This window comes from Chanos chanos, chromosome 3 (genome assembly GCF_902362185.1).
Source record: "Chanos chanos chromosome 3, fChaCha1.1, whole genome shotgun sequence".
Lineage (NCBI taxonomy): Eukaryota > Metazoa > Chordata > Actinopteri > Gonorynchiformes > Chanidae > Chanos > Chanos chanos.
The window spans coordinates 51,434,118-51,568,525 of record NC_044497.1 but is presented as its reverse complement, the minus strand read 5'-3'; the positions used below and the strand labels follow the sequence as shown (position 1 = coordinate 51,568,525).

At 39.7% G+C, this 134,408-nt stretch overlaps 10 protein-coding genes and 1 long non-coding RNA gene across 12 annotated transcripts; 5 read left to right on the top strand and 6 right to left on the bottom strand.

Moving 5' to 3' along the window:
- Window positions 1–3,396: 3,396 nt before the first annotated feature.
- dusp4 (dual specificity phosphatase 4) lies at window positions 3,397–8,592 on the bottom strand. Its single transcript, XM_030769102.1, has 4 exons — window positions 8,120–8,592; window positions 7,217–7,344; window positions 6,226–6,445; window positions 3,397–4,789 (listed from the first exon to the last, which is right to left on the bottom strand). The coding sequence occupies exons 1-4, from the start codon at window positions 8,493–8,495 to the stop codon at window positions 4,413–4,415; spliced, it is 1,101 nt and encodes a 366-aa protein (XP_030624962.1). The 5' UTR covers window positions 8,496–8,592; the 3' UTR covers window positions 3,397–4,412.
- A 14,702-nt stretch (window positions 8,593–23,294) lies between these two features.
- LOC115806664 (putative cytochrome P450 120) lies at window positions 23,295–48,643 on the bottom strand. Of its 2 annotated transcripts, none has more exons than XM_030767520.1 (11): window positions 48,211–48,643; window positions 47,659–47,736; window positions 46,094–46,178; window positions 45,899–45,934; window positions 45,645–45,784; window positions 45,115–45,238; window positions 44,541–44,685; window positions 44,123–44,233; window positions 40,690–40,817; window positions 28,543–28,630; window positions 23,295–25,772 (listed from the first exon to the last, which is right to left on the bottom strand). In XM_030767520.1, exons 1-11 carry the CDS (start codon window positions 48,398–48,400, stop codon window positions 25,593–25,595), a joined length of 1,305 nt encoding a protein of 434 aa, XP_030623380.1. In that variant the 5' UTR covers window positions 48,401–48,643; the 3' UTR covers window positions 23,295–25,592. The 2 variants fall into 2 exon arrangements, with proteins under 2 accessions (XP_030623380.1, XP_030623381.1); XM_030767521.1 differs by having other exon boundaries at window positions 40,702–40,817.
- A 5,693-nt stretch (window positions 48,644–54,336) lies between these two features.
- LOC115808088 (5-hydroxytryptamine receptor 4) lies at window positions 54,337–71,899 on the top strand. The gene is made up of 7 exons (XM_030769350.1): window positions 54,337–54,365; window positions 54,548–54,694; window positions 55,309–55,509; window positions 56,870–57,023; window positions 57,734–58,296; window positions 71,032–71,112; window positions 71,806–71,899. The coding sequence occupies exons 1-7, from the start codon at window positions 54,337–54,339 to the stop codon at window positions 71,897–71,899; spliced, it is 1,269 nt and encodes a 422-aa protein (XP_030625210.1).
- Window positions 71,900–73,989: 2,090 nt separating this feature from the next.
- prc2 (protein regulator of cytokinesis 2) lies at window positions 73,990–78,795 on the bottom strand. Its single transcript, XM_030770113.1, has 14 exons — window positions 78,779–78,795; window positions 78,284–78,416; window positions 78,065–78,187; window positions 77,721–77,954; window positions 77,281–77,451; window positions 76,950–77,099; window positions 76,693–76,843; window positions 76,419–76,555; window positions 75,982–76,077; window positions 75,654–75,800; window positions 74,855–74,947; window positions 74,634–74,753; window positions 74,202–74,294; window positions 73,990–74,055 (listed from the first exon to the last, which is right to left on the bottom strand). The coding sequence occupies exons 1-14, from the start codon at window positions 78,793–78,795 to the stop codon at window positions 73,990–73,992; spliced, it is 1,731 nt and encodes a 576-aa protein (XP_030625973.1).
- A 1,822-nt stretch (window positions 78,796–80,617) lies between these two features.
- Window positions 80,618–83,131, bottom strand: slc26a1 (solute carrier family 26 member 1). The gene is made up of 2 exons (XM_030769916.1): window positions 82,517–83,131; window positions 80,618–82,135 (listed from the first exon to the last, which is right to left on the bottom strand). Exons 1-2 carry the CDS (start codon window positions 83,111–83,113, stop codon window positions 80,618–80,620), a joined length of 2,115 nt encoding a protein of 704 aa, XP_030625776.1. The 5' UTR covers window positions 83,114–83,131.
- Window positions 83,132–90,874: 7,743 nt separating this feature from the next.
- Window positions 90,875–92,247, bottom strand: rbp4l (retinol binding protein 4, like). Its single transcript, XM_030768038.1, has 5 exons — window positions 92,131–92,247; window positions 91,802–91,938; window positions 91,571–91,683; window positions 91,115–91,364; window positions 90,875–90,908 (listed from the first exon to the last, which is right to left on the bottom strand). Exons 1-5 carry the CDS (start codon window positions 92,245–92,247, stop codon window positions 90,875–90,877), a joined length of 651 nt encoding a protein of 216 aa, XP_030623898.1.
- Window positions 92,248–103,428: 11,181 nt separating this feature from the next.
- pde6b (phosphodiesterase 6B, cGMP-specific, rod, beta) lies at window positions 103,429–110,376 on the top strand. Its single transcript, XM_030768037.1, has 22 exons — window positions 103,429–103,899; window positions 104,889–105,041; window positions 105,363–105,452; window positions 105,575–105,715; window positions 105,800–105,874; window positions 105,968–106,032; window positions 106,148–106,214; window positions 106,337–106,384; window positions 106,510–106,659; window positions 106,825–106,968; window positions 107,097–107,162; window positions 107,447–107,593; window positions 107,729–107,836; window positions 107,947–108,056; window positions 108,295–108,382; window positions 108,481–108,581; window positions 108,748–108,855; window positions 109,293–109,356; window positions 109,473–109,547; window positions 109,751–109,834; window positions 109,934–110,081; window positions 110,318–110,376. The coding sequence occupies exons 1-22, from the start codon at window positions 103,429–103,431 to the stop codon at window positions 110,374–110,376; spliced, it is 2,562 nt and encodes an 853-aa protein (XP_030623897.1).
- A 3,558-nt stretch (window positions 110,377–113,934) lies between these two features.
- Window positions 113,935–115,504, bottom strand: LOC115807829 (uncharacterized). Its single transcript, XR_004025208.1, has 4 exons — window positions 115,385–115,504; window positions 114,687–114,741; window positions 114,469–114,567; window positions 113,935–114,018 (listed from the first exon to the last, which is right to left on the bottom strand). It is a non-coding gene; the product is annotated as an uncharacterized LOC115807829 (long non-coding RNA).
- A 1,080-nt stretch (window positions 115,505–116,584) lies between these two features.
- Window positions 116,585–117,202, top strand: hspb9l (heat shock protein, alpha-crystallin-related, b9-like). Its single transcript, XM_030768036.1, has one exon. The coding sequence runs from the start codon at window positions 116,585–116,587 to the stop codon at window positions 117,200–117,202; it is 618 nt and encodes a 205-aa protein (XP_030623896.1).
- Window positions 117,203–118,978: 1,776 nt separating this feature from the next.
- Window positions 118,979–121,785, top strand: LOC115807163 (zinc finger protein 233-like). Its single transcript, XM_030768035.1, has 6 exons — window positions 118,979–119,167; window positions 119,580–119,715; window positions 119,862–119,940; window positions 120,586–120,725; window positions 120,978–121,110; window positions 121,758–121,785. Exons 1-6 carry the CDS (start codon window positions 118,979–118,981, stop codon window positions 121,783–121,785), a joined length of 705 nt encoding a protein of 234 aa, XP_030623895.1.
- Window positions 121,786–125,301: 3,516 nt separating this feature from the next.
- LOC115807162 (plasminogen activator inhibitor 1 RNA-binding protein) lies at window positions 125,302–127,646 on the top strand. Its single transcript, XM_030768034.1, has 8 exons — window positions 125,302–125,536; window positions 125,760–125,877; window positions 125,968–126,108; window positions 126,325–126,396; window positions 126,606–126,680; window positions 126,816–126,981; window positions 127,197–127,379; window positions 127,602–127,646. Exons 1-8 carry the CDS (start codon window positions 125,302–125,304, stop codon window positions 127,644–127,646), a joined length of 1,035 nt encoding a protein of 344 aa, XP_030623894.1.
- The last annotated feature ends 6,762 nt before the right edge of the window (window positions 127,647–134,408 follow it).

Sequence of the window (134,408 nt, the reverse complement as noted above, 5' to 3'; positions counted from 1 at the left end):
GATAAAAAAAAAAAGAAAAGCATTATCCTTCAGCAATCCTTTTTTTTCCCCTTTGAACCATTTTATTATGGTTTTTTTGTTGGTATATATATATATATTTTTTTTCTTCTTTTGAATTTGTTTTTAAGATATCTGACACAAATGGACCATTTCAGTATGTACTTCATAGGGACCTGACATTTCTTAGTGTGTTTTGTTTTTCCTCTCCCTTGCATTACAGAAGGTCCATGAAACTTCTTGGTTGTGATGTTACTTTTATTTTTTATTTTTATTTTTTTTTCAGCTTTTCTTTGTTTTAAGAAAGGTTGTCCAGAAAGGTTTCCAAGAGGACAATGCGAGCCACAGATAGAAACCATTCTATCGAAAGAGAGAGTTTGTGTTTAAACATTGATTTCGTTCTTTTACTTTGCACAGAGGGGAAAAGAAAGAAAGAAAGAAAGAAAAAAAAAACAACAGAACAGGCTCGTCTGAATATCCAACTCTTATTTGCCATGTGTCCTAACGCAGAAGTTGTCTTTTAAAAGGGTTTGCACTTTTAGACAGAAACAAATTTAAGTTATTCTAGATTGAAAATGACGTTTAAAAAAAAAAAAAAGACAAAAAAAAAAAGATGTTCAGAAATGTACAGCTTGTGTGATGGACAATGCCTTTGTAAAGCTTTTCCAGTTTGTTTACTGATGATGGTGAGGAGTGGGTTTTATTAGTACTGTACGTTAAGTGGGATTTTTCTTTCGTTTGGATCTGTCCCTCTTTTTCTCTCTCTCTCTCTCGCTCTCTCTCTCTCTCTCTTTCTTTTGATTTTCTGCAGAGTTGACCCGGTTATTCTGCCTTGGGGTCATTCATTTGATTCCTCTCTGTGTTTTTGAGTGATGATATAATCAAGAAGAGGACCCAGGTTTTTTTTTTTTTTTTCTTTTGACTTCTTTCATTCCAGTGTATGCTCTCTGTTTTCAAACAAGCAGCTCTTTCCCTGAGACGCTCAGTAACCGCGGTCTCGTAAAAACACTACTGATTTCTAAACAGCACAGCTAGCCTGCTCACACCACAGACATAGAGTAGATGAAGGAAAACAGCGATCCACAATTTATAGGACTTTACCATTTACAGATTATTACCATTAATTATGAGGATGATTACGATTATTTTGCCGGGGAATTGGACACAGTCGCTTTCCCTCTCTTTGGGGTTGTGTAATCGGGTGTAGGCACTGGACTTTGAGCCGTACGCGCGGCGTGGGACTGGTCTGTCTGTATTTAGGCCTCGGCGCGGACCCAGACAGTGTACTGTTCCTCTTGACCAACAAGAGAGAAAGAGAACGCTTAACTCACCCTTTATCCAAACTACTACTCCTTTATTTTTATTTTAATTTTTTTTTTTTTTTTTTTTAAACTTCAGTGTAATTGAAACAGATCCTACAATGGCCTGTTCACCCCAAAGCCATCTGCTGACTAATCAAACACTCCTCAGTCATGCAAAGCGGTCTTAATAAAGTTCCATACAAGTATCTTTGGGGTCCTGCTTTGTTCTGAACGTGCTCGGTCAAAGCTTTGTTTACCATTTATAATCTTTTCAGTGTGCCGTGTGTGAAATATTATTCAACTGGTGAGATACGCGATCTTGGGGGAGGGAGTGGGGGGTTGCAGATGTCCATCAAATATTTATTTTCTGTGATATTCGTTGGTAACTTCTAGAGCGAAGCTCTTTGTTCTCGCCGTGGTCCAACCGACAAAAAGAATAGTAAAGATACCGTGACCCTGGCTGTAGAGAAGATGCTGAAAATGAATAAAACATACGCAGATTTGCAGGATGCAAAGACCTTTAAATCCCCACTGGTTTGTCGGGAGGAGGGGGAGCTTACCTGAAACATACAAGCGCACACCTCTTGAATCAACCTCTTTATTTTATTCCTAGGTAAATTTAAACACTTCTGATATGTTTAGACTTCTGATTTCATAATATTGATAATATTTAAAATTGATGGAATCGGAAAAAGATGATTTTACTTCCAAACGCGTTCTATCTTTAAACTGCGATTACAAAACCACTCACAAGGGGGCGCTGTTGTATTATTATTATCATTATTATTTTTAAAGAAAAACCTGACACTCTTGATAAACACTTTACTTTTCCACCCCCTATTGTGTCACCAATTTTCTCCCTTTATGCTTGTGCTACACAGACATAATTATGAGGTTGCTCATGCAAGGATCATGACTCAATCTTAGCAATTGTCTGAAAAGAATAGTGATACGTTAATGATACCTATTGTTATAGTCTACAGTGCATAGTGTAGGAGAATGATCTCTAATTTCACATCACGAATAAGCACACCAGCCTTTCATTTAAGAACGTTGTTATATTTAACCATTGGAATCAAGAAATAAATAAAATATACATATCGTACAACAAAACATAGAGGGAAAAGATTTAAAAATCGAACCGTTTCGGGATGATATTGCCAGGAGGACGGACAATAACGTTTGACTGGACAGTTACAGTAAAGTATTGCATTCATCAGTGATTGTTGATGGACAATTTCGATTTGTTTTACATAACCAAAACTAATTTAGGTTACCAAATGTACAGTAATCAGCTACCACCCACTATCCCAATAATGTGCAAAACGAATCATAAAATAGAATACAATATTGCATCACTTAAAAGTGCTCTATAAAAGGTGCCCACATTCCTCTAGAAAAGGAGGACATCACATGGTTTTTTTTTTTCCTCCATTTTGAACGTTCGAACGTACCGCCGCTTAGGCCGATCCTTCGACGGAATCGAAGAATCCACATGCAGTTTCTCTTACAGAGCTGTGTCTCCGATACATTGAAATGGGGGGGTAAAAAGCAATGGGCTTTCAGGAAGGCCATTTACAGTAGCTTTCTCACTATCACTATACGCATATTTCCAGTGTAATTACATGTGGATATTTCTATATATGAGGTTTTGTGCATCTACCCTTTAGCGATAATGGAGCTGGTGATAACCCGGAACTGAGATATTATCATCACATCTGTTTGGTTGTGAAGCTATGACAATCCAACATCTGTTAGCCTTCCAGAGAAAACCCAGACACCAAAAAACACTCCTTGGTACCTTCCTGTTCTAAAACAAACAAACAAAAAAAAAAACCATTCCAACTCCTCCATAGTCATTAATGGTAAGGCAGTAAAGCAGAAAATAATGACAGGACCTTCTGTATAAATCTACAAAAGACAAAATCAAATACACAAAAAAAAAAAATGTAACAAAAGAAAATGTAATAAGAATAAAATAAAATAGTGCTTTGGTGGCAACTGCTAATGAAGAAGTAGTTATTGCTCTAATTCATGAGAGAAACAGCTAGCGTTAACATTGTATTGCAGTTGAAAGTGGGTTTTTTTGTTGTTGTTTTTTTGTTTTTTTTTTTTTTTACATTTCATTCGAGAGAGTTGTCTGTTGTTGGTCTGCCTTTTGTTTGTGTGATCCTAAAAGGAAGGTTGCTGAGCGAAAGCATCCGGGAAAAAAAGAGTCCTGTACCTTTTTTTTGTCCTCTGTACAAGGCACTGACTAAAAAAAGAAAAAAAAAAGAATATAAATAATGTCAAAGGAACAAAATGAAAACCGTTCCCTGCCAGACCTCATTTCCAGACCACCTTGTCACGCGGCACAGTATTTAGCACCCTTACAGGTAGCCAGTCTCAGATCTCCGGCAGGTCTGTCCTATTTCAGGGTTTGAGTCTTTCTGTCAGTCCTGCCTCTCCCCAAAGGGAGAGAGAAGGTGGTTGGAGGGTTAGAGGAGTGGAGGAGGTGATAAATGGGAGGCGCAGACGCGTCGGGCAGCACCTGTCAGGGCTGACGAGCTTTACGCTCTCTGGCAGGAAGAAAGAACGCGGGCCGGGTTTACAACGGGAGAGCTACTTTTACCCGCTCCGAACTACCCTCATGTCAGGGAGCCATCTGCCAGCAGTTCTTTAGAAGTCTTTGGAAGCAACCGCAGGAAATGACTGGACTGAAGGCTGGATGGACCTAAGCATATTACTATTTTTAGTCTTTAGAGATTCTTCCGCTGGGTCCGGAACAGACGTAGGGACTGTGGTAAGGAAAAGTCACACTGGTTGAAGGGTGTGTAGTGACTGTCCCATCACTTTGACATGGCCCGCCTTCAGATTTCTTGTGTATGGGTAGTGGGGACAGCTTGTTGTTGTTGTTGTTGTTGTTGTTGTTCAACTCTACTTTGGACCAAAAAATGAAGAGGTGATCTCTGGCCCATTGGTTTGTTTCTCTTGACAGTGCTGACCATAAGAAAACATTTATCTCCCTTGGAAAAACTCGCCACACTCAACAGCCTTCTTCTGTCCCCATGCTGGGACAGATCTCCGTGGAAGCTTGTGTCTAAGTGTCTCTATGGCAACAGCTCGGACATTGTATCAGCAGCTTGGTGAGGTTGTGATGGGGCTTTGAAGGTAGGACAGGCTACTGGCTTGGGTGTGCGTAACCACGGAGACAGGGAAGCTGAAGATGAACGGTGATGTGGGGGTGGAAGACTTGGGACCAAGAGTTGCAGAGGGACTGGCAGCCTCCACGGAGCAGGACGTGGCCAGCACCTGCGACTCGAACTGCAGGAGCTGACCCATGAAGCTGAAGTTGGGGGAGATTATGCTGCGACGTTGTTTGACAAACTCAAAAGCCTCCTCCAGACGAACACGCTTCTTCTTCATCAGATAAGCCAGGCATATCGTGGCCGACCGCGAAATCCCAGCCTGACAGTGGACCAGAACACGCCCATTCGAGTCCTTCACAGAGTCTAGAGGATGAAGGGGAGTAGTCATTAAATAAGGAAACTCAAAGAAAAGATGTGGAAAATAAAACAGTATTTTTTTTCCATCTGTCTCATAATCTCAGCATTGCATTATAAGCACAGTGCTGTTTATAAGACAGAAAAAAACCCATCATATTGTATTTTTACAAATTATTCACATTTCAGAAGGAAGAAACAAAGAAAGCATGAATGAATGAATGAAAGCAAGAGCAAATAATCACATTGACTTTAATACTAAACCAAGGATATGCTAATTATTTGTCTAGACAGTCCTAGTTGAGAAAATCACTTCCAAAAGCAGTCTTCAGACAGACAGAGTAAATGGATAGGCTTCACACCCTCCCCTTCAGTAACACAGGTGAACATCAACACCCTGCAATGCTAACAAGCTAATTAACGTGGAAGTGAAAAAAATGCCAGGAATGGGGAGAGAGACGCATTTGTGGCATTGGTCATGTTAGCCTTTCAGAAACCGGATTATAAGCGGTTATTCTCCGTTTTGTTTTCACAGCGGTGCACTTTTTCTGCAATAAGCAAACCTTATTTTTGCGATACACCTTTTTCAGTGTGTGCACAGTGAAACACACATACTGGGATCTAAGGTAACACCAGACCCAAGCACCCCCGAATAGGGGATGAGTCAGACTCTGGTCCCTGAGCGCCGCTCTCTGACGCATGCATACACGCATTCGCTTCCCTACACACACACACACACACCTAGGGAAGCTCATGAATGCGGCAAGCCTACTTCAAGGCTCCACTTCACTGCAGATGCTGCGGAAGATGTTGTGTATTCGGGTGGAATTGGATCTTAAGGATCCCCCCTCCCCCCCCCCTTTTTTTTTCATCTTCCCACCTTGTTGGTAATCCCCCTGCTAAAGGGAGACCCACCCATGAGGTAAACAGCAAGCTGCCTTTCCATTCATGAGTGCACAATTCTCCCACTTAATATACACTGAACATGACAAACAGTCTTTATAGTAACCCTTTTAAAAACATAATATAATATAATCTCATTATCCAGAATCATACACTGAAGCTCAGCGACGCAGTTCAGCTGAGAATAAACCTGTGTATTATTTTCCACTTGAAAGGTTTCGAACTAGATCATTAATAATAAAATAACTATTCCCCGAAAACAAATGACCGACAGCAGTCGCAGTTGTGTGACAAGGTGCCAACGAGTGAAGGGGCGACATGAGCGAATGTGAAAGCCTCGAGAAAATCTGGTAAAGGCTAGTTGTGTAATGTGTACCCGTCTGTTAATCACTGACTAAGTTCGAGTCGTTCAACAGAGCATTTGGATGAGGACTCACGAAGACGCATTATGCATCCCATCACAAAGCATTATCTCAAAGTCCCTTTGTGCTATAAATGACTATAAGAAAAGGTCAAGATATTTTGTAACTGTATCAACGCACCTATGAATTCAATGGCTTCGATGAACCAGGAGCTGATATCTTCTTTGTGGTTGTCCTCCACTGGGATGCATTTATACTGGTAAGCCCCCTCAAAGTGGTTGGGGCAATTTGAAGACACATTCAGTAAGGCAGAAATTCCCATGCCATCCAACATGTCCTTTTTGGAAGCATGTAGAGCACTGCCTAAAAACAGGAAGGGCAGGATTTCCACAGGTCCACCCTGAAAGAATTGAAAAGATTTAAGGGAAATTATTGAGATTTCTTGTAGTTTGTACATTTAATCATTTTATTCAATGAGAAACCTATTTCTACATAGAATTTCTAATTAACTTGTGTCTGTATGTTTCTTTAGCACTAGATGGTGCCCCTTCCATTTTACTAAAAGATAGAGGCACAAGTGGATGAATAATTGTTTGCTTTTACATACACAGATTAGTGTTTTCATAGTGTAATGACAGTGAATACACATGTTTACTTAACCAAAGTGGTAAGAATATTTAGGTTGAGCGTATATGTATGTACACATATATACACACACACATACACACACGACTCAACCTTTATGTAGTATAAATAAAATATAAATGGTATTAGTCTTTTATTCTTCGGACTGCCTTCTTCCTGGGCGGATCTATTTTTGAAAGACATCACGCACAGAAATAAACTTCGTCCACCGAAAATGTGGTTCCTCTAATAAGGTGCATTGATTTGGTGAGAGAGAATATCGATCAGGTACTCTCTTATGTCATCGGTGCCCCACTTTTCAAATTGCAATGTCAGGAAATGATCGATGTGTAAAAACAACTAACGGGTCCATCACAGCTCGCCAACCTCAAAAAAAATTGAGAGGCTGAGCAAATGCGCACTGAGTGCGGTAATCACACCGGAAAAGCAGCGGATGGCAGCAATTAACAAGACATAAAACGTTACACAAGGCAGGACATTAAGCTGACCCCAAGGTCAGCGATGCAAATTGTTTTAAAAATGTTACCTGGTCGTGGTGCGGGGTTCCACAGGAAGAACAGCTGGCGTCAAAACTGGACTGACTAGCGGGCACTGGCAACGATTTGGTTTTTAAGCAGAACTCGGGATACTGGGAGGAAAATCTCTCGTAGCCCCCTGTGAAATTGGCACATTGTTGAAAACAATGAATACAGTGAACACACAATTATTGCTCTGATTGTTGTAGTAGTCGGCGGTAGTCTTTAAGACAATAACAAGTTAAGAATGATAAAGTACAAACATCCCTGTATGAGGGGAAATTCTGTAGATTATACGTCGCCTCTCACCCCGTGTAAGAGGACAAAATTAGACGTGACACCACAAACTTAATAAAGATGAAAAGGGCCATATGGGAGACTGAATATGGAAATGACTAATATTAGACAAAGACAGGAGAATATACACCGTATTCGGAGTTCTTATGAGATCCTTTACAACAATAATATTTCAGCAGTTAATGCGTTGACATGACAGGGATGTTTGATGTTGAATAGACGTAAAAATTTAAAACGTAAAACTACGTTATTTCCAACTCTGGTCCAGAAAACTTGCTGAAATACACTCAGAATTTGTGAAATCGTGAGATAGCGTCGGTATTACTGATTGTGGGTCCGATATGCCAGAGACAGTGTTAGTGGATAGCTAATAGATACTTAGATGCGAGATTTCAACACGCCCAGCTATTGCTATGTGCATGACATCATTATTGTGAGGCTGCTTCACTCGGTTGCATTACGCCACATGGATGGAAACAAATACTTTTTCAGTAATCTTAAACTGAAAATCCAAAAATTAAAAAAAAAAATCAATTCAATTGGTTTTGAAATATAACTTAAATTTTAAAGAAATATTTTCCTCTCAATTTCCATCTCATACATTCTAGGGATTTTACCTTTAAGCAGATACACTTTTGTTCCAAATGTATCCCTGTACAAGGCATTAAGCGCCAGCGCGATTGTGCCGTCCTCTCTTATAGTGTCTATATCTGAAGTCCTTTCATCGTACAAGATAACGGCGGAGTAGAGCCCTGCTTTTAGTCGGATTTTGACTTCTTCGTCTCCAGACAGAATCTGGTCCAAACTCACAGAGCCTTTCGCTCGTCTTCTTACGATGGTGTTACACCGAATATTCACAGCACCTCTGATATGCCCCGCGCTGAACGCTAAAAATGATCTGCAGTCCAACACTAGACATTTTGCACTGTCGTCCTTCATCAACCTCTTCAAAACACTGCAGTCCATTCCGCAAAGTTCATCCATTGTAACCATTTTCTGTCACTGTTGGTTGTACACCACGACAAATTTTTGGTTAATCTAACGAAAAATAATGTATATGTTTCATGAATCCAGGGCAAGCTCGACAGAATGTTGTGCTGTGATATCCTCCTGAGAGCATTACTATATCGGCCAGTTACCTCTTTCCGTTTTATGAATGGAGCTCAGACTCTCGCTCCATAAAAGGCTTGTGGCGTCACATTGTGGATGACGTCTTCTACTAGGACCATTCATTAACCGCGGTTTCTTTCCTCCATTCATAAAAACAAGTCGACGATCGATGATCAGCGGTTTGACCCGACACTATCTAGAATATTTATATATCAAAAAGAATGTATTATTCAGAGAATTTGACAGCACTCTTACTTTGTCTTCTATGTGCACAATGAGGCACCATTCAGAATTCGGTGAAAAATAAACGACAACTAAAAGCGATTTTTTGACATATTGAGAAACCACCAACTGAAATTAAAAATCGAATGCTTGCGGTTTTCCACGAAACTCTGTCCCCAATACCCACCCCTCCCCCAGTTCCACATCCAACCCCAATCATCAGTCAGACCCACGGCCCCCCTTTCTGCCTATCTCACACACGCACGTTTGCACGCGGATAAAAACACACGCGTACTAACACGAGAAATGAAATTTGTCCTGGATGCGTCCTCCATTTCCAGGATTAAGTAAATTTCTTTGGGAAGGAGGTCAGTTATCCCGAGCTGGTGAATGATACATGGAAACACTACAGCCAATGCTTCCTTCTGAAGAGCTAATAATTAGGTTAAACATTGTAGAGACACAATGTGAACAAGATAATTTACAGAAGTTTATCTAAAACATGTTTGACAGCAGGAGTACTTTGTTTAATAGGTATAATGTGCCTGGTTAATGCAATTAAAGGATCAGAGATTTTAAAATATAAGTATTAATTCAATGTAACGAGAAGTTGTCTCTAAAGCAGCTGAGTTCTTTCTGTGCAAAGGGCAGATTTGCAAACAATAGAAGTTGAAGACTGATCACAGTTTGACTAACTGCTGAGCACAATTACTCTGAAAGCAAGATTAGTTTCACTCAACCGCCAACAACACCAAACCTGGAAACAGGGGTGGGGCATTGAGGTGGGGGTATGTCACACATGTTCAAAGAACAGTCAATCAGCCCTCCCACAGTTCGGCCAATGACTAAGAGAGACCCGAGATAAGATGTTAGACTACAAGCTGCCAATCTAAACCTTCTTAAAGGAGCAATAGGGATGTCAGAAAAGGGGGGGGGGGGGGGGAGGATTGCTGGTTGGGGGCTAATGATTTTCTGCTCAAACATTTTACATGCTATGAAGTGAGGTGATCTGTTTACCTATTGATTTATTTATTGTCAAGGTCGGCAGTAACATTAAACAGCTTGTTGCTATGGCTTATTCACAGTAAATTGCATCATAACAGTCTTTTTCTTGTCATCATAACCCATAATAAACCGAGCGAGCAAAACTTATCAATTCTAACCGTTTTTTTTTTTCTCAAATAGATATATATTTGACTCATGAATCAAGAGGGCTGCTGTGCTATCTCTGAGGCAGAGCATTTGCATCTTCTCACATAAGCTCTTTCATGGCTCGTTTGCATGCCAGCTTATCATCACTACTTTTGTCGAATAAGGAGGTAGCGCCTTTATAAGCACTGGATAGTGTTATCGTTATTGTCTGTTATTGCTCTGACCACGACGCTATTTTGGACCTTTCCAACGCAGTTGAATCCCACAGAGGCCTTTGATGAGCACATCCCTGTGCAGATGCTTTCATACTGGTATGAGAAAATATTATAAATTTGTCTACAATTTCCGGAGGCCTAGCCCTGCGTTTTTTTCCTTACGCTGGTTGTCTCGTGCCAACCATAACGTTCATGAAACACTGAAACACTGGAATTTACTTTTAGGGATGACACGCCTAGCTTTTTTTGTTTTCTGTCCGTCTACATTTGAAATATCAGGTTCACCCAGATTGTTTATTTTGTCTGATTTTGAAACTGAGTGTTATTGCTTTCTCTATCAAACACAAAATTTACACAGTATTTTTATTTCAAAAACCTATTTCTGTCCTATTCTGAAGTTTTGCTGATTTTCTATTTAATCACACACAAACAAAGCCCTAGATATTTGTTCAAAGATAACAGCATGTGTTCCTGCCTGTTTTATATATATATATATATATATATATATACACACACACACACACACACACACACACACACACACACACACACATACATATATATATATATATTCTGAGCCTCACAGTTTAGCAACCAGGACTTGTCATGAAAGAGAGCCATCATAAATTTAACATTGTGAAAGATCTGATACACTGGATTCCAGATTACCCATTACTAATGATTTCTCATGAGCCAGTACACATTGTGACCAGGCTCTTGCCTTTGATCTCGTGTGAGCGTAAGGCGTTGGTGCACTCGGCATTGTTGCATTGCGGTAAAAGCTGAAATATGTATGGTAGACTTTGAATGTTTCAAAATGGAAAGGGCTTACGGTTAATGACTTGGTAACAGGATGCTATGCGACTTGAGAGAGGAGCGACGGCCTATAAACGGTGTAAAGCAATGCTGAATTGACATGTGTCCTGTCTCCATGGCAGCTAGTGCATGTGTGCGATGAACAATGCTCTCTCAGGGACTCTCAGTAAATCACAGCTGTCATGGCAACGAGGGAACGGCATAAGAAGAGGTTGCGGAGGGAATGCGGTGGCTCGAAGCGTAGTGGAGTCACATTCTCTTTGAGCTGACTAGTTGACGTCAAACTTGCTGCTACCCTACTCGAGGCTCTGTGTGTGTGTGTGTGTGTGTGTGTGTGCATGTGTAGAACTGGATACACAGCAAGATGAATATGATCTTGTGTCATCCCCTTGAACAGACATAACCCCAGAACCAGGATTTCATTCACTGCTTCTTCCTCTTCTTTGGCATGATAAACAATCAGCAGTTTGGTCCTGGGTTGAGAAATGAGTCACTGGACGGAAGAGATAAGAATATATCCGACATTGTTGCTCTTATGTTGGCTCTTCCTCCGAACCACAACTCAAGTCTCCAAGTCCCGGCCCACACCCTCCCTACCACTAATTTATGAAATCCACACACATTCCTGGTCAAACACTGCTGTATGTTCACATTTTCACCTCCACAAATCCATAATCCAGTATGAAAGCTTCAACTGTTTGTATGAGTGTGTGTGTGTGTGTGTGTACGTGTGTTATGTTAATGTGTATGTGTGTGTGTGTGTGTGTGTGTGTGTGTGTGTGTGTGCGCGCGCGTGTGTGTGTGTATGTGTGTGTCTGTGTCTGTGTGTTTGGTTGTGTAAGGTAAGGGATATAGATTACTCAGATATTTTCTTTAGGGTTTTGAGTTAAACCCTGAAACAGCCAGTTGTGCTGGGCTCTGTTTTGATTCTCTTGTCCAGCCTGCCTGATTTGTCCGGGACTCTATGGAAAGGAGGAGGTGGGGCAGAAGTTGTTAAAATGTACTCTCTGGTACAAAAACAATTCCAAAGCCATAGTGTCACACCACTAATCCTTTCCAAACCACTGTCCTTTGACATCACCTAGCTGTTTGGGATTTATCATCAAACGTGTGAATGAGTCTGATTTACAAAACAAAATACCCATGTGTTTATTTGGACCATATCTGTTTGACACTCCACAATGATCTTATTTGCCATTTCATTTTATTACACATTAATTTCAACACTTGACCTATCAAGTTAAACTCAAAAGTCACATTAACACTTGAACAAATAGAACAATAAAAATGAAAAAGGAAAATGTGACAGAAGTTTTGCTCATGTTTTTATCGCTGCATGTTGTGCCGTGTGGAAACTTTATGTGTTAATGAGTGACGCGCGATAATTGCTTCATGTCTCTGGTTACCTTAGGTTGCTGATATTTCACTTCTTTGGCACTGGTTCATGTATAAAACTATAAAAAAAGGTTTTCTGTATCTACTGTTTCCTACTGTTTTCCTCTCAAACCATGTCTACGTGTTGTTGACATATCTACATAGACAATGCACTGCCCAGAAAACAATTAGCCAACTGTTAAAGGACAAAGAGAGACGCACAGACATGTGCTCTTAATTTGTTTAATTTTCAGAGGCATTTCCTGCTAACCCCAACCAATACACAGCGTTTCAGTCATGCAGAACATTTTATCGCTATCCCGATCTACTTTGCTTTACTCGCGGTGTCGTAGATTCAACCATGCCTCTTTCCTTTCGGGTTGTTTTAGCAGCATTGTGAGCCAATGAGAACTTTTAAAAACATGACTCATCTTTTCGCTGGAAAAAAAGGGGGAGCCGCAGAGCACGAGTGACAAACTCAAGAGCTATGGCACATTGTGTCAGAACAAGTCAAGGCATACTCGTGTTTTGATAGTACCAGGGTAAGATGAGAAGGGGGAGGGAGAAATCATGGGACAGAGGAATCACACTGAAACTAAAGCTCCATTCCATTTTACGTCAAAGCAACAGAGAGAGAGAGAGAGAGAGAGAGAGAGAGAGAGAGAGAGAGAGAGAGTGACCCGCTTTAAGAGCTGTTCATTCTCAAGGTTGGAAATTGCTCAATGGAGCAGAACCGCGGCCAACCCTCGCTCCTTTGCTGTACTGAAGAGTAGGGGACAGTGGGAGATGGAAAACCCAAAGCAGTATGATCCACTGACTGACTGACTGTGGTGGTGGTGGTGGCGTGTTGCTAATGTTTTCCCAATTAGTCAGTGTGTTGAGAGAAACATTTCGTCTTGTTCTCAGCAACGACCTTACCGAAATGTTTAATCCTGACGTTTTAATAAGCTTGATTATTTTGGAATACTTTCAAAAGGGAGGAAGAGAAGCTCTCAACAGTACCATGCAGTAACAGCACAAAAAAAAAAAAAAAAAGAAAAAGAAAAACAACAACTCAAGACCTCTTACACTGAATATGTACTGATCTAGTGTCTCTACAAATCTAATCTAAAGAATACATTGTAATAGTATAAAGCCATGCTTTGTTCTATAGTTATATTATTAAAATATAAATAAATAAAATTTAAAAAATGACCACATTCCTTCTAAGATTTAATAAGAGAAGCATGCAGCAAACACACAATGAGGAGAGGCCGGTAATAACATTAGACCATGAGCTGTAGGTCTATTAGTTTGTTTTGTGAACCCAGAGAAGAAAAAAAGATTCAATCTGTTCTTAACTTTGGTACATCCAGCTGCATAACCACTAACCATGGACGTTTTGTGAAAAGCCGACATGAGAACAGCCATTTTAATTTCATACATTGATTCAGCTCTTTCATACAGTAATAGAGGGCATTACTCTGTGTTTCCGCCCTCGGTCAGTACCCACACACACACGCGCACACACACACACACACACGCACACGCACACGCACACGCACACGCACACGCACACGCACACATTCACTCACATTGTCTTACACCTCCGGAAGGCTCATCCTCCTTATTCAAAGTGCCCTACTTTGCATAAGCAAATCAACAACCGGATCCAGAGGCAGGTCACACTGCAGATCAAATGCTGTTGACCTCATCCTGTTCTGCATGTCCTGCCCACACAGATCCTCTCTCTCTCTCTCTCTCTCTCTCTCTCGCTCTCTCAAGCCCTCTCTCTCTCTCTCTCTCTCTCTCTCTCTCCAGCCACTGGGAGCTCAGACACTCCCTCATAGACCACGGCAGCTGAGGCTAGACGCTGTGTTTGGATGAATGGAGATTATCCCTAGCATAAGGCCCTGGGGGAGAGGTAGAATTGCAGAGAAAGTGCTGCAGAAGAGCACTGGCACGTGGCAGGCAAGAGGTTTCAGCACCAGGGATTACAGAGCGGATGCAAGGGAAAAAATAATATCAAATACCATGTGAGTGCTGACCCCAAACACAGGAAGTAGAGAAAGGCCTTAGGACACACGGAGCTCTTTCTGTCTCGGTCGACAGGGATGATGAAGCATAAGCCTTTTTAGTTTTAATATACACACACACACACACACACACACACACACATGCGCGCACACACACGTACACCCCAAGACCAGTCATACTGTTAAGCAAGCAATACTTTTACCTGAACATGGTTTTAAATATATGACCCATCCAAACATTTATGTGAAATACCACTAAATAGACTAAGAATAGTCAATGATTTAAGATGTTGATTGTCATCTGATTAACCCTATGTGTAGACCTAACTATGCCTAAAAACAAAAATACTAGCTCAACATTTCACAGGATCGTTTAACGTTGATCACTTGACACAGGCTTATGTAGTTTATCTCTATAGCTCAGTTTGACCTTGTAAGTTTAGTAATATTGTAAGAATCAAAGTAGCGTTTGTTGGAATGTCATTCAGAACTCACAAAAGACAATCCAGTTGTGAGCATCGTTTCTGAAACGGCATGTATTCCGAATACCTTGAATCAAACATGAAAGGTCGCTACTCAAACATGACTCAAAAGTCATCTGAAGTCTTTTTTTTTCCCCATTTCTGTCCAATGTTATGTGATGTAGTAAGACCTTATTCACATTTCACAAGTTGTCATGTTTGTTCATGGAGATGTTTATTATGGTAAACTATAAGGCAAAACCAGAGTACGTCAATGGTAGGTCTGACATCCTCATGTTCTTACATTTGACCCATAACAGTTAGCACATAGCTAACACACATAGCTTGTTTTGAGAATTAGGTTGATTCAGTGAAGATTTAACATTGTAATTATTGTTAATAAGAGGGGAAACTGTAATCAGTGATTTTTGTTGGTTGGTCTCTTACACAGAGAACCTCCGTAAACTAAGCAAGGCAAGCTGTTTGGTCATAATTTGTCTGTATCTGGTTGCACAAACCCTTATTAGCTTTAATCTGTTGTGTAAACGGATTTAGACATGCCAGCTAGCGATAAAGCACCAAAGTATGTCACTCCATTCATGATGGCTGTCTAATTACTGAGTTTTTACTTCAAAAATAAAGAAATAATTGATTTTAGTTTAGTAAAGACCAGTTTGTTGAGACCTCTAAGATCACTGATAAAAACCATTACTGAAAAAACGAACATATATTAATAAACCAAAAGTACACATGTATTCAAGCCTCTCTGTTGTGACATTACAAGGTACAAAATGAAGCTGATATTGCTTTACTTTGTACTCTGCAATGTCACAACAGAGAGGCTGACCAAAATTCAAGCATACAACTCTTCTGGAAAATTCTGTTGCTGCTTCCTTCTTTATTTCTACATTCTTTCATTCTCTCCATGGCCAAATGATCAGGGCAGCTGACCAACAAGTGGGTGCCGTTCTCAGAAAATGTCATCAAACACAGAAAGAGTCTGATCACCAGGTGTCTTGAAATACTCTCTCTAGCCGTGACCTCATTTTGCTCCTATTTCGCTGGGTTCCAGTAAAAGGGGCTGCCTAAAGCTTTGGTTGTCATGGTACTTGCACTTTTTCCTTTCCAGGCGTAATTCATTCACTGGTTTATTTGTAATCAAGCTTTACTTGTTGCTTAGCAACAACAAACCCATCTGCTGTGTTACTCTGGTAACAGTTTCCTTAGTGGGAATTGGATTGATAAACTTGTTCAACTTACGCGGCGGGGCAGCTTGAGAAATGACCTCAAAATAAATATAGAGTATGATAATTATACATCACCTATGCTTGACACAGTTGCTGCTGGGAACTAATTAGTGTACTTGAAACTTTGTTTGACCAAAGAAAATGGTTCTCTCAAACACTCTGTTGTCTAGAAACATGTGTATTGCGGCTTGCCAGCCTCCAGGGCTTGCATTATTGAGCAGCAGTGAAATGCTTGATTGCATAAGATTTTAAAGAGATTTCTTCAGGAGTTCAACCCAGACGCTGAAATTGTTTGAATATGCAGGTCAAGAACAGTTTTCTGGGTCTGAATTCTCTGGGCCTCAAAAAAAAAAAACTCTCACTGAAGTGTGTGGTCTCCACTGCCAGCTCCTTGGCCACATCTGGTTTGCAGCATGTGAGCCATGACTGCACATTGTCACAACACCAAACAGACACAAACAGATAAATATTTGCACCCTGCCAAACGATTGACTTCATACACGACAGTTTGTTTGTGATCTATTCGCTCAGCTAAATTCCTCACAAATCGCACACAATTTCTTCATTTCATTCAGTTCAGCGTCATGCTCATTGCTTGAAACCCCCGACAACAATCGGGTATTCACATTCAAAAGCAAAATCGCTATGTGCCAAGTACACACTAGACTTTGGGCCAGTGTCCAAACAGCTCTAAACTCAGTGAAGAAGACGAGCACACTGAACAGCAATATCAATGAAGCTCAAGTGAAGCACAAGGTCATGACACTCTTCTTCTTGATTTTTTTTTCCCCTTGTAAACAAGTGTTGTGTTTATTACCGGCTGAGACCGAAATAGAATGATAATGACTGATGAAATTAGGTAGCAACAGAGGTGTCCTCAATTTCCTGCTCAAGTTTTTTCCTCCTGCTCAGACGAGGTGACAAAGGCCAGACGCAGGAAGCCTCCCATCTCTTGGTGAGAGAGGAGGAAACAGACTATAAAGTGTAGACTTTTGGCACCCGCTCTCTTCCTCACCTCATCTCTTTATCCTTCACTTTTTCTATAGCCAGCCTGAAGAAAGTGGAACAGAGCGTTCCAGTTGATAAGATCATTAAACGTAGAGGTGACTAATTTCATTTTCAGAGGTTTGAATGAATGAGCTGCAAAGCAATCAAGGTCCCATCAAAATCCCTTTCAAGGAAAATAGTTTGAGGGTGGTAGACAACTCAGAGGTTTTTTTTTTCCCCTCAGATTGCTCCAAAATGACGCGCCCCCTTAACAAGTTGAAAACTTTGGAATGATCTCCCATTGTGCCAAATCATGCAGAGAAGAGGCTCTGATTGGATAATCAGTGGGCAGAGTTAGAGTGGAACATGGCAAATGTTTATCAGGTTGGGGAGGGGAGGGGAGGGGGTTCACAGAGAGCAGATGCCCTGTCTGGACTGGAGAGTGTCTCTCTGAAACGTTCTCAGCTAGGTGATGTGTGCTTAAAGAGCCGTTGCTTTCATCTAAGTGATGAAACTTCACTGTTATTTATCCTGGCTGATTTTTTGCAGGAACTTTACAAGAACTAAACAACCTCCCCTAGTTTCTAAGAACTTGTGTTGAAATTTGGGACGATCCCTAAGAGCAAAGATCACTATTCTGTTACAGTTGTTTGTTATGAAATGTTCGGTAAAGTCTAGAATTTTTTTTTTTTTTATGAACCAACATAGCAAAGTCCCATATAATATTAACCCAGGTGAAGTACCAACAGAAAAATGGTTTAACATAGAATGAATATTTAAAAAGATGTATTACAAAGACAGAGGAAATGCATATATACTTAATGTTGCAGCTAACCAGTATTAAATTTAAAAAATGACTTTCAAGGGTTGTGTGACTGCAAGGGTTGACATCTCTTTCCAATGTTGACCATGCAGATCTGAGTTGTACGTGTGACAATACTGTTTAAACTTGGAAGAAAATTCATTCATCATACATTCACCAACGCCAGTGAGCCAACAAACTTAGGCAAAACACGAAGCCAGGGGTGGGGGGGTGGGGGGGGGGGGGTGAGTTAGGATCACGTGTGATTTAGATTTACAGGAGCAAATATTGAATTCAGTAACCCAAACACAAGTTCTGAACAGTGTTTTTTGCATACACGCTTTCGTGCATTTGCATTTGTTTGTGAAGCCAGTGAATCATTTACCAACCTTCCCTCGTGGCCTTGAGCAGACAGAGCGACAAGGCGGGTTCAGCTGACCGTGGAGAGGCCCTATGGGATGTGTTTGTGATATCGGAGTGATTAGTTCTCAGTCAACATGCAGCTCAGCTCTACTGGGTACTAGCTCAGGTGGGTACTGTGGATATCAAGAGACGCGGGCTGAGAGCGAGCGTTAAGCCTCTAAAGCAAACACATCTGGTCGTGCTGATGTAAGTGTTACAGTGGACAAGGGCTCACTGTAAAAACATGTCACGTCCACCTTGCAAACTGCAGATGAAGAAGGCAAATTACATAATCATTCCAGCACAATGATAGCATTCAAGCTATCATTTATGACTACGTCAGTCTCACACAAAAGAGGCGGTCTTTTTTGGGGGTTTGTCTTTTGTGTGTGTGGGCACTTCAGCCACAGATAATAATATTTATTTCAGTTTTGTGAATCCGTTTTGGGTTTTTTTGTGTGTGTGTGTGTGTGTGTGTGTGTGTGTGTGTGTGTGTGTGTGTGTGTGTGTGTGTGATTTTGGAACAATTGCTGAATTCAATTCAACAGCACTCATATATTAATAACTCAACAAATATAAAGAAAAGAAGTTGTGAACATGTCAACGACCTCATATGCTGTAAACGTGCTATCCACATTAAAGTGAACTGAATTTAACTAATATCAATCAGCCATGTAGCATAGTCTGCACAAAGCAGCTTTACAGGACACTGTGCCAAAGGCTAGCTACCCTAAGGAAAAACTCCCTTTAACTGAAATAGGAAAAAATGCTAATGCTACCCGCTACAGTTACATGCTAGTTTCTTCTTCTTCTTCTTCTTCTTCTTCTTCTTCTTCTTTTCGATTTTTTTTGGATATTGTTGTCTTTGGAACTGGTGACTCATATAATAAGAATAACTTCAGGTCAGAATGCCTGAGTTGACAATGGGGAAAAAAAAATGAAATGAAAAGAAAAAAACCGAAACTTATATTGATCAACACCGTGACTCATGTAAACACTATTTTGGCATTCAAGGTAGGAAATGTACAAGAAAAATAGGCCTTTTTAACCTGAAGAAGGCAAAACATTGATTACAACACACCGATTATACAACACTGGTTGTAATATATGCAGAGTTTAAAAAGTTTTTAAAGCTTTAAGTTTAAAATCCAAGTATGGAAAAAGTTACAAGAAGCACTCAAAGAGCTTTTAAGGTAGGTGAGCTGAAAAGGTATATTCACATATAAAGAATAAAGTGAAAAGCCTTACATGTTGACCTTGGTTGTTCATTTTCGGACCAATGTGGGTCTTGACTATGTAGTTATGGTGAACTAGTAAGATTAGTTCCAGAGGAAGGATACATTACCCCCAACCTCCAGATGCTGAGAGAAACAGTGGTTGCAACAATCAGAAATATTTTTTTTTTCCACAGTCTGAGACTACTCAAAACCAGCTTGTCTAAAAGATTATTATGGTTACAATGTAATGTTCTTAGAATAATCTCACAAGAATTAGGGGTAATCCTGTAGAAAATATGCAGAGCGACCAACACAACCTTTCTCTTAGTAAACATTGAATGGCGCACAATTGTACCTTCAGAACACTGTAAACTCTTCGGTTTTATCCGACTGAACAATGAGCAGTAACAATATCGGCCAAAATTTCTCCATTGGCAACATACAAATAGGGACAGATGGGAAAATAAAATCTTTCCTGACGGATCTGAAAAATCTTAACAGTAATCAACAGCCCAGCTTCCAAGGGACTGCTTCTTCATGTACAGAAGTGACATCCCATCATGTGTATGGCTCATGGGAAAGACTGTTGAATTCCTTGGAACTTAAAAAGATCCCGTTGTTTATTTCCATTGGCCCTGACAGAATAATGTGGAAGACACCACAGAGATTAAAGAGAAGTACATGATACATACATAATATTATTCATAGTAGAGTCTGGGTGCCTCAGGAGACTAATTCATTATTTTACAAAGATCATGCTCCTAAATAATGACTAAATGACTTAATAATACATTCATTTCCCTCTTAAGAATTGTAAAATGATGTAAGAAACATCTGATGACATGTCTGTCTTTTGAAGAGGGACAAGTCACAGCTGATTTCGCAATTAACTCTCAGTGTTGTTCCTTTGAAAGGTAAGAGTTTATTTGTAAAAACAAAGAAGTGAGATTCAGCAGCCGTACCTCTAAAACCTCTCTTAATTTCACACATTTGCTCTTCTCTGCCATCCTCACATTTAATTTAAAAGGTCAACTAATCATCAAGGTTTTGATTGATTTACTTTGGTGTTCTGATAGTATAATAGAGCACAGAGGAACGGCCAAGACATTTCATTATCTAAACATCAAAGACAGCCAATACTTTGAAGATGAAATGAATAGTGTTTGTTAATGAAACTCTCATTTGCATGACAGTTTATACTTACTCTTCATTGTTTTAAAGATCTGAAAGATTCTGAACTGTTTTGAATGACTGGAACATTCCAAAACGAAAACGTTCTAGAATGTCTGTTGGCATTTAACCCAAATATTTGTTCAGTGAATAACCGCACGTAGAACTGAACTATACACAGTGTATGAAAAGTCATCAAATTCCGCTCCTGAGTATCTGTTTTATACTGAAAATGATAAATACAAGGCCACAGGGACAAATGTTCTTTTGTTGAGTCTTTCGCTGTGAGTCTGAAAACCCTGTTTCCCAACTCGGATAAAGACAGCGATTTCCTGGCCCGCATGAGTCAATCCAAAGGTCAGAACACTGGTTTGAATGAGAGCAGGCATCAATTCCACCACTATTCGCTTGCTCAGTCCACATCAGACTCATCGGGATGGCATTGACATTAGTGCAGCAAGGCTCATAGCTAGAAAAACACAAGTCTGGGCCTCTTTAAAACAGTGCTTGTTTCAAGATAACGTGGAGTTGTTTTCTGACAGAATCATGCTGGTTTTGAGAATCGTGTGAGTAAAAATGGAATCGGGGAGTGGATTTGAAATTGGTAAAAGTGGTGACAGTTACAGTGGGGCAATCTGGTGCATGATTGCACTGTTGGGAATTCTTACAGAGACTGATCAGAACACACTGTTATAGTATAAAGACACACACACACGCACATACGCACACATACACACACGCGCACACACACACACGCACACAAGCACGCACATACACACACACACACACACACACACACACACACACACACACACACACACACACACAGAGTTTTTGCCTTTTTAGCATTGCTTTGTCACCGGCCTATACAATGGATGGTAACAATAAAAAAGAAACCTAAAAGGACAGTGTAACAGGATAGAGATCAAAATGCAATAACACAATGTTGATCATCAGATATAAATGAATGTTGTTAGCTTCATAAACAGAAGAGACAAACCCTGAATTTCTCATTGCTAGGTAAATCTAATGAAATCGCCAGTTGAAAAGCATTTAGACCAAATTGAAACTGATGTTAAAAGTTATTGAATAGATCAGAGTAAGTGATCCACGACCGATGTAAATTATTATAATAAACAGTTTACGGTCAGTATGATAGAGTAAATTCACTTGCTATTTTAGTAAATATTGTAATCAAATGAGTATAACGAGAGTTATTACTCTATGTAAAATATAATAAAATGTTGACCATTCAGACAATGAATCATTCATGCTGGAAGTCTTAAAATAACACAAGAGTTGCTCTGTAGTTGTTCAATTAATGACCTCTGCTGATTGAGGAGACAAGAGAGAGCAGAGGCTCTTGGGATGAAAAATGACACAATTAAATGGACGGTCATGACACCCTGGTGAGTAATGGAGTTTATTCCCTGACAAGACTCGGTGCCCAGAGAGACAAACAGTGGAGGGTGCAAGTTCACAAGAGTGTGTGTGTGTGTGTGTGAGAGAGAGAGGGAGAGAGAGAGAGAGAGAGAGAGAGAGAGGGAGAGATCTGAGACCTTAGTTTAGAGGCCCTTAGTACAGTAGCTGGCTGTTTCAGTTTCATACATCAGCCCTGTATCTCATCTCTGTTCCTCTGTTTTTGTTCATGTTTGAATTTTAGCAACTCTTTGGGCATATCCAAGAAGATGCAGATCTGTAGAAGATAAGGAGTCATTTGGAGTATAGATGAGATGGAAGAAGCCTGTCACAGGGATAAAGAAACGATGGATAAACAGTTTGGTGAGGTTAAGGTGTGTCTCGCTAATTAGTCATTAAGATTCATCAGATATATTTGGTTTTAGTTCCATGTAATGGACTGTTACACACTGATATCACTGAAGCCATATGAAAAAGGTATTGTTTCATGTGTATGACCATATTTAGTGCCGATGCAGTCAAAAACTTAAAAACATCTGACAAACCAAGTGGGCAACGCCATGAATAATACAGGGATCTGTCGGAAGCATTTTCAAAAGAAATGTATCACATTCGATAGAGTCAGGAACTCAAGCACGTGTGTTATATACTGGAGCTATGTGAATGAGTACATACCGGCTATGACCAGGTCATGCTGAATTCTATGCTACAACCCTTTGCGTGGTAACCAATCCAACAGCAACATTACTTTATTATAAGAATGTGGCTCCATATATTATACTCCAAAGTCTAAAGAGCCTCCTTCACTGTCATATTCCCTCCCCACTGAAGGTCGTGGATCAGCCCCAGGCTTCATGTAAGTTGGTATTATGGTCCCCTAGCTACACAGGAAGCCAATTCAATCTTTGTTAATGGAACTGACCTGGCCCTGGGGGGCTGTGCCCGGACTCGCTTCCTGCCTGCCTGGTCCCGCAGAGGCTTGCTAAACAAGGGACTTTTTTTTTTTTTTTTTTCCAGTGGGCTGCATGAGTTCATTTACTAAGTGGTACATGTACTCAGGGTAACTGGTGAATAACTGGATCAGTGCTCTTCTGCATATAGACTCTGTATAGAAACCACAACAGAGTCACTTGACTGTCAAATGGTTTCAAACAGCTCAGGACACACAGGACACTTACACATATAAGTTCAGAGACATTTTAATAAAGGTATGATTTCACATAAATATGAACAGTGATATTTCGATGAGTTACAATTGTTGCTCATATGCACACCTGAAATAAGAGCTTCCTGAGGAGAAGGAGCAGGAGCAAGTCACATGTGGCCTGTAATTGCCTGTAACATATATGTAATCCGAGTCCTAAGTCTGTCACGCTAACCATGGCCCGTGGGGGAGCAATTAGCCGGCGGTCTGTGGATGTGGTTCCTGACGGAACCTGAGCACATCCTGTTGGGTACTCCACGTAAGATTACCATTTGAATGACAACTCTGTGATGTTGCGTGCTAGCACGGGATCCCTGATACCTGAGCCGCCCTCATTAGCGACGACAATTAAAAGGGGTGGGAGAAGGAGGAGGGGAAGGGGGGAGGGGGGTGGTCTCTTTGTAGCGACATCTGGCTCCTCATTCACCTCCTGTGTTGGGGAGGAGAGACTCAACAAACAACACAAGTGGGCAGACACTTCCTAACTCCCCCCCCCCCTCCCTTTTAACAGAACGGAAGGTCAATGCAGGAAGCAAGAGCTTATAAAGCCACAGTGTAAGTATGCCTGCACTCTAAAGAGACTCACATTAAATGAGATGACCTTTTGTGAGGTCAGAATGCTACTGCATCCTGCAGAATGGAGTGGGCGTACTAAACTATCTGTTTATTATGCCAGTTACCCACAAACATTCATTCACCCACAAACATTCATTCATCCATCCAATACCGACTGACTGACTGAACGAATGAATTATCGCACTTGGCTATACCGTGGAAATAAACGGACGATTGTTGAGGTCCAAGTTATGAATATTTTCTGACACATTAACGCAAGAAAACGTAGCCTGGCGACTTGAAATGTGTGGATCCTTTAAAGAGAGAAGTAAATGAGAAATCACACCTCTGGTAGCACAGCCATGAGTCATCAGCATTAGTCATTTTTTTTTTTCTTTCCACATAAGACTTTATTCCTGAGACTCATCGCCTCCGAGAGAAAGATGTCAAAAGTAAAGCTGGTGTGTGTGTGTGTGTGTGTGTGTGTGTGTATGTGTGTTCGTGCGGTGGGGGCGCGTGATGGTATATAGTCTGTCACGCAGCTGAAGGGTTGTTTGAGTTGTTTCTAAAGGGCATCTTTTGAACAATGTTATCCATTCAAAACATTTAGCATTATCAGGGTCCAGTGGCATACCTAACATTTTACTGCCTTTTTTTTTCTCCCACTTATTGCTCAGATTTGCACAACCACAAATGCCTTACATAAGCACCAGTTATGGACGTTGAAACAGAACTAAGATTGTCAATGCCAAAACAAAGTGATACTGTACTGCAATTCAAATGAAAAGCCAATTATATATTGCGAGCATTAACAGTAGCTGTGTAACCATTCGGTGAAATATACAAATCCATAGAACATGATTAAAAAATTGAATGTAACTGTCCCAAGTATTTTTAATATGCAAACGAAACAATCCTAGACGACGTGATGGAAAAAAAAGAAAACAAAAAAGGTAAAACCTTCCTGTTTGTAACAGCAATTTGCTTCATTTTCCATTTTACCCGTGCCACTGTAGTGTTATTCAGTGATCAGGAAATGAATAATCCCTACATGTAGACATAACAGACAGCTCCAAAATGGAGAACCTTCTTCATGTTATTAGACAAAGCTATGCAATTTAAACTGCCAAACGTTAAAAATGTAGTTATAAGAGCCTATCCAAAACCATAGTAAAATGCAAAGACGCAGAGTTTACACTAGGCCAACAGACGTTGCGTTGCGTCGTGTATTGATGTGTTGCGTGTCTGCCGTGACAGACCAAAGGCTTCATTTGCAGTTTTCTGTCTGAGCATCTCTTCTGCTGAGGAATGAGAGCTGCATGACAACAATTCACCACAAACATGAACCGGTCGCCGTGGAGCTGTTGCTAAGCAGCCCCGGTTGCTAAGAGAGATTAAGAGAAGGCACATTTTTTGGGGGAGCCTGTGCAGAAAGCAGAGGGCATTCCTTGACGTGTTTGGATCAGCGGGGCGCCGCGGTTTCTTTCAAGCCCTCGTAATTACAGTTAGAGGACAGAACGGTCACAGGGTGTTTACAATCTAAATAATTCATACTACTCATTTCTTTATGCTAATGCATTACACTTAAAAACAAACAAACAAACAAACAAACAAAGAAACGGTACCTGTGTTATAATAATAATTTAAATCAATAGTTGCTGTTCATGTACTTAACATGGTTTGCTAATATAAGAAAATATGAGGAAGAGGGTGGACTCGTTTTCAGGCTTGGTCGTTTTGTGGAATGCCGTCAGTCTGTGACGAGACTTGGTTCTGGACGGCTCTGAATTGGACCATGGGTGGGATTACGGGTCTGGACACAGGAAGCCACTTGTACTGAAGATTTTGAGTCTCGGGGCCGAGGTCCCAATCGTAGTGCTGCAGCAGGTAGCCACAGGCGATCTGACAAAACACCACAAGACAAATTCAGATTAATAATCCAAACCTGCCTCTAATTTAGCCACAGCTTTACTGTGTTACCAGACCCACAGGCAGAGATCAAATCATACTGTTATATGCTGATCAGCTCCATTTACAAGCATATTTACAACAGGCGAAATAGAATATGACACAGTGGAGTATCTGTTTGTAAAAGTCAGCACAGTGTGGGGTCGCCTGTGAAGTGAGAGCGGTGCATTTTCTTATCTTGCACCTGAGACAGATTCGTCCTTCCTTTACCTAGCGCCCTGCCGGCACTCTGCCCTGCTGCCTGTCTCCCTGCCAACTGCTGGCCTTTTCAGCCCAGCCCTCAGCGCGCACACACGCACCCCCCCAGCTGTCCCCTCACCGGGGAACAGAGCACCCTCCGCCGCTACGACATCCGCTACCAGCCAAAACACATCACCAGCCCACACACACACACACACACACACACACACACACACACACACAGAGCCATAACTACAGTGTTCACTGTCGTCCAGTGTCACACGCACACACGGCCATAACATTCACTGCCGTCAAATCTGATACACGCACACTCACTGATATGCACGTCGCTATTCTGATGAAACATCGTGAACTAGTGCTGCTATCTGCCACATGCAAATGGAAACGAAATGTTTTCATGCCATCAGCGAGGGTGAGATAGAAGCCTGGTAGTGCCAGATCTTGCCTTGTCTGTATCAGTGCCTGTGGCTTAAGACTACAAGCGACAACGTTACTGACCTACATTTTTTCCCCTCAGCTTCCACTTCGCAGCGGTCTGCCTGCTCAGTGACGTCTGCACTGACTGCAAAAAGGACTCCATGCTTCTTTTGATCAATACCGAAGATTGAGTCAGCATCTTAAAAGATGAACTCAGACCGATTTGATACCACGGGATAACAAACCGAAAAGCAAGCGTGGTTACGCCTTAGAGTGAGGACGGCTAATTCACGTTTGTATGGGTACGACTGCGAGGTCGACCATCGGTATTCCTGCACGTGTTAATTATCGTAATAGTGTAGGTTGAGTTGTGTGTATGACAAATGGCCTGTCTTTTCCTGTGCTGCCAGAAGGTTGCCTTGCGGTTACGGTGGACTTGACCAAGCCAAACAGTAATGGTTCATTTTTTGGCATGGCTGACTCAGCCTTGGTGAGCTGACTGCTTGGCTCAAGCGACACATCTCTCAGGGTTCGCTGCGCTAACACACAGCGGCGCGGCGTACAGACAAGCCTGTCTGCTCTGAGTTTAACACAACTCCACTCTGGCCTTAACACTGATACACTCTGACCTTTACAAAGAATCGCAAGGCAGCACATCGGTCTGCCACTGTGCCGGTTTATCTGAGCACTTGCGGAAGATTAGCATGGCAATTTGCTGTTTTAGTTATGAGGAGGATATGAAAAATACCAAAGTTTTCTCTGTTTGGTATCCACCTAAACTGCATCCACCCTGCATGAAGCTCAACCGTTACCTTGTTACCATGGCAGCTGAAAAACGGCTTTTATTTTCTTTCACAGCACAAGTCATAATAATCCACAGTGTGAGAGAGAGATATCATGCAATATATTATGAATATCCTTGCTCTTAAGACATATCAAAATGAATCTTCACAAATGCATATTTACTCATTGCAAATTCAGCAGGTTGCTTTTGTTTTGTGTTGTTTCGTAGCTGTGCGGTTTAATCAGTGTGACAGTGCGTCGTCACCGTCAGTCAGAGGCTGCATGCGGGATGCTGATTAACACTGGCTTCAGTGAACTAAAGCAGGTCACCCGTCATCTGATTACGTCACCGGGTTACAGGCATTCTTCATAAAAGCTTTATAAGTATTACGCTCAGCAGTCAGTTCGGGTCAATGGATGATACAAGGCTTTTTAACAGAGGAGAAAATAATACCTATTCTGGGATAAAAAAAGAACACAACATGTTACAGAACTGTAGTCCAAATTACTACTATCCCGACTGTACTCGCTCACTATCTAATCAGGAATATGTAGTGGAAGCATCTTTCTAATTCTTCCAAGGCGGATATGACGAACGAGTCCCGTGTTGCGATGAGTAGTCGACATGCTTGTCGGGCAGAGCCTTGACAGCATGCGGCTAAGCCTTTTTTTTCTGGCAGCTGGCTTTTGATGTTGCCTGGTTAAAGTCTGACTGTGCGTGAGTGTTAAGCCGTGTTAGTGGAGTGTCAGAATGCGCTAGCAGGGGTTAATTCAGCCGCTCTCTGTTGACCGCTGCTCCATTGGCGTTATTCTCAATGAGCAATTACGGCACATCCTGTGTAACCAGCACAAACAGTGAACGGCAAACACTAAACATCAATAGCCCTGCGGACAAGAGCTCGGTTTCAGCCTCCACCGTGTTTGAGCGACGACAGATAAGTGTGTCGAGAGCAGATGAGGTGACTCTGTCCCCATCAAAAGCTCGGCAGAGAAACTCTATCCCGCTAGCCGCGTCACTAAGTTGCCATCGGCAGCGGAAATGGTTCCACGCCCACACTCAGAGCTGTGTCACATCAAAACACCTGTCTCATTTCCCACCTGCTTCTCCTTGTCAGCTCTCTCTCTCTCTCCCTCTCTCTGCCCACTGACATAACCAACTATATCATCTAAATCAGTCCCAGCGGGCTTTACACCGATAACATGAAAACAAACATATTACCTTGGTGTATGAAGGACTGTCTCATATGTATATATATATACTTATATATATATATATATATTAAAAGTCGTGATTCAGTTTTACCTTGAGAAATGTGTGGTTGAGTTGAGCTCCAATGCAATTTCTGGGTCCGTTCCCTAAACTGCACAGTAGGTTTTCCTGACCCGCATTCCTGAGAGAGAGAGAAAAAAAAAAAAAAAGAAAGACAGACAGAGGCAAATGTTACAATCTGACATCATGTTTTTGTTTTGTTTTTTTTTTGTTTTGTTTTGTTTTTTTGAACAACCCCAGGAAAAAGAACCTCGAAACAACAAGGACGTGTGACTTGTTGAGTTTCTGGGACTTTGTGGCTTGTAGCTCTTCGCGCGCGCGTAAAAAACACGTTTCTTTTAAAGATGCATGCTGATCTTGCGCTGTGCTACACAAGAGACGTAAACAGAGACGAGTTCAAAAGATGGTCAACGTTTACAAAACACGCTGGGACGAGATTACCCTGCCTTGCACAATAAGAGTGTGGAAAACGGGCAGTCCTGAGTCACTCTGAATGGGAAGGTGGAGTGAATGTGTTAATACTGGACAGTGAAGAAGAGGCCTTGGGGAGCTGGAGAGACGGGTTCCTCCTTTGGTACGGATGTGGGAGGATATCAATTATTAATATATTTCGGCTCTCGTCCTCCCTCAGGATGCAGGAAGGAAGTCACAGAGGGAGAAAGAGACATATTGGCTTTCGCTGAGATAAAACTGTTCCGGTAACTAAGAGGACTTTGATGAAGTGCAGAGTTTACTCTGCAGTCCACAGAACTATCTTTCGTCCTCCGTGATTGGGATACACACTGAGTAGTAAAGAACGGGCTAAAAATAGGTTTAAAACGATAAGGTCAAGTATGTTTTTGACCTTAGTGTGATGTTTCTGATCATTAAAAAACAAACAAAAAAAAAGTTGTGTTATTTTTCTCATATGGTCGGTGCTACCTTACTGATGCACTATGTTTTTTTGTTTTTTTTTAAATCATTATGCCGCACACGCCAGAGCAGAAAATGTACATTTCATGAACCTTTCTGATGAATATTTATAAAATTCTGTCTGTTGGTCACAAGTTTGATGAAAGTTGTTCTGTTTCTAAAGTATAAACCAATGTTGAAAACAGAGAATGACCTGGATTGAAACAATTACTTCTAGAACATATTGGAAAACAGACTGAAAGTCATTGTCGTTTGCTAGACGGATATAAGACAGGTAAATTCATTGTGCCACCTGCCTAGTCCAGTACACATTCACATGCAATGTGTGGGCAGAGACAGGCAGAGAGAACCTATCGGAGCAGTTTAATATGCAGGCCCATCTAAGTACACTGGCATAAAGAAACAGTCAGTGGGCAGTGCCCAGTGTGGCCATCGTGTAGTGAGTCATGCCTGCAGCTGACACACAGTGATGACAAGGAACTGTCTCTAGGCTGGGAGAGGAAAAGGAAGTGATGCCAGCCCCCCCCCCCCCCCCCGCCACACACACACACACACACACACACACACACATAGAGAAAGCTCTAGAAGGTCTCAGTGCTGTACAGAAAAAAAGGGAGCAGGTGTAGAGAACAGAGTTCTCTCAGACAGAGACCCGGCATCTTTTGACAGGACAACAGCAAATATGTGTGCTCTTTTACCTAGTGACGTAACCCCAGTTATGCAACGCTGACCAAGGTTCAGGACCAGCTGTAATATCAGACATGTGTAATTTTCCAACGGTGAGAAAAAAAAAAAAAAAAAACTACAAAGGCGGGAGAAATTCGGCTCTTTGTTAGTGACCTATTTACTGAGTCACTCTGCATCTGCAGTCTAAATAAGTATGATGTCCACTCAATCCCACACCAGAATCTCAGTTAAGTTAATCGCACTTCACGTCAGAGATAAAACGTCCCTGACACAACTTATAATAAAGACAAACGACAGGTCGACGCTTGAGCACAGCGGACAGCGTGTTTGACGAGACTGATGGCGAGTCACGAGGTGAAACTCATGATGGGTTTTAGGCAGAGCCATGTGAGAAGAGAATCAGTTTAGGCGGACACCACTAAAGATCAGTCAGGAATGGGCTCACCCCCAATCCATCTCTGTTAGGAAGAGAGAGTGCACGAAACATTTTTTTTTTTGTCACCGAGAGTGACCCGCCGACAAAACCAGACAGCATAAGGAATCCCTGATTTTGGCACTAGTGCAACTCTCCCATCAAGTCAGGAAGCCTAGCGAAAGAAACAGCTGTGCTTCCTGTATTCAACGCAGCCATCATCTACTACGTAAGCAGGGAGCCTTTCTTCTTGGGGGCGGGGTGGGGGGCAAGCAGAACAAGGTCCTGAGGGAGTTCCAGGGAGTCTCTGAACATGAAGAGAATTGCTTTCCCAGTTAGAAGTGGTATTCGAGAACCATTTGAACCAGAACCAGATTTTGAATGGTGATCATTGCTAGAACACAGTGATAATGTTCCCTCTAAAGAATGAATTAATGTGTTACATAAAATATACTGTAACAGAGGGCTCTGGAGCAGAATGGCCCTGCTGATATCAAAGTTGTTTTTCACCCTTAACATGAAATAGGCTCTGTTTGACCAGGGCTATGATAATCGTTATGAGTCATAAGTTACGCTAACAAGGCCGTGAAAGACTACAGCAAAAATAAAGATAACAATAGACATAAGAGAGCATATAGTGCTTTAACAGTCAAGACATCTTCTGTGTTTTCACTGAAAATGGAAAAATCTGACCCATTATTTCTTTGTGTCTACGTAGAGGAGAATAATAAAATGACAACAAAACGGAGCTTCTTCTTCTCAAATAAGCTCATTCTGTTTGTTATATAATCATTTCGACATTGACTATGACCTTTGCTGACACGCGATAGCATTCGTACGCTGTGGTAAAGGGCAGTTTTAAAGGGTCAGCGCTGGTCCCACGCGTGCGCGACGGCAGTACACGGACGTCGGCCGCGGCGGAACAGCGCGCTGTCATCCGCTTCGCTCTGGCCTATTTATTTTCACACCGGGCTGGATTCTTTCATTGTCACTAGCCATTTTCCAGACCTTCCCGCGTCACAGAATATCACGGCTTGGATTTCCACTGTCAGGAGTAACATCTCCTTTTTCACCCGAGGTAAAGTAAATAACCGAGAGGAGGAGGAAAATCCAGGATAAACAGGCTGCTTGTCAGCACGTTTAACCCTAAGCTTCTGACATGAGATTGGACAGCTCGGCTTGTGAACGCTGGGCCTCCCGTCCATGCCCAGCATCTCGTTACGCTTCTGGAAAGACGTCTGCGGAACTTGGACAGATGATAGAAGCCTCGAGGCTGAGTGAAGCACACCGTGTTTATGTCATCCAATGCCCAAAGAGAACAGACGGGAACACGTGTCCATACGATCCAACCGTGCTGCACTTAGAGGTGTTGGAAATAACAAATGCGATTTTGCTAATATGATGCTATATCTGGCAGCCAGGCAGTGACATGAACAGAGTGAAATAAAAACCCCACGAGTGGGAAGAACAGAAAACAGGCCGGTATCATCTGCTCTGAAAGGGCAAAGCCTCAGGATGCTGATGGGAGATGACAATTACAGATAAGAAGGAGCTTAATGCTTATTGCAGGCGGTGGCACATTCTGAATGAAGAAACCTGAACCACAGGGGTAGCTACGTAAAGCCTTCATGACACATGATACTGATGAAAAACCAAAAATGACCAAAAAGCAATGGAGAGAGAGATAAAAAAACAAGAACGAGAGAAAGCAGGTATGGAGGACAAGAAAAAAAAAGAATTAAGAAAGAAAGAAAGAAATAAAGAAGGGAAGAAAGAAAGAAAGAAACCAACAGTGGTAAGAAGCAGTATGAAAAACAGCCTCAAAGGTTTATGTAGATGAGGATATGAGTGCACAGTGGAATCAAAGAGAGGCTGGCTCATTTTAGTAAAGCAGGGAATGAATAGGACAGATGGGAGTCTAAAATATTAATTATTCAGAAAGAAAAATACATGTGGCTATGATTAGGACAGTGCTAATGATTCTTAATGAACCGTGCACCTGAATTTACACCTGTCCAGGCTTATTTCAATAACAGGCATGACAGAAATAAAAAAAAATATTACCATTGCTGATCACGCTATGCTAATGTGGAAAAAATCGCTGCTTTGCATAAGATGACCAAATGAAGACAGTCAAAATTTTGACAATGCAGAATATTTTTTTAGCCAAATATACACCCGTACAGCAGATGCAGACTACACTCCATTTGTCTCTTTGTAACCGTATTGTTATTACTGGTGATCACACACATAAATATCCATTTAATATGTTTAAGATAAATTTGACTTTCAGTTGTCTATATGACCAAGGTCACTATCTCCAGGTTAACATGGACTATAATGTTGATAATTCGCCCAATGGGAGGATGCTTCATACTGACTTGATTCAAATCTTTGCCCCTTTTAATAACCAAGCGTGTCTGGACACATTGTGTGATGTTAATTCAGTCAGGCAGGGCTGAGTCTGTGGCTTATCCTCCAGAGGAGTGACTCTTGTGGAAAACACCCCGCTTAAGGGGCATTTAGGAGCATAAAGTCTGATGAAAAGTCCTTGTTCCCCTGTCCTTCGCCAGAGATCAGTGGCAACTCCTCCTCGATCTGGGAAGGCTGGAAGGGGGAGGCGAGGGGAGGGGGGGAGGGCTCTTTCTGACTCACTCCTGACTCATCCCCCTCCCCAGGGCAACACAGGAGGAAGCCAAGACTCACCCATCCAACTTAAACACAAATGCGCACTTTTACAATGAAATATACATTGGCACATATTCCTCAGAACATTCCTTTTTAAATGCACACCCGTACACCCACGCAAAGAACCAAAAAGTCAGTACACAGACATACACAGAACTGTACACACACGCACACACGCAAGCGCCTAATCAAAATTCTAGCTTCACGGTCAGTTATGAATGGGGAATCCCTATTGGCAAAGAAACAATCAGGTGACCGGCAACCATGGCAACAACCGCCTGCTGCCTGTTTCTACAGAGCTGAGAGGGTAAGCGCGAGAGATAAAGACACACACACACACACACACATATTGAAAGAGAGGGGGGGGGGGGGAGAATGAGAGAGACAGACAGAGAGCGAGCAAGAGAGAAAGAGAGAGAGAGAGAGAGAGAGAGAGCTAAAGGAAGAGAGAGAGAGAGACTTCTTGTTCATTCATAGATCTGCAGCAGTGTCTGTGGACATATCAGCATGAATGAAAAACAGATGGATTTGCATCTCCACCAAAGATACAGTATTTACTGTCAGAGTTAAGAGGGAGAGCTCACATCTGAACGCTCAATGCTGAACAGGTTGTCAAGAGATCATTTTACAGCTTTCCTATGCAAATCCCTTTAGAGTATATTTTTCTCAGAGAGGGAACTGGTGTCAGAGGCATACACCACACACATGCGTAAGCCTTTTAAAGTATTAACGGCGAGGAGCAAAGCCTTAATCTCATTAACATAAAACTTAGTCCTCAATGTCTCACTCGAGTGACAGTCAAAAAGATTTGTCTTCTCCCCCAAACCCATCTTCCTTTACAAAATGACATCACCAGACCTGCTAAAATAAGTCTAAAATAAGTAACGTTACAGTTGAGACGTTTGATCTTTACTGTTGAAAAACAGTCTTAAATGGATGTTTCCTCAGTCTGTCAAATCAGCAAGTGTTGATTGAGGGAAAGCTAATTTAGGAAAAAAAAATGACTCAGACTTGGAAAAAGAAAAAAGAATCTGCAGGGTTCTGTGCATTTGCCTGAAACAAGCATACCTGCATTCCTATTGGTGAAACAAGCATACCTGCGTTCCCATTGGTGAAACAAGCATACCTGCGTTCCCATTGGTGAAACAAGCATACCTGCGTTCCTATTGGTGAAACAAGCATACCTGCGTTCCCATTGGTGAAACAAACATACATGCATTCCTATTGGTGAAACAAGCATACCTGCGTTCCCATTGGTGAAACAAGCATACCTGCGTACCCATTGGTGAAACAAGCATACATGCATTCCTATTGGTGAAACAAGCATACCTGCGTTCCCATTGGTGATACCTGCGTTCCCATTGGTGAAACAAGCATACCTGCGTACCCATTGGTGAAACAAGCATACCTGCGTTCCTATTGGTGAAACAAGCATACCTGCGTACCCATTGGTGAAACAAGCATACCTGCGTTCCCATTGGTGAAACAAGCATACATGCGTTCCCATTGCTGAAACAAGCATACATGCGTTCCCATTGGTGAAACAAGCATACATGCGTTCCCATTGGTGAAACAAGCATACATGCGTTCCCACTGGTGAAACAAGCATACATGCATTCCTACTGGTGAAACAAGCATACATGCGTTCCTATTGGTGAAACAAGCATGCATGTGTTCCTTCCTACTGGTGAATTTATTTAGTGTTGGCCAATCTATTTAGTATCGGCCAATTCGTAGATGGTGGTACGTTGAATTTTGCGTTATAGAGAGTGCTCAAATAAATATCTGTGTTATTACGCCTGTATTTTGATAAGTTCAAATTTTTAATGAGCCTCTCTCAAAGGGAGACAAACTGCAGTCAAATTAAGACACAACCACTGAGAGAATTCATACTGTAAAATGACCTCACAGAATGTCAGGTTGGAACAAACTTGGTGCTGCACATGACTTGGTGGTATAAGTAACTATGCAAAAAAAAAAAAAAAAAAATCAGTTTCTCTTTTTAAAAATGTCAAATAAAAAAGGAGACCAACGAGAAAACCTCTTGCTACTTTCACTACTTTGTAATTTTGTCAACCCACTACTTGTCAAAACTAACATCCTGTAAAAAAGAGATGATTCAGGTGCAGCTGTAGAGAGCGACAAACTTAAGAGACATTTGAGAAACAATTGAGCCGCTCCTTTAGAATGGGTTTGACAATGACTGTGTCAACGGATATGTCATTTCAGATCACTCATCTGATTGGCCCTGACCAGGATTTGAGGTCATAACAAACACTCTCTCTCTCTCTCTCTCTCTCTCTCACACACACACACACACACACACACACATATACACATACACACAGCTGCAGAAAACATCTGCTCTACAGCTGCACAGGAACCCACAAGATATCCACTTAAGGAGCTGCTTTAGCTGGGAAGGACGACCAATGAGGAAAATCTGGCATCAGTCTGTAATGAGAGAAAGACGTCTCAGTTTATATTAGGATCCAAAGAGGTTATTTTCACTCTGAGCCAGTCACAATAAACATGGGGGAAAAAAAAGAAAGAGAGACAGAAAATTTTAAAGGGGAAGCGAACTATAAAATTTATCCAGGAATTTGACATTTTTTAATACTCACATTTTTAGTTTGAGTAGTTTTTAACACTGCATTTTTTTTTCAATTAAAAAAAAACAAAAACAAAATGAATTTTCAGTACACGGCCTTTCACATAGTATGTAAACTATTTGGTCATGCATGCACTTGTTCTCAGAGGAGGTGAACAAAGCATTTTTTTTTAAATCCAGCTTTTCAAGAAACAACATGAAGCTATTTTCCCCTGGTCTGTCTGTGACACTTGCAAATTAGCATACTGATGAAGTCTCAAACTGTAAACAACGAAATAAGTAAGTATGGATCTATTCAAAGAACATGTCAGAAAAATTGTCTCAAGGATTGAATCCCAAGGAGGTAATTATTATAATGGTCCCAAATGCCAAAAACCAGTGAGTGATCCCCTTTAAGTTGAAGAAATCAACTTACAACGCTATGCATAAATGACACAGGAATTATGAGAAAAGATCTCTCCATAGATTTCCGTTTAAGAGCTATGACACTTAGTGGATTGGTTTCTTACCATCCAACACTTTACTCATAATGATTCATGACCTATTCCAATTTTCAGACTATTACTAAAGGACATTAGAGAAACAAATTCTTATTCTGCTGCTGGCAACCAGCTAACACTATTATGAGAAAAAGGGGGAAAAATGACAGTGTAACTACCATTCTTTCTGTCTCTCTCTCTCTACCTCACTCTCTCTCTCTGTACTCCCCTGCCTTTCTTTGTCTCTCACTCACTCTCTCTGACTCTCTCTCTCTCTCTATCACAAACACACACACACACACACACACACACACACTGATCTCCTGCTATGGGTGAGTCATTCCTCTGCTATTTTATTGGTTGTGATTGAGAGGGAGACACTGAGCTGTCAGTATTCATGCTTCCACATGACCCCCCAACACACACACACACACACACACACAGACACTCCCCAGCCCCTTCCCTGCCTATCCTGCTAATGTTGCAGTGCTAGAGAGATGTATGCAAATGACTGGGGCTGAATCATCCTATATTTGGATTTTATTATGAGACTGCACAGCAAGTAAGCCTCACGCTGCACACACAGTGAAGGATGGTGACAGCTGTCTTCTCACTCAATTTCTTCACCTCCTCCCCTCAAACCCCCCCCCCCCCCCAAACGTACAAAAAAAAAAACCCTCACTGTATTGTCAGTGCTCAATGTCACAACAAGGTCGTGCAATTGTCCACTGGAGCGATAACAAATAGGAAACACCGCGGTTGGGTGTGTTTGTTTGATGAAAAATAACCCAGCCAAAAAAAATAATAATTCTTTTTACCACCAATGTTGCCAATACATGCCAACAATTTTAGCTTCGCCTTCAGCTATAGTTTAGAAAACTGCATTACAAAGGCCAACGCCCTTGCATTTCTGTTGGAACTTGTCAGCTTTGAGCAAAACCGGTGAATGGCAATGATGCCATCAAACCTTATTTGCATATGTTCGTGCTACCTCGTGCCAAAAGTGGATCTGAGCAGTAAATTTACACACTCACACACACACACACACACACATATATATAATTTTTTTTTTTAGTATATGCATATGTCTGAATGTTCTATTTGTCCTCATGTGATAATCAGTTGAGACATCAAGCGACGACTTGAACAATCACAGCGATTATTCAGAGTGAGAAACTGTCCTGAATGACTTATATTAGAACACAAATGAACTCAAGTTACTGTTTATTTCCAAGCTGTCATCTCAGGTTCATAGACAGTGTCTGTATTCTCTCTCTCTCTCTCTCTCTCTCTCAAACACACACACACACAGGGTCTACCTGAGAAAGTTGCATGAACCTACCAAAAAAAAAAAAAAATAGAATGTGTGTAGCGAGTCCATTTATGAAAAATGCATTATTCTCTCTGGCTGGATGGAAATCTGTCTCCTTGCATATTTTTTGAACACTCCTTAATGTGACAAGTCTGAGAGCTCACCGTCGCTTAAAAGCTTTTTAGCGCTGGCAGAATGCCTAAGGGCCTGCAGCCTTCAAGGGTCCATTCAGCTGCTGCTTCCGGAAGTTTAAAAAGCAACACATTTCCTCCTTTAAGTGGCCATTTCACCTCAGATATGCTGATTAATAGAGCGAATAAGACAGACACCTGTGGACACCAAGGCCAGAGGAAAGAGAGGTTACGGTGAGGACTGTGAACCTCCAGAGTGAGGGGAAGGAGGCTAAGCCACTTGAGAAGCAGTCTTATCTAGACCCACCAATCTGTTACCTACAAAGTAAATCAATTTTACTTTTAGCATTGCTGCATCAGCTCTCGCATTTCCCCCACAGAAAATGTTAAGCGAGCTCCGCGCGAAATCAAACCGTCCGTTAAACAATCATAACAATAAACTGACCATAACTGAACTGAAACTATCGTTCATATTTCCGTTCTGCTCTAAACGCAGCCGGGGCTTCTCCTAACGCGTCGCCCGCCCCGTCTCTCTAACTCGGCGCTGTCCCTGGAAGGAGAAAACGCTCCTCTCCCCGTGAGTCTCTGTCATCGCCTGGCGGCCAAATGTGTCACGGCTGGTGCGGCTGGGACCGGAAGAGCGCGGCCGCTCGCCGTGACCTCCGCAAAGGTCGGCGGGGTCATGGCGCCGCGCCCGAAAAGCGCCAGTCCACATCTGCTGCACCCCCCAACCCCCCCCCCCCCCCCCCCCCCCCCCCCCGAGATGAAAAGCCTTCTCCTTCTGTGTATATCGTTCTCTCGCGGGGAAGTCGGCTTGGGATACGAGTGTGAATATTAATAAAGGCATTAAGCTGATAAACCATGGGAGAGCTGTGAGAGGGGAGAGAGAGAATTACGCAGATGGATGTGTGCACGTTAGCTTCCACTGGTGAGTCAATTTCAGTTAGCATGCTGTGGAGATGGGACAAATCTCTCTCTCTCTCTCCCTGTTGATCCAAATTTCTTTTCTTCCTCTCCTGAGCCGGGGGGGGGGGGAGAGACAGGGGGCGCTCCTGCCGTGGGCAGCTCCTGCCAGCCTCGGAGTGGCACAGTTACTCTCGTCAGCGTCAGGATGCCAGCTTTCAATCCAGCTGCACTGCATCTCAGGCCTTGCCAGAGAGAATTAAAGTTAAAATCACGACGGTCCCAAACGCCGGGCTGATGGAGCGAGGGCAGACGAGGGGAAGAGGAGAGATGCCAGCAGCAAGGTGACGTGTTGCCTCTCACCTCCTCCCTGAGCTCCTCTCTCTCCCTCTCTCTCTCTCTCTCCTCTGTCCTTAAACACACTCCTGGCAGTGTCTGCTATATGACACCATTCTCTCAGACGGCCGAGGGACAGTGGAACACTGGCCATGGATGTTAAGCATGGAGACAAGGAGACTAACGGCCCAGATGCCCGCACTTAATTCTGCCTCTAAAGTCCGTTTACATAGCCAACATCTGCCACGCCATTGAATACAGATGAGTCCTATGCCGCAAGTTTTGACCTCCGAACCATGATCCGAAGACACAATGTCCTATAAAGCATTCATTCACTGCTGAATTGAACATGTAAAAACCCAGGGACATCACAGATGTATTGCTATAACAAATCTGGTAACAACATTAGAGTTCAGTTCGCCAAAGGGTTGTTTAGTTGCTTTAGTGAGAAGGTGAAGAGAACCAGGACGTGTGAAGGAGAAAACTTGTGATGATGAGTACACTTGCCAGTCACACTCATGCTCCAGTGTCATTAACAGAGTACTGTGTAGTTCAGTGATCAGTGAGCTGTGTCCTGAAACCAAGTCTATAATTGCCACTTTTTCCAGCCAGACCCTGCATGTGTAGTGAATGTGTCATTCTTGATGAATTACCTTTTCTGTCTGTCACAAAGATGACATCTCAACAGATGCCACGTGCACACACACACGTACCAATGCCCCCACACACACGTGCCCGTGTACACATGTGAGCACACACATACACACACACACACACGCGCACACAGTTAAGCATGCACACACATCCAAGCTGTAGGCTTATTTTGAAGTCTAGTCTGTACCTGAAAGTTGGAAACATCTGAGAGTGATTAAGAATTAAATATCACATAACTATGCCTAGAACACACACACAAACACACACACACACACACACACACACACACACACACACAAAGACAGAGAAAGAGAGAGAGAGAGAGAGGGAGAGACTCCTTGTTCACACATAGAGTGTGTGTGTGTGTGTGTGTGTGTGTGCTGAACAGTGTGCAGTACAGTGGTGTATTTTTAAAGCAGAGCCCCAGGTGATTAGGAGAGCAAGCAGGCTGCAGAGTGCAGGGCCACCAAGGTCAAGAGTATTCAGCTATAGAAATAACTGGTAGAGCCAGAGAACACAGTGCAAGCATAGCCAATGATGCAGAGCAAGGTTAGGAGGAAGACAGAGACACGAAGTCCAACAGAGGTTTTAAAAACACGCTGTCAAAAACAGTGGAAGAGGGGGCCAGGGAACAGGACTGTGTGTTTAAGTGGGAGACACCTTTTTTTTTTTAAACTTACTTTTACTAAAAATGATAAGTTAGTTAATCAATTCTCTTTTATGATAACCTTAAGTGAAAAGACAGTGTGAATATAATTTGAGAGAACCAAACTAGAAAACTTCTTTTTCTTTTTTTTTTTTTACAGTGTACAATGCAATATACAAAAGAAAGACAAAGCTAAAGAGATTAAATGATTTCTGTTATGTCAGAATTTGCTTCACTGAAGCAGAATCATATTATCTATTGAAACAGGGCATGTTTTCATGAGAAGAAAGACTGCTTCGGCGAATAAAAAAAGATCATTTCCGTTTTCATAAAAGAAGGAGTCACAGTTTTATAACGTACATTAAAAAAAAGAAAGAAAAAAAAAGAGACGTTCATTTGAAAACGTCACCTTCCGCTCCACCTCTCTGGCAGGAACTCGTCAGGTTGCTGAAAGACCTCTGGGTCGCGGTGAACGGCATAGCTCACATACATGGCAGCTGATCCCTTAGTAACATGGTATCCTCCCAGTGTGCTGTCCTAGAGCAGATATGAAAAAAAGAGAAGTATTCAGGATAGATTACAGACGTACGCCGACCGAATAAATAAGCATCGAATCATTATACGTACATTACACTGTATCATAAAAACATACATTCATGTAATATCAGTATCGTCTCCGATGTTTTATCCAAGAAACCATTCTCAGGCTATACCGCAGCAAAGCAATTCAGCTAACGCTAAAGCATAAATCGTTACGGTGAACTATTACGAATGCAAATTTAACCTCGATCAAGGTGATTATTTTAGCATCATTATTCATTAGCTCTGCGCAAAAGAAAGCAAATAACCAATCTAATTTATGACAGGTTATATGAGCGAGTTTAGTCAGGAATAGCTAAGTAAACGTGGAATACTAAGTGCTTCGATGCAAACCCGAGAGCCCTGTGGAACCACTTATTATTTATTTATTTACTTATTTTGCATTTCTGTTGGTCTTGTTGGTCTTTAACTCCATCTGTGGCACTCATGTGTCACTAGATTCCTGCTGTCTCTTGTTTATCCACAGAAGAATCACCTACCCACCCCTGCACAAACACACTCACACACAGACACACCTGACCACTAAATCAGTTTGTCAGTGCTAATAACATTAACAAATGCAGCATTAACTAAAATATATTTAACTTAAAAAGCCAGAAAACAGACTGTGAGATAAACTAGAATCTTTTCATGTGTGAACTGTGCAGTAGACATTCAACCAGGTTTATGCCTCATTCACAGTGACATCCACCTCCTACCTTGGAGAAGCAGATGTTTATGTTTTATGTATAACCTTATTAGGAGCCAGCATATGGGCCAGGTTTGGCTCAGGGCCTCACTCCCTGACCAAAAAAATAAAATAAATATATATGTATGCATATATATTTATACACACACACACACACACACACACACACACACACAAAGAAACAAGACTGAGAACAGAGAAGATGTAACTGATATGATTCACCTCCCTGAGCACAACATTATCTGTTTCTACGCAAGCGAGGCTAATGTCTGCCACGCGAGCGACCTGGAGGAGCGACAGTTTTAGAGCGGCCCAAAAACATGGAAAAAAAAACAAAAAAAAAAACTTGATTTGTTATCTCACTGAGAGCTAGCTGACTTCCTGACCTTACGCAGTTAATGTTTCACTCTGCCGCTTTGACACGAGATGTTTAAAAAATGCTTGTGCACGCGTCCCGCTCCATTCAGGCGGATTTACTCACGCATTTCCAACAGCCCGGGAACGGTACGCCTGCACCTTAACCATGCAAAGTGAGGCCCGGGAGCATCTGAGCCTCCTGCCTGTTTTGCTGCCTCTTGCAGGTATGCGTACAATAACAGTGTTAGGAGTAGAATGACTCCCGGGTATGAAAACCAATTTCTATATGCCATCCCTCTTCGTAACACCCCCCCCCCCCCCCCCCCCCAAACCCCAAACGCACTGTTTAGGTACTACAGCACATACAGTGATCAATTTCCCCACTATAACATGGGAGTTTGTGTGGGCACTAATCAATGCATTATTCATGCAATGGAAAGAGGGAGGGCAGCGTCAAAGTACCTTTCCGGTCAAAAGACATTAATATTTAACTTTGACCCCCTTCGTCAATCTCCGGACCCTTCGCTCGGTAACCACGGCAACTCGGGGAAAAGCGGCATCCCGGTATTCCAAACACATTTTTTCTTCCTTCCTGCTTTCCTTCCTTCTTTCCCTCTTCCCTTCATTAACGCCCACGTGTTTGTATGTACAATCTGTTCTTTCTTTCCACGGTTCGCTGGTCAGCACCACTCAAGTACGGAAGGAGTCGACCACGCAGATTCATCACTGACTACTCAGAGTCAATCAATGATAACAAAACTCTGCTTGAGTCGTGCAAAGAATTCGCTTCTGCCCGTTCAATCTGCTAGGTGAAAAAGCCGTTGGGAAAAACACTCATACTTTCCAACAAACAATCTCCGTCACGTCCTGACCTCCATCCGCGCTCTGCATCATCACCTGAAGGAGAATCCTTTATTCTCCGAACACATCAAACCATATTCGTGCTCACTGCTGCACCGACTGTCAATGCGTTTATTATTGACCGTGGATGTTCCATAAGCCCATGGTAAGAAAATCTTGTTCTTGGAGGACCGGTCTCTCTTTGGATTCTCAGGATGGCCTTTTAATGGGTAACTAATACGGTTTTAACATGAGCCCAGAGGTGTCTCTAGACAATCATCTCCTTTAATCGGTAAACCAGCACGCACACCAACCCTCCAGGACTGAACCTGCACACCCGATAAGTACCACCTCCTCATCCTTCCTGTTACCGCGCTTAAACGGAGGCAATCTGTGTCCTTCCTCTGCCTCTCTGCGATAAAGCCACTCCGTCACCTTGACAACTCATTCTCCAGGGTCTTCTAACATTCATAAGCAATTCATATTAAATATGTATCTATTATCACCTGTTTGGCTTGATTAATGAAACAGTTGTAGTAAGTTTCTTTCCCCCCTCTCTTGCCTCACCTGGTGTTTCATTTCCCAAGAGGATTTGTCTCAAGTTTTATATCAAAAACAATGAATGGAATTTTTCCAGCACAAAATGATACTTTGTCATACTGTCCAGTTACATTACAGTCCTGTTCCATCACATGCAGATCTGTATATATGCTATACATATAGTGTATATGTAACGCATTATGCACACATGCATACACCATTGTGTAATTACTGAAGTTAAAATATTGCAAAAAAGAAAAGAAACTAACTCTGGCAGCTTTCCCTTCATTGCCATAAAACCCAGCCTGAGAAAGTCAATCAATTGCCCACATGACTGGTTACATAAACAGGGATTAGATCACACAAACACACACACACACACACACAAGGCTCATTCATTTGAATTACCAAATAGAGCAGAGTGGAGGTGCTGGATTTTTATCACAGAGATGATGACAATGACACATGCCATTGCAATCAAAAGTCATACTTTGTAAAGTTTCAGTACACATAACTGTGGTCTTTAGCACTAGTGTGGTAGTCATTGCATGACAATCACTTAACTCACCAAAATAATCGAGAAAAAGAGAAAACCAGGAAAGGTTGTAGTACAAAGTGATTTTTTTTTCCCATTGAAAGAGAATAAGCCGAATGAAAACGAGAAAAACGCTAAACAAAACTACTTTCCAATGAAAACTGTACATCTGGACATCTCTATCAATGTAACTAAGCATTACACTAATAACTGACTGTTAAACCACATTTCATCCATTATTAAAAAAACAAACAAACAAATAAATAAATAAAATCAGCTCACCTGACTAGCTATTCTCCGCCCACCAATGACAGGGGGCCATAGTCTCTGGACCTCTAGCAGCACATGACTAAAGTATTCAGGATCTGCTCTTGCTCGTCGGCGCACTTCCACCTGAGAGAGAGAGAGAAAGAGAGAGAGGGAGAGAGAGAAAACAAATGAATCTATCTTCCCTGTATGATATTTGAGTGTTGTAACTAAATGCCCTCATTCAAATCAAACAAACGTCATGTAAACCTGAATTTCGGACTCAGGTGTCAGGCTCATTTGCCAGGAAATGTTTGGCCGTGGCAGATTGTAAGCAACCAGACTGTACCAATTACTCAACTGTTCCACTCCCAGCTCTAATGAATGTAGCGCTGGATGCTGGAATCGCACGCTTGTGTGACATGCAGATGTCAGGCACTGAAGGAAAAGTCACCTTGCTTGGCCCTGATAGGGCCAGAGTAAAGGACGTAAGCAGGGAGGACAGTGCTTTGGGAATGAGAGCAGAGATGAACAGCAGCAGATGCTGAGAGTCCGCGTTTTCATCTGGAAGAGGAAGCTCATGGAGACAACTGACAAACCTGGGGAGCCGGGGCGGGGGGGGGGAAGAGAAAGTAGTAATGGGTTGATGTATGAAATTAAAAGATGTGAGTCATATCACAGCTTGCTGTACTAACATACACCTGAAATTCACTCAGTAGGTTATTTTCTTTCCTCTTTATCATTCAGCTCTGATAATAGGTAGTTTAAGCGCTACCTATAAGCACCAGTACTTATAGGTACAAGAAGCTGAAACTTTTTGGACCAGTTTCACAAAAGACAAAAATGAAGCTTAATCCTCAATTAAACTGTAGTTTAAATAGAGTATCTCCATTCAGAATGTAATGTAGCCCAAGCCTGGCCTCAGTCCTAGCCTGTCAATCCAGCCCTCTCTTTTTTGACTAATAATTCTCAGTGGATTATTACCAATACAACATGCTAGCGCTTTTTTTTGGTAAAAAGCAACTTGCCCTTCTTCCCTAGACTCAAGTTTCTCTTTAATGATCTTCATAAGCTTGTCTTTGGCCTCCAGTGCAGTGCAGTAGCCTGAGGACCACATGGGCATCTTGATGTTGACTGGAGCTGATATGAGTCCTGTGGTACAGGGAGTAAGAGGTTACACCTCATGGAGTGAAAGGTTGCACCTAATGACTGGACCTAACTGGACTACTCAATAAGGGCTAGTGCATGGTTTAATGCACTGAAACGAAAGACTCATAAATGGGAAACATTTTACATTTAATTTTAAAATAACTAACTTACAAATGTTCCGTATTTACTAATATGAGGCATCATAGTACCAGTACAAACATCAGAATCAAGATTCAGTTGACGCGTATACCAGAGCATTTGGAAAAACTAATTGAGACAACTTACAGAACCACAGAAACCCTAAAAACAATCAGGACAGACTGCTCCGTTCTGGACCATTGTGAGAAGACCTACTGCTTCCGCTGACATGTTTCTGTTTGTTAAGTGGTAAGTGTGTGACTGCTCCTACCATGCCAGTGGAGGGTAGAGAGTTGAGTGATCTCCTCAAATAACTCCGGTGTCTCGTCTGGTTTCACATTCAAGAAGAGGCCGAGTACCAGCTCTGTTCCCAGCCGCTTGAAGAGTGGATAAATGGACTGTGACTCTGTGCTGGAAGACATCCAGTGTACATGAAACAGATGCTGCGTTACATCGTAGGACACCTCAGAACAGACACCTGTTGAGGAAACCTGTGAGATATGGTTTTTCTCCTTTATTACTCACCTTTCACACAGGCTCTTTAGATTACGTTCACACGCGCTGAAAAGGAGAAAAAAAAATGTAATTTAAAAAACAAAATAAGATAAAAAAAAATTCATATACATCATAAAAAAAAAATAGTACCACCATATAACCAAGAAACACATACATACAAACAACTTCACTCCTGCTGAACTTCCTGAGAAAACAGTGTTCTACCTTTGTATGTAATCAGTGCAGGATCTGAGACACTTTCCATTGAAGAGACTTGAAAGGGAGAGCCGTAGCAAACTGGCCTCCTCACCTACAAGAAGAACACACCCGAATTTTTGAGATCTGAATTGCACCCGGGAGGAAGTGATGCTAGGCTAGGCTTGGATTATAATCTTAACTCTGGCATGTCCCTCACTCCATCACAACAGAAATGTGTTGTGAGAAAACTGAAAACGTGAAAACGTGTTTGATCACCAAAGTTCCACAAACAGCCTTTTAAAAATGTGAAAATAATAAGTCACCTTAAAAGCATGATGTTTTTGCAGTCCTTTGAGAATGAACTCAAAACCCTATGTATTTACCCAGAATAAAACTCAGAACAGCTTGATGTAATGGGAAGGGTAATACTTTGAGCAACTGCCCCATCTAGTGTTAACTCTTTTTTTTTTTTTTTTAAATTCGTAAAAAGTATGATTTCATCTCATTCGCTGGGAAAAGTGGACAAATATGTAATAGACAAGTAGGTGACTGCAAGCATGAGTGAACAATGGAGTGAACAAGAGCCAAAAACCAAAACGCTTTAGTGCAATAAAACAGGCTGTAATGGAATGAACACATTCAAAAAAACAATAAAAAAAGAAGTCAAACAGAAACCAATGTCTATACTTCCTACACACACACACACACACACACACACACACACACACATATATATATATATATATATATATCATGTCTGAGAGAAGTATATTGATAATGTTTCACCCATGTCACACAATCAGGTCTTACATATGGTTGTACTGTATGGTTTAATGACATCTCTTAAATCTCAAAGCAGGTAGGATCATAGGTATTCCTAATCTCATCTCCATGAAAGTCTGTGATGCTGTTGATGCTGAGCAACACACTGAATGACCCTTCCTGCTTATTATATAAGATATAAGCTCGTTACGAGAACAGGGAAAGGGAACCTGCCATGGTCAAAGACATGGATGGAATGTCATGAGGCAACATCCCTGTTCATAAAGCACCACTGCTAATAATGCTGGCTTTACGCTGGACACTAATGTACTCTGTGGCTTTGGTTGCTTTTCTTTGGTATGATGTGAAATCTGTGCATGTGAACAGGTTTTATACCTAAGTGGTTTATATGCAGTTTTTTGTATAATATCCTGATGGAGGATGTGTCATATGTTACTGTATGAGATTTTCATGGATGATGTGTGGTACATGTTTACTATGAAGTGCTTCAAGGGGCTCTTCGTTGCATTTTACTGTTAACATGGTAACCTGTTCCTATAATATGCCTGTTTCTCAGTGTTTCTGAGCGCTGATGTCAATCTGAACATCACTGGAAATACTGTAATTGTCTGTACTGATTGTGGCACTCTGATGATCATCTCTTTTCTATCACTAGTTGGGAACCAACTATTTCCTGTCCAAAACTGGGTGGATGGATGGATGGATGGATGGATGCAGTTTGCTGTGATGGCAATAAGATCCGATGGTGGCTCCTGTTTGTCCTTTTGAACAGTGTGGAGAAAAATGATTTTCCTATAAGAATAACGTACCATTTGCTGTAACAATGGTGTCTCCATAGGTGTAGGTCATAATATCCGTGGGATCTTTGAGGAATACATTCGACTTTTCTAAGATACACAAAAAGGTATATAATTTCAGGCTGAGGTCAAAATTGTTGGAATCATGGTTAGTTGGAAAAAACGTTCAACTCATTTTAACATTCTGTATTCTATATCTTAATGTCATTTAAATATCTTCAAGGCAAAGTGTATTTCTCTACCATAACTCGTGAGAAGAGGTCACGGTCTTTAAGTCCCGTGACACTTTTTCTACTGTGATTTCAATTCCCCCATATCTTTAATATACGACAGAGTCGGAATCTAGAAATGTAATTGTTGTGTATTTTCTAAAGTGTTATTGAAAGCAGTTAAGGAAAACAATGAAAGAAATTAATAGATACAACAAAGAAAGGACGTAATGGCTAATAACATTAGCAACTGATTCAACATAACGAGATATGCTATTGAAAGAGCAGTGAACATCAAAACAAGGAAGTGTCAAATAACACAGGTGTCCGTGCGCACGTATTCCAATAAACATACCGCAAAGTAGTTCTTTCATGCCTTTCACAGAACACACGAAAGATGTTGACTTGTTCAGCAACCTTGCTTGAAATATTCGACATCCGTGCTTCTCAATGCGGCGTGCGCAGAAAGTCGTAGGATCTCGGTAAAATTCTAATGATTTGTCGCCAAGGAGAGAGATACCCGATGCACCCGGTAACTTTGCCATTATCCTGATATAAACAGGTTTGACAACAGGTGATTCTCCTAGTTATTAATCCGTAGATTCAACACGAAACTTTGGCGACATCAAAAACACCTCAACGAGATAGCCGAGTGCATCGATACAACGCGTTTGGTCTTTTTCGTTCAGAAAACCTCTGTGGAGCTCTCACTTTATTTAAATACGCACACAAGCCTATATGACAATCGTCACATCATTATATATAAGAGCGAATGCGGTGAAATGAAGGTGACTCCACAAAATTGTACTCTAGCCAGGCTGACATGTCCTCCCATTGGATGAAATTCGGTAACCTTTTACCTCCATAGCAACAGTGAAATACTGTAACTTAGGGTCACATCCACACTGCTTTGGTCGTTTAACTTTTGCACAGTTAATGAAAGCCTCTTAGTAGCTATTGCTTATATATAGTTATTGTGCCCAACTAGTTTTGTTTCTTTGACTAAATTGTGTATTCGTTTAGGGTTGACGAACAACTAAAACACAACATAAAGTAGTTTCTTGATATCTCGCCGTGCATCACTAGCACTGGCGATAGTGGGTGGGAAATTGTGATTACGTAAAAGCATCAAATCCAAAACTAGGCTCTCTTGCCCAAGAGTTAATGTGTAACATTCATTATTAGACACGACGACACATTTCAGTGAAGCTGATCTTTATCCTAGGGAGCGTTTTCCTGTATGAACACGCAGTAGGCTGTAGCACGTAGTTTGTAGGATATCTGGCACCATTAAATGCTTGTTTTTTTTTTATTTAGGTCTACTATAAATTGGAGTGAATAAAGTTAAGAGAGCTGGTCCATACACGTTACATAAAATCCATCCAGATGTGACACAAAAGGGCTGACTCTATAAATGTAATTACATACGTTATAAATGTGTACTTGCGTTTTTGAAAACGCAACGCAGACACCTAAAATAACCATCGGGAACACGACAGATTTGAATGATTTTTGTTTTGTTGTGTAAGTATTACATGATTGGGGAGTGAGCTATTTATATCCAATCGACTGTGCAAGTAGTCCCAGGAGCAATTTACAGTTATCTTTTCAATAGTTCAAGTCCAGTGACTATTCCATGAGGTGGCGCTATTAATACTGTATTTCTTTCTCAATTTAAAAGAGCGCACGACATAACATCCACAAGTAATCATAAGGAGTGCTGACTTCGTACATACAACCTGTCGCTCACGCAGCGTTCACTATGTCCACCACACGCTCAGCGTAATGTTCACGAGATGGCTTCACATCGTTTTCGAACCACATTGCGTATGGTTCGTGCGATCGAACCTCAGAACTGAGAGACAGGTAGGAAAGTTTTTTTTCCCCCCAGTCTTCGAATAATACCAGACCTCAGAGCCAAATTTTCAGCTGAAACAATGTGGTGTTTGACAGATTGTTGAGGAAGCAGAACAGCTCAGACTGAGATTATTTACTTGCTAAGATAAACGTCATTTTTATGTTTCATAGTCTGTGTTTGCATTGTTCATGGAGGAAAACTGGTCGGGCTGGTATCACTTATTCATTCATCTATCTGGACATTAATATTAAATTGTTTCTCACTGAATACAGAGAGTATGCCAAAATATGAAACATAGCCTGTAACAAACATTTATTTGCCCTTTTCAGTTTTTGATATACTGAGAAGAAAGCAAATAATGAGACGATTTCCTTGTAGAATTCAACGGACATGGGTGAAATGTAATTTACGTGGGCAGTACTGATGAAATGCTTAATATTTAAGGCGTTCTCAGAGCGCGAAGTGGTTCTGAACGTTAGATCAGGTGTGTTCACTGAAGAGGAGCGTCTTAGTTTGGGATTTCGCTTGTTTCTACAGCCAGGACAGTAGCTAATAAATAGATAGTAACTATAGATGTTTGTTTTAGGTGGGCATCTATATAGGCCGCTGCAAATATTTGCTTATCACTTTCTTAACTGTCCTGTGTTTGTAGCAACCACACACACCTTTTGTTGTAAGAAATGACGGAAATAATATCACTGTGTGCGTGAGCATTCAAATTAATTTGCACTCAGTTGGAAAAGTAGGTTTCTAGAACTACTTTACATTTTACAGCATTCCTTTGGAAAGAGAGTGATTTACATTCCAAGTGATCAGTCAGGCTGATGAATGAAACAAGAGAAAGAATACAGATGTCACTCAGATGGTATGAATTTATGTCTACAGTAGTGTTTCAAAATTACAGGATGCATCTAATGTGGTTTTGTATTAGACTCCTGTCTGAGGTGGATTTCACCTAGGGTCTTCAGGTCCTTTAAGTCCTAATGATTTATAGGACCATAACACATATCATCGAACATAACTCACTTAATCCGGGACACATTTTTGTTTATTAGATACAAAAACGCCAGTGGATTGGTGCATTCCTAACACAGACATAAATGTCATATCTTATGTTGCATGTAGTGGTGTGTAAAGCATTTCTTTTGAGTGGTATAGTGATAGCAGTTCAAACACTGACACACTGAGCAAAGTACTATCCATTTTCTATTCAGCTTAGCAACAGGCAATGATAGTGGCATCATTACAGGTCATTTATCTTGACAGCAGTGCCACAAGAGATTGGGAATCTAATTGGTTCTTATCAGGAAAAAGAAAATCTCACTTTAGGTGATCTTCACTCTGAATAATTTATTCCGGGGAGACCTTTTGAGCCTTCAGCATTTACCTCCATGCAGTTTTTTTTTTGGTTGTTTTTTTTCTCCAGAACTTTCTCTGAGCAGTCAGGCGTGATAAATGGTTCTCTTTCAAAGATATTTTCACGGTTCAAATACAGTGCAAATACAGAAATGATCCTATCATCGCATGGAGAGGTAGCAAGTCTCCAATATCACAATAATTATGGAGAAGACTAAGATTTTTGCATTGGAAATGACATTGAGAGACTCATGGTTTTCATAGAGGACGACACCCACACCTCGAGTTTTAAGGTATTGGTCTCAGCTCCAACTTCAAATTTCTAATAATTTACATTTATATGTCTCATTCTGTGTTCATTTCTCTTTTTAGAATTTGTCATAAATTGATGCCCTTGTCTTCATAATGGAATCTTCTGCAGATTGCAAACTTGACTGAAAAAGCAGGAATGAACTCATCCAGTTTGATCAAAGGTACTAACATAAGTCAGATACTGTATGTTTTCTTCTCTTCACAGATTGAAATTTGTCTGATAAAATTTGAATGATGTTCCAAATGCTCAGTTTCCCTGCTGGAAAGAAATGAATAAAGGGTAATTACGTGGGAAGGTGTTAAAATTGATTATCAGAGCATTTGTAACTGCAGTTTGTTTTTCCTGTGACTGCATTAATTAATCTGTCATGGTTTCGTGTAGTGGAATGTGTCCCTGATGCCTGTCACCAGTACAGTAAATCAAAAAAAGAAAAAAATGTTTTGTTTTTTTTTTGTTCTTATCTAATTTGATTTAACATGACTCCATTTTCCCAGCCTTATTTCCCTCAGAGTCAGTACGCATTAAAGTCAATGTTGGCAGAACAGGCCCTGGCAAAGAGAAGCTGGAGATGCCTTGTATTCCTTTCCCCTTATTTCCTTCAGTTATTCTGTTCTTAGTTGCTGGAAGTAGCAGAGATGATAAATATGGTCTCAAAGACGATTACTCGTGTTCTTAAGAAACAATTTAAAAATCGCCCTGAAATGAACTTAAAGGTTTACAGGCTTTTTAGTAACATGTATGTCTTTAACTTAACTTGTGCTTTCCCTTTATTCCTCTGTCATGAATGAAATAAAACTGTGTCCTGCATTCATTAAATGAGGTTTTATGGACACGTGTTACAGTTAATGTTTTATGACATACTTATCTTGCAGCATGATTCCACTGCATAGTCAGTAGTCTAAGCAAAGGTTGTCTGCAAACAGCTTCCTCTTGAAACTTGTCTCTTTGTTTCAATGACTCATTACGGTTTGATATTTTCATGAAAAAAGCATGACAAAAGCATTAACTGTTCATTTAACAGGCCATATTACAACCATAACTTATGTGAAGGTTTTAATTTTTTTTTCCCTCAAGATTCTAAGGTTGAGGATCTTGCCATGTATAAGAATTTAGGGTTAGGTCACATGTTATGATGTTGCTTGTCCCGGAAGTTGTACCAAAGCCTTGTGGAGGAAGACAGAAACACACACACACACACTCCCACACATACACGTGCGGGCGTGCGTGCACACACACACACACACACACACAAACACCAACATACGCAAACACGAGGACATATGTAAATTCATTATTTACACCAAATATTTGTCCTTCTGATCCATTTGAAGCATGTAATTTGTTTCTCGGTGGCATGTTTCCAGGGAATTGTTGGCTTCGCGTGCTATTTTTGGTGTACTTGTAACACTTTGTGTTAAAATAGCACAGAGTTTGGCACACTGGATAAAAAGTGCCCTTTATTCATCCTAACAGCTGAATTTTGGTTGAGGTTATAGAACAGGGAGCACTGTAATAGCAGGAGTCATTGGGCTGTTGGCCTAAATTCATTTACTAAGTACATCAAAGCAACCACTCCTGTCAGCATTTCAGATTGGTCTGATTGTTGGGTGATTCCCTGTTTCTTTATTCCAAATTCTTAGAACTATCAGATAGTAGAGCACTTTGGTTCGCTTACAAACCTATCAGAGACTAAGGTGGCTGGCTCATATATATCTGTGGATACCTACATTTGTTATGTCTTTGAATCTTTGTTATAAATGTCAGAGGGGTTGTGGGAACTATTCCAACTGTCTGAAGTAGTTCTGGGAAATATCCTAGGTCAGTTTGCATGCAATAGAGTTGCAAAAGAGTTGGGTAGTATTATAATCTGCACCTGACAAGTCCTAACGAGGGGTAGATGAAGAAGAAACTGTGGAAGTGTCCCCTCTCTAGGCACTTTTAATCTCCCAGCTGGGCAAACACTACAAGCTTTTCATCTGTTTACCCACCAGGAACTCAGAGAGCTACTGCATGAGTTCCACCCAGGACACCTCAGGCAGGAGGCATGGCCAAGCCACAGAGGAGGAGAGGAGTATTAATAGAGTGTTGTTTATGGGTCTCTAAAGGGATTTTGCCCTTTCTCAATATATGGCCTCTTATCACGTTTGATAAGTAGACAAAACAGGATGTAATCAGATAACTATCAACCGTAAAAAACAAACAAACAAAAAACAAAACAAAAGGCAATGACATGAAACATTTCCATTTTCCAGTCACGTTATTTTTTAGAGGTGAGATTTTAGATGTGTGTGTGTGTGTGTGCGTGTTTGAATGTGTGCGTGCGTGTGCGTGATAGTGTGTATGTGGGTGGGGTGGCTTGCTCTGAAGAACCAATCAAGTTTGTGTGGAAGGGAAAATATAGCAGCATGAGCTCTGGAAGCACAGGTCAAATTTATCTGTTTGTTCTTTTGCCAATTAACGTGGGCAAAGCCACGGCCTACGTCTTTGCGTCTGTTTTCAGAGGAAGAAGAATGTAACTGAGTTGTTATGATGCTCTTTTCAAATGACTACCTGAAAGATGGTTTTTTTTTCCAAGCTGTAACTTAACAAAGAATAGAGTTTTGTTTCATGGATCCTCCCATGAAGAACAGTTCCATTGTGAGGTCCCTCATCATTTTGTATCCTCCAGACACAAAGGAATGCTCAGCTTGTGACTTGGACAAACAGATTACCTCTACATAATATTGATATTAGTCACAATTTTTGCCTGTTTTTTTTTTTTACAGTTACACAAGGAAGTGTGTGGATTTCTCGCTTTGGGGTGTCAAAAGGAAGAAAAAAAAGATAAATAAATGAGAAAAAGAAACACAATACAAGAGGTGTGAAATTGAGCTGTGTTTCGTTCCCAGCAGAGGGGCTGCAGCATCTCGTGTGGTGGAATCCCATCTGACAGATCTCCATGCAGATGCCCAGTGATGGCCACAAATTCGAACCTGACACAAGAGTGAGGAGCCTAACGCCCCAAACAATCTAAAACAAAAAGATCTAAAACCATTTTTTTTTTTTTTTGTGGTTTGACAACATCTTGAATATCTAGTTTAATGCACCTTCGGAAACTTGGCTACAGTCTTAAGTGCTGTCACGGTGACGAATCAGCGACAGTAATTTTTTTTTTTTTGTCTCTAGATCGTCTAACGAAGTGGTGAATACTGAACATGTTCTGAGCTCTCTAGAAAGGATCATTCTCACTGTTTTTCTGGTGACCATCATTACAATGACTGTCTTTGGAAATCTGCTGGTAATGGTGGCTGTATGTAAAGACAGACAGCTAAGGTGAGGAATGTGACAGCCTTCAGTGCCTATACCAAACGAGGACTCTTTGTCTTTATATGTTTTCTGTCAGGCAACCTACAGGTGATGGTTTTTGGAAATAAACATACAGTGTAAATGTAAATCTTCTTATTTTCCTGACAGTAAATCCTCACAGACAGTCGTGTTATGAAGCTTCACGTATCAAATCTAAAACAGCCGTTAAAGAAATTTGAGATAGTTCTGAAACATGAATTATTTGTTGCATAAAGGGTGATGTTGATATTACTTCTGAGATGCCAAAAAGTGCAATCATTTTTGCCAGGTAACCATCTGCAGTGTACATAAAACTTGAAAAATGCAGCTGGTAATTTTATGGGAAATGCTTTCTTAACACTCAGTGTACTTACAAGAAAGTAAGGTTAATACAAGCTTGTTAATATATAGTCATGCTTATATTCATACTTATATGCATGTAATATTATTAATTCCATGGGTGGTCTTCAATCAAGACACTACAGTTTGTGGCAGCCGTAATTTAATTTTGTTGTGCACCATGCTGTTTAAGTTCTTTTCTTAAGTATTGTTTACGTCCCATTTCTCATTCAATTTTAAAAATGTTTCTTTGCCAAATTTAGGAAGAAGAAGACAAACTACTTCATTGTGTCACTGGCATTTGCCGATCTCCTAGTTGCTCTTGTAGTTATGCCGTTTGCAGCCATAGAGCTGACCACAGGTCAGTGGAGATACGGCGAGACTCTTTGCCTCGTCCGTACTTCACTGGATGTTCTCCTCACCACTGCCTCTATACTGCATCTGTGCTGCATAGCACTAGACAGGTGAGAATGTACTGAAGGAGTTCTCAGTTCTTTGACAGAATGTTTCACAAGGTCATACAAGGTGAGACAAGATGATAGTGAATGAAACTCCAGATTTGCTTTTGTCAATCTTAAAATGAAAAAAAAAAAATAGGACAGTAGGTTTTGAAATATCCTCTGTGTATTGAACAGACAGCAATGGCTATCTGCTTTTTGAAACATAAGGAAAACATACTCTGCTATATGGAAGATGATTTGATATCCTACACAGATTTGATATCCTCCTTTTGGAATACTGCTCATATTAATTCCTGGAGAAGGATTTGGAGGTTTGGAACTTTTATTCAGGGATGTTGCAGTAAATCCTTGACATGGAGGGTTTGTCTGGGGAACATATTTGCCTTCATGTTTCTAAGAATGTAATATATCTTAGATGATATATTACATCCAAGACCAGCTTTAGTCGCGTACAATTTTACAAGAATGTGGAAATATATTGCTCTTTATTTTCCGTAAAGATAACAATTTAAATCACTATCATTTTTTAAAAGCATGTCAGTTGATCTGTGTTGTTCTAATGTTTGTAAAAAAAAAAAAAAAAAACCACAAAAGAACAAAAACAAATTTTTTCTTCTGTTTGGTTTAGTACAAGCTAGACACATACTAATACTACTGTGCCTTTTTTTGCTGTTTATATTCACTCCATTGTCACACTGGGAGATTGATTTAGTGTTATTCTGAATGCCGTAATTCTGGGCGCCCACTTTCATAATGTGACTGTCATCCATTCTCCTCTCGTCTCCTGCTGAGTCTCATTCAGAGACCTCGTCCATGGGCGATATATTCAAATAGTTATTTTCATCACTTCTGCCCAATTTTTGCAGAACTATTTGAGGTTTTCCTATGTTCTCCTCTTTCAAAGAGGTCAGTTAACAATAGAAATGCATTTACATGAGTGCAGTTTGTGAGACTTCTAAGGACCTCAATGTGTATTCCATTCCATTGCTTGTCAGCATGTATGGTAGGAAAAATAATATGTAATTTGCAAGTATGCAAACTCTGCCCATTCACTCAGTTTAGTGATGTTGGACTTTGTTAGTGAGGGAACAGGTCAGTATTATGTCTGTGTGAGTCATTTTTCTCTCACTGGTACCACAGAAAAACTTGATTTATCCCACCCCCAGTCTATTCAGTACCCCCAGTCTTCTGGATCTTTGTGTGAAACAAACATAACACATGGTTTGACTACAGGTTCAGTGATGGAGAAACAGCAATGTTTGATTAGGAAAGTCTTGCATTATAATAGTACTCACATCCTGACAATTGAGTGTTTCTCTGATCTCTCTCTCTCTCTCTCTCTCTCTCCCTCTCTTTTTGGCAGGTACTATGCTATCTGCTGTCAGCCCCTGGTGTACAGAAATAAGATGACACCAATAAGAGTCTCTTTGATGTTGGGGGGATGTTGGGTCATCCCTTCTTTTATCTCGTTCCTTCCCATCATGCAGAATTGGAATGCAATTGGCATTGAGGACATTGTAAGTACAGACTTAGTGAAAGTTTAGAAGAAGTCATAATATTAAGGTCACAGATGACTTGATGGCTGGTGGTAGTAGCCTCTCACCTCTCAGTAATAAATGCAGACATAATACATCCATGGCACCAAGTGCAAAGTTGTTTGTTTGATTATTGTTTGTTTGATTTTGATTGATCGATTGACTGACTGATCAACTGATTGATAGATCAACTGATTGATTAGTCATTTATTTTCATCATCTTTAACGCGAGATTTCATTTAAAACGCTTTATATGTTTCCAGACTAAGGGTACGTGCATCACAAACATTTGAAAGAATGTGCAGCAATTCAAATCAAACATGCATTTAGTAAAGAAGAGTAAATTGTTCTAAAAAGCATCAAGCCTTGATTGAAATTTAGTCACTGAAAACAATCTGCTTGATAAATTTGAATGGTTGGTACGGAGCTAGTCTTTTATCACTCAAATTAAATGCTAGACATGTTCTCAATTCAAAGAACCTCACTGACACACCTTTCAGGAGCTTGACGGCTTGAAAATGAAAACGACTTCCTGAAAATGACTGCAGTTTTCAAACCTACGGTTGAAGAACCAAGCAGAATGCATGAGTTTTATACCTATATTTGACAGGGTGAGCTATTCTTCCCTGGAAACGTCTCTCCCTGGTATGAAAGTAGCTTCAGCTATGTGTGTGTGTGTTTTTTGTCCTCAGATTGAAAACAGGAAATTCAGCAACGTCACTAATGAGACATACTGCGTCTTTCTCGTGAACCGGCCCTACGCCCTGGTCTGCTCGGCGGTGGCTTTCTACGTGCCACTGGGACTGATGGTCCTGGCCTATCAGCGCATTTACGTGACTGCCATGGAGCACGCTCGACAGATAGGCACTCTACAACGCGCTGGCTCAGCGCCCGAACAGTACTACGGCCACGACCAGCAGGGTCCGAGCCGAATGAAGATCGAAACCAAAGCGGCCAAAACGCTGGCGGTCATCATGGGATGCTTCTGCCTCTGCTGGGCGCCGTTCTTCATCACCAACGTAGTGGATCCGTTCATCCAGTACAGCGTCCCTGAGCAGATGTGGACCGCGTGGCTGTGGCTGGGATACATTAACTCTGGCCTGAATCCTTTTCTCTACGCCTTTCTGAACCGAGCTTTTCGAAGGGCTTTCCTCACCATCTTGTGCTGCGGAGATGAACGCTACGCACGGCAGGGCAGCTTCAGCCCCACCAGACCCTACTCTGCGTCCGTGAACGGTACGACAATCGCTCTCAGGTAAGTCTCGCCGGAATGTTCTGCCCTTTTTGAAATGGGTTCTGAGAGAAGAAGAGACGTCAGGGATTACCCGTGAAAGATGAAGCCTTTTCTTGGTCTTACTGGGTCATCTATCTGTGCCTCGTCTTGGGTTTTTGCCTTCTGTCTGTGCAGGAAATGTTACCTCATTATTGAATTCAATATTATTTAACCTTTTAATTCATTTTCTGCAGTTCTTTGCCAGAAGCAAAGTACATATTTTTGGAGGGTTTTTTTTTTTCTTTTCACAATATCCTTGATTCCTGAGCCTTTTTAGATTAATGCATAAATGAATAACACTTGGACTAAGATCATTTTTTTCCCTGTGCCAGCTGAGCACAGTAAAATGACCAGACAGTAACACTTTTAAAATATAGTCACATTCAAAAGAAAATGCGTTTTTTGACAAAAGCCCCATTTTCGGCTGTTTTACTGGGTATGATGTCTTTCTCTTTAAAAGTACATGATAGTTACTACATCTAGAAAACACTTTTACAGGGGCAGAGTAGACAATTTTCTTTATATCTATTGGCAATGCTAAAATAAAGCAAAATTGTACTTTATTTTTAAGTAACATCAGTCCTCAACTTAGTATCTTACCTCTAATAGGGGTATCGTCAGAGACACGTACAATGTCAGCTCTTTAGAGTGGAATTTCAGTGGGGAGTGATATTAAGGTGGTGTTCTATGTCACTTTTACAGATCAAGATAATTAGCAATATAAAATATTGATTCAGATATTGTCAATGCTAAAATATGTTATTTCTTAGTGACATCAGCCCTTAGTTTTCCTATCAGGGGCATATTCTGAGGTACCCTGTAAGTTTCTGACATGGTTCAATCCACTTAAGTACAGTGGAATCATTCTTATGTAGTCTTAGATCAAGATTTCTTAACGTGCTCCCTTGATAACAATTACTTTTAAGAATGTGCATTCTCAGACGTTGTATCTTCAGAATGAGACAGCTGCTAGCATGCTTTAAAGCGCTAAAAGCTATATGACCAGCTGTTTACCCATTTGGACTCTGGTGTCTGGTACGTGTTAAAGTGGTGTATGTGTTAGCAGGACTCTTCTACTTGTAGCAGCTCAGTAGTAGTGGCACAGAGCTGGAGTGACATCATCCTGGCTCACGATCAAACCAGCAAAAACCCTTCATGGGAGTGACTGCGGAATGTTCGTGATTCTATAAACTCTGTTTAAAACCCCTACTGACATTTTAAAAATAATAGCAGTCGCTTTGCTACTGTTTATTGTACCTTTGTTTTTATGAGATTTATCTCATGGCTGATGTTGTGACTCTTTTTGGTTTTTGTAATTAGGCCTATTATGGTAAACGTGATGTTCCCAGTTGTTTGTGGTCTCCGTTAAGAAGAAGAGTATTGGTTTTCAGTATCATTGCAACGGGTGTGCCTTTATGGTTTGCTATTGTTGCATTATTATTTGTGGGTTTCATTTCATGTTTTATTGTTATTGTTGTGCTCCACTGAATATGTTAAAGCTCTCAATTAGACGTGTGTTTTCTTTGCATGCACTTGTAGAAAATATGTTTTGATGCATGACTACTGCCTTCATAATTTTTATTGGGTACAATTTGAATGCCAGCAATGCGTAACACATAAAACACAAAAGAAATAGTATTATTACACTTTACTGCCTGTTTATTTAAAACTACCTGAGACAAAAAGCAGATGTTGCTTTTTCCGCTGTGAATTCAATTAATGAAACAAGAATAGATGTTATTTGCAAAACGTTCCGGAGTGTGGGATATATCTTTTTTCATTTGCCCCTACCTTTTGCCTGGACGTTTTGTAATTATACTCAGATTTATAGTTTGACTTGGGGGTCACTCATGTTTTGGTGTTAATTTTCGCAGTGATTCGTAACCACAGCATGGTTAGTAACACAGTCAGCTTCTGCCTCTTTGCCATAAATTTAGATGTTAACTTGTGTCTTTGGACATTCATCAATAGGGACTGGAGTCTATCCACCTGAGAACTGATCTTTCATTAAAGAGGAATAATATATGTTATTAGTACTGACTCCTGTCAGCAGATTGCTTGGCTGTTTAAACCGGAAATAGAGCAGGTTATTCTGCAGGCAAGGTACATGGATGTGTATACTGATGCTGACACTGAATCACCTGTTGATACCTGGAAACATGTAAAAAGAAAACTATACCTGAATTATACCTCATGTCTGAGAGTTCTTTAATACCTCTGTTTTTCTTAAAATCCACTCAATAACAACTTGTGCTGTGAAGTTAAATTTTGGGGGATTTTTTTTTTCAGATTGTATCAGAAATGATTGGCAACTAAAAGAATCAACATAGGAAAAAAAAAACCCCACATTTTTTCAGTCATCTAAATAGCTCACTGGCGTGTATGTTTTTCTCCAGAGTGTTTTATATCAAAGCTGCTTTCCCATGTGCACCAAAGAAAGGATTTAGAATTGCACTTAGTACTCTTTGTGGAAAAGCATGGGCTGTACACGGGTCTTTGTAAAATAAGAACAGCAATCATACGAAGGGTGAAATAAGGTTGCAGGGCCCATAGCTGAAACCGTGGCAACACTCTTTACCTCTGTTTCTCACCACCTTTATTATGTGTGATAGCTAGAGAAGACGCAGGGGTGACAGAAAAAGAAAAATCTTGACTCCCCCCACCCCCTCTTATGCGTCTGCCTCTGTTTCCACAGAGACCATTCTTACTGGCCACAATCCAATGAACAACCACTCCACACCGTCTCCATTCACACGCGCACACACACACGCGCATGCACACAAACACACACACACACAATTTCTCTCAGTCATAAAGGCTTGCAATTTTTTTCCCCCTGCATTTTCCTGAACTATGTCTGGAATGTATGTGATGCTGTCTGAGTTGAGTTACAGTCACAATTTGATTCCAGGAGCAGAACCTTGTGCTTTTAAATAAGCTCTCTTTAGAAGAAGAGACTTTTATCTGGGTTTTTTATGTATACTGTGAGAGTCAGGTTTTAATCAGTTTGTTTTGAAGAGCTTTCCATCGTTAAGAGGAATTTCTGAATTTTCATTAGTGTAAAGCCAAATAAATGCAAGATTTTGTTTATTTCTAGCATGACTATTACAGGGTGAAATCTAAATATACAGTTCACATGTTTTCTCACAGATTTTAGGTGTTTCTTAATGGATTGTTCTGATGATAAAAATGTTCATGTTCAAAAAAATGTCCCTCTGAAAATGGTGTATAATCATGACTTTTCTGCTTAACAAGAATTTTAATTCTGCCCGAATAGTTGTGACATTAGAATGTGTTCAATTTCATTTTTTTTTTTTTTCATTTTTATTAGCATTTAAGATGTTGTAGGCAGTAAGGTGGTGCTATTGATCAAAACTTATTAATATATTGATTCAGATTATTGGTGTGGCAATGCTAAAATGCTTTTAGTTGATGAAGCTGTACCTGTCTCATTGGGTTCTAAAGCAAATGCAAGATCTGAAACATTTGATTAATGTTCAGCTTAATGCATTGCGTTGATTTCATAGAAAAAATATGAAAAGTTATTAAAAGTATTACAATTATGACAGAAGATGTGATTGTTAACATCACACTGAGCTCAACTTCAGTCTCATTAAGTGTCAAACTGAAATACTGGAATGAGGTTCAATGTAAATGCCTTTTCACTTTCACTGTCTCACTTAGCATCCACTACATACTGACTGCTCTGTGGTCAAACATGCCTTCAAGGCTCTAGGAATCTCTAGATTCATTCAGAAGTTCAGAAAGTACCATAAGATTGCCTAAGTTCTAGAACGTTCGGAAAGATCTTAGATAGCTCTAATATCAAACCAGTGAGTCCGGCACAATCATAAGATTGCCCAAGTTCTAGAATGTTCAGAAAGATCTTAGATAGCTCTAATATCAAACCAGTGAGTCTGGCGCAATCATAAGATTGCCTAAGTTCTAGAACGTTCGGAAAGATCTTAGATAGCTCTAATATCAAACCAGTGAGTCTGGCACTCTGGAGAGAGATTCTGGAAACCAGAGACCTCTTAAGTTTTAGCAATTTGAGCCCGACTATGAATATTTAAACACTGTCCCAGTAATACAACTTGACATGCAGTAATTCATTCAGTAAATAATAATAGCAGACTGGTCTTAAAATTTCTACTTGTGTTTAGCAGATGTGCATGCTGTCTCAGCTGTAAATATGCAAAACATGACTGAGAAAGAATTTTAGGTTTCAAGGTTGTTTGGGGTACTATCACAAATTCTCTTAGAATCAGGATGCATGTACTGTACAAGCTTTATTCCAAAATGCAGTCCAAATCCAAATCACAAAACAGCCCAGATTTGGTGCGTGATAATCAGGCTACTTGGGGCAGGACTACAGATCAATAACAGTTAACAGGTGGTGGTCAATAATCGAGCACAGGGAAGCTAACAGGAACAGGAGAGCTAACAAGAACAAGGAGGCTAAGAGCTACAATGCTAATTAGGAATAAACATGGGGGCTAACAGCAGAAATGTTAATGAGGAGGACCAAGGCTCTGTATGCTCATGAAAATCAGAGACTAGTGCATATACAAACATCCTAATGAGATAATGAACAGGGAACAGGTGACCATCATGATTAGACAACGAACTGGTTAACCAGCGGTGGATGAGTAGAGCGTTAATAGGCCAGAGGACAGACAAGTGGAGATGGAGGTGTGATGACTACTTGATGAGTCATAGTAAGGCCTGGTTCAGACTACACGAATTCAGCCCAATTTTGATGTTGCAGACAAACTCCCAGTGTCGGACACGAATATGAATATTGGAAACGTTGAACGGGCATCTTTACCCCTCGTAGTGTGACATAGTCTTGAGTCAAAGTCAAGTCAAGTCAAGTCAAGCCAAAGAGTTTCATCGTCACGTCTACAGAACAACACAGGTTATCTGGACAGTAAAAATCTTATGACATGGCTAGTTCACGTTCTTGGCACGGGACATATCCATATAATAAATTCGTAGAACAATAAACAGACTGTCAGACAGACAGTAGTGCAAAACAACACACAAATGTGAGACAATACACGTGTGATGACAAATACACAGATATAGCGGTAGTGCTGCTGGGAGTAGTGCAAAGGAGGTTTTTATTTACGGATATACAAATGGTCAGATGTACAGAAGTCTACTTAGATACCTTTATTTAATCCATAAAGGAAATATTTCCATTCCATTAACTAATACCCTGTTACTTTTCAATGTTTTTGGAGAACTGACATAACTTACTGAATGCAGGTATTTTTTTTTCCCATATTTTTTTTCCATTACATATCTGTTCATCAACTGAGCTGAACCACACATGTTATGCCATTTTTCAAAGCTCTGTGTCAAGTCAGCGCATCAAAGACATTGTACATGCTGTGACTGCAGTGACATACCCGGAGACAGTTTTCAGAATGCTTTGTCATGACTACCAGAATAAGGGAAACACTTGAATTAAGCAAAGACACAGCTCATATTTAAAGCAGGTTCTTCCATACAGGTGTGGTTCTCTACTTAATTAAATGATCACCATCTGATTTTTCTCAGGGTCATGTATGAAAATGCCAATCAGGCAAAATCCACCATGTTTTAGCACAAGGTGTGATGGTTGGATAAGGAACTCAGGGATAAAAATGGCTCAAATGGCTAATATTTCTCGAGGCCAGTGGTTAAGGTGACACTGGCTTAGAAGTCTGAAGGAGAGACATCATTAGTCAGGGTCACCTGTGGTTTTAGTCATTTTGTTCTGAAAGACTTGAAGAAACAAGACAAGTTCCAAAGTAGCCCATAGAGTAATACTTATAGATCACTGATATCCTTTATCTGTCAATTAAAGCACTGTCTGTCATATGGAGTGATACAGTATTCTTTGCCATGTAACTCCATCTGATATCATGTTGATCGATTTTAATGCGTCTGTGCTACGTGGACTTTAGTTAGTTATATTAAAAAAAAACAGCACTGTGTTTATATTTGAATTGCACATGTAGTTGATAAAATTTATTAATAAACATTCAAATCTATTTGAGTAGGAAAAGATTTGGGGCATTTGCAGTTTATGCCATGATTGACAGGCCTCCTGAGAATCCCAAGGGGTGGTCTAAAGCAGATAATTCGTCCTTTACCCTCTTCCCGGTAAGCGAAAGAGTGCGTGTGGAGCATGCGCCAAAATAAACGTACAAACCCAAAGTGCCTGTTTCCCATGGTAAAAAGCTGTGGCGGCTCTGTTATGGTGTGGGTTGCATTTTTCTGGCATGGCTTAAGTCCTCTTGACTCAGTAGAGAGGGTAGAGAGAAATGCCAATAAACACAAGGCCGTTTTGACCGACCGTCTTTACCCTGTGGTGAAGAATTCCTATCGTGATGGACTCTTCCAGAATATCAGTGCCTCCGTCCATGGGACGTGAGTGGCCGTTGTATTGTTTGATGAATATGAAAATAATGTGGGCCATGTGCCACGACCGTCTCGGACACCAGACCTCAACTTGTTAGACACGCTGAAGGGAGATTCTGCAGCTGTGCTGGAGACAGCAATTTCCACCGTCATCAAAAAAAAAAAAAAAAAAAGTAAATGATGGAATTTCTTGTGGAATTATGGTGTCTTTTTCCCTCTAATAAAGTTCCAGACACTTGTAGACTCAAAGCCACAGCATCCTGAAATGGCAGCTGGTGGTGGCCCAGTACTCTATTAAGACGTTTTATGTTACCGCTTTTTCTATTTTAGCAGTTACCTTGTGTTTACACAGTTTGGCTCTTTATTACACGTCTCAGTGACACCACGTTTTAGCTGTTTAGAATTTTGTTATCTTAAAGCTTTTCTTGCCACACTAAAACCATATCCTTGATTGTCATTTCAAGTTATTTTGTTATTGAAAAGACAAGGCTAAAGATGAGCCTAGCCTTTTGATTCATATTAATTCAACTCATCTCTGCCTGTCACCATGGAAACCAAAGGTTTGAAAATAACTGTATGTGAAGATACCTGCTGTTGGGAAGGAGTGAGCATGTGTTAAATATCCTTAATCCACTACTTTAGAGGATGTTTCCATATTTGGTCAAACAGGGACAGGGTTCATCTGAGGGTGCACTAAATCCTCCATTTTCAGATTGTTGCCATGCCAGATTAAAGGTTCTGCTCATTTCAGAGTTGGTATGGCTTTGAACTTGTGCTTGATTTATTTATCAGTCTTAGAAGCTCATCATTTACAGTCAGGCTTGGAGGAATTTTTAAGTCTGCCAAAATGTTGTGTTAGAGTTTACCTTTTCGTTTTGGCCTGGCTGGATTTGGCATCATGATGAAAACTCCTGATCTAATTCACTTGAGCAACAATCCCTTTAGCCTCCATTTCGTCATTCATTGTCGTGTAGAGTAGCCGAGAAACAATGCAACTCCTTGATGGTTATGTAACATTTTCATTGAGTAGAAGCACATTGCTGCTTTTTGTGAGCGCTATTCCTTAATGGATTTTATTTTGTTTCACTTTGTGTTGAAGACTGAATAAGAGAGATATCTAGAGAAGCATCAGAATCCAGTGAAATATCATGTAATGATACCGATTCTTTCCATGTCAACGCTCTGTCTGAGCCCACTGGCTTTATAATATTACTGGGCTCTATGTAATTTGTGTTCGATAATTGATTTGTTTGATTGAATATCTACGAAAATTCAGTGAGGACTGTTCACTTAACGAAATCTCAGCGGATATCAAATAGTACGTTCTTTGAATAGAATGATTCTTTTAATTGTTCTTACGGAATATCACATGATATGAAGTCACTGCCTTAACACACAGTACGTGCTATAAATGGAATGCACTTTGACTTCGTTTTCTCCGTAGTTTCTCATTAATACCCAGCAAAAGATTTAATGTTCAATAATTATGAGCAATCGCTGTCCGTTTTACATGTGGAACTGGTCCGAACGCAAATGGTTGTGGCAAAGATGTCTGGTTTCATATGACACACTGTAAAAAGTGTAAAGGTAGAAGTTATTCCAAACTTGTCAGAACGTATTATTAGAAAGTTACTTTGGAATAGGGATTGGGCCAAGCTGTGTTGCAAATTATAGTGTTTTTGTTCTCTCCATCAGTCCATGTTAAATTCTGACTGACAGCAGTGAGATTGGTTCTCATGTCCTTTCCTGACGCATGGATTACTCAAATAGGTTGGAATTTGATTCAACAAAGTAATCCATACTCTCTTGGGCTTTAGATTGATTTATCACAGATGTTTGGTTTATTTTTGAAATGTCAAAGTATTTGTTAATGCTGGTTAAAGTAATAATTTGAGCTTATTAAAAGTTTATTTATCTTTAATCGAGCTACATAAATTTTTCAGTTGAGATATTTTAATAAGCTCTCTTCATATTACCGACTATGGTGGATCTAATCTGGTGTCAGCACTTTGTCATTTTGAATGTCTGTATATACACACACCATGCTCATTTCGCTTTCGTGTGATCACCCCCTCCCCCCCAACTCCCCCCCACCTCAACAAAAGCACTGCCACCAATTAATTCCAAATTTTCTTTGTATTAGTGAAAACAGTGAAACACTCAAGATGGTATTTGCGGTTGCTTAGCAATGATTGGGACTATTTACATTACTCTTGCACAAAAAGGTCATTTATGGGTCCAGTTGTCACTACATTATATTCATTGCAAAGTTCAAGATATCAGAATTTGCATAATTTGAATCCAAGTCAACATGATGCAGTGGTAATGTGAGTCAGTACTCACATATGGTTCGGACTTAATGACGTTTTTGGACTTTGAGTCCAACTGTAGATAGCTTGAGCCCAGTTGAGTTAGGTTCAGAACTCTCCCAGAGTGTGATGCATAGGGGTTTGGAGAAGATGAATGGATGGAAGGGATTGGAGACGGTTGTCAGAAGTGACTGATTTGAAGGAAGAGGCAAGTGTTTTGGGTTTTTTTTGTTTTTGTTTTTCAAGAAAACTGATAGGCAAGACGTTCTAGGAGGGTTGTCTGAGAATTCTCACACTATTTCCTCTGCAGTTCCAATAATCAGGCAACATGATAGCAACTTCTGTCATGGTGTACACCTGGGCAGTTTGTTATTCTAAGATAATTATCAGATGTTCTGTCAAGGATTTGATGGTATGTTGTGATTTATATTTGGAGAAAACACTGCTTGATGAAGAAGTTTGATAGACTAACTTTTGATGTTTTCTTTAATGGTTTTAAAACGGCGACGATTACTGATAATACGATTTGAGCTTAGCACCTATAGGAAGAGCAATCGATCTGAGAGATGACTTGATAGAAGATGGGCTAGACTTTATGTGATTCATCAAAGTGTGTCTTTTCACTGATTTGGCTGTTTTACTGGATACCTCACTATCTGCAGTGGGCAGTTTTCCACCTCAAGCATTCAGTCAGTAGATTCGCCACTGGATCAGATACATGTGCAAATAACTATTGATTAACTATGTTTTCCTTTGAGTCAGGAGAAAGCAAGCCACAAAAACTACAAGCTGTCTGTGTGGTACATCAACATCCTTGAGGCCTATTGTGGACATGATGAAATGCTTGAATATTATAGCTATATGGGGCACCTCAAACAGAGTTCAAAAACATGATCTACACAGATATCTGTGATGTTCATTTTAATAAAGCATCACAAACTTGAAGCAGAGTGGAAATAAAACAGTAAAAGAGAATAACAGAGAAAGTTTTTTTTGTTGTTTTTTTTTTTTCTTTTTCTTTCTTCCTTTATTTTCTTTACTCATAAATATATTTCAAAACATAGAGCAAGCCAGTTTAAGTGTGAGAATGTGTTTTGACATATGGACAACATTATTTGACATTATGAGTTAAATGTATATCACAAAGAACAGAACGCAGCTGACACAGATTACAGATCTTATCCCACAGACTCTTAATATAGTAAAAGACCATGCAAACAGTGAAGGATAACTCTACAGAAAGGTTTCTTGACCTCAGGGGACCTTGGAGAGTCTGTTATTTGACTGGAGACAGCGAAGGTAATTTCAGCTTTATCTGGGTCTCAAGTCACATTTTATTCACTATTCTCTACTTTTTGCTTCCCCATAAAGGCATATTAAGTATATCTCATTTTAGGAAGTACTATACTGAAGTCTCAGGGAAAGAATTATTTTGCCTATGGCAAATCACTTTACATGTAGTGTACATAATATGTGCCCTGTATTAGTATAGGCGACGTATTGCATCAGACTAATTTTTTTTTATATTGCAGACATTGGAAAAAAATAACTCTTGAACTTAGGACCTGAATATTACTCAGTGAGATAAAACACTGCTCAAATGTCCCTTGAGACTTTGTATTAATAGACATGTAACTGGGAGTTGGTGAGTGGATGAAAAGGGACATAAAGTTTACACACTTATAGGCAGTTCAGCAGTTCATGACCAGGACACGTTTGTCAAAACTGTCAGGATTGCTCCGTTAGATTTTAATTTAATTTGGATTACTTGAAACATCATAGTCTGTAGTTTTGGATTGATGCAATTTTATTCTAGACAACAGAGGAATGTAGACCTTGTTCCAAGAAGTCAGGTCTAATTTGCGCAGCAAATGTTAGCGTCAAGATGAAACATTTCACTGGAATACCACCAAATCATCAAAAAGTCATTTTTCTAGGCATTAAATGATCTTGCAGGAGTTAAGAAACAAGCATTCCCATTTTTTCCTACATCTCTGTCTCTTTGATGGGACTTCATTATAATTTGTCCTGGAAACTTGCACAATAGATGGAAAATTAGAATGAAGAGAGGGAGAAAGAAGGCAAAAAAAAAAAAAGGGCTTGCAAAGTTTGTGTGTGGATGCCTCTATAGCAGATAGGCTGAGAATTCCACAGTCAGACCCTACCAACACGTGGCCAAGTCTTCCACACAACAAACCCTCATCCGTCAATCACTCCGCACCATATTCACAATGCCCCCATCGTGCTTCGGCCCATGTTGTCACACAAGGGCGTTGGGTTGTAGATAGATAGTGAATGCAGGCAGAGTGGTAGCATAAGATCACAGTCAACATCTTACTCCTGTTTTTGAGCACTTTACCTTTTTTTTCTGAAAGGTCTATAGCATATGTCAAAGATTCTTTCACTTTCAGTGATTTGTAGTCACGTGAACCAGTTTAAAGCTTCTCTGTTCTCCACGTCTCTGTTCTCTGCCTTTGCTACCGTGGGGCTTTTGACGGCTGTTGACGGAAGCTCTACCAGATGTTGTGCTTAAACGTGACAAAGGTTTTATTAGTGCTGTAATGTTTCGTACTTATCTATTTTGTTGCGGCAGTGTCTGTTAAAATATTACACGTGGGAGAGCTAGCTTTTGTGCCAAGGTCAGTTTGAAGAACCCAGGTACAGTAGAGCTACCAACAACAGAGTGGGAATAAAGAGGAAGAAAATTAGTGATCAAGGATAGGAACAAACCGTTGGCCGCAGTTTCAGAGAATGTGCAACAATGATGTTTTTTTCGTGAACAAGTATGAGCTGCATTTAGCTTTCTTTGGACCAATTTCTTGGACTTCTTTAATTGAGATGGCTCTATCTGGGAAAGCTCTCACGAAGCTATCTGTTATGCTGTCTCTGAAGTTTTATTATAATCAGATGTGTTGTGGTTACTTTCTCCTCCAGAAAAAATATTGTTGTAGACCCTGTTATATACAAAGTGTAGAAAAGGTCCAGACTATTTTCATGATGTAGTCGCACTTGCTTTATCTGGTCTTAAGTGATTGAAGTACATCTCTTTGTGTATGTTCCATGGGGAACCGTCTCTGTTTATGAGTCCTCCATAAACCTCTCTCTATATGTGTGTTTTCATAGCTATATTAGAAGATAAACATGTTCCTACAGCCGGAAAAGATTAAGGAAATTCCCTCTTAAGACGTGAACGCGGAAATGTTACACTTGTACAGTGTTTTAATTGTGTTCCCTGGTGCTCACATTGTCTACAATGAAACATCATCAGCGGATAATGGTACTACTGAATTTGTGTTCTTTTATGTAATCAAAGAACTTGTCTTTGGTTTAACTCTTTGAATCAAACAAAATGCCACAATTCACATGGCATAATTTCAGGCAGTCTCAATCAATGATGTGTAATAAGAATACAGGTGCCACTAGTGAAATCTCAAAGCTATTGGTTCAGAAAGGCTAGCCTGATCAGAACATCTAAATGTATTATGTAGGAAGCTGAGACTCAACTTTGGTCCACCAAGGAATTCTGGTTCTTTAATTCAAGGCAAAAGACTCACAATTATGTTGAAATGCATGTCCACAGAACTTGTCTGAAGCCATTAGACTTCAAAAAGCATTGTCATGTTTACGCAAATCTGTTTGTCCATCATAGTTACTCTGCACCAGTTTGTGAATTATGCATGTAATCCTTCAGTATCATTCAATGTTTCAAATCAAAGATCTATGGATAGTCACAGCATTACTTGAGCTATTAATGGCCTGATATGATAAGAGGACAATTTCGGTGTTTGTTCTGAGTTAATATGGGTGCAGCATTCTGGCACAAGGTGACCATGGAATGAGAGGGATAACAGAAAGAAAGAGAGAGAGAAAGAGAGAGAGAGAGAGAGAGAGAGAGAGAGAGAATGAGAGAGAGAGAGAGAGAGAGAGGCCTCTGTACTTCCCTGTTCAGAAATAACTTGGAGCATGTGTTTTGTTTACTGTGTATCTTGTCGATCAGGAACACATGCTATGAAGTATCATCACCAACTCTTCAGGAATTGCTGAAAAACAGTATCAGAGGACAAGCCCATTGCAATAGGTATCAAACAATGACATATGTCCATGTTGTGAGTCACTTCGTACTGTGTGGGTGTCTGTGACTGTCTTCCATTTTTTTTTGTATTCCATAAATAAACGTATGAAATTTGATTATTTTGCTTTGAGATTTTCTGCTGTTAGACTCAAAACTATGTAAATATCAAGGCTCAGAATACTGTGAAAATGAAAATTACATGAAATGAGAAAGTGAGCTCCACAGCAAATTATATTTTAACCTCGGTACAAATGGAATGTGAGTCGGTTTTCACAGTCCACTCAGACAAATAAAGATATCATAAGGCCAAGTATTAAACATTTACTCTACACATAGAAGTGAAACTGTGTCTACAATACATAGCTTGTTTCCCTGTTTGGTTTGAAAAATATCAAAACATTCCAACCTGGTGATATTTCACAATATTTGTTAACCAAAACGTGGTCAAAGTAACACCAAATGTGAATGAATGAACGTTCTGTTGACTCGAGTTTATAACAAGATGTCTGTCAGTGATTTATTGAATCCGCTCCTCTGTTTTGTGATTCACTGACTAACTCAACTCGTCCATAATACATAATCTCTCTTAGAGTTTTCGTGAAATACACAATTATGAATGTACATCGTGTTAATGTTCATTTCATTATGCAGCTCAGGTCTTTTAATATATTTTTTTTCTCTTCTTTTTTTCTCTCATAGATTGTCTTTTCTCCCAAACCGGAGTTACAGTGACAATGGCAAACGGATTTTGTCCAGTGAACTGGAATCTCAGGATTCGGTTGGTGTAATATAACCCAGAGACGACCTGACCAACCAGCAGTCGCCACAGAGCGTCTAACAGAAGGATTGGCAACCAGTGTTAGACTGAACCAAGCACTCATTGATCTCTCGTACGCAATCTCAGCTGTCCATGGAGAAAAGACAAATGTTCAGAGAGGGAGCTAAAAGATTCATCTTTGGAAGACAGTCTTGTTATGGTGACTACCTTTTGGTACACCCCACTGTTTACTGAGAACAGTCCTCTAATGACTTCATGTACAATATTGCTTAGGATCACTTTTAATGTACAGGTGAAGCTTTAGATAGGGTAACATGAAGAGATGAACAGAGACAAATAACATGCGATGTGTGGATTTGAAGACACTATGAAGAAAGACCACACACCCCCTTAAAAAGATGAATGCATTTTTGTAATGCTTTTTTTCCTTCTTCTTCTTCACCTATCAGATTTTGTTAGTTTTGTTTGATTTTCTCCTGCGTTTTTAACGGTTGTTTTATTCAGGATGTGCCCACTGGATGCACTGACTAGATGTCTCACTCCTCTGTACCATCCAGGTCACTGTGCCTCACTCACACTACAAATCCAGATTATGAAGGACAAGTGTGCTTTACTTCATGTTAGAATATTACGACATATTATTCTGTGTTGTATCATCATTTTTTCATATAAATTGAATTGTCTTTTCAAATAAGAGCCTTATTCAGCCCAAGCTGCCCTTAATGCACCGTAAGGACTAATGCATATTTATGTCGTTGCCAATGGATGAAAGAGATCTGGTACCGCTTTCATTCATTGGTTAATGTGTTACATATTCAGTAGTCTTTGTAGCAGCTCTGCAGTGGATTGATTGAATTAGGTACTTGGTTTTATTTCAGTTGGTGGAGAATATGCTGTAAACTGAATTAAGATACACTTTTTATTTATTTTCATGTACAGTGTGAGCTTCAGAAATGAGGTGCAATGAATTGTCACTGTGTGACATTGTCTTTTTTTTTTTGGGTTTGAATATAATTTAAGTCAAGATTTAACATTACACAGTAGAAAGGGGGCTGACAGATAGTGCTTCAGAACAGACTTTAGCTGAAAGGATACTTCCGCTCACTGCTCAGATTAATTAGCACGTATATCTTATCCATTACATAAAACCCCTGTTTGATGAATATGCCATTGTCCTTTTCACTGCGCACGCTAGACAACTGGATTGAAGTCAATGGCGACAGCCAAACTGAAAACTCCTCCTATTATATATAATGGTCTATGCCTTGAAAGCACACGGCGAGCCCAAACCATTTTACCATTGTGCCGCAATGAAGCAATTATACATAAAAGCACTGTAACTCACTATTAACTTCATTTTAAAAGACCCCAGTTGTACTCCATCAGTATGCAAAACATGTCTGAAGTTTTTATCTATGAAATGTGAGCTCATATGAATCAAGTTATAGAAAAATGGCTAATCTCTGTGAAGGGGAGCAGGAATACCAGACAGATGGTCTTTGTCCTGCCCGTCGCCTTGGTGAAGCAAATAACAGTGGTTGAAAGTTGATAATGCTAGTCACCTGGAACGCGGAGACCTCTGGAAAGTCTAGAGGATCTAGCTCTGCTGATTTTGCCTCCAACTAACATTCCTGCATTTTCAATAAAGCCAAGTTGTGTCATGTCTCATTTCATGTCCTCCTGAATGTACTGGAACCGATTCAATTCAAAACACAAAGGATGAGCAATAAAATATTTATTTGACATTGCTGAACAGAAAAAAAACAAACAAAAAAAAAAACCCTTGAAAAACATTTAGAAGACATAAGTATTTTTAAAAAGTAAAAGGTTTAAGGAAACATTATATAAAAAGCAGAATATATACAAAGATGTGCAAAGAGTTCACGGTTCATCTTTTGATTTATTTACAGAATATGCATGTCCCTATAAAGATGAAACTGTGACTTTAAAAATAATTCAAGATTTAAGAAAAAAAAAAAAAGCCTCGTGTTTGTAAAATGTAAAAAGCGACGACATTGCTATGCTAACTATGATGAACTATTACTATATAACTATAACTTTCTAACTAAGAAAATACCATAACTGCACTAAAAAAAAAGAAAAAGTTAAAGAACATCTTTCACTGTTGAGTTTAAAACTGCTTCGTGACTGGCCTTCCTGGAAAGTTCACTCTGAGGAGAAAGAGAATACACACTGGTCAATTGGTATTATAACACTCACACTTTGAGTATCACTTAAAATTCAAATACAGGGTTGAGATGAAAAGTTGGCAGGAGTAAATAAATAGGAAATGTCATATAGTGGAAAAATGCTTTACCGTGAAGTCTGAGTAACTGATGTAAGTGGCGTTCTTTCCACTGTTGTACTCCTGAAGAGGCGTCCGCTGACTACTCTCAACTGTCTTGTTTCTCTGTTGGACCAAAGTAGATGACAAAACACTTGGAGTTACTTGGAGCCAATGAGCATCAGATTCAAAAACAAACATTTCATCAAAATGAGTGCATATCCATTTCTACCTTCAGAGTTCCTTACTCTCTGTTCTAGAATAGTCCTAATCAGAGTGATGGAGGAGGAAACACATAATGAACCTGTTCAGTCTGTGCTGAATCACGTTTTGAACAGTAGACACTTTGAATCTAGAGCAATTGCACCTCCTACTGTTAACTACATGAACATCTGAGGGTCTGTCTATCACTAATATGGGGCTCAGGTGAGATTTCAGCATGGGAGATCACAGAAGGGCTGTTACCTTTGAGTTGGGGTGTGGAGGCTTGCCGGGTACACACAAGAAAGTGCTAGAAGAACTGCTACTGCTGCTACTGCCAGTAGTACTCATTGTGGGGGTACGCATCACCGGCTGATTGGGCAGCTGCATTGGGCACAGATAACAGGTGTGTTTTGATTGGTCCAAACATGATCATTCCATAACCTTCTGAACAGGTTAATTCTAACGTTCAAAGGAATCATTACCCTCTTCATTTTGCTGGGAGTGGAGCCACTGACTGAAGCATTGGGCCTCTTGGTTGGGGTTTTGAATGGAGTGGTCTCTGCTTTCTTGGACATCTGAAATTCAACACGAATTTCAATCAGAAAGAGTAATCCAGAAGATTCAACCTGATTAATTAGAAAGAGTAGTCCTAAAAATTGCAGTCCTTCCTTTTATGGGCCCAGAATAAGAAACCATAGCATCTAGTGGCATCACTTTCATTGCAGGATAAAATTCTGATCAGGCATTGCAGTTTAAACTGCTGAAAAACTTCTCTTTTGTCCAGAGGAGAAAAAGCAATAATATTGATCTAGACCAGGCATTCTTAACTCCAGTCCCGAGAGCCCACTGTCCTGCATGTTTTTGTTTTAACTCTTCATAATCACAGTTGATTGAGCGAATCAAAGGCTTAATGATTAGCTGATCAGTGGAAAAAGGTGTGTTAGTCCTGAGCTGAATGAAAACACACCTTATTCCACTGATTAACTAATCATTAATCCCTTGATTAGCTCAACGTACAGTGATAATGAAGAGTTCAAACAAAGACATGCAGGACCTGAGGACTGGAGATGAGAATGCCTGATCTAGACAAAGAATAAACTATTTTCTGCTGCACTGACCGATAATGTTACAATCAATTTTTTTGAAACCCTTCCCCAGCAACCGGATAAAATTTGATACCTCTCTCTTTCCCTCTATCATGAACTTCCTTAATGTACTGCAGAGTCACATGTAGCTAAGGTCTAAGGGAGCCCAGAAACACGTGAAGAAATAAAAACTCACACGCTCGCTCTTCTCCTTGTCCTTCTGCATGCGATATTCTGCCCACTGGCTGGATATGTATTCCATGACCCTTTGTCCTCGCACCAGAAAATGTGAACCCTGGCTTTTCTCCCAAGTCTCCACACGCCCTCTCAACTCCTCCTCCAGCTGTTACACACACACACACACACACACATATTTTTAAGTTAAAGGTTATGAGCAATGCTGAACTACTGACTAAACTGTGAAGTTGCTGATATGTTCAACAGTAAATCCTATGCCACCAAAGGGAAAAAACCCCTGCATATATTAGTGAATGTTACATATTAATATAAAAATCTGTCGGTACCTTTGGGAGCATCTTCTGAACTCGAACTCTTTCTTTGCTCTCTTTAAGCAAGGCTCCACCTCTGTTGGAGAAGCGGCTTGGATCAGCAGCCTTTCTCTGTGGAGGGTTATAATAAATATGCCATACATTCTTGTATGTATATGCTGTTTTCTAATTATGAATAATCAATTCTTCAAAAACATCCAAAAAAAGACCCCCCCCCCCCAAAAAAAAACCCCAAAACAAACCCCCCCCAGAGAAACGCTAGATAAGTCAAACTGTGAAGGGTCCATTATCCTTCATCTTCCTTATAAATACATTAAATGGCCTTGAATCTGATGTCAGGTTATTCAGAGACTGCCTTAGGCCAGACAAAAGACGATCTTTACTACCAATTACAGACAGAACATTATCAGCAGGAAGATTACGTGAGGTCCAAGAATTTGACGTAGGAGTACCTCAAAATCTTGGTAGAGAAGCCAGTTCCTCTCCCACTTCTCCAGGGCATCCAGTAAAGGCCGGGCCGTGTCATAGTATGCCTTCACCTTCAGCAGCTCACTGTCATGTACTGCCAACAGCTCCTCTGTGTAGTTATCTTTAAATGTGTAAAAAAATGGGGAAAATGTTCTTTGGTCATTATCAGGTTAAAGCTCTGCTTTTATTTTGAAAGACCTGATAGTTATTGCAACTAGGCAACAGGGAAATGTGATTTAATGCATGAGAACAACTTACTGTCACAAAAGTGTGAATTGAATGATTCTCTCTGCTCTGGACCAAACATACATTTGTCCCAGAGAGCAACCAGTTCTTGTCGGACTTTGTCAATCACCTCCTCCAACTTCTCCCGTTGTAGCGCTTCAAGACGATCCACAACACCCTGCCACTGCAAAGAGATTTGTTTCATTAACACCCCCTGCTCCACTTACAGTGTAAAATAACAACGAACGAACATACAAACAACAACATCAACAAAACGGACAAGGTCAAACCTGTCTGATGTCATCGTTAACAGTTCTCCTTGTGTTGTCCTGGAACCTCTCAGATTCTTGCTCTGGACAACCTAGACGAGTCCACAGGCTTGTGGCTCGCTCTTTAAGCTTGTCTCGTGCTGAAATCAGAGATTCCTTCTTCACTTCCAGCTGTAACAAAATAAGGAGTTTACGGTACAGTACATGTAAAGCGTAATCTTGTGACACACCTTTTCAATACATTCCAAGACGATACATAAGGGATTTTTTTTTCTAGTTATGAAGCCTACTGTTTTATAATGTACAACAGAATAAATTCTAAACCAGACAAATTCAGTTTTTTTTGTCTAACCTGGCTAAGCAGCAACTTCAGGGCCTTTATGTTTTCATGTGTGAGCAGGAAAATGTCAGCATCAGGACAAACAGACTCTCTTTCTAGGCTGGTCTCTGGCTCATGGCCCATCTCCTCCATCAGGTTTCTAATGTCCTCTCGCAGCCCTGAGAACACCTTCACTCGGCTCTCCTATAAATCAGCAAGGAAAAAAAAAAAAAAAAAAAGGTCAGCAAATATAAATACAAAACACAAGGTGGGAGGGGGTGTCAAATGTCAGAACTGTCCTATAGGCAAAATGAGTGGGAGTATTCTTTTTGGACAATTCTAATGTGACTTTCCTAGCCTCGTGGAACACGCTATAAGGTTTTATCAAAATAAATTAAAAAAGAATTTACAAAAACAGGTTTGAGCTCTAGTGTGAAGTTTTAAGGGGTACAAAACTGAACAGCTGGAAGTACCTTCTCCTCACTCAGTTTCTTAATGTGTTCCTGAAGTTCTTGCAGTTGAGTGCGAGAGGGTAAACTGCCCGTGGGTATGTAGTATGGTGTGACACAAAGTTCCACACACAGCTCCTCATCCTGCTGTTTCAGCTCATTCAGTTCCTTCAAACGCTCGTTCTTCTCTTTCTGAAGAGCCTCCAAACGCCAACGAAGGTTCTTCTCCATCTGAAGAACTGTTAAGTTCTCCTCCAACTGGAAAAGGTGCCAAGACCGTATTGTCATTTTTAAAATGATATTAAAATACACGGTAGCGAAAATCTACATCTATAGTCAATAGGGGCAACTAACAACACGGCACTTACTTTATATGGTTCTAACGACAGTTCCAGGCACAATGTCTCAAGCTGCTTCTGAGTTGTAATAATATTCGTTTTGATGCGATGTCTCAGAGATTCCTCTTCTGTGATCATGTCATTCAAAAGATCCTTTAAATTAAAGAGTGAATTAATAAAAGCAGCAAACCATCCTTCCATTTCTTCTTATTAGAAGGTAAGTTAAGAGGGCAGGTTTGTATATCCTACCTCAATGTACTTCTTCACCGTCTGCATACGTTCTACCCTCTGTTCCTCCATGATACCAATGCTGTCCCATATATCCACCAGTCTTGCCATGGCAAGATTTATACCAGTGACAAGCGAAGACGCCAAGGCCTCGCTGTTTAAGTGAAAGGCGTGATACAGAATTTCCGGTTACTATAAAAATGTCTTACCATGTTCAGATCAGCTAGCCACTGGTTAACGTAAGGCGTTAACGTAAATAAATAGCCAACACATGTACAAGCAAGCGAAATTACTTCGCCATCTTTCGGAAAACAACTATAAAAAAGAACAATCTGGCTCTTGAACAGTTGATAAACAGATAGCAAACAACTGTATTTTAGGTTGTAGCAATAGGCAACACAGCCCTCGTTTCCATTTTATGTTAACCGCTGAAACTGCAATATAACATTTCAACGCATCAACGACATTATTATTGATGCTTTTAATTCAGGATATTGTTGTATAAGCTTTGCTTACCTTCTTCGACTCGTCATCGCTGTTTGCAAGGATACAGCAAAATATGTATGCAGTACAATATCAAAAATGTGAAGTTTAAATACGGAAATACTACACTGACAGGATTCCAACCCTAAAAGGTATTCGAAAGCGGTAAAATTTGAATTGCACCTTTCTTCTTCTCGGAGGTTTCTGGAAACACCGTTTTAACATTAACGTCCCCACGCCATCTAGTGTACAGGAGAAACACTTAAATCGTAGGTCTCCATCTGTGTTTGTGGGTCTCCACCTGCTGGAGTAATTTAAAATGTGCATCGTTCTTCAATTCTATAGAGGTTGCAATGTAAAGTTAGATTAGTTATGTGCACGAGTCTACATTTTGACAATACAATACTGGATAACTTCAGTACTCCATTACTTCGTTTTTTCGTGATTCAGAAAGAAGAGGTAGGGCAATATCTTACTACAATAACAACAAAACCTATTGGCAAAGGTGAGAGGCAAGGACTTGCCTCCCTTGTTTAGATTTATCTAAATACACCGCATTCCCCCTAGTTTAGCGTATAGCACGTGGTGCCAGCGCAAAGAAAAAAAAAGTGGTGTTCTCGAGACAGCAACTCGCTCAGGAGAAATGTATTTTATTTTGTGTTTTGTTTTCTCGCGCTCGTTTCACGAACTAATAATATAACTTTTTACTTTCATCTCTCATATTGCAGCGAAACTGCCCAGAAATACTTGAAATTATTGGGTGAATTTGCATAAAGCCGGACTGAAAAGCATTGGATTTTGACAGTGTTACTACGGTGCTTTTGAGATACTGCCAGTCAAAACTAGACGCCGAGGTCGGACAATTTTCCACTCACAATCACAGCAGGTTTTGAGGGGCTTTTCATGGGTTTTGTTCCATGACAATAGTAATTCTTAATGAAAGAATCAATCATAAGGCAAGATCAACTCATTCGCGGCCCCCATCCCTCCCCCCGCCCGCCAGCCAAGGAAAATTTTTACCTAATGTCACTATACCACTATGCCAGTATCCATTATGATTTCAACGCGATACTTTATTTAAAGAGTTTACAAAAACAAACATATAAACAAACAGCACCAATCTTACTGCTACCTTTTCAAGATGTACATATGGTGGTATCAGTATGTGAAAACATAATGAAAAAACATATTCAGTACATTTAGCGCAACAACTCAGGCACACTGGCACTGGAAATCTCGAGTAACTTACCTTGGATTTCTTATAACAAGTAATTGTCGGAAATGCTTGACAAGATTGTGCTTTGCCGTTTGATGAAATTAAGAAGATAATATGCTGTTTTTTTTTTTTAACATGTTAGTTAAATGGACAAATTAATGGCGATCAATGGTTTTTTCAGTCTTTTGCTGTAAAAACATCTTTTTCTTTTAACGTTGAGAACGTTATATATTTAAATCAGATAAGAGGACATTTTACATTGTTAAATCAAATTGACAGTGACTGTTTTTGCTCTAAATGTTTTTATGGTATCTTTAAAGGAATGTATTAATACACAAAATGGATCTGATAATTGACGTAGGCTATGTACACAGAAGGCTCTATGTAAATGAAAATGGGTTTCAGATGACATAGGTTTCAGTTTAAAGTATTAGTTACATTTGGCTCAGTACATTTGGCTCAGTTCATTATATAAAGAGGAACATGATATTGGAGAACAATTCAAGAATGATAGGTTTAAATCACAGGAGGAATTCCAAATCTGTTTATACTGTTAAAATATAAATGGACTTAAGCCTTTTCTTCACCTTTTCCCTCAATTTGTAGAATACACACTGCCAAATGCACTGCTTTCTGGTGTTATGCTCTGCACAGTTTTATACAGGTGTGTTGCCAACTGTGGCTATGGTGTCAGTGGCAAAACAAACTGCACTATGAACCGTATGGAAGACCAAACTGTGCATGTCTATGTCAGCCTTTCCAAAAAAAGAGCCTCGTCTCAAAGAATCAATGACTGATGTGTTACAACAGGCTAGTAGAACCGTCACACCGACTCCATTGTAGTCTTTAACCAAGCCTTTTAAGGTGTTCATTCCTGCAGTGTCCACAAAGGGTATTGAGGAACAGTCTAAAATAATGGTGTGGAAATCTAATTTAGTGGAAATGAAGCCTATACCATCATCACCGTTTGCCTGTTCTGTCTCGTCCATCTGTTTTGATTTTTTTTCTTTGGCCTTTTTCTCCAGTTTCTTCCTTCTGGCGATTTCAAGGAATGGTTCTAGATTAACTGCCTTATATAATGACTTCAAAAAAAAGTCCTTGTTGGCATAGTACAGTGGAGCCTGAAAACGAAAGATCTTCACCTTTGGAACAGGCAGAAGATGATTATACTCCTCCATGTCGTCATAGTGGCTTGTGTTCTCCACTTGGCCCAGAAGAGAAACCTTTGGTTTTTGCGTCTGTGCCACCACACAAAGCATGGAGAAAACAACTCCAATCAGAAGACCAATTTCTACACTTATCAGAGCAGCTGAGCTCATGCTGACTAACCAGACAATAGCATCAATTTTGCTGAGGTGCCACTGCTTCGGAACATCTCTGAACTTGCGCAGTGCACCTCTTAAACTGACAATAATGATGCAGGCCAGAACACACTTCTGCAAGGCGTAGAAGAATGGAGCAAAGAACAGTAGCACTAAGAGGACAACTAATGCGCTAATCACACTGGAAACCTGTGTCTGACAACCAGTTGAGTCTTTCACCATGGTCTTGGCCAAAGCAGCACTTGTGGTGAAGCAATGGAAGAAGGAAGGGATGATGTTACAAAAACCGATCGCTATCATCTCCTGGTTTGGTCGAACTGTGTAGCCGTTCTTTTTGGCAAACATTTCAGACAGAGAAACTGTGAAAGCAAAACTGATCACAGCCAGGGGAATGGCATCAAGGGCTACTCTGGGCATTAGCCCAAAACTGGGTACCTTTGGAGGAATGAACCCTGTTGGAATGGACCCTGAAATACTGGAACCATACTGTCCATTAAGGTCAGCAAAATGAGACACAATAGTGGCAACTGCCACCACTACCAGCTCTGTGGGTAGAGGTATCTTCAGCCGGTCCTTATACTTGTCCTGGATCTCTTTCCCCATGACTAGAACAAATATACAAATGGCACTTGTAATCAGATCACAGTAGTTGGTGTTGTGAATGTTCTTGAAGATGTTGATCCAAGTGACCACCACCGTGCCAAGGCCCTGGTGACGTGGGATTTTGAGCCCCAGAAGGTATTTGGCCTGCACAGTGAGAATAGTACACGAGGCACCGGTGGCAAAGCCATCTAGCATTGGAGCTGAAAGGTAAACTGAGACGAAGCCCATTCTGAAAACAGCCATCAGTACCTGGAAGGAAAAAAAATCTGTTAAGATAACAAAACTCCAACCATTTACTTTTCAAGCGTTCGTATGATTAAGACAGGATCGCCGTTTGCTCCATGTTAATGAGGGCACTTTTAGCTAGAGCTACCTTTATTTTAAAGACACCTCTGATTGGTCAGTCTCCTAAACTGAAGACATAATTTGCATCCAGAACTAGAAAACAGATATTTCTTGGTTGTTTGTCTAAGGAGACAAACAGGAGAGAGATCCTCAGCAAGAAGAACTCAGTACTTTTTTAAAATGTTAGAGTCTGTCAAGCCATGTTTGTAAATTATATTCCATTATATAAGTGTCCTCAATATCATAGGGCGAATGGCCAGCCTTGATTAACACAGAGAAACGTACCTGATAAACACCAGCAAGTAAAGTTAAAGCTGTTGCTATGCTAATAGCATAGCATTCCTTTCCACATTCCACACCGAAGCCATTTATTGTGAAGTTGATTGCACTGCTGTTGGAGTGTCCAGTGATGTTCAAAGGACCATCAGATGTTCTTGTTTTACTGTCCTCACTCAAATCAAACCCTGCCAGATAAACTTCTCGGTCAACAACCTGGCCCACCATGAGACTCATAAGGCTGAAAATACCCACAGACACATGTCTGGAGGTTCCCATGAAGAAATAGATGATGTTGGCAAAGAATGAGGTGTAGAGACCATAAATAGGGTCCAGGCCTGCCAGCAGGCAATAAGCTATAGCTTGAGGAATCAGAATTATACCCACTATGAGCCCAGACATAATATCACCCCAGATATATTCCTTCAGCTTGTATTTAGGCAGCCAGAGCACCACAGGAAAGAACCCTGTTACAATGCTCTTTGCTTTTGGCACTGAGCAAGAGAGAGTTTGGCATAGTTTGGTCTTGATTGTCGCTATGGGTCTCGGTCTCTTTCGCACTTTCCTCTCCAGCGGCCCCACCATTGCAGATTTTGTGTTCTCCATGATGTCTACTGATGGAGAACCTAAGGGATGACGAGGATCTAAGCCAAGCTCCTGTAAAGACACAGAGAGTTACTGCAAAGAGACAGAAAGAAAGGTCCGCACTTATATTTTTTCTTGAAGTGTCCTTTCATACCTATCTCCATATACCTAACAGAAACAGAGCAGTGCGCTTCAATATTATCCCCCCCCCCCCCCCCCCGCAATGTAACCTACTCTTTTTTTTTGAAGCGTCCTTGCATTGAAGTAAACATTTTAACTCTGTTTAAGGTAACAGTCCCACACGTTGTAGATGAAGTGGTTTATGATGGCGATGTTTATGTCCACAGCATTTATTTCCAGTTCTCACTTCTGTTCTCACCTATGTTCTCACTGATGTACAGAACATCATAAATTTTATTGACATAACTTTGCACCCATGGCATCAAATTGTGCACAGAACACCCATACTCGCTGCACTTCACCTGCCACAAGTGGAAAATGGTCAGGAATGTGTTGTTTTTCAGTTCACTCAGATGTCGTAAACCAGACCAATATACACAACGCTAAATTAGAACACGGGAAAGTCAAACAGTCTACGCAGACAACGGTCAGTATAACCTCTCAGAACTATTTTCGAGGCATATTTACATGCTAATAACTGCAAACCTGAAATGGAGATTTAACAGTAAGAATAGTGTATCTGCTCACTGAACAATGTATCAAGCAAGCAAGATTAGCCAGCATAAGATGTCTTATCATGTCTTATCAGCGTAATAGCATAATGTCTTTAAAACTCACTCTTCCTTTCTGTTCTATATATAGGATTCAGTCATAGTATTCAAGACTAATTTGAAATAGCTATTTGTATAATAGTATGGCTATCATTCTATGCATAAAACTGAAGCTGAAAAGTCTCTAAAAATCATAAAAAGTTGAATGTGACATGTACATTTCTTTATGTAATTATCTGTTCATACAATAGTATTTTTTAATCAGTGCAGTATTTGAAAAGTTGAACAGTTTCATATTTAAATGATAATAATCATAAAATACTTTAATGTATGCAGTTATGCGCATTGCATCTCACAAAAGAGAGACAGTAGCAAACTCAGAAACTTAACTTACATGACCGGGCTATGCGAAGAAATGTAATGAACAGTTAGACTGAAGTCCAAACAAAGTCTGAGGACAGTCTGCAAATGGTTAGGGTTTGTAATCACATTCACGCAAGAACGCTGAGACCCAATCTATTCCACACACTCTTTCTCTGTGTACTAAAAAGCAGCGTCTTCAAAAGCTTTTTGAAGGAGGTACATGGTGTGTTTAAAAGAACCCAGAGGCGGACCCTTATCAGATTTTGATTGTTTTCATAGGCTGCTGGAAACATAGGGTGGAGATGTTGTTTCCTCCATTGGTTAAGCATAATGGCAATGCATATGTTGAGCATTATCAGAGAGACGAGGACAATAGGGCACAGAGAGTCAATATTTTACTGGCTCACATAAGGGACCTGTGCTTGTTTAGACTTAAATTAAAATCTGTCCCGTGTGAGAGTCTCCGGGAAAAGTCACCGAAGGACAGGCATTCTGGAGTTTCACATCATTCCTCTTGACCCCCAGGACCTGCTTTTAAGATCTGTGGGCTTTTGGGATAATCATTAATGTGTCCTTAAACTATATCTTCCCTCTTTTAAAATTCTTCCGCCGTTCAGGTGACACTGGTCACAATAACATCATCATTATTGTAGCATTAAACATTTAATGCTACAAAAATGAATTAAAGTTCTGCTTTCTCAATCTCTCAATTTATGCAATAGGCGTTAGTGGGTCTAGTATTTGAACTTGTCTCACAAAATCTTTTCTGATTGGTTCTCTTGATGAGCGGAGAGGTCACAATAGGTCTCTCTCGCTCTCGCTCTCTCTCTCTCTTTTCTTTTCCTCCATGCACAGGCATAGTTTAAATACTGGCGGGCTTGTCTCTTTTCTGTGCTTGTCTTGTGACCTTTCTTTTTTTCCCTGGGGGTTGGATGGAGGGGGGGGGCACCTCATAATATGACCATAGGCCCAGACTGTATAGAATTTTCTTTTCATGCATATTTCCTCCTTTCCTCCTAAGATAATCATAAAAATGCTTAATCCTTTAAAAAAAAATATGCTTGTCCGCACGCTAAGTTTGTTATGCCTCTGGACTTTGCGAAAGGCTTCATTGTAAAAAAATGTTTTGCTCCAAGGGTCAGGTCATATGCATAGAGGAGAAATGTTAGGGTTTGTGAATGTTAATCGATTAAACACAACATTCTGATTCATTTGATCTTGTTTTAACAAACACATTGAAAAAAAAAAGAAAGCTCCACATTTCATTCATTTCATGTCAGGTGCCCTACAATATTTAAGCTGATTTGTGAGTGTGAACACTGAGAGGACAGCTAGTCTCTGTATGTTTCAAAGCTGATCGACCTCCATTCATTTCCATGATCTGAAATTAGCATTAGTTAGGTCACTGGTGAATGCTTTCATTGTTTTTCAGTGGCATGAAGACTTGCCATCTAGGAAAACGCTCTTTCAGCGGCCCGACGGTTTTCACTCACTGGACACCTCTCTAATATTGTAAGTGTTAGGAATTCTTTGTATATGATGGCACTTAATCACATTTTTTTTTTTTTGTAAGAAATATTTGAATGGGAAAATTTAAACTGTGCCTAAATTATAAGCAGCTTGCTCTCATTTTTCCAGTTTAGAATATTTGTGGAAATGGTCTTGGCTACTCACAACAATTTATACAACACGTCAAAGAATATATAAACATCACTCCTATAAACTCACTTGATGAATTGGGATGGCCAGTTTGTGACTGTTATTAAACTTTTGAGATTTTTAACATTTGTTTTCTCCCAAATGTATAATATGAGATTAGATTTGTTTGCCCCCAATGTTTAGGCGCTGTCACCATGATGATTTATACCGTGGACCAATAGATTTCCTAATGCTGCTACTATGAGATGAGCTATCTCTTGTTATCTATGATAGTGGGACGGTCGCTCTCTCAGCTACTGTATTTGGAAAGCAGTACATAGTAACAAAGCAGCAGATACTCACCCTTGTCATAGGAGCATATGTGCAGAGCAGAGAAAACATTTGCCATGCCTTCTCTGTCAAATTTTCCGGTGCACCGTAGCTGGGTAAGCTCAGCTGAATAGGGCTTGGAATTGTGGGAAAATAAATCGCCTCCACCTCCTCAACCAATCCTGGACAGATGGAGAAAGAAGGGAGGGGGGTCGAGTGGGCTGCCTCGGTGGTTGCCTTGGAGACGGAGCCACCCGCCGCCATGTCAGAGAATCTCTCATGAAGCGTGAAAAAAAGAAAGTGTCTTTTGTACAAAATGGAGCTATGTATATGCCTTTCAGCATACACTGAGGACAATAGTCATGGTTGCACTGGTGTGTGGAGACTGTTGAATTATTTAAAACAGAGAGTATAATGACATTCGTTCACTCCCCTTTACTGTATTTAGAAAGTTGTCTTATTTGATAAGGCCTAATTCCTAAACAGATACATTTGCAATATAAGTAAATTGTGTTCTGCCTGTACGGGTGACCTATGGCCTATTTTACAGTCTAACTTGTCCTGTTTTTTGCTTTGTTAACCTTTGGATGGAAAAATACATTTTATTTGCAAATTATGATTATTGTGCCGTGTTTTAACAGAGTTAATGCAGTATCTCTGCCCAGTATTCTTATAGTGTGAGATTGAGAAAGGTCCTTCATAAGTGAACTCTACAGCATGAATTGTCCTGCTGACATGCTGCTAAATGTTTTTTAAACATCACTCATCTCTGCAAATGTTTTATTCATAAAGATGTGTAAGTTCTACGAATCCAGGGTCTGATTTTCCAATGAAAACGGAGCTAAACAAATTACATATGCAAATATGATTGTGCTCTGACTTTGTTTATATTTTACTTAGAGACCTTTGGATACCTCGAGACTCTAGTGCCCCTTTCCCACTGACACGGTGCCGGTGCCTAATCGAGCATTATATTCCTATGTCACTTACACTGTGTCAGGCACACGTAGACTCATCGCGTTTCCGAAATTTGGCTTTCACTGTTCCGAAATCTCAGTTGACGTACATCACTTTATGCTTGACCAAATGTAGCTGTTGTTCTTGTGAGTTTCTTTTTCTTGCTTTCTTTCTTTTTCTTTTTTTTTTTTTTAAATATGCCAATCTGTCAATATTACAAAAAATGATTGAGGTGAACACGTTTTGCAAACTAGTTAATTTTTTATTTTCTTTGAGACATTGGCACCGATGCCGTGAAAGCGGTTACTCATTAGTGTCCTGTTATGTAGTAAACGGGTCTGACAGTGCAAAGGTTTTGCTATTAACTATTTTATGGCGTTTTGTTTCATCTGCATGCTGCATAGAGAGACATAGCCACATAAGCAGGGGACCAAATGGCCTGTCCTTTGTTGTATTTTTAAAAGTGTATACATATACACTGATTAATTTAATGAAAGTACAAATAAGCATTCATGAAAAAAGACTATATAACAAAAAGTCTTGACTGGAAAATGTCCTTTTTTCTTTTTGCGTAAGAGTAAGATATTATGTCAGCTGTTCCTGCTCAGCACAGCCTCTTAGTGTCTAGCGAATGAACACCATCACTTCAGAGCTCGAATTCAATCTCGTTTTTGTCGGACATGCCGTGGACTTCTGACGTTTAAAGAAAGCTAGACTTTGACAAGAGTAATCTTCTCACCCTAGAAATGGAACACGCTGTAAAAGATAAAGAGAGGCACAGAGAATTCTTTGCACGAATAGCCTGCCCTGGCGTTTCAAAAGTAAAGTCTCACCCTACGTACTCTCCGCTGTAGACCAAACGACAGTCTTTACTGACTGGCTCATTTTTACTGTGACAGATGATTTTTGTGTACCGTTTGTTACCTCCTTTTCAAATACGCATTGACAACTTCTAGTGCCGCCACAGGGTGGAGCAGTACGACACATTCTGCTTTAATCCTGTGAGAGGGAATAACAAAATACAATAGTTTGGTAGCTGATTTTTTCCCCCTTCTTTTACGCAACTTATATTCATCGCTGAGTGATCTTTGCAAACCTCTTTATTTGGTATCATGTAAAACAATGACTGAGTCTTTATGTGGTATGAACAGTCACATACCTCCTGAAGAATGTTATCTTCTTTCTTATCGTACTCATAATAATGTCTTTTACATCATAGAAAGCAATGAAATTATTTATTGCTTTTTATGATAACATTAATTTTAACACTTTGAAGGCAGTGGTTTGTTGGTATGCCTAACGACGATCAAAGTCCTGCGGTGAATTTATACGTTTGCTGCCAGTGTACGTTCAGAGTTTTATGGTGACCCTGTTGTAAAGCGCTCTCTCATGTGCTCCTAAGGGTTTGAGCCTCCAGTATTATTAACTAATGACCCTTCCCTCAAACTTTCATTTGTGAAGTCTTTTGTCTCTAGCAGAGCAGCACATCTGATCTAAGAATATAAATTTAACAAAAACACACGTTTTTATATCACTTTCAATATGTTGTGCAAGATTTTCAATATTACATTATTTTCAGTACATTGAGCACTTTCTCTGTGTGTGTGTGTGTGTGTGTGTGTGTGAGAGAGAGTAAGAGAGAGAAAGAGAAGGAGACAGCAGGAGAGAGGGAGAGAAATTGGGAGCATATTTGGAGCTAAAACTCATTAAGTTATCTTCCTCTGTGGTCTCAAAGGACAATGTGTATGTGGTTGAATTTAAACAGTGTTGAGCTGTAGACTTCATCTCTTTGCTTTTGTTTGTTTTTAGCAATTAAGGGAGTTTAACCATTCAGAGTAGTTTGACCCCCCCCCCCATTGTCTAATCCTGTTTTCAGACAGAATTAACCTTTACTAGCGAAGTTCACCCGAGTCTTGGCAATAGATCAGATAGACGTGACAAACCTGTTCTTAAGCAGCATCATGGGATAGACCTGAAATGGCTCATCATCGTAATCCCGCTCCTATGAGCAAAGAACGACTTTGTGGAGCGGCTAAAGCATTTAATGAAAGGTGTGTGTGTGTGTGTGTGTGTGTGTGTGTGTGTGTGTGTGTGTGTGTGTGCGCGTGCGTGTGTGCGTGTGTGTGTGTGTGTGTGTTATGAAAGAGAAACAGAGTGTGAATATTAGAACAGGTAGGAGTTTGGAGGATTTGGAGAGGAAGCTACTGGTTCGAGTGAACTGTTGAGACTCATGTCTAGTAGTGGGTCCTATAGGGCCACCCAGAATGTCCTTATTCTTATTCACTCTCTTTTTCAGCTTTCTTCATGGTGGTAGCACTTCTCTATACTAACCCTCAGACTCTGAAACCATCGGGAAGGTGTTATGCAGTTTGACGAAGATTATCCATATACGGAACTTTTGGGGCATAACGTGCAAATTCAGTAATGCTTCTAAGTGTGAATAAAGCTTAATTTCTAACACCACAACGCTTAGACACACACCGAGACCAACACTTTGAATATTGTTAAAAAGAAACACGTGTTGAAGTTCTAAGCCCTGCTTATTGGATTGTAAACAATGGAGGGTATCCTCATGTTGGGGTTTTACCCAACATCCATCTGAGTCACATGGATCATGATATTCCACATTCCACCTCAGTTGTTCGTTTTTTTTAATATTTTGATTAATTGTTTTTGAGGATCCATGGCTACCTGTGTGTCTACTTATTTTGAAAAGATCTAGTGTTTTCTACTCAATCTTGGGCCAAGACTTGTGTGATGTCACTTTACAGTCTTTCTCATCTGTTAAACCACAGTGTTGACGACTAAGTGGATGACTGTCTTCTTTTTTTGGCACTTGACCCATTTAAAAATCCACTAAGTTTCAAATTGCCTTGCAAAGGATGACGTTTCCAGACGTTTCCCCTCTAATTGGTATTACGCTTCCTAGACGTAAAGTAATTCAATCTTGTTTCAGCTTAGCCTCTGATGCATCTGTTGTCAGCCTTCCACTGGGCAGTGGTGACTCTCTGTGCAGTACTTGTCATTGTTAAATTAACTCTAACAGAGTTTCCATGACAGCTTTATCAACACACTTAGACAGCAGAGACTTTACTTAACTCTCTCAGAGTAAATTTAACACTGGGCAATATGCCATAACTAGTACTAACCATAACTTGGGTGTTTTATGGGTAATTTTTAGATTTACAGCAGCCCACAGAAAATGGTGAAAGATGAGCTTTAAAATAGCATTTCTATATTTACATTCAAAACAGAACCCTCAGAACCCCCTGGGCTCTTGTTGTCTTACTTCTGCTGTAATATAAAAATATTACTAAAAACAATTACCCTAAAAAATAACAAAGTCCCTCAAAATGCAATATAATGTCATTAATATTATTTAACTTATTAGCCTTATTTGTCATTAAAAACTATTTTTCAGATTTGCACTGTAGATTGACATCTACTACATGTGCTAAAATTCAACATAGTAGTAGTATTCCTTTCATCTCTATTAACTTGTTTATATTAAATCTGTTTTCCTGTATATTTCGATATTGCGCCACATAGGTTCCATTGTAGTTTTTGGTTAATCAGAAAGATATGAAGAGAAAAAAGATATAACACTAAGACAGTACTTTGCTTAAAAAATATTTATTGTCACAGACACTTGACACACAAGTTTCCCTTGAGACAATGAGTTGCCAATGGTCTCTCTCCCGATGCACACTCATCTCTATGCATCTCTAAAGTGCTGCTATTGGATGGCTCTGGAGGCCTCTGTTCATGCCAGCATGCTAAAGAAGTTTAGCAGGCTCCTGTAGAAAAAAAAGAGGCGGAGGATGAGCATCAATCACGTCACTCAGGCTATTGCTTTAACGTGGTTTTGGAGATTCAAAAAGAAAACGAACGAAAAACATTACAGCTTAACTGCTAGTGTAAGTTAGTGACAGTCACTGTCATTTTTAAATATGCATTTTTTTATTTGGTTTTTTTTTTTTTTTTTGTGAAGGTGGGTGTGTACGCAGCACAGGTGTTCTTAGCCGCTAACTGAAACCCACCAGACTGCAGCACGGGCTGGAACTGGCCAGCCATGCAGATCTCCTCCTGTTTCTGGCGGACGAGGCGCTGGATGGCTGGGGGCAGGCCACGGGGGTTGCGGGAGAAGACCAGGGCATAGCCATCATCGCAGCTGCCATCGTCCTTCAGGGTGCGGCAGGCGTAAGTGATAGCATAGTTGTCATAGTCGGTGTCAATAACCCAGTAGTTGTCACCTTTGTGATCAAAACGAAAGAAGTCAGCGAAAGTGTGACGCAAAATACAGTTTTCTTTTTAAAAAATATAAATTATGACATATGTGTGTAGTCCTAGTGAACTTTTCTAGTAAACATACAAAGGACGAAACAAGGCTTGTTGTGAAACCATTATTTTCTCTACAAGTGCTTTTTTAATATGTTTGTTTGTTTGTTTTTTCTCTGACCTCCGCTGGACAGGTAGCTAGCCAGGCCCTGGTAGTTCATAAACATCTTGGCAGGAGTGGCGGGGTCAGGCACACTGTACTGGGCAGCCATGTCAGCACACACAACCCAGAATCTGGAGACAGAGAACCATAGTTTAGCACGGCGATCTTAGCGTTTCTCTGAATATTCTTTCCCCCACTAAACCTTTGGAGAGACTCTTGAGCTTTTGAGCGTGTCTTTTGTTTCCTTACCCGAAAAGAGTGACACGGCCCTTGGAGGAGGCGGTCATGGTGCCCTCCTCGTCGATGGTGTATTCTGCGGAGATGTTGTCCTGGAGGAAGAGCCCCTCTGGGTCTTTCTTCTGCTGGGCGTACCACTTTCCGGCATACTACAATGCACATGGGCAAAATCAGGTGAGAGAACTGCGTTTACACCCTTGTCGGACGTAGATACTGATCCATATCTTGTGTCAGTTTTGGAACAACATATATTTGAACATCAAGCTGTGCGTGTATGCTTTTTTTTCTTTTCTTTTTTTTTCTGGTAATCAAATTCCTTAAACCCATGATCACAGACTCACTCTCTTTGGGTCGAAGTCCTGTTTCACTGTAAAGCTGTCCACCACACAGGACTCAGACCAACAGCGCTCAACGTAAGAGAGGAGGACCACCAGCAGGGCGAACTTGGAGTAGTCCATTCTGTTCAGTATTAAGGGAGAATGCAGGTGATGCAGCTGCACAAGTTACCCACAACAACAGTTACCCACAACACAAGTTACCCACAACAACAGTTCCTATGTTGTCTTTTTTTAGCCTGCGTAAACATATTATCTAGCTAACGTCTTTTGCTGCTAGCACTACCAAGATTTTTCTAAACAAGGTTTGAAGACTGATATTTAAAAGACTTAATATCTTACTAAATCAATCAAGTTCAAATGGTCTCATGTCAAATTCTATCTATAGTTATGTCTTGAATAAAATGTTGTATCTCCTTTTAATTTTTTTTTTTTTTTTTTATCAAAGCACTGATTCTTACCTGTTTGTTTTCAATTTGTTTGAGATGAAAGGAACAAGAAGAGAATCTCTGTGCTCTGAGAGTGGTTCTCCACCTGAGTGTGAGGTGTAGGCTGAGCTGCGGCCTTTTTATACCGCCTCTACAGACGGGCTTATTGATTATTTTCACTTCTTGTAACTATATAAGGTGCTTAAATCTAGGGCTAATCCGGTTGTAGAAATCCTCACTGTAATCTGGCTTCTTGGTTGAACCCTCCCATTTGTGCTGTAAAAACAATTACGTCTTTATGTAACAATTAACAGTATGGTACTTTTGGGAATTGGAAAGTTTTTGGTATCTCTCTCTCTCCCTCTCTCTGTCTCTCTCTCTCTCTCTCTCTCTCTATATATATATATATGTATATATACATATATGTGTGTGTGTGTGTTCGTATACACATACACACACACACACTCACACGCGCACACACACACGCATTGTGTCAATATGATTTTTTCCCCCTATTTAGCTGCTACATACGATCAGCTTTCCAGCTTTTAGGAATTTCAGAAATTACAGCCACAGAAAAAAAAGCAAAAAGCCAAACCAAACCAAAGCAAAACAAACCAAAGAAAAGAAACAGAACGAAAACTGCATAGACATATATTTTACCAGAATGCTTCTTGACACATTAATTAAGAGGACTGATGACTTTAAACCAGGATGGGGACAAATATGATGATGACATCTGAAACCTTTACAAGTTACTGAGTTACAAAATTCTTGATTCACCCAGATGGACCTTCTTCTAATTCCGTGGAAGTTCAAATAAGTTCAAGCAAAACATGTTTAAAAGGTTAATTTTTACTTGCCCATACCTGGTCTTCATTAGAATTTTGGCCACTTTATGGGAAAACACGTTTAATTAGGCTAGTTGTTTATTTCACACACACACGGTATGTTTTAAATGCATACAATACCCGTTATCTATTACCTTTTTTAAAAAAAAAGTAATTAAAGCAAATCTGCAATCTGACCGTGAGAGTTTTCATGGTTACAATACGCTGCCTTCGGCATTGGGCCACGTAGATGATGTTGATATGATTAGTGAAGCAGCTTTTCTCGTTATGGGAGGATCTTATGTAATCCAAGTCCTCTTGTAGTAGCCCTGTGTGGTTTGGTCCAACTAGACCCATGACATGAACACTGTGAGAAAACAGTGAAATAAACAAAAGAAAGAAAAGAAGAGGACAAACACGGAACAGAGAGAAATAAATAGAGAGAAAGAGAATTATTTGATTCCTTTTGAAAGGAGTAATCCTGAAAATTTCCTAAATTGTGTAATGTCTCCTCACCTTAAGTGACCTGTGTGTGTTGTGAACATATGTCTTGGGTATCAGTGAAGACCGTGTAATGCAGCATGTGTAGTCTCTCTATTTGTGCAACCACAGTGTAACAGATGAGACCTCTTTGACCCGTTGTATAAGTACAGTATTCACTGGATCATCACTGGACAGTTAAACTTATTTAACATCCACTTCTTCCCATACTGATCATGTTTTTAAAAAGATACAGTTTGAATGAGTCACCAGAGACACTATTACTGCAATACATTTGCAAAGTGAAATGTACATTGAACCAAAATGATGTGTATAATACGGTTTAACGACATGTTTGTAATTGGAATTGGCCAATGAACACAGTTTGCATCTGTTGTGCAAAATTGTTCAGCGCCCTGAAGTGGGGTTACAAAGATGTGCTTATTCCATCGGGTATGATCCTAGTAAGACTTTTTTTTTTTTTTTTTTTTATGCATTTTTTTTTTTTATTCAGCAGCTTTCTGAAAGCTTTTCTCACCACTCCTCAGTCTCTCAGACTGAACCAAAAGGAGCACCATTGTACATCAACTAGCTCTGCAAAGTCTGCTGGTGCCAGCTGGTGCCTGATTTTACTGTAGGACACGCTAAATATCTAGCTTTTTGCACAAAGTACATTTTTAGTTTGAAATTTTCATCACAAAATGATAAATTAATGATTTAAATATTAATTAAATAAATAGTATATTAGGACCAAGCTAAACTATTCTATCAACAAATTATATTATATTATATTATATTATATTATATTATATTATATTATATTATATTATATTATATTATATAGTGTCACTATTTATTTTTATTTAGTTAGCCTTTAGAGCAAAGTAAAGCAATCTGACCGTGAGAGTTTTCATGGTTACAATAGGCTGCCTTCGGCATCAGGCCATGTAGATGATGTTGATATGATTAGTGAAGCAGCTTTTTTCGTTATGGGAGGATCTTATGTAATCCAAGTCCTTTTGTAGTAGCCCTGTGTGGTTTGGTCCAACTAGACCCATGACATGAACACTGTGAGAAAACAGTGAAATAAACAAAAGAAAGAAAAGAAGAGGACAAACACGGAACAGAGAGAAATAAATAGAGAGAAAGAGAATTATTTGATTCCTTTTGAAAGGAGTAATCCTGAAAATTTCCTAAATTGTGTAATGTCTCCTCACCTTAAGTGACCTGTGTGTGTTGTGAACATATGTCTTGGGTATCAGTGAAGACCGTGTAATGCAGCATGTGTAGTCTCTCTATTTGTGCAACCACAGTGTAACAGATGAGACCTCTTTGACCCGTTGTATAAGTACAGTATTCACTGGATCATCACTGGACAGTTAAACTTATTTAACATCCACTTCTTCCCATACTGATCATGTTTTTAAAAAGATACAGTTTGAATGAGTCACCAGAGACACTATTACTGCAATACATTTGCAAAGTGAAATGTACATTGAACCAAAATGATGTGTATAATACGGTTTAACGACATGTTTGTAATTGGAATTGGCCAATGAACACAGTTTGCATCTGTTGTGCAAAATTGTTCAGCGCCCTGAAGTGGGGTTACAAAGATGTGCTTATTCCATCGGGTATGATCCTAGTAAGACTTTTTTTTTTTTTTTTTTTGAGCATTTTTTTTTTTTATTCAGCAGCTTTCTGAAAGCTTTTCTCACCACTCCTCAGTCTCTCAGACTGAACCAAAAGGAGCACCATTGTACATCAACTAGCTCTGCAAAGTCTGCTGGTGCCAGCTGGTGCCTGATTTTACTGTAGGACACGCTAAATATCTAGCTTTTTGCACAAAGTACATTTTTAGTTTGAAATTTTCATCACAAAATGATAAATTAATGATTTAAATATTAATTAAATAAATAGTATATTAGGACCAAGCTAAACTATTCTATCAACAAATTATATTATATTATATTATATTATATTATATTATATTATATTATATTATATTATATTATATTATATTATATAGTGTCACTATTTATTTTTATTTAGTTAGCCTTTAGAGCAAAGTAAAGCAATCTGACCGTGAGAGTTTTCATGGTTACAATAGGCTGCCTTCGGCATCAGGCCATGTAGATGATGTTGATATGATTAGTGAAGCAGCTTTTTTCGTTATGGGAGGATCTTATGTAATCCAAGTCCTTTTGTAGTAGCCCTGTGTGGTTTGGTCCAACTAGACCCATGACATGAACACTGTGAGAAAACAGTGAAATAAACAAAAGAAAGAAAAGAAGAGGACAAACACGGAACAGAGAGAAATAAATAGAGAGAAAGAGAATTATTTGATTCCTTTTGAAAGGAGTAATCCTGAAAATTTCCTAAATTGTGTAATGTCTCCTCACCTTAAGTGACCTGTGTGTGTTGTGAACATATGTCTTGGGTATCAGTGAAGACCATGTAATGCAGCATGTGTAGTCTCTAAATTTGTGCAACCACAGTGTAACAGATGAGACCTCTTTGACCCATTGTATAAGTACAGTATTCACTGGATCATCACTGGACAGTTAAACTTATTTAACATCCACTTCTTCCCATACTGATCATGTTTTTAAAAAGATACAGTTTGAATGAGTCACCGGAGACACTATTACTGCAATACATTTGCAAAGTGAAATGTACATTGAACCAAAATGATGTGTATAATACGGTTTAACGACACGTTTGTAATTGGAATTGGCCAGTGAACACAGTTGTGCTAGACAAAATTGTTCAGCGCCCTGAGGTGGGGTTACAAAGATGTGCTTATTCCATCAGGTATGATCCTAGTAAGCCTTTTTTTTTTGAGCATTTTTTTTTATTTAGCAGCTTTCTGAAAGCTTTTCTCACCACTCCTCAGTCTCTCAGACTGAACCAAAAGGAGCACCATTGTACATCAACTAGCTCTGCAAAGTCTGCTGGTGCCAGCTGGTGCCTGATTTTACTGTAGGACACTCTACTTGAAATTTTCATCACACAATGATAAGTTAATGATTTAAAAAATAATTAAATAAATAGTATATTAGCACCAAGCTAAACTATTATATCAACAAATTATATTATATTATATTATATTATATTATATTATATTATATTATATTATATTATATTATATTATATTATATAGTGTTACTATTTATTTTAATTTAGTTAGCCTTTAGATAACTTTTCTGATCACTTATCAGTCTTTCTCATATTTAATTAAAAGCAGTACCCATTGTAAACTGACAGGTCCTGGAAAGACTGTTTTTTTTCTGTGGAAGATATTATGCATGTACTTTGAAATTTTCATGAAGGACATTTTAGTAGAATAATATTTCAGTAACTTCTACTGTTTGAGCCAACAGTGGAGCTGTCATAATGCATTTTTAGTTCTCAATGGTGTTATCTAATGATTAATCTGATGAGACTCATCATTGAATAAGCTTTTACATGATAATTCACAGTGGCTTGAAATTCAGCCTGGTTCATTAGCAGTTTGTCCAGCTACTACAAATGACCACATGATTGAAATTATAATCATGTATGAGTGTTTTTTTTCTAACCTATCCATTAATAGCCTTGTGAAAACAGAAGCTGTTTTAGCTCTCTTCAGTTAGGCAACATGACCTTTGCTGAACTGCTCTTGAAACTGATTCCCACACACCTGTACCAGCTCAGACTCACTGGCCAACATTCGCTGAAGACACATGGGTGGCATTAGGATTAGATGACTCCAGGTGACTGAGGACAGTGATTGGCTCACAACGTAAGAATAACTATGACACCACCACTTTTTCCCATAAGACAGGGCTCTGTCCTCACTGTGTCACATACCACCTATATGCCTTAAATATCTTGGTTATCGCATTTCAAAAGAGTCAAGATGGTTTCGGCTGTACGCATAAATTCGAGTTAATCAGTGAGTCAGTTTGTCTCTGTCTGTGCAGTGAACCCCAGTCAAAAAAATTTGAGGCTCAGTAAAGGGCATGGTAGTTAAACATTCGTCAGACTGACACATTAAACATTCAACACGTGCTGTTAGCTATATGGCTAATCATGGTCAACCTCTAGTTCAGCAAGTTCAACCACAAGTGGGTTTGAAGTTGGTTAGCATAGGTTCAAATCTGGCTTTAAACAGACTGTGACGCCACAAAACGTCGTGCTTTTTTTTTTCCTTCTTTGAGAGAGTCAGGAGTGTTGAAATGCATCCGAGAAACCTGCGATGATTAAAAGCTACCTGTCCATCTGGCACAGGAAAGAAACGCAGCGTACCACGATACTGTCTATTTTCAGATGAGCTCCCATGGGATTAGTGCAGTTTTTTAAAGCCCTTCATGGCTTTCTTTAGCCGCTGTGCCTCAGGACACCGACTATTCTTATATATGTGAACGAGAGGATGGAGGGTGCTAAACCTTCACACATACACAACATACACAAATCTGCTATGGTCTTAATGAAATCCTGTCTTGGACTTTTGTTTTAACAACTGGGATTCAGCAGTACCCATTGTTAGTCCAGCAAGCACAATATTATAGAGCTCACATGTGTTAAACAGACGTGTATTAAACAGGTGTAATCATGAATCAGCGTTCTGTTTACAATGGCAGATGTGAGTTTGCAGTGTTCCTTCTATGTGGTCCTTAGGATACACAAGTTATTATTTTTGCCTTTTGATGATTTTTGAGTTTTATTCAAGAACACTGATTCATGCCACATGTCAGTGATTAAACTTTATCACAGCGGATTTAGGGGTTACAGCTGACCGCCTGTGTTCATTTTGGGGTCCATGCTAAATTTAATTTGGTGATATAACTATCACCTCAGTCACTGATGAATCCTCTGCTAATATCTGGATTGTTAAAGGCCGGACTTTCAGCTCATCCAGTACACCTGTAATTCCACATCACGCCTTCATCCTACCCCCACCCCCAACACCTCCTTCCACCATTCAATGTCACCAGTTTACCGATCACCTGTCAATTCACTTAAACGCTAGCGATTATTCAGTTAACAGTAACACCTCTTTGTTGCCCATTAGCTTGGCTGATTTCTGTGCATATGTAACCCTATGTTTGGCTCATTGTGAAGTCTTCTTTTTGCTCTGGGTGTTTAGACTTTGCAGCCTTGTTTTGAACAAAACATCTTTATTTGTTTCTGTGGCTGTTCACTGTGTCTGGTACTGTTTTCCCCTGCCTGTCGTATTGTGTTTCCTGTTTACCCAGTCCTGTTTGCACATCCTGGTTTGATATTAAAACTTCAAGCTGGCACGTGTACCCGGTCTCTCGTGGAATTCCGGGCACTCCATGCTCAGTCGGTCATTTCTCAATCCTTTCTCATTCTCAGGCATGTACCAAGTTATGATGGTGTTTGGTTGAAGCAATGGAAATTAAAGTAATTTTCCTCCGTTGTTTTCAATCTATACCAACATATCTGATGCTAACCCTAACTTCCCATGAGGTCTCGCTCTAACCACATTTGAAGTTTGAAGCATTGTTTTTGTTCTTGCATATTTCTCATGCTGGTCCTTGCCAACTCTTGGTTTCCTCCAGCACATGCCCATATCAGTCCATAACCTTCTCGTTTGGCAGTGCTTCATCTGGGCTCCCTCTCTAGGACCAGCACTACTAATCCTCCACATCCCCTGTAGCTCAGGGCTGGATCACTGCCAACTTGCCCAGCTTCACTGAGCTTAAAAACAAAAGGTCTTGGTCCTCCTGACTCATGGTTCTGAAGGCTCAGGTGATTTCGCTGAGCTAAGCACATGTTCCTACTGGTGAGTTCGCTTGAGTTTTAACACCGTGTAACCTTTAGTCTTCAGATCAAATGATTAATACTATTGCTCAAATGAATCTGATGTTTGGTTCAAAGTTAAATTTTCAACGTTAGTGTTTGCTTTATAATGCTCACTATCCATTGCATTTTACAGCAACTCATTTAATTTCTTTTCTTTTTTTTTTGGTGGTGTTGTTCTTGTTTTGTTTTGTTTTTTTGTTTTTTTTTTTGTTTTTTGACCAGCCTGTTGTCGATATCCTTGTATTTCTCACATGTATAACTTTGATGTTAGAATTGTTAAAGTATGTTAGAATTAAAATATATATTTAAAGCATTTTGTTTAGGTGAAGGGAGGATAATGCTGCCAAGGTAATGAAGAAAGAAGGTCCTGAGGATTTTGATTCATCTCAGTTCAAAGAATTATCATTAGGGCCTTCTCTCTGAAGAACCGTAAGCAACACCTACAAATACAGAAGTCACAGCTGTTCAAAAAAATATAAGCCTCAGCGGCATTACAAGAGGTTTCTTGCTTCTTTGATACTCAGGGCCTGTAATTCATTGGTCTGTGACTCCATGTAGTATACAGGTAATTGTCAGAATGTAGGAAATATCAATGTATGTATTTATATTATGAATAAATAGGACATTGGGCCCCCATCGGTTTCTAGAACAGGTTCAGTGTGCCTCTGCATAGATTCTGCAATTGTGTGAAACACTGGAATGGAGCAAGACAATAGCTCCATGGGAAACTCCATCAACTGGTGTTTTGATGACATTGGTTTAAAGTGCTGCCTCAGAGCCTCGCAGCTGGGGGGATCTGTCGACTGAGAGGACCGTGGCATCTGGTTAATGCCATTTCCACATTTGTCAAACCATTCAGTGACTACGTTTGCCCTGTGGATAGGGGCACTGGTAATTGCCATTACCACTCCTATCAGCATGTAAATGCTTCACCACTGGATGGATGTAATGACTCTGAATGGCTTTGGCTGCTTTGACAGTTACTTAAACTATGAGTGGACCGAAACCATACCAGGAAAATGCACCCCACCCCATAACAGAACCACTCGCAATGGGAAACAAGCACTCTACTTTTGTGTTCCACGACACAATCATTCTATCACTTGTTTGGAACAGTTTGAAGTATGAGTAATCTGACTAAACTGCTTTTAGATTGATATTTGCAGTCAGCTGATGCAGAGATGCCAATCTCTTTTGCCATGCATCTCAAACCAGTGCACAGACATCATGGTGGAAGTGCATGTGCTCTTGACCACCACTGATGTCCAAGACTTCCATGCCAAAATCACCTTAGCTGCTCCTCAGAAAGCATGAGCAAATCTAGCAATCTTCTCTCTCTGCATTTCCTGCCATGTTGTTCCCCAGTAATCAAGCGTCTGTTTCACAATCACTTTGATCTCTTCCTATTGCCGTCGTAATCTAAACTATGTATGATTGGGCCTGCCCAGTGTGTTTATATGTGACCTCAAAAACGATGGAATGTTAATTGTTTGATTAACTCAGGAGCCACACCTATTTGGTAGCATCTGGTTGAGAACTTGGCTAGGAGACACTAGAGCGCAGTCCGCTTTAATTATCTGAATTTCTAAGCCTGGGAGACTGGCGACGGATGATAGATGTTGTGCACTACTGCTCTCTTGTGGCCATTGTAAAGAACAAGCTATGAAGTACATATAACCATATTTGATATCAAAGGTTCTACAAAGGTTCTATCAAAGGTTCTCCTCGTAAACGTTTGTGGAGTAATATTTCATTCTTTTATTGACATAAATGCCTTCTTATTCTTTTGGCTAAGTAAACACAGATGATTACTGGTAGATGGCAAGAATGTGAAAGGAGCTGTCTGACTGAGCTGTAAAGAGATTATAAAGCTATAATGGATATGATTTCATGTGGCGATGTGACGGCTGTGTATCTCCCAGCCACTGGAGCCATGCAATTGCAGTAGCCATAATACATTTGACTCATCATCATCTCAAAACAAGCAATCATTTACGAATTTTATGTTATGGTTACTTAAAAACAAAAGAAAATAAAATGTAATTCCAGCTTTTCTGAGATGAGTGAAACATCTATATTGTTTCACAGGCTAGATGAATGTTTTGTTCTTTGATTCTTTGCGTGTAAAATTCGAAAAAAACACCATGGTACGTAATTGAATATAGCTTTCAGAGTTGATAACACTATGTTAAATGTGAAAAAAAATTGTGGTGAATATTCCGTTTCAGTATGTATTTGATTGGTAACATGATTACGGTGACACAGAACTGAACTGTAAAGTGGATTTTTCTGAGTCCAGTTAATTGTTAGCAAATTGTTAACAGCATAGCGTGTATCAGGAGGACACACACCTTCCAAAAGACCTTTGTTCTCCTCCCAACATGCCAAAGCTGCTGCTCTCTTTGTACAGGTATGGAGTTATTAATGTGCAGCTTATCCATCTGACCTTTTCCTTAAGATGGTTAAGGGTCCTTTATATAGATGCGTACTTCACCACTGAATGCAGGGATTATTAATATTTGTGATCATATTCACCTGACATTCAATTATTCATTCAAATAATACCATTCAGATCCATTTTTAAAAAAATGTTTATGATGTTATGATGGTTATTCATCTTGTTTTTGATAGCTATTTAACTGCAGCAGTTTTTCATTAATTTCACCAAGTGGCTTTTACATACACAGTCAAATGTTACTAGAAGCACAGTGAACTGTCTTTTAAACTTCAGATTTTAAAATATGGACTCTTGTTCAAATGTTAACATGTTTGCATTAACTAAGTAAATATTTAGGTTGCATTGTTATTGCTCATTTCCTCTAAAGATATTGGTCATTCCTCCCCTGGTTGGGTTCAGCCCTGGTTGGGTTGAAAATATATTTTCAAGTCATCCAACATAATTTTTTTAAAGTTTCTCTTCAAACTTTCTTATAGATATTTAACATTAACCCAAGTCCTTCAAACATTTGTCAATCAAACTGTTTATGTCAAAGCCGTGGGCCAATTAAGGAAGTACCACTATATTAAAAATTGTGTATTGTCAATTAAATGAATCCTGCATCATCATCTCTTCTTATTTAAATGTTTTTTTTTTTTTTTTAATTTCTTGTTTTCCTTCCATTCTGATGGAAAGTTGTCTGCTGCTCCATTGGCTGTAGACACAGTGACTGAGGAGAGAATTGGGGTGCTGAGATAATCAGCTAGTGGCCTGGCTAAATAGGGCTTAGGAATGAGGAGTGTGTTTTTAATAAGAACTTAAAGAGCTTGTGTGCAAAGGCCAGGCTACCAGGAGAGGAGACGAGTAACAGTCCCAAATGCTGGCGCATCTTTAAAACAACAATCTATATCGGGGGGCTCGCTTTTTACTTCATCTAAGTAGCTCCTCTTCCTAAATGTTTTTCTCTTTGACGAGGAACCGAGAGTCTGAAGCGAGAAAAGTTGGTTAGTTGCAGCAGAGGGATCCAACTTTGATGCAGATCACCTGATCAGTTTTGCATGATTAGATCCTGGCTCACCTTCAACACTATTAGGAAACCTTGCTGATGACAGTTGGATTGGACTCAGGTTGCCCCTGTTGCTGCAGGTTTCTCTTCTTCTCACCACTGGGTCGTATCTTTCAGTCCTCCTTTTTCTGAAGACTGGGGATTATATGGTGGAAGTATCTTTTATTTCTTTTTGGCAACAGTTTTTGTGAAATTTTCTAGATATCATTACTAGCACAGATTGGGAGTGGGGAAGGAGATCCCTAACCCAAAATGAGTGTGAAAAAGGAAGATGTGGAGAAGTTTCTGGATGCCAATCCAGATTTTGCAAATGTCTACTTTGGCAAAAAGCTCAAGGCAGGGTCTGTGGCCTCGGCCATGGGCATACCAGAGTCCAAGGTGGATTTGGAGTCTTTTAGGGAAATGAGTCAGGTAGAGGAAGGGGAGATTTTCTTCGACCTCATCAGAGACATGCAGGAAAACGTCAACATGGAAAAGGTGATCTTCCGAATCTTAAAGAGAATCAGCGCTCTGATCCATGCCGACCGATGCAGTCTCTTCATGTACCGGCAGCGAAATGGGATCGCTGAGCTAGCTACGCGACTCTTCAACGTGAACACTGAGTCGGAGTTTGACGATTGTGTGGTGCAACCAGACTCTGAGATTGTCTTCCCACTCGACATGGGTATAGTGGGGCATGTTGCCCAGACCAAGAAACACGTTAATGTCAAGGATGTCAGTCAGGTAAGATGCAATGGTCAACAAATTCAAAGTTCAGGAAATTCAGCTTCAGTGTTCAACAATTAAGTGTTCCTGTTAGCAAGATACAACATCCCTTTAGCTCTCCTAATGGAAAAACAAGCATACTTGGCATATCTATATCTCAATATCTAGATGACACACTTTCATAATATCTAGATGACATGCTTTCAGTTCAAGGTCATCCTAAACATGTGTCATCAGCCTGAACATGGTGAATGTAGACGTGGGGTTATGTCTTTCTATGTAAAATACTTGATTTTGTTTAATGTCACAAGCTTTCATGTAAATATATTGCATGTATATTTTAGGCTGGGTAAATCCTCTTCACGTAATCCCACTTATTTCAATATCCAATGACCCTTGTCATCTCTCGTGGATTATTATACCTGTGACATACATTAGTGTCAGCAGTAATCCCTAAGGCATCTACCTTAATTTCGCACTGTGAAAGCATGTTGAAATACATGATGCTTTGGCCTCATTAATTATTTTGATGATCTATGAAATTATATTGTACTATATTTTTGTGAAATAACTTGTTATAATATTACATGGCAGTATTTTAGTAGTCTTTTTAATAAAAAAAAAATACATTTCAGCCTTGGTACATATTTATATGTTTATGGACAGATATTTGAATGCAATGTGTTCATGTATGGTCATTTTCATAAACTGGAATATGCTAAAACAGAAAACCTTTCATTTATGGCGCAGAATAACATTGTCATTCTGAGATTTGAATGACACACATCGACACAAAAATTTTCACAATGCAGATCCTGTTTGTAACTAACTATCTAACTAACCAACTAACCAAATAAATAAATAAATAAATAAAAATATAAGGAATTAAAAATAAAATGAAAATGAATCAATACAGAAATCTGTTGATTTTTACAGACTTTGGAAAGCACTTCGCTAGTGGGATTCCTTTGATATGACTTGATTTTTTGCTTTTCTGATTATTCCAGAATAGTCACTTCTGTTCATTTGTCGATGAACTGACTGATTACACAACACGCAATCTCTTGGCCGCGCCCATTTTGAACGGCAAAGATATGGTTGCAGTAATCATGGCCCTCAACAAGACCACTGGCCCTCACTTTACAGATGAAGATGAGGATGTAAGTAGTAGACTGGCCAGAGTCAAACACTCAACACAATCATCCACAAACACAATCATCAAAAACTGATGAGTAAAACAAACCATGTTTTATCATTTTTTGCAAATTACAAATAAAAAAACCCAGGAATGCTTTGGCTTTTCATGTTCAGGATATTTCTACTTTTCCGGGGGGGGGGGGGGGTTTGGCCTGGCTGTCTTATTCTGTATCATCGGCAAACAAATTAAAACATTCTAAAACAAACTCTGCGTTTGCAAAGAAACTCCTGTGTGAAACTGCGTAATATACTGGAATCTTCTATACTTTGTTCTTGCCTCACAGCTTTTTTTAAAGTATTTGAAAGTGGGATCCTTGAACCTGAAGATTTACCATCTCAGCTACCTTCACAACTGTGAGACACGTAAAGGACAAGTGAGTCGATATTCATTCTGTGCATTTGTTATGCACGTTGTTTTTTCTCTAGAGTTTACTTTAATGCAGATGTATAATGTTTAATGTGCTTTTTTCTGTTTCTTGGCTTTCTCTATGAACAGGTCCTATTGTGGTCTGCCAACAAGGTATTTGAGGAGCTTACAGATATTGAGCGTCAGTTTCACAAAGCCTTGTACACAGTTCGAGCATACCTCAACTGTGACAGGTACTCTGTGGGCCTGCTTGACATGACCAAGGAAAAGGTGTGTTCAATGTACGATTTCTGAATAAATGAGTTTCAGATGTTTCTGTGGAGTGTTGAGCTTCAACATATTCTGTGTTCTCAGGAGTTCTTTGATATTTGGCCAGTGTTGATGGGAGAACAGGCACCATACTCCGGGCCTGTAACTCCAGATGGCAGGGTAAGAGATCACATTAACTGCTTACTAGATTTGTAATGGGAATTTTTTTAATTTAACTGCACATGACTTGATGTGATTGCATTTTTTCTACAGGAAGTCATCTTTTACAAAGTCATTGATTACATCTTGCATGGAAAAGAAGACATTAAAGTTATTCCGTGAGCTTTAACCTTTTTTTTTCTCATTTATTTTTATGCTATTATGTCCATAACATTAAATATTTCATTCCAATCATTATGATATAGCCCTTTTGTTTCCAATTCATTTTGACAGAAACCCCACTGCAGACCACTGGGCATTGGTTAGTGGACTGCCTACCTATGTTGCAGAAAGTGGTTTTGTAAGTATTTCTTATTCTGAAGGACTTAGAAAGAAAGTAATGACTGGAAACAGTATGATTCAGATTGATTGCAACAGCATAATGCCACATCTTCACACATGCTCTTTGCTTTTCTGTTAAAGATTTGCAACATCATGAATGCTCCTGCAGAGGAGATGTTCCAGTTTCAGGTAGAAGAACCACAGTCTTCTCAAAGACTCTCATTTTGTTTTAGTTCAACATTCTTTTCATACAAGTGAACAAATTTGAATTATAGAGTCATAATTTGGTGTTCTGTTTCTTCTGTGTCGTTTAGTCTGAAGCTTTAGATGACAGTGGCTGGACCATTAAGAATGTGCTGTCCTTGCCAATTGTGAATAAGAAAGAAGAAATTGTGGGTGTGGCAACTTTCTACAACAGGAAAGATGGCAAGCCATTCGATGAACAGGATGAGCAGCTGATGGAGGTAGAACTCTTATTCACTCAAAAGATATTGTTTAGCACATAAGATGACATCTGTCAACTTAAGTAATCACTTGTAATTCAGTATATGAAATGAATCGTTAAGATCCTGTGATTCAGTCTTGACTGGTGACCTGTTGACCCATTTAACCATGCATTGATCTGACAGGCTCTGACCCAGTTTCTGGGCTGGTCGGCACTCAATACAGATACTTACGATAAGATGAATAAGCTGGAGAACAGGAAGGACATTGCTCAGGATATGGTGCTTTACCATGTCAAGTGTCGTGATGATGAGATCCAGGATATTCTGGTGAGTCTGATAGTGGACAACTGGTAGAGGTCTCTATACTGCTCTGCAAGTCAATTTTTAATGATGAAAAACACTTACAATTTGTTTGCAGAATTAATTACTGAATTGTTTTATTTGATTTTTTAAAGAAAACCAGAGACGTTTTTGGAAGGGAACCGAGAGATTGTGAAGAGGATGAGCTTTTGCAGATTCTGGTACACATCACTTTACGTTTTTTACTGGACATTTTTAAATTGTGTAAACATCATGTTGTCTGATAGATGCCATGTAGTGGCAGTCGAGGATGACCATGCACCGTAGAATAGTACACAAAGCAGTGCAGGACTATGTAATGGAAAGTGCTGGTCAAAGTCTTCATAGTGCTGTCACTCATGAATATGTCACTGCTGTGTTAGTTATTAACAGTAGGAAGTACTTCTACTAAATAAATCTGATCACAATCACAGATTACTTACAGCACACAAATTTTATTCCCCAGAAAAAAGAACTTCCAGGACCCACAAAGTTTGAGATCTACGAGTTTCGGTTCTCAGACTTTGACTGCACTGAGCTGGATCTGGTGAAGTGTGGAATCCAAATGTACTATGAAGTTGGAGTTGTTAAAAAATTCCAGGTCCCACAGGAGGTACAGCACCTTTCATAGTGATTTGTGATGACAGAGAACATTTCAAGTGTACCAAAAAGTTTAAGAGTTAACAAGTAACAAAAAAAAACAAGCATTGTGATTGCTGAGTAACTGTCCTAATCCATTTTCAAATAGGTTCTGGTGAGGTTCATGTACTCAGTCAGCAAAGGCTACAGGAAAATCACCTATCACAACTGGCGCCATGGCTTCAACGTGGGACAAACAATGTTCACACTACTAACGGTATAACCCGTATATATAGCGCTTTGGTGTAAAGAATTTTTGAGTTCTATGAATCTGAGAATAACACCAAGAATCCTCTGACTATCATTATTTTGCTTTTGTGGGACCAGACGGGACAGCTAAAGCGATATTACACAGATTTGGAAGTGATGGCTATGATCACAGCTGGCTTCCTGCATGATATTGACCACAGAGGCACTAATAATCTCTACCAGGTGAAGTGAGTATATGAAATCTTTTTTTTTTTTTTTAAATCTTTGTCATTTTCTTAGTGTAAATGCAGTATGAGCAAGCAGTTTAAGAACAAAGCGCAGCCATATTTGCGTTTTATGTAATAATTAAAGAGAGATCGTAAGTATGAGATTAACTTTTTTGGCAAAGACTGAATTCAATTTTTATCAAACTGTAACAGTCTGCAGTGCCTGCACAGTGCTTTGTTTCTTTTTATTTACAATCAGATCTCAAAATCCACTAGCCAAGCTACATGGCTCATCCATTCTGGAGAGACACCACTTAGAATTTGGCAAGTTTTTGCTTGGAGATGAGGTAAGGGTTTCTGCTTTACACGTGTGAGGCAGGATTTTTTTGATGACCTCTCTCCACAGTGATAGTTGATTAACAAAGATCTTAATTCTTGATTTTAGTCTTTGAACATTTACCAAAACCTCAACAGAAGACAGACGGAGCATGTCATCCACCTCATGGATATTGCCATTATCGCAACTGACTTGGCATTGTACTTCAAGTGAGTTATTAAGGTGTAGATGCTAACAGCATAGTCAGTTTGGTTGCTACAAATTCTATGTATTCTTAAATTGAAACATGGTAGAAGTAGTTTGTAGCTACTATTTTTATATTGCAAATATAAAAGAAATAGTGAACTCTGTCCGTCACATTTCTGTTCCCAACAGAAAAAGGACAATGTTCCAGAAAATAGTTGACCTGTCACATACATACGAGGATGAGAAGAAGTGGGTTGATTTCATGTCTCTGGAAACAACGAGGAAGGAGATTGTGATGTGAGTGCAGTCAACACACATAATGAAAGGGGATCCTGGAAAGATGACAACCTACACTTATTGTCTTTAACTTTTGTAACTTTAAATAGGACTTCACAATGAAATGTACAGTAAATTGGAAATTATTAAATGTTGAGCTCTGTTAAATCATTTGAGAATGCTACACAACCTATGCTATGTAAAGATACAGTCATTGTTTTGATGTTGGTGAAAGTGTGGGCGAGCCTCACACGATTTGACTCAGGTGTCTCAGGTGTTTAAGGGTAAAGATCTGTGAGATAACAGATAACTGGAAACTCCAAACTAAGAGGATACAAATAACAGCTCCTTTTTTTGTAGAGAAGTCACTTACCTCCATAATTCCATGGCATGACAATCTTATTTGTTGATGTCATTTCTCATGTAATTGATGTTATATAATATCTCTGCATTTGTAGGGCCATGATGATGACAGCATGTGATTTGTCTGCTATCACCAAGCCTTGGGAAGTACAGAGTAAGGTGAGTCTGGACAACCACACCCCTAGTCTCCATTGTGGACCTGTACGAGAAGTTAAGTATCTGAGTTCATTCTTTGCGCGTAAAATACCTGCTTGTGATTAATTGCTTTCCTATAGGTGGCTCTGTCTGTAGCTGCAGAGTTCTGGGAGCAAGGTGACTTGGAGAGGACTGTCCTTGAACAGCAACCTATTGTGAGTGCCTCTGTGTGTGTGTGTGAGTGTGTGTGTGTGTGTTTAACTATGGGGTCACTGAAGACATCTCTTTTTAAAATTCATTGTGGAGAGGAAAAAGTTGTAGTTGGCTCAATAAATAATGGTATGAAAGCAGAGAGATGCCTAGTTTTTCTCCCTCTGATATACACGTGCATGTTTTTGACTGTTCTTTCCATTTTAAGCCCATGATGGACCGGAACAAGGCCGCAGAGTTACCCAAACTTCAGTGTGGTTTCATTGACTTTGTGTGCACTTTTGTGTATAAGGTATTGAAGTTGTTATATTCAGCTTCTCTGTAGTTACAAAAATAACTCACTGTTCTGCAGCTAACACCTCACTGATGATCTAAAATCTTGTCTTGGTAGGAGTTCTCTCGTTTTCACCCAGCTATCCAGCCCATGTATGATGGTATCCTAAACAACAGGAAGGAGTGGAAGGCCCTTCAGGAGGAATATGAGGCAAAACTCAAAGCCATGGAGGAGACGGTCAAGCCTAAGGCAGAGATTGAAAATGGTAAAAAGGGTATAAATTTTGCAAATGTTAAAAAGTAGCATATATCAGACCTTTCTTACTTCTTCCATACATCTGTAAGATTTTTTTTTTTTCCTCTGATATTTTTTTATTCAAAAGAGTTCAAAAGTTTATTCAAAAGTTTAAACAGATATGTTAAACAATACGGGTTGTGCAGGTAATAAAGGGGTTGTTGTACAAATGATGATAATAGCGGTTTTCTTTTTCCTGCGATGCAGGTCCTGTCCCCAACAATACGGGTGGCGGGTCAGGGTCCAAGACCTGCTCAATCTGTTAGAGTTCTTGGACCATCAGGGAGGACTAAGGACTTTTGGGATCCAACAGAGCCACTGAGATTGATGATTGAAAAGGGGAGGGAAGAGCCCACCTAAGAAAGGGACCCTGGAGCAGAGTGAGTGGGATACGTATGGCCAATGCCTAAAATAGTATGAGCAAAACCACTGGGACAAGCAGGTGCTAGGCACCAAATTCAGGATACTGGCAACTGTCAGGCAATTCAGATTTGCTTACAGTTTGCATCACCACCATTTTTAATAGTAAAGTTTATGTATCTTCTCCTTCAACTGTACATCTTCTCCTTTCATCTGTTTTCTTTGGGTAATAATCACCCCATTCCCCTTATTAGTTGGAATGTGTCTATTGGAAAGAAAGTTGTAATTTATCTACATCAAAAATGAAAAGATAAAAGATAGATTGTTTTTGACAGCAGAATGTTGACTAATTCATTGTATCCACAGATGATATGCTCATATTTTTGTTATGAATCATTGCAAGAATATCTTCAAGTCTCCATTCAACCTCTAAATTATTAGCTGACACCTAGACCTAAATATTTGGTCACTTTGAGTCACACTGTACTGATATATTGTTGAGAGCATAGATTAAGAGTTAATTTGAAGAATTCATGTGGTACATTTGAGCTCCAGTAATTGAATGTCATTATAATAATGTTCCACTGATGTCCACCCAGTCAATGATTATTTGCATGGGAGAAAGTGCTTCACAAAGTGTGAGTCATACCAATAGTATGGGGCACTTGTCTATGTATTGCATGCGGTGTTAACCCTGCTGTGATATTGAGGAGAGAAAAAAAAACACATGCATGGATATACAAACCCAGAATAATTTAAAGGTCTGTCCTTCACAAAGACTTCCACAGCTGTGTCAGTCACAAAGTGGCCAAGAGCACCAACCAAAGTAATGAACATGAAGACAGTTTACTGTTCACTGTGTTTTTGGAATGCAAGTAATACATGGCCAGTGCTTGTGGCAAAATGCTTTTTTCTAATGATGGGCAGTCTTTTGTTACCATTTATTTAATGTAGACATGTTTTGTCCATTACTCCTGACATATTCCATAGTTGTTGTTGGATCCCCCCCCCATTTCTAATATCAACTGTTTTGTGAACATGTGTAGTCTGGTAAGACAAGCCCTTTACTCTGTCTTATAGGTGCAAATGATGAGAATACTGAAGCCAGTGGCCTTTATATTATATATACAATGAATTCTCAGCTAACCATTGGTGACATTGAGCCTACAGAAGTTTAGTTTTTCATAAGTATTTAGAAATGGATATGCTCTCCCTTTATTTGTATCTTCTTCATCCCAAGTTGCCCATGAGATGCCCACTACACAACATCAGTAGTTGTAAATGGAATAAATGTAAATATTATTAAACGAATATGCATGTTCTATAAATAAGCATGAAGTAATAATGCCTCTGTATTGTATTATAATAAGAGTATTCAAGTGTATGATGGAAGTGTATCATGCTTTTTATTTCAGTTTGCTGCTTTTATGTAGCTTGTATTTATGTAAAATTATGTGTTAAATTTATAAAACAAAGCTTCAGTTAATCAATTCAAAGTCGATTTTTAATTTTCACAGCTGCAAAAAGAGTGGAACGGGTAATAATTGTGGAATTCAGTTTCAGCAATACAGGTCTTCGTTAGTATAAAAAGACCTGGATTAATATGAAATATCATAACGCTTCTAAGTTCTAACTCCAAGTGTATTTGAAATAGAATTTGTTTGATTAAAACAGTAAAGCTTCTTTCTCTGTACGCTGTCTACAAATGTCGATTAAAGCAAATGTATTTTTATGAAGCATGAGCAGCACAAGCTATTATTTCTATTCATCATTAGCCGTTTATTATCTATTCTGATTTTCCATTCCATATAAATAGTTGTTCACAAGTAAACAGGTCAATGTCACGTGACTAATCGAGGTTCATCCGAGACAAAGATGGAAACAGTAGTGGCTTATTACTGCCTTTAACTCTCCAGAGTATGTGTTGTACTATTTCTGAGTGTCTGTCTCAAGCAGTCCTTTAATTAGCTTGTCATCTCACAGCCGTCTATGACAGGTGAGTCACTTCTCGACAAAGCCTCTTATATCCCACACAGCAGTTTCCACGCATCTCTCTCTGGACATTTGTAATCTGTCAAAGTTCTACACAGAAACACGTTGTCCACAGTGTCGTTTTTGTCATCGTTCTCTAGTTGTAGGGGGGCGGGGGAAATGTTGATTTAAAAGTTTGTTTGTCCAAAGGAGTTTTTCGACCTGGTCTTTCATATAGTTTCAGTATTTTGTAATAATCATGAACAGTTAGCGATCCAAGTAAATATGTATTATTCATATTTCATTTATGTATCTGCAGAGAAATACAAACTACTCTGAAAAGAACTTTATCTCTCACTTTCCACAAACACTCTGGGCAGAGCTAAATAAGGTGTAACTGTGTAATGTAATTGTGTTAGCTCAGCACCTTCTTATATTCGCCTGTGACCTGAATCCTGGGATTTATGCTAAACCTTGTGTGGATTACACCTTGGTTTCCCTCCATAAACCTTTTGTATAGCACAGCTGAAGGGTACAGGGAATATTTGACATATTTTCATTTTTACTACAACATTAATACAACAATGGTCCTATTATTAGTTTCTGCTATATTCATAAATGTACTGTGTGAACTAAAGAGTGATGCTGGTCTTGGCTGTCTTCTGGCTGTCTTTGTCTTAGAGATTTGCTATGGGCAACACCTGTGATGGATTTTCCACTTATTGAAGCGACACAAAGGAACAAAAACAGAACTGGCGTTCCCACAATGCAATTAGCTTGTCACAGTTTTACCTCAGACAATGTAGTGTCAGTTATTGGATTCCAATAAGAGAAAATGCTAAAAGACAATAATAGGTGTAACCGATAAAACAGCAAAGTAGCTTGACCTATATATTGGTGGATATTTTGAGGGGAATTGATAAAAGTACAGTTACAGGACTCACTAAATTTCTATATCAAGGCTGAGACAAGGTTGTAATTTCAGTTTGAGAGGTGTTGTGGCAAATGAAGTCACCTTGTCATATCACTGTGTTTGGTGATCAGTTTATGTATTGACAATTCATTTTTATGTACCCAAGTACTGACTTCCCTCTGAAATTTGTCTAGATTTCTTTGACTGCTGTACATTTCAGTTTTGCTACACATTACGGACCAGTTTAAGGCCATGCACTAAAGTTGAGGAGAGAATAGAAAACAGTTTAAATCATTGCTTTATATACAGGAATCTGAAACATTAGAGAGCTGTCTACCAGTTTAAAAAAAAAAAAAAAGACCCTTGCCATTTGTGTTGTTGACAGGAGTTTAAGAAACAGACTTAGTAAATCTCTGATCAGGTACGTGTTCAGGATTGTCCTATAAGAATGAAGAACTGACTTTCTTCCAAATAAACAATCCTGTCTTTTGAAAGCAAACCAATTAAAACATCATGCTAACTCACCAAATTCCATCCAAAGACAGAGATGATTGAAAAGCTAGGAAAAACCCACACAATATTTTTTTTGAACGAAACAGTTTATTGAAAAATAGAAAGTTGGTCCTTGTTGTGAGGATTCATTTCAGGATTGTGTCAGAGTTCGCTGTAGAGAAAAAGAAATACAAATGTTAACTACCCCTTGTTCTGACAGTATACGTGCTGTTAGTTTGGACTTCCTTCCTAACAAGAACCAACAGCTTTCATCAACAGATTTCACATATCTTAATTATTTAGGGCAGTACACCTAATGATCGATTACACCTTATTGGTGCAACATAACAGTGTGATTTCGATATAGAAAACGGTCTCAAGTATGTCATATATTCAGATTTTCAACTGAGATATGCTGCTCATAATGAACAAATAGATGGGGGGGGGGGGTGCATTATTAATTCAGTGTCTTAAGAAATTAACAGAAAACAAACTGCAATTCCGCATCAACGAACATTTAACTAACTGAACTTCACCACATAAAACCAACATCACTGAATGATTAGTTTTACTTTGATCTCTTCGATTGTTACGGATATTGCTGCTCCAAAACGTGTCCTACCTTCAGCTAGCTGTTTATAGATGCGCTCTTGTTCCTCTCTTTGTTTCTTCTCTGCCTCCTCAATTCTCCTCTCCTCTGCAGCAATTGGTTTCAGGTAATCTGTGCATTAAAAGGATGCAACGTCAAGACCATAAACGCATCACCATATACAAATGCACAAAAGCATGGCACTTTGAAAATGGCTATAAAAGTATCTGACATGTGAGAACACTTCTTACCGTATCTCTGTTTGCCGTAGATGATTCCTATCAGCAAGGCTGACCATCTTGCAGTCTAAAATCAGAGATTGACAACGTAACGACTGTTAAAATTCACCAAAACGTCAAAGGAGTTTAAGAAATGGGCAATGACCGCCACATTTGACAGCAAGCTAGTGCCACAGACTGGCTATCAGGTTTGCTAAAGGACTTCCCAAGGACTTCGCAACGCCTATGCCCTTGCCGCTAACTAGAAAGGTTAGGATCTACCATTGCCCTAGCGTTGACGAATCAAATAAAATGATAGGTATTCAAGGTACACCTGTCGTAAAATCTGACATTAGATATAGGTTCAGCTAGATGCTGAACATGGCTAAGGTAACCTACATGCTTGGAATGTTAGCCGGTTAGCTAAGCTAGCTAAAGAACTAAACCTAGAGTGTAATGCATAGTTATCCATCACCGACTACCTAGCGGAGCTATGCTAACAAGCTATGGCATTGAAATCGGAACGTTTAGCTAGCCAGCCAACAAGGATTGCTAACCATACCAGTATTTTAGCCTAGCCGCTAACCAACTAGCTCTCGGCTAGGTATCTTTGTTACTACCTTTGTATTTACTTACAGTTGACTGTACAACAGATTATGTTGCAAAATAAAGACCCATTTCATGCCAAAATCCCAATAAATTACACGGGATATATTACAAAAGAGTCCAACCTTGATAAGCGGTGAGACTTGCACCGGAGGAACCATTTTCAATTCTTTAGTTAGACAAACTTTGTCAACAACTGCGTAGAATCCGATTAATGATACGTCAGAGGAGCAACGTGAAATAACGTTCGCTCCTGAGGCTGTCACAGATTTCTGACAGGCTACACTGACGTTTTTGGATGGTCAGTTAATTTACGTTTTAAAACGATCAGTCAGAGAATATGAAAAAAGAAAAGCATAAAAGGAGAAAAAAAACCCCCCAAAAAACAAAGAATTAAAGGTATTAGAAACTCAGCGAAGTGCTCGAGGGGCGCACGGGAATGTCAAAAACTACTGCCGAGATCTGAGCGATACCTTTTATTTAAATTAAGATTTAAGAAACTTGCTCTTGACATCAGCTGTCAAGACGTCGGCTATATTTCAGCGTTTTGTGAATAATCTTACGTATTGTTCCATTTGAGTGGAAAAACTGTTTAGACACGTATCACATATCAGTATATTTAGTACAGCTGTCGTAAAAGTATATTAAGATGTGATTTCAAAAGAATACTTTTGATGTGTCACAGGTTTTCCACTCCTGTTGAGTCACTTTAAGACCTACAGAGGAAGTGACATTCAAATTTATTTACAGTATTAAATGTAAAATTATTTCGGAGCTACTCAGTCTTTAATGAAACTATTTTAAATTTAAATACAAGCATATCAATTTAAGTGGTGTGTTTGGAATGATGGCGCAAAACATTAGAAAGACTCCAAACAAGCTTAAACATAAACTCAAGCTTAAAAAGACAACTTCTGTCTCGAGCATGAAGAATGATAAGTAATAATAACACGCTCAAACCTTTGTGTCATCATTTTACTTGATTTTTGAACGTGTGTCTACTTGGTATCGTAGTCCCCTCCCCCCATGGTCATTACAGGAAGCTATGCAGGCCTGTCACATTAGCCACTGCAAATAGAACAATGATGTACCCCTTTGGCATTTAGCACTTGGACTGCAAAAATATAGGCAGCTTGTTTTGGAAGATGACTGCACCTGCATAGTCATAGCACTCCAGTACAGTCTGACATGGTGCTGAGCTCAAGCAGGAATGCACTGGAACTTTCCATGGCAGAGTATAAAAGCTCCATGCTCTGTTTACTGACGCAGAACCAGCGAAAGACCAGACCAAGCAAGAGAGTCTCAGCACTGGAAACTAAGCGAAGATGCTTTGCCCAACCTCATTTCAGCCTTCTCTAAGCCCATTCATGGACCTCCACTGGCCAGTCCGCAGTCTCTGGCCAGATACGAGACCACTGTTCTTTCAGATTGAGCAAGACATGATGAGACACATGCAGGAGATGAGGCACAACTTGCAGTTCATGGAGTGTCTTCACCGAAAGATTTTTGAAGAGATTGATCCTGTGTTGCCATCAGTAGCATTTAAGCCAATATCTTTTCAGCTGGGAAAAGAGAGTGACTGTTTTGCGGTGACTCTGGATACAAAAGATTTTTCTCCGGAGGAGCTGTCCGTGAAACAAGTGGGAAGGAAGCTTCGGGTGAGTGGGAAGACCGAGAAGAAGCAGGATGATGGAAAAGGTTCCTACTCTTACAAATGCCAGGAATTCCGCCAGGAGTTTGATCTTCCCGAGGGTGTTAATCCTGAGACAGTGACCTGCGCTCTCACCGATGGAAAGCTGCAGATAAAGGCCCCTAAGGAGGCTGTGCCCGCGGGGAATGAAAGAGTGGTGCCAATTGAATGTCGACCTGCTGCAGTTAGCTCTCTACCCAAGGCCTCAGAATCTGAGAGTCACACTGCTGAGGCAGATGCCTCTAAAAAGTGAAATCAACATCCCTGCGCGACATATTTAAGTGGACATTAACATCTAAGCTAATTTGCTGTCAATGATATGGAATTCTTCATTGTTTTCAATTCCGTATACTTAGTTATTAATTTGAATGATATAAGGATGTACTAAATGTTTAATTAAATGGGCTTTTGTTTGTTTGTACAAATTCGTATACATACATCACTTGATTTAGTCTTGCTGAATTGTAAAAAATGTTGTAAATCATTGTGAAAATCAGTTTTGTAAAGAAATGCAAATTAAAGTGTTAAAAATGATTTGTGTGATCACTTTTTATACATCACCTGGGACTTAAGAGTTCTTACAGCTCTTCTGTGTTTTTCAGATATAAAATAAAAATACATTTTATTTGAAACTTGTCTAACAAACTTGTAAATTCCTTTTCAATTTTATGAAACAATCATTTATTTAAGTATAGGCCATTAAACTGGTATGCCAACATAATTAGGAGCAGGTTGTATTAAGATTTCTCAGTTAGCAATTGTTTATCCACTTTATTGGATTTCATTCAGATTTGTTGGTACTTTTACTTCATGCTAATTCCAGTTTCTAATTGAAAATTGTTTAATTGAAAAGTATTTCAGTAGCACAATTTAAAGGCCTGCTTTGAGATCATAATTTTGAGGTAAGCTGTAACAGCAACTCAATGGTTAGCTATTAATTAACAGACGTCTTAGCTCATCATGCACTGAGACATTTAGATCTCAAAATATTAATCTCTTCACATATTAATCTCTTCACATAGAGATGTGTAATTTTAAAACAAACGTTAATTAAAGGCTCTCGTGCTCACAAACGCAAAACTCGCTTTGTCCCTTTAAGTAATATTATTCACAAACTGACATTTACGTCATGGCGAGAGACGTTCTTTCCGGAAGTATCTGTATTCTGTCAAAGTAAAGGTTCGCCCGTCAAAGCAATTTCCACCCATTGTCAGAGATCTCTATTAGGTATAGAGATTCTGTAAATACTAGTTTCTATCGTATAACGTATCGCCACATCATACTCATACTGTTTAATAGGTTTAATAAGATGTCTTTCTTTAATTATCATTAGTTATTGTGTTTAAATGATGTTGGAACACGAAATACCGTACACACACCTAAAAATCATTGTTAACAGTTGATTAAATGAACATGTGTCTAACTGCAAGCCATTAATAACGGCATTTCACAAGATTTTGTGAGATATGAATATCATGGGTCATTCTGCATGCAAACTAAGCTCAAATGAGTATAGACTTTATAGATATATCTATGATTAAACTACCAAATAAATGTTCCAAAACATAGCGGAACAAAACATAAATTCTTTGCAGTCTTTTCACGTGTTACAGTACTTCTGTCTGGCAAGCATTTCTTCACGTTTGTGACGTCAAGGTAACCGGCAATATGCATGCTCTTGCTAAATTTGTACGGGGATCTCGGTACACGAAGACACTTGATCGTAGGGTCCTAGCGCAATAAGGACGGAGTTTGCACCATATCCGTTGTCATTAAGTCAAAAACATGAATATTTTCCATCCGTATACATACATCCATCTGACATATTGACAGAGATTAACCAGCTTTATTTTTTCCATTTGAGATTTTTTGTTCCTCCCCACTTAATGGCATTTGTTGAAAGCGATTGTTATTTTGAAAAACGACAGGAAGTTGCCCTGAAGGAAGCAAGTTTCAGTTCACCGCATTGAAGCACTAAAGCTATGTTGTGGTACGGGTTGATGTGGAGTACACAAACACAAACAGTAGAATGACTACTCAAGATATATTTCAGATGCAATTTTCTTCTATTATGGAGGTATTAGTAAATACTGCAATTGCCGAAATGGGCAGACAACTTGACGCAATTTCTGCAACTGTTTTACCTTTGGAGATAACCCACTCTCGATTTAATAGTTCCCTCAAGAAGAAATTGCAGATGGAGAATAAAATCAAAACCGTGAGTGTCTATGCACGAAAGCTGAATGAATTGTATCATACGCACTGACAAGCAGTTACTTTCACTCAAGTTAGCATCGCCAGTCAGACCATTCATAACTGAGTGAGAACAACGTTAGGGATCCCTTAAAATAATTCTAACGTCTGTTTAAAAAGCTGATCTCAAGTCCTTCAGCATAATTTCAATTTCACCTTTAACTACTGTGAAAAAGTAAATATGATTAAATCCCGACCCGATGTATTAGTTGCTAGTTTCTTCAGAGTCAAGTTTTTGGTTAGCCTACTATATTATTGATAATACATGATAAATAAAAAGGTTAAATGTCCTAAATTCATACTGTAATGTTGCATTAATTTTTGATGTGGTTGATTGTCCATGACTCGCCATTTTTCTCATTTTAAAAATTTGGCAGCGTGAATTTGCTTACTTCATGGAGGTTCTTGGCAAAACAGCGGTGGACAAAATGATGATGGTTTTCAATAAGGAGATATTTCGGAAGGGATCTATCCAAGCCCACCAGACTGACAGGAGCCAAAGTCTGCTGCAAAGTAGGCCTATCTATGCAGCCACTCCAGCTCAGAAAGGCACTACAGAATCTCACTGGGGTAAGACATGTCACTCACACACCGAGAATCAGCTGTGCCCATTTTTGTTTTTCTTACATTTTTTTTTTGTCTTTTTTGCCTTTTTACAGACGCTTTAAATGTGAATACAGAACACAGAAGTCTGACAGAATATGAGCCCTATGCAGATGAGGCTGATATACCCCCTGAGTCAGCTGTCAGCCCAAAGGAACAAGATTTAAACAGTAATGAAGAAAATAACATGAACTTAAGTGGGGACCACAACAGTGTGGCCCAATCGAAGACAACAAAAAATTATATTAAGAATAGAGAAGGTGTGTACACCTGTGACACTTGCGGGAAAAGTTTTAAAGAGAAGCGTAAATTCCGATCTCACATTAGGGCACACTCAAAACCTTTCAGTTGTTCTCAGTGTGGAAAATGTTTTGCTTGGAAGAGTGCACTCGACGTGCACACACGACTACATTCTAGAGAGACACTATTCAGCTGTGAATTGTGCAGTAAGGTGTTTGCACACAAAAGCTTTTTAGAAGTCCACAGGCGTAGTCACTTCACTGAGAATTTAATCAGTTGCGCACATTGTGAGAAAAAGTTTCCTAGTGAGCGCTCATTAAACCGGCACAGTTGCCATGCTGTGACTTACAGCTGCTCCGTATGCGGAAAGATGCTTCGGACTAGAAGTCGTTTGCGCGACCATGAAACAATTCATACTGGAGAAAAGCCATTCTGCTGTGAAATTTGCGGCATGTTCTTTAGTTGTGAGAGGTATCTGAAAAAACACCAGAAAACTCATAGCAGACCTCATGTTTGTGAAATCTGTGGAAAACGATTCAGCTGCGCTACCGGCGTGAAACAGCATAGGCTCGTTCACACGGGAGAACAGCCTTATTGCTGTGATGTATGCGGCAAAAGATTTAGCCTCTCAGGTAATCTGAAAAGACACCAGATAGGTCACACAGGACAGAAACTACATGGTTGTCAAATATGTCAGAAAAGATTCACTGCATCACATTCTCTGAAAGCGCATATGCTGAGCCATTCCGGAGACAAACCGTTTAATTGTGAAGTATGTGGTAAGGGTTTTGTCAATCCAAACTATCTTAAAAGACACATGATGAACCACATGGCAAGGAGACCGTTCGCATGCTCGGTTTGTAACAAGACGTTTAGTTTTCCTAGCTTGCTTAAACAACACATGTGTAAACACATGGGTGAAAAACCTAGAGTGCAACTCACGAAAAAGTACAGCTGCAGTTACTGCGAGAAAAAGTTTTCATTGAAAAGTTCACTCTCTATACATCAGCGCGTGCACACGGGAGAGAAGCCTTACACTTGCCGAGTCTGTGGCAAGGAACTTCGGTATGCAGGCAGTTTTGCTGTGCATATGAGAGTCCATACGGGAGAGAGGTTACACGCTTGTGAGAAGTGTGGAAAAAGGTTCAGTCAAAGCGCTCACCTGAGAGCCCATCAACATTTGCACAGTGGTTTGAAATCATTTAACTGTGACAACTGTGGGAAAAGATTTGTAGATCCTAGAAGTTTAAAAAGTCACAAGTGCAATAACGACAGTAAAACCTCTCAATAACTATGTCAAGACATACAATTCCGCAGACAGCTGTGGCATTAATTGTCGCCAGTCTCAAAGTCCTCTAGCAGAAGGAGCAACTTGCACATAAAAGCCAATAATTATGATGTAAGTGGTACATTAGACACCATCTGGGGTCAATGCCTCCTGCCTCAGAAAGTTTAAAAGCGTGGGAGTCCATATTTTGTCCGTTTAAAGGACCGCATGGAAATGGAACTGATGGACAGACTTGACTTTTCCCTCAGTTATGGGGGTCCTGATCGCTGCAGGTAGATTTTTTTTCATTTCCGCGTGAGTGGATTTTCTCAGGTAGATCAGTATACAGTGAACATACAAGTACTTCCCAGTAGTCCTTATTTTGGTAATAAACACTTCTCAAAAACTGATGGAGCGTCAAATGTTTTTTGGATGTATTTTTTAGTACAGTGACCTGTAATGGGGTCAATTGAAGGTTTGGCTGGTAAGTTGTGTAGGTTGGAGCTTACAGTTTCAGAAAAGCTTTTTTTTCCCTTTTTTTTTCCAAATGTAGTTTTGCACCATGAGGAAAATTGTGAATATATACCTCCCAAATATTTTTTTCCAAGCTTGTCAAGCTGTTTGAATATTTATATATATATCTTAAGCAGTATTTGTATAGATGCATCAGGGGAGTCTATTAGATTATATTCTCTGAATTAATATAAATTTGAAATTCAAGATATGTCTACCTGTTGCATGCTAAATTTTGCAATTCATCATCAGATAATACCAGATGATTTCTGTTTACTGTGTGAATCTTTCTGTTTTTGGAACCTGTGGCTTTTGATAAAGTTGTTATTGAACCAGTGTGTTTTTGTTGTCATGGACCAATGTGAAATCCTGTAACCCTAACAGGAATTTAGGGAATTCTGAGTTTGAGTTTTTCCTGTCACTCCAATCTGACAAGATAGCATTAATACAGACTACAGATCCATGGATTTTAAAGAAGATGCCACAGAGCCAACGATGTAAGATATGACCAACTGAACTTAATGGAGTATTGTCAATAATTCCTGGTTGTACATTGGGTTTAGTTAAATGAAAGCTCTCGAAATTGCTCTTTACAAGCACAAATACACAAACAAACCTCCTTTACAATGTCAGCAGATGTTTGATAATTATTAACCTCCTTTATGGGGGTATTAGTTGACAAAAACGAGCAATTGTTGGGTGTCCTTAATGTCAGAGTGGAAAAAGAATTGTTTCCATTAAGTAAAGAGTGAAGGTCAAACAAAACTCTTAAGATGCTATTTCTCCCAGACACAACTTAATGTGGAGTTAATAATAATGTTGAACACCAAACTGAGAGGAAACCAGGAGTAGTCATGAAAGGTTGCTGACTCAGATGAAAGCATAATATTAGCTCTCAAAGATAAAACTAGTCAATGCCTTCAGTCTGTGAGATGTTAAGACACTGTTGATGCTACTACTAGTGCTTCAAAATTTTCATCTGTAAGTTTTTTTGGACAGTGCATGAATAAAAACTTGAGGCTGAAATGATTTGTTGTAGATCATCATTATATGAATGTTTTGATTTTACTGACACCATTGACTTGATCTAGATTTATTTAGTGAGTTAGTTATTTAGTTAGTAAGGAGTCTAATGAGTTTTTGAAACTGAGGAAACATGGAGTCATTCATTCTCAAAGCCGCTTATCCTAATTAGGGCCGCGGGGGGTGCTGGAGCCTATCCCAGCGTTCAATGGGGAAACATATTCTCAGATGTACAAAAACTTGTTTCATGTTTGAATTGACAATCTGGTGAGAAAGTGTATATTCACACTGTGGAAAGAAATACATAGCTCAAAAGCAATTATTACTTATTATCATCTTGACAAAGTGTAGATTTTTCTGTAATTCTTTTAAGTGTATAGTGCATTTTGTAGACGGTACTGGTTAACCATCACAAATGCAGAGACAATGTGCAAATGTTAAGCTGCTTTCAATGTTCAAACTGCCCTTGTTCTAAGGCTTTTAAGTCCAGATATTGTTTAATTATGCATTTCTCATGTTCAGGTCCAGATATAGTGTCTAACTACACATAAGCCGACACACACCAATGAAAGAGCTTTTTGTTGGGGAATATATGGAGAAATTTCGAGTTTAAAATAACCAATAAGGCCCTCACAGTAGTTCATTCAGGAGAAAAGCTCTTTTGTTGCGTCAAGTGTTGAGAATGGTTCAGTTGCCCAAGCAAAAGTTAAAACACGGAAACTTATCTACAGTGGAAAGCAGCTATTCAGCTGTAGCACTTGCAAAAAAAAAACCCCAAAAAAAACACAACCTCAGATGCCTATACAACAAATGCTAAAACATTCTCTGCAGTCTGTTCTCTTCAAGATCACAAGTATGGTCAGGTCCCGCTGGGCAAAAATGTAAACATGTATCATCTGTGTCAAGGCTTTTTCTCTGATCAGTCAGATCTAATAGCTTGAATCGTATGGAAGGTAAAGCTTTTTCATGAACAAAATAATGCCAGAGTTGCAGCTATTCAATCCTTCTTAAACAACATGTGTAAGGTATGTATACACTGCGGAGAGGTATGAAGGGAATCGTACCAAACTTAAAAAGCATAGCTGCAGTTACTGTTGAAAATGTGTCATGACAAAAACTTCTGGGCCATAGAAAAGCGTTCTCACACAAGAGGAAAACCATTGTGTGACAACAGCAAACTCGGAGTACAGATGTAAAGGCAGGCAAAGCAGAAAGTGTTTTGTTGTGATAAATGTGGCAAGGTGTTCAAGCAAACCCACAAGAAAAAGATGCACATATTGCTTAACTGTAGTAGAAATGAACAAAGGTATGCACGCATATGAAGTGTGAAAGATCATAGTCACATTTGGATTAAATTACTTGGGGTTTGAAATGATACATAATGTTATTCATATTATAGTGGAATGTAGAGTGGCACATGTGATAGTGCAGGGATGTTAACAACGTTTTGTTTCACTTCCTTTTTAAAGTTAGAAATTTTGGTCTTTTGTGATACAGTTCCTCAGTGTTCTGGACAATATACAAGGGATTGCTGTAATTGAAATACATTAGGTACACAATGTAGACTAAATGATTCTGTGGGTCTGAGATGACATAAGTTAAACGTTTGCGAGCGCGAGCAGTCATGAACAAGCCAAAAACAGGCTAAAACTACACCACACCAGCGTTAGGCCTTGTCGACCTAAAGTTCAATCAGAAACTACTTTGTACAAAAGGACACCGGCTATATCCTGTTGTTTAACACAATCTCTAAACGTTTAAAGGCTGATTTATACTTCTGTGGCTGCGTCGCTGCAATTACGCCACTGTCTTGAGTTTCTTCAAACAATAGTGACTGTAACTGAGCAGATCATGTTGGAGTTGCAGCTTATAAATGTTGAACAACACAGTTACTTTAACTGAAAGTACTGTAACTCAGTAACTCTTTTCGGGGGCGAACATACTTGTCACTCAAGTTCTTCCATCTCTTTGTACAATCCGTGACGTCCAAACTGATTTTTGAAGAAATCTCTTTCCGTGACTTTACTGCAGTCTGGTAGTCTCTGTAATGTGGCAAAGGAGAGTCGTACAAACGTCCCCATGGTTTGGTCCAATCACAGTTGTTGCGGTCTGCGTCGCCGCGACGTGTCGTTAATCTCAATCTTTAACTTTTTCAATCTTTTACATTTATGTGGAAGTGCGCGTCAGGCTACGGAAAAGGGTACGCGGCTATGTGGATTCGACGCAGAAGTATAAATCGGCCTTAATTAAGTAAGGGGGCGGAGACTGATTGATTACAAATTAACCTCCGTCTTGGCGACAGTCACGTTTCATAAATTGTATTGCAACTGTCGACAGCATTTTCTTCCCGACCATCTCTTGTATGCTTGTTTCAAGTGATGTTCACTTATTTTGTCTGATTGGAATTTCGCAGTCGTTACAAGCGGTTTTGATCGCTAACCTGGGTCACTAAAATGAAAGATCTATCGGAAGATAGTTCAGGTAAGCTAGATAATGGATATGGATGTGCTATCACAAACCGCTTTGGCCAGCTTCTTGGCGACGAGTCCGATCCTTTCGACATCCTGCATGAGGCGCAATTAGAAGTACAACAGAAGAAAAAGAAAGATGTGGCAAACAAGGCCTCATCAAATAAAGCTGGAAAGAAGGAATCTCAGAGAGAGAGGAGGACCTTAGTCCCAATAACAGGCGAGTGAAATACGCATCAGTTAAAAAAAAAAGCAAGGCCGCATAGCTGTAAAATTTCAGACTGAAATTCCTCTCCACAAATGAATAAACTTGCTTGGTTAATACCATTTCAATGTCTGTGATATTTGTTTTGTTATACGGATTAATTATTTTAGCCACTTATTTTAGGATTCCTAGTTCGGTGCGAAACTCTGACAAACTCGTTTCTCATGAAACTTTACAGGCCAGAAAAGTTCCGCCCAGGTTGAAATAGTGAGTCAAGAGAGAGGAGGAAAGCGTGTCACCTTCAAGGATCGGAAACCAAATGCTAAGGACGACTCTGTGGGGTTTTCCATAGAACGGTGAGATTTTAAATAACTGATTTAAGGTCTCATTTTTCTCGAACTGTAAATGTAACCAAGTGTATCATCGTCATTCTTGCTCTCGAAAAGACCTTCAGACCAGATTGATAGAGCTGGAAGAGGCAGTGGGAGAGGTCGCGGAGGCAGAGGAGGAGGGTTTTTCAAATCCACGGATGGCTTTGATCAGAGGGGCAAGAGAGAGTTTGAACGCCACAGTGGTAGTGATAGAGCGTAAGAATGCCTCCTGAATAAGATTAATTTTTGAAAATTAAACGTCTGATTATTGGGGCCAAATTGATATGATGTCCATCACAAGAGAATCCACTGTCTATGACCTTAATTTTCTACTGAAATACATTGTATAAACAGTAACACAAGGGGGGGGGGTGTTCTATGAAGTTTTGTCCTTCAAAGACTTTTTAAATGTCGTTCATTTGACTTAATCAGAAGTGTCCGTGCAGAGGAGAAAAGAAGAGGCAGTGGACCACACAACTGGGGATCCATGAGGGACCAGATGAGGTTTTAATTAATTTACTTAAGATGGGGCTGTTCATTCATTTTCTAGCATTGATTATATTTGGTCATTGTTTTCTATTAACCGAGCTAGGACTTGGTCAGAGCCAGCATGTGCCAAGTGCTTAGAGCTCTTATGGCAGTGGATCAGGAAATGTTAGTGCTGGTGTCTTGGTTTTTGTTTCCTTGTTTATCCTATTCATTTGGTTCTGCAGTGCAGTAGTTGATGGGGAACCTAGTGATGAAGTAGGCGATGATATTCAAGCCCCAGATGCTGATGGAGAGAACCAGTAAGTGTGTCATGTACTCTGATAATGTCCAGAAATACTCCTGAGATATTAGTATGTGCTGTCCTTCCTGTTATGTTTGAATCCTTGCTATATCAGATTCTTCTTGGTAAATAACACCCCCGTAATCCCCTGCAGTCCTCCAGAAGCTGAAGCAGTGGTTGAGGTTGCCATAGAGATGTCCCTCGATGAGTGGAAGGCCTTGCAGGAGCAAAACAGACCTAAGAAGGAGTTCAACATCCGAAAAGCAGACACCAGTGTACCCTCCAAAGCTGTTGTCATCCATAAGTCCAAACACATTGAGGTAAAAGATTTCCTTCATATTAAACCACATGTAGACAGTGCAAATCTTTCTGGTCTTGGAGGTTTTGACTGACTTCTTATCAATTATCTTATTTTAGCATTGAATGGTGTATACATACATAATTTTTTCAACATATGTGCTATTGAAGTAACCAATGTAATAACTGCAATTTTAGGTTAGGTTTTTATGTATCTTTGAATATTTTTTTTTTTTAGGGCAATAGCGAAAGTGAAATTGTAGTTTACCGCCGTCCTGCCAATGACATCACCTCCCAACTGGAGATAAATTTTGGTGACCTGGCTCGGCCATTTCGTGGAGGTAGAGGTGGACGTGGAGGTCGCGGCCGTGGGAACTTTGCGCCTCAAACTGAAAGATCTCCCCAAAAGTTCATGGAAGTGGTCCGTCCGCCTTTGGTTGTCTGGTCACTGCATACGAGCAAAAGAAATTTAGTCTTTCAAGCACACACACTTTCTATGAAAGAGCAGTTTTCACTGATGTTTCCAGTAGTGCCAGAGCTATGACATTCTCGAATGTTGCAGTGATGGATGGTAACATCTATAAAACGGTCTTGAGAGTAGTGTGGACTATTGCAGCATATGTACTTCTTTATTGTTCCCCAGGTACCAAATCCTAATGACCCAGAAGACTTCCCTGCCCTGGCTTAACCGAACTGGGAGAACAGTGCTAAACCAGCCTTGACTTCATTTGGGTTGTTCCAGGCGTGTGTGGGGGGTGAATGAGACTGCACTTGAAGTTCTAAAAAAGGAAAAAAAAAAAATGCACCGTGGTTTGTACGTTTCTGGATTCTGCCTTTCGTTGCGATGGGCTTGTATTTAAAATAAATCTGATTGACAAATGCACTTTAAGATGTTGAACTATTTTTTTTTTTTTTTTTTATAATTTTGGCATAATCCCACACAGACTGGGATTCTGAAAAGGCCTCATTTTGTGAAGCAGCTTGTAAATGTTAGCATGGCGTGATGGCAGAAACGTTAGTCGGAAGTAATTGTGTTTTCTGGTATTTTGGGTTTATACTAGTGATTGCATGTGAAGACAGCTGGTAACACTATGCTAATACATTTAGAATACAAAAGGCTGGTATTAATTCAGACTTTTGTTCCACAGCAACTGAGTTTTTCTAATTTTGACCAGTAGGAGGCATTATAGGACAGGTTTAAATATCAGTCATAAACAAATCCAGCTAGGCACCATTAGGCAGTATCTCTGTTAAGCACACAGTGAAGGCAGAATGTAGACAACAGTAAGTTTGTAGCGAGTCACTGATTAGGGACATTGTTGTTTGATGTATTACTTCCTGGTACTTGCCAGATCCTCTTGCAGGAAAGTTTTATTGGTTGACATTCAAAGGAAATAAGTAGTTTAAATATACTTTTTGTATCCCAGTCTTAGAATGTTTTTTTTTTTTACCACGAGGTCATACACATGACTTATTTCTCCACATTTTATCACAAACACACCTTGGTGAGGGGGAGGGGGGGGGGGGCAGGACGACACATCACTTTGAAAAATTAAACAATAGAAGAAGGCAAAAGAGAACATTACATTTGCAGTGTGTTCTGAAATGTGTTTTAAATTTGAAAGAGGAGAGATGTTGGCCCTTTGTCGCACACCACAGGCAATTAATGACCTTTTCCCCCTCTTGAGAAACTTGGGCAAGGTCAGGAACCTATCATGTGTAATTGATAATCTAAAAGTGTAGTCCATACACAAACACTGCAGCAAGACCAGCCTGTGTATTAGGTCAAGAAGTGTTTTTTTTTTTTTTTATCTTGGATTTAAAATGTGTTTCACTGCAGTGTTTCTACAGCATAAACTGAACAAATAAGATCGCTTTGGGAATCAGCTCCTATCTATATTTTGAATACTCACTCTGGGGGGGGGGGGTAGTTGAATTAAAAAGTGGATATTTGTATCCCGTGATATCAGGAAAATTGTGGTTGGAGGGCTTCTACTTTTTAAATGAGACTCTTGTCTCTCGAGTAATACTGCAGTTTATGTAATTAATTGACTCAACATGCTTTAATCCGACATGACTATATGTTCTTGTTTAATTTGGAAGATTAAAGAGGGTCAAAAAGGTTGTATACCTTGAACTGTTACGTTTAAGAAATGTCTAAAGGAAGAATTAAGTTGTTAAAGCCAGTTAACGGGCCTTATTCATCTCAGAAATGTTTCAGATATGGAGGCTTTCCAATACTTTTTCATAAAACTTCATATTAGAACTGTGAGCTATATCATTGCCAATAAGTCAATCCATTTTGGATTGTCACAACATATAAAGGACACAAAGAATATCTCTCTCTCTCGCTCTCTCTCTCTCTTTTTTTTTTTTTTTTTAGCAATATGGCCTTTTGTAATAGAATCAAAAAGAATCAAACCTTAACCACAAGACATCATCAGAAAGGGAGCCAATGCAATACTGAAAGCATCAAAGACTTGTATTGGAGATTTAATGATCTGCTCTATGCGGAGGAAGATCATCTCCACAATAGGCGAATACATCTTTTTGCAATGAAGCTCATAGACCAAGGGTCACCTTGGAGCCAGATTATTCTTCATTTCATGAGTGTTACAACATGGCACACAGCTCAGCATCTCAGTCCTGGCTGCTTCGACAAAGCTGTGAATCCAACAGAAAAGGTAATCCAATCCTGTGCCTGAAATTCACGGCACTTTGAAAACACAGGTGAAACAGGTTAAGTTACACATCCAGGCGAGCACAGTTGTGATTTGCATCTGTCAAAATACGTTTTTTTTTCTTTTTCTTTTCCCCCCCTCAAATACACTGATATATAAGACGCGTGAACGAGTGTAGCTGTTTAATACGTTGTGTGTTAGTTTTAGAGGTATGTTTTACTGGACAAAGCAGGATCCCTGCAGTTGGTTTAATGCTGATGTGATTATAAGTGTCAGGCCTCTACAAGTGTCAGTGTTCCCTCTGTATTCTCAGGGTTGTTATTGCTGAGATACTGTGTGTGTGTTGACGTGCTGTAGTACATACAAGCAAGAGTACATTGTGACAGGCACGAGTGAATCAAGATAGATAGTCTAAGACTGCCAGTGTACAGAATACTCCTTGAACTGTCTTGTCTTTATCCTGTCTTTGCTTTTCCTCAAAGGAAACAATAAGCAAAATGAAACCCTTTAAGTATTGACCATAAAAGACCGAAGGTATCTGAATGTGCTTCTAGTCGTTCATCATTTGTAAATTTTCATTGTTTATAATCCAGGTACTCACCAGATATAAATTGTACCGATCGTTTTAAAGCCATGCTTCTACTGTATACTGATAACCTTGAACTTTTGGTTCCGTTATAGTGTTTAGATCATTAGATCTAGAACAACAGGTGTTTGTTGGCATGGAAAACCCCACGAAACCAGGAACTAAACTGAAGATTCCAGGGAAACTAATGACCTCAGCTTTAGAAGCACTATGTCAACTAATACAGTAATTAAGCAAATACAGTATTAACTGTACATGAGCTGAGATACATGATTTAACTGTAGTCTTTTCAGTTTTCACTACACATTCAGCTCATTTCCTTAGGTAGGTATATATCAGTCTTTCCTTATTCTGGGGGCAGAAAATCCTTTAGGTGACTCCATCGCTCTTATTAAGTGTGAGAGTTCACGCATCTGTGAGATCCTCAAGGTGAATTTACATTTCTGAACACCATAAATATGTAAAACTGGTCATGTGAGGAATGTTCACGGTTTTCTAACAAGTTGTACACACGCAGACTGTCTCTATGGTATATGCTTGCCTGCATGTCCATAAGAGCCCCACACAGCTCTCCTATGATTCATTAAAATCCACAGTTGTTCAAGAGTCAAGTACTGCCAGTGTGTTTTGATATGTGTCCTCTCTGGCCTGCAGTAAAAGTAGAGAGAGTGAATCTTCTCTCTCATTCTTTTTGCTTTCTGATATGTCTCAAGGTTGGTCTCCGTGGCAGGTTGATGTGGAGCTCCAAGAGGGAAACCCAGTGTATTGATTAGAGCTTAGGAACTGAAACTGTTAGCAACCTTGAATCCTTGTGAGCGTGCACTACAGAGACCTGTCAGCAGAGGTAATGTAGTCTGCCCTACTATGAAGGGCCTTTTGGGGTTTGATTTCATTCGTCTCTCACATTGACTAGTTTAAAAAGAACCACCTTTTCCTGATAGAATGATTATTTATTAAAAAGAATTGCTACTACCTCTAGGTTGGTACCATGCGCTTTACTCAAAGAATTGCTGAAATGTACACCAGACGCGGTCTCTTGACTATTCATGCATTACACGTGTTTATGTGCGCGTGTACTGTGTATTCACATTAGTGCAAATGTTAAGTGCAGGCTTCTTTGTTTATGTTGTGCGTGGATGCATATGTGTGTGTATGTGTTTCTTTGTGTGTACATGTGTGTATGTATGTGTGTGTGTGGGGGGGGGGGGGGGTGGCTTTGTGTACTGGTTCTTGTGTGATTTGTGTGCACTAAAAACAGAGGCCATATCAAAGTATTAACCCTTATTCATTAATAATGGGCAGGAAATCAATCAGAGCTGTAAGGCCACAAAGACACAGTCTTCTTCCTTTGTCCAGGGGGAGAGAAGGCCAATGAGTAGAGCCAAGCTTCATTAATAATGCACATCCCATGGTATCTGTGAACACTCAGCCCCTGCATGTGTGCAGAGCACCAGGTCAACGCTATGGAAAAATAAAACATTCTCATCTCTTTTCTTTTTGGTAATTATCTTTTTTTTTTTCCCCATGCTGTGTCATGTTTATACACTCCTCTAAAATAGCAGACTCATCAGCAGCAGTTCTGCCTCACCAATGCATGTGAAATGAGAGGATGACTCAGTGGGTTTTCAGTCTTGGCTGTAAAAACACTCTGGGCTGTAGAGTGATGGTAAAAGTGCTGTAAATCTTTCCCCATGTATATGCTATATTGATCTGAACACACCCTTTAGTGAATTTCAACGTTACTGCGAATTTTTGCTGATGGTGGAGCCAGAAACATTTCTATTGGTTGATTATTTGGAAAAAAATAGATTTTTTTTACTGTCTGAAGATATCTTCATCTTTTTTTTTTGTTTTTGCTTTTTTGATTAAAATATAATCTATTGTGGCATATAAGTGTGTGTGTGTGTGTGTTTTAAAGTAAAAGAGAATGAACAGATGATGTAAGAAATGAATTGTCACTTCTCTTTTGAGACAGATTTGACCTGTCTTTCATGCTCCCGTTTCCATGGCTACATTTGAATATGGGATATTTAAATATGACTCTTCCATTCTGTCGAGTTCATATCGCTCCTCATTTGAAGTCATTGTGATGAAAATGACTAACTTATATAGAACATTTGTTCTCAAGATGACTAATCAAAATATTAATTTCCCAATACTGTGATGTCCGCTAACCATTCTGTCCAGTGTTGGGCTTTCTGAGATACCTTTGAAGTGTAAGAAATAGAAAAGTCTTCCATAATTAGTACGTCTATTTAATTGCATAGCTCTGCTGTGTATTCTACTTGTACAGTTTTGAAGTTGGTTAGATATCTTCAAGGTTCGGTGAAGTTACTAACTCTTGGAAACTGTGGGTTTAAAGTGATGTCCAACATTTATGTTTCTGAATTTATATCTTTTTTATCCTAATGTCCTCACTCGGTCTAACATAAGTCAGCCCTTTCTCTCTCTTTCTCTCTGTGTATCATGATACAGCACTGACCTGATAAGTTATGGCAGCACTGTTCACACACCACGCTGTGAAAAGCACTAATTAGTTCACACTGTGTGCATGGCAGAAACCCAGAGGGCCTTTCACCACAGTTACTTTGTCTTAATATGTTTACATTCAGGTGTAACTGCGTCATATTACTCATTAAAACTTTGCTACCTCAGCGCTTTGGGGACTATAGGTTGATACGGTGTAGGCAGTGTTTATGTACTTTATGACCTTTATTCACAAGCAAACCCCCACCCCCCCGGGACCTGGGAGGTGTGTACTTTACAGAGCGAAGCTGTAACACATTGCTCAAGGCTGTTTCCGTCCACAGTCAAAGGCTGCTCTCCTTCTCGGCAGACACATAAACACACCCACACGCAACACGTTACTCAAAGCACCAAAACAATAAACGCTGCAGCTGTGTGGCTTTAGATATATAACAAACATACAAACATAGTTGAATATCCCACGCACAAGTTTTTGGGGGTTTTTTTGGGCCAATTCTCAGTTTACCTTCTGAATTCTGTGTCTCATATTGCGTATACTGTATGGCGTGAACATTTCTGATGAACTGTGAGATGAATGCACACAACATCTCATGTGTGGGGAGTGCACTTTTTTTTCGGGGTTCAGGATCAGATACCTGAGGTTCTGATACTGGCCGCTGGAGGTAAAGCGAAAACCTGCTGTGCTGCACTCCCTTGCCGTGAAAGAGAAATACGTTTGAAAAAAAAACCAAAACAAAACCCTGTGGTATTTCATTTTCGCTTATTTACATATGGAGTCATTCATGCAGCTCACATTCTTATCCAGAGATTCTGACCGGGTTCTTTATGTCAGAGTTAACCTTTAAATTACTCTAGAGCATGTCAGCAGAGCACTGCCTCGCTCACGAATAGAATACTCGACCCTCAGGTTTGTAAGCTGGTTCACCTCCTGCTAAGCCACTATCACCCCCCCCCCACCCCCCACCCACCCTTGGACCTTGTGCATGTCAGTCAAGGCCTGGCGAATACCTTATCCCTATAGCATGTAGACACAGAATGCACAATTCCTCTATCTACAGTCATGTTTTCTCTGTGCTCTGGGAACTGCTGTTAATCCTGTGTAATTGAAAATGTAATAAGACTGTGAGATTTAAGGGCTGGTATAGAACAGCATATGAATATAATTTCCTGCCCTTCGAGAGGTATTATCCAACACTGAAAGGCTTTACTATGGACTATGCAACATTAGATCCTGTAATGTTCTTACAATCCAATTACTCATCACTATAATGGAGTAGTCTTGGCATTTCTCAGACATCAAAGCATCGTAGGGAGAGAAGTAATAAGTACATGCTATCCCTCATTGTTTGTTTGCGTCTGTCTTACCTGTCAAGACAAATTTTTTTCTGTTTAACAAATTTCTCTTTCACAGTAATTTTTGGATTTGTCACTTCACCGTTGCCCCCTTCTACATACTTATTAAAAAAAGAGTTCAAATGCTGATCCGTGGACATGTGTAACCCCCCCCCTCGCCTCCCCTTCTTTCTCATTAGCATTTTACCTGCAATCTCACAGGAGTCATTTTGTTCAATTTGCAAAGAAGGCTGTATGTAAAACAAGAATGTATAAAAACTAAACAAAAATAACTAATACTAAAGGTTCAGGTTTTGATCTTGGTTAGAAATAGAAACGTTTCACCTGTTCATTTCAGTAGCAT

Excerpts from the sequence above, each read along its gene's own strand:
- slc26a1 (XM_030769916.1), bottom strand. The coding sequence starts at position 83,113 with ATGGAGAACACAAAATCTGCAATGGTGGGGCCGCTGGAGAGGAAAGTG. Across the intron at positions 82,136-82,516 it reads TACTTGCTGGTGTTTATCAG|GTACTGATGGCTGTTTTCAG; the intron begins GTACGTTTCTCT and ends TTTTCCTTCCAG.
- pde6b (XM_030768037.1), top strand. The coding sequence starts at position 103,429 with ATGAGTGTGAAAAAGGAAGATGTGGAGAAGTTTCTGGATGCCAATCCA. Across the intron at positions 103,900-104,888 it reads ATGTCAAGGATGTCAGTCAG|AATAGTCACTTCTGTTCATT; the intron begins GTAAGATGCAAT and ends TGATTATTCCAG. Across the intron at positions 109,357-109,472 it reads CTTGGGAAGTACAGAGTAAG|GTGGCTCTGTCTGTAGCTGC; the intron begins GTGAGTCTGGAC and ends GCTTTCCTATAG.
- LOC115807162 (XM_030768034.1), top strand. The coding sequence starts at position 125,302 with ATGAAAGATCTATCGGAAGATAGTTCAGGTAAGCTAGATAATGGATAT. Across the intron at positions 126,109-126,324 it reads CACAGTGGTAGTGATAGAGC|AAGTGTCCGTGCAGAGGAGA; the intron begins GTAAGAATGCCT and ends TGACTTAATCAG. Across the intron at positions 126,681-126,815 it reads GATGCTGATGGAGAGAACCA|TCCTCCAGAAGCTGAAGCAG; the intron begins GTAAGTGTGTCA and ends AATCCCCTGCAG.
- hspb9l (XM_030768036.1), top strand. The coding sequence starts at position 116,585 with ATGCTTTGCCCAACCTCATTTCAGCCTTCTCTAAGCCCATTCATGGAC.
- dusp4 (XM_030769102.1), bottom strand. The coding sequence starts at position 8,495 with ATGGTTACAATGGATGAACTTTGCGGAATGGACTGCAGTGTTTTGAAG. Across the intron at positions 7,345-8,119 it reads AAAAGTGTATCTGCTTAAAG|GGGGCTACGAGAGATTTTCC; the intron begins GTAAAATCCCTA and ends CCAATTTCACAG. Across the intron at positions 4,790-6,225 it reads CGAAGCCATTGAATTCATAG|ACTCTGTGAAGGACTCGAAT; the intron begins GTGCGTTGATAC and ends TTCATCCTCTAG.
- LOC115807163 (XM_030768035.1), top strand. The coding sequence starts at position 118,979 with ATGACTACTCAAGATATATTTCAGATGCAATTTTCTTCTATTATGGAG. Across the intron at positions 119,941-120,585 it reads GAGGCTGATATACCCCCTGA|CTGCGCTACCGGCGTGAAAC; the intron begins GTCAGCTGTCAG and ends AAAACGATTCAG. Across the intron at positions 121,111-121,757 it reads GTCTGTGGCAAGGAACTTCG|TACAGTGACCTGTAATGGGG; the intron begins GTATGCAGGCAG and ends TGTATTTTTTAG.
- prc2 (XM_030770113.1), bottom strand. Across the intron at positions 76,556-76,692 it reads CAATTCACACTTTTGTGACA|ATAACTACACAGAGGAGCTG; the intron begins GTAAGTTGTTCT and ends ACACATTTAAAG. Across the intron at positions 74,295-74,633 it reads CTCCACACCCCAACTCAAAG|AGAAACAAGACAGTTGAGAG; the intron begins GTAACAGCCCTT and ends TTGGTCCAACAG.
- rbp4l (XM_030768038.1), bottom strand. The coding sequence starts at position 92,247 with ATGGACTACTCCAAGTTCGCCCTGCTGGTGGTCCTCCTCTCTTACGTT. Across the intron at positions 91,684-91,801 it reads GGCCGTGTCACTCTTTTCGG|ATTCTGGGTTGTGTGTGCTG; the intron begins GTAAGGAAACAA and ends CTCTGTCTCCAG. Across the intron at positions 91,365-91,570 it reads TAGCTACCTGTCCAGCGGAG|GTGACAACTACTGGGTTATT; the intron begins GTCAGAGAAAAA and ends TTGATCACAAAG.
- LOC115806664 (XM_030767520.1), bottom strand. The coding sequence starts at position 48,400 with ATGGCAAAGTTACCGGGTGCATCGGGTATCTCTCTCCTTGGCGACAAA. Across the intron at positions 45,785-45,898 it reads CTAAAGAGCCTGTGTGAAAG|CACAGAGTCACAGTCCATTT; the intron begins GTGAGTAATAAA and ends GATGTCTTCCAG. Across the intron at positions 40,818-44,122 it reads GGCGGAGAATAGCTAGTCAG|GACAGCACACTGGGAGGATA; the intron begins GTGAGCTGATTT and ends TATCTGCTCTAG.
- LOC115808088 (XM_030769350.1), top strand. The coding sequence starts at position 54,337 with ATGGCCACAAATTCGAACCTGACACAAGA. Across the intron at positions 54,366-54,547 it reads AATTCGAACCTGACACAAGA|ATCGTCTAACGAAGTGGTGA; the intron begins GTGAGGAGCCTA and ends TTTTGTCTCTAG. Across the intron at positions 71,113-71,805 it reads GGACAAGCCCATTGCAATAG|ATTGTCTTTTCTCCCAAACC; the intron begins GTATCAAACAAT and ends TTTCTCTCATAG.